The sequence below is a fragment of the Trachypithecus francoisi genome, unplaced genomic scaffold, assembly GCF_009764315.1.
Source record: "Trachypithecus francoisi isolate TF-2019V2 unplaced genomic scaffold, Tfra_2.0 Lachesis_group13, whole genome shotgun sequence".
Classification (NCBI taxonomy): Eukaryota; Metazoa; Chordata; class Mammalia; order Primates; family Cercopithecidae; genus Trachypithecus; species Trachypithecus francoisi.
The window spans coordinates 3,025,703-3,169,881 of record NW_022681458.1 but is presented as its reverse complement, the minus strand read 5'-3'; the positions used below and the strand labels follow the sequence as shown (position 1 = coordinate 3,169,881).

Genomic DNA, 144,179 nt, shown 5'->3' with positions numbered 1-144,179 from the left:
GAAAGAATGAAGAAGGATGGCACACAAGTAAAGATTTAATTTCAGTTTTCAGAGACAAATCAGTTATTCTAGGTGATTAAAAAAGACAGTCAGGCCTTGTACTGGTGCATTTTCATCCCCAAGTCAAATAAACCACGTCTACAAGAAAGGTCTTCTGTCTTTTGCTCTTGTCCAATTTACCTTCCAAAATGCCTGTGGGTGTCTAAGGCACTCTCTGTAGTAGCTGTGACTCTGAGCAGCTGATGACCATTTTGTGGTGGTGATTGTTATAAACAGAAATCTTATCTAAGAAAAGCTGAAGGAACTAGAAGACACTGCTATTTGAAAATGTGGTTGTGAACCTTTTGTAAAAGGGAGTCCTCTCCATGGAGCACAGTCCCCCTCAGGTTCTCCATTTGTCTAGGGGAGAAGGAAGAACTATCTGGAGGCACCTGCTACCTGTCCTGGAGTCGCAGGTGCTCTGGTGGGCGTGGTCATGTGTAAAACCCGCCCCTGTGGATGTGAGATGCTGCGTCCCTCCGAGTTCAGCGTTGACTCTTTGAACAGACATTCCCCAACACACACACACACACACAGATCTGTGGCCCATGGGCATTGCTGAAGTGCCCTAGCATGGCACCTCCTGAAGCAGCATTCAGGGGAGCCGCTGGGAGGTCAGCAGAGTGTCGGGGCGGGGTGGCTCCTGGGATCAACCGCATCTGACATCTTAACCTGCGGAGGGCTGCAGTCGTTCTGAAGCCCGGGCACACGGAAAGCACCACCATGACAGAAAGACCACCCCTGAAACGCCAATTTTCTTTTCTTTCTTCCTTTCTTTTTCTTTTTTCTCTTGGAGATGGAGTTTTGCTCTGTCTCCTAGGCTGGAGTGCAGTGGCTTAATCTCTGCTCACTGCAACCTCCACCTCCTGGTTTCAAGCGATTCTTCTGCCTCAGCCGTCCTAGTAACTGGGATTACAGGCACGCACCACCATGCCTGGCTAATTTTTTTGTATTTTTAGTGGAGACGGGGTTTTGCCATGTTGCTGAGATGCCAGTTTTTACAGGTTTCTACACGATGGCCGTTCTGGGGTCATCACTTTGGTGGCATGTACAACACCTCCATCCCACTGCCATGCACCAATAAAAACTCCACAAAATCACTCTGAGTCCCCTGCACTGAGATTACTGATGGAGGAGCAAGTGCCTGCTGTGTAAGGTGAGGGGTGATGCCCACTGGGGCAGGTGCCCACATGAATCTCTTGGCTAGGGTAGAGAGTTGACCCCAACTCAGAAGTCAAGTGAATGAGCAGAGGTCAGCGAGGCTGTCAATTAGCCAGAGAGTTTGGGCCATTCCCCTGAGATTTTACATCTAAATGAATGCTCCAGAGTTCACTGACACCAATAGACTTAGGGGAGGGGGATGTTGGTTGCACACGGAGATACTGTTGGGGGTGGTGGGCTGGTCATTCCCTGGCTCTTCTCTTCCTCCCACCCTCCAAACTCTAGCTGCTGACTGGAGTGGACAGGGTGGCTCCCCAAGTTACTCATGACAGGCAGAGGCAGTGCAGGGACTGGGCTCAGGGCAAAGGAGAGTGACTGGGACGCCTCACCCTGACTTCCTCTTGATTGCCTGGAACAACTTCCTCTTGATTGCCTGGAACAACTTAGCTGAGTCTTTCTTCCACAGTCCCCTTCTTCCCTACATCCTGGGGTTCCTACCTGACACCAAAGGTACTAAGCTCCCGTCACTACTCTGGAGAGCAAGGGACGAATGTGCATTCTGTGGTTGGTGGTTGTAAATAGAGAAAAGATGGTTTATGTATGGTGTAAGCCCTAATAGCTTGCCATGGGCCATGGCTCATGGCAGGCAGGGGATGAGGTGGCCTATTCTGTCATCATGTCGTGGCCTGGGTCACAAATGCAGATGGGGTGGCACCCGTGTGGAAGGTGTCATTAGTGTCATGGCCTACTTCTTACAGGGAGAGCCTCCAGTTCAGGCAGAGCAACAAGACCACACCCCACAGCAAATACAAACTGCTCATTTTCATAGTGGAAGCTGTTCCTGCATCATTTGAAACGTTTTAGTCACACATGATATACATACACGAGAGTCTACATATAAATGTGTACCAACTAAACACATCCAGGAAGCGGGGCACCAGAATTAGCAGCACCAGATAAGTCCATCCCGGGTGGACTCCTTCCAAAACCAATCACAATTCTAACTTCTAATAACATAGATTAGCCTTGCTATAGATTTGTGTTTGTACTTTAGGTAAATTGAATTGCGTCGCATATACACTTTTGTGTCTGGCTTCATTTGTTAAACATGCTATTTGTGGGATTTGTCCAAGGTTGGGCGGAGCTCTCTTTTTTGTGGCTGTACAGTGCTCTCTTTGTGGGTATAGCACAGTTTGTATGCTGGTGGATATCTGAGTACTTTGAGGATATCACTAATCATGTTCATTCAACTCAACTTTTTTGACATTTAAAAATTAAATTGCAAATTAAATTTTTATTTATAACATAAATTGCAAATTTTGATTCCCTGTGCAAGAACTGATGGATACAATGTTTACATTGGGTTGACATCACTGAAGGTGTTGTTTTATTGATGCAAAATGATGACCTATACTTAGTGTAATAATCAATTGACTTGGATCATATCTTTACTTTTAATACCTCTGTGTGTGTGTGTGTGTGTGTGTGTATTTGTGACTGACTGCAACATGTATTTGTTACCTCACAGTTACCATGGGTCAGGAATCTGGGTCCTCTTGGCCAGCTGCATGCTCATCTGGAGATTGAAGTCCTCTTCTAAGCCCATTCAAGTTCTTGGCAGAATTTAGTTCTTTGCAGTTCTATAACTGCAGCCCTCAACTCCTAGAGGCCGCCCCTCACTGTGGCAGTTGTGAACTCTGTGAGGTGGCTGCTTCTTCAGCATCAGTAGGAGAATGTCTCTAACCCCTGGTCCATCTTTATGGGGCTCATCGGATTAGCTGGTACCCAACTAGGATAATTTGCCTTTGACAGGTCCTGCCCACTCTCATACAGCTTGAATCCTAGAAGTCAGCACTCAAGAGAGCCACACTGGAGTTCTCCTGACCACATCGCTCTATCTCAGGGCAGTCTCTCCAGCAAGCCAGTTTCAGACTGACTTTACTCCTGCTTGATGACTCACGGCTGCAAAGCAGCATACAGCATATTTTATTCTTTCCACTGTCCTTCCTTCCTGATGTGCCAAGAGTCTTTTATTTTCTTTCTGTTTAACAGACTTCCCTGAGGCTTTCTTTTAGAGTAGGCTTGCTGGCAACACATTCTCTTAATTTTCCTTTATTTGAGCACATCTTTCTTTTTCTTTCTTTCTTAAAGGATATTTTTGCCAGATATGGAATTTGGGGTTGACAGCTTTTATTTCAGCACTTGGAAAATGTTGTGCCACTTCCTTCTGGCCCCCATAATTTCTGTTGAGATACCTGCTGTCATTCAAACTGCTTCTCCCACCAGGGGAAGGTATTGTTTTGCTGTCACCAATTTCAAGATTTTACTTTGTGTTTGGTTTCCTGGAATTTGATTATGCTGTGTTTTGGCATGAGATTCTTTGAGTTCAACCTGTTTAGGATTTGCTCAGCATCTCAAATCTGTAAGTTGATGTCTTTTGCCAAACTTGGGAAATTTTCAGCCATTATTTATTTGAATACTTTTTCAGGATCTTCCTCTTTATTCTCTCCTTCTAAGACTTTGAGGACAAGAGAATTAGATTTTTTGTTATTGTCCCACAAGTCCCTGAGGCTCTGTTTCTTTTTCAGTCTATTTTTTCTCTCTGTTATCCAGATTGGTTAGTTTCTGTTTTTCTCTCAAGTTCACCCATTCTTTCTTCTGTACTCTCCATTGAGTTTTTAATTTGAGTATTTCAGTTGTATTTTTAAAGCATTAATTGATCAGATCATATCCTTATTTTAAATAGACTACATGTACCTTATAAACTGCTGTATTCCTTGCCATACCCTTCTAGCCCCTATCACAAACTATACCTAATTCAGAAACACCTTTTAGTGAACACTGTGTACTTTTAAAGCTATGAAATCAGTGCCAGGCATGGTGGCTCAGGCCTGTAGTCCCAACACTTTAGGAGGCTGAGGTGGGCAGGTGGATCACTTGAGGCCAGGAGTTCAAGACTAACCTGGCCAACATGGTGAAACCCTATCTGTATTGAAAATACAAAAATTAGCCAAATGTGGTGATGCACACCTGCGATCCCAGCTACTTATGAGGCTGAGCAGGATAATCACTAAAATCACTAAAACCTGGGAGGCACAGGTTGTAGTAAACTGAGACCCCACCACTGCACTCCAGCCTAGATGACAGAGCAAGACTCCAGCCTCCAGGAATAATGTCAATTCAGAACAGGTAGGTTCTACTCTGAACAGATGAGGTCCCAGTGTTCAAACAGCTTAACCAATTTGTGACCGTCTTCCTGTGGCAGGGCTTGGCGCCTGTCTGGTGATCAGATCAGACATGAGTCCTTCTTCCCTATTTCTAAGATTATTCCTAATTTAAAGATCCTAAAAGTACTTCCTGGAGTCCTGGGAAAACCTCCTTGTGGGGCCTGGGTGCCTCCTCCCAAATAAATCATGTGTTATGAGACAAACTTTTTTTAGTTGCCACACTCCCCTACTTTAGTTAAAGCCTGAGGTCTTAAAGATAAAAATGGTCAATGCATCTTGATTTTAATGCAAGGAGCTTGAATTCAGGCTCAGTCACCTAAGTTTGAAATGTAAGAGTGTGACTGATCTTTAGCTGTGTGTCGTTAAAGGGTCTGTGGGTCATTTGTGTCTGGGACCAATCCAGAAGGCCCAGTTGCTCTGGCTAGGACACCAGACCCCAACTTTTGGGACCCTAAGTCCAGCATACCTGCCATCTGCTCTCTGGGACAGCTGAGGAGACGTCTGGACTGAGCCCCACTGATGGTGGATGTGTTGGTCCTTTCCATCCAGGTTACCAGGGCAGCTGGTCAGAAAAGTCCTCCCAACCTTGCTCCTGTTAGAAAGCCCTGGCCATCGCTCGTGATGGCAACAGGCTGCCACCCCACCCCTTCTGTCTTCCCGATCCTCCTCCCGCTGTGGGTCTTTAGAGACTAGAAGGTGACACAAGGCTTTCTTTGTTTTGTCCATCTGTGTTCTCTGTGTCAGGGCCTATATTAAGTTTCCTAGCTGCCATGACTAAGTGCCACAAACTTGGTGGCTTCAGAGAAAAGAAGTTTATTCTCTCACAGTTCTGGAGGCTGGAAGTCAAGAAGCCAGGTGTTGACAGGGTGATGCATCCTCTGAAGGTCCTGGGGGAGAATCCATCCTTGCCTCTTCCTTCTTCTGGTGGCTGCAGACGTTCCTGGGCTTGCTGGGTGTATATCTCCACCTCACTTTCACACGACCTTCTCTTCTCTCTGGGTCTCTCCTCTTCTGTCCCTTGTAAGGACACTTGACATTGGATTTAGGGCCTCTCTGAATAATCCAGGATGGTCTTATCTTGAGAGCTTTTACTTAATGACATCTGCAAAGACCCTTTTTCCAAATATGATAATTCATATTTGGGCATTAAGACGTGGACGTGTCTTTTGTGGGGGCCCTCATTCAATGCAGTGGAGGGCCCAGTTGTTCAGAAGGGCAGGAGCCTGCTTCAGTTCCACCTCTGGAACCAAAGGTCAGTTCTTAGTAAGCTCCTCTAGGACTGCCCTCTCTTCTCTGGAATTTCATGCTCATGGTTCAGCTTGTTCCAGTCCCATCTCAGAACAATCCTGAAGATCCACGTGCAGAAACAATGGCCCAGTTCGTTCTGACACCACCCCCATGCAGCAGGAAGTTTTGATCTATCCATGATTGATTTGAAACCCTCCAGTGATAAAGATATTGTTTTCTTTCAAGCCATCTGGAAGTCAGAGCAAGGAAGTTCTCCCGTTAACTTTGCCACATCTGGGTGCGAGTGATTCACGGAGAAGCAGCCTCGTTCTGGTTTTCATTTCAAGTAATGTTTACAAGGAATTTAAGCAGTCGCCTCTTGAAGGGTCTTTCATTCTATGGCCACTGCTTCTCGCAGAGCCCAATTCTCTGTCTAAAAGTAGAATAACATTTTCCACAACCCTATCTTAGGAAACGTTGGAAGGACTAACAAATTCCTATTTGCAAATCAATTTCAGATCTAGTGGTCTGCAAGCATAAGATGTTGTTATTTTATTTGCTAATTAAAACCATCTCCTTAGAATTTTGCTTTCCTCTCTCATTTGAATAACAAAGAGAAACCGAGATAGAACCACATCTGTTGAATCTTCTCAATTATTTCTGAATACGGGGCGGAGGGAAAACAGGAGACATCATGAGCATGACGCACAGACACTGAGGAAACCGTGGATGTGCTGCTGGCAGATGGTCAAAGCCCAGTGAGCAAATGTGTTTCTATTTCTGCTCTCAATTAAGTCTCAGCTCTCCAACCTCAAGTTCAGAGTTGGACCTGGTGTTCACTTTTTCTCCTTCATGACAAAATTGAACCAGTGTTATCCTGGTCTATATTTATTTTTTAATATGCCTTCTTCCTTCTAGTCATCCTCAGCTTCAATTTTCAACTCAGAAAATGCTGATTACATTAGAACATCCAGGGTCAAAGAGAAAGGGAAACAGATGGACACGTAGTGGGTTAATATTAAGCAAATATGAGGATTACTCCAAATTCTTAAATGGTCTTGACAATATAATTTTAAAAACATTTTAAATTCACACAGTGTAATTTGTGATTCCGTACTGCCAAACACGCCAATGAATGTATTTCTTCTACTTCTCATTTCTGCCCTTTGGCCTTTTAGACCCCAGGGTTCCCTTCTGACATGAACGTAGCCACACCTGTCCGAGGGAAGACAGAAAATCCCACAAATCTGACAGGGATTGCAATTTCTCTGATCTGACAGACATGTCTTATACATCTCCTGCATGAGAAATCCCCTTTCCAGAGGCCAGGGACAGCCCTGGATGGAGGATTCTGGCTCATAGCTCCTTTGTTGATTTGTTTGGGTGTGAAACTCTGAATAAGAAACCTCCAGAAGGAGACGGTTCTCTGGAGTGGCAGTGGTGGGCTTTGGATAAGATTGTCCAGTTCTCCAGGTTCTTTCCATTCTAGAAAGGGCAAGTGGGGGAAGTGGGGAGAGTCTGGCGGTGTCTGGAGATCAGGGGGCCGGGGCAGCGCAAGTCTGTGTCTGCCCCACAGATCTCGCTCCTCCAAGGGCAGCAGGAAGCCACCTTGCCCACTCGCAGCCTGTCCATAAGTGATATGGGTGGGGCTGATCCCACCTAGGTGTCCATGGCCCACCTTGGTTCCAGCAAGCCTGGTTTACATCATGCATCCCTCTCTGACTCCTTCCTCTTTCAGCCTCACAGCCAGTTTGTCAACCAGGTCCCTCTGAGGACAGGAAACAGACGTTTCTTGCATTGCCAGGAGCCAGCTGGGCTGTTACTGTCACCTTCCCGCCTTCCCACGAAGCCCTTAAGACGCCGCTGCACATGGTGACTGTCATATCCACATTGTAAAGGTGAGAAACCCAGAACTCACAGGCCGTTTGTGCTGGTGGCTGGGCAGGGGCCAGGTTTGGAGCCAGCCTTCCTGCCACTTTCCCCTTCCCCACTCACCTTTTCCTTTCCCGCCCCAGCCTCCTGCTTCCATCCAGACTCTGATGCTCTCTATCTTCCCAGGCTATCATGGCACCTTCCAGGCCGATGCCCCTATTTCCAGCATCACCTACTCTAAATCCTCCCTCCACCATTGCCAAAAGCAATTTTCCCTGGAAATCTTTAAGCCATCCACCTCCAAAGCCTTGGTTAGGCCTTCCTCTCCCTTTATTCTGACCCCTTCCTCTTCCTGGTCTCTTCCCTCCAGCTCCCTTTCTATAGAGGGAGATCATTCTCCTCATCATTCCTGGGGCAACTCCCCCACTCCTTCCGTCATGCGCCTGCCCCACTCTGGGAAACCACAGCCTGCCCCTGTTCCCAAGGACTTCGCAGTGCCTTCCCCTGCCCACACCCTGCCCACCTGGGAGCCAGGCATGACCACCTTCCACGGAGTCTTCCCTGAGTGCTTTGGACACAGGGAGCTCTCTGCATCCCTTGTCCGTACATCTAGGGACCTGGAGGCCTCGTCAGTGGTGCTCTGTCTTTCGTCTCCAACTGGACAGAGCACTCGCTGAGGTCAGGGCATGCATCCTCCTTCTCAGCTTCCCTACAGTGACTTTTTGGCTCTTCCTTGACAAATTAAACCCTTCTGTCATAACTCTACCATCAAAGCCCTTAGCAGCTTCACCCAGCCCTGCTTTTCTTCCTGGGACCTCTCTGATGTTCAGGAACCCACTGGCTGGCTCCCAGGCTCTCACCTCTCTTTCTAACTTGCTCAGTCATTCTAAACTGTGCTTCCAGAGCCTTCTGTATTTTCTGGGTTCCCCTGAGCAGGAGGAGGGACTGAAGCTGATGGGATCTGAGCCTTTACTCTCCACAACCCACCCACAGCCAGAGCAGGAAGCCTTGTCCACTCTGTAGACTGAGCAGCTGGTACATTTCTGGGTAGATTTCCTGGTTCAAATCCTGGCTCTGCCTCTTCCTCTCTGTGTGGTCCTTGGGTGACCTATGCAGCCACTCTGCTGCCTCCTTTTCCTCACCTGTGAACTGGAGAGGATATCAGCCCTCCCTTAAAGGTTGCTGTAAGGATGGGAGGTATCAGAGCAAGCACTGAAGCTTCGTGGGGTGAACGAGCCGGTGGAGGGTGGCCTCGACTTCTTCCGTTGCTCCGACCCATGGAGCTCCAGTGTCTTGGAGATTACAGCACATCTTTGGTAAGAGTTTTCAGTCAATTGCAGGCCAAGCCAGCACTATTTCCTCCTCTATGGGGCTCCGGTGGCAAGTCCTCCACCCTGTGGGAATCTCTCAGCCTCTCCGGCTAGGGCATTTAGCGGTTGGAGAAGACTAATAACAGTACAGTGAATGATGACTGAGTGCTCACTGTGTTCCCTGGGCTGTACGGAGGCAGCCATGGGCAGCCCTCACATGCCCGGGCTGTTCTGGAGCCCACACTCTCCATCTCTGACAATGCTAAGGGCCATTGACACAGCACTGGAGTAGGAGTGCTTTGCTCCTGGTGGATCTCTCTGGCCCCTGCTCAGCCCTTCTGGACCATCATCATCTCCAGATAGACACAGGCTTCCCAGCCAAGAAGGCGAACCAGAGAGCTCCCGCATGCCCTGGGCACCCGGTGAATGAGAGGGCTCCCGCATGCCCTGGGCACCGGGTGAATGAGAGGGCTCCCACATGCCGTGGGCACCAGGGCTGGCCGAGAACCTGATGACAGGAAGCTGGGATAAAGCCGGAAATATAAACATGCAATGGGGTGAGCAAAAGTACTACCCGAGAGTGGACCACATTTTGGAATTTAAATAACAAGATTCAGACTTCGGGTAAAACTCATTGGTGACATAAGCCAAGCACAGTGAGAAGGGTGATTTGATCCCATTTGGGGCTTCACTGACAAATTGCAGTATTGAAACAGTCACTTGTCAGAGAACGGCTCCCGGGGCTTGTAGTGTGGATACCAACTCAAGCAGAGGCTGCGTGGAATCAACCCTCCCATTCAGGATGAGCGAATCTAGGACCTCCGGGGTTAATCCTGTCTCCTTCCTTTGCTTATTTGTTTGTTTCTTTGACGTATTGTTCTGTTTTCTCAGAGATTTCCTTAACTTTTACCTCCCAAATATTCTGTTGAAAACTTTTATGTTAGCAATCACATGTTGCTGTTTCATAAAAAAGTAATTGTCTAAGGGCTCACTTTTATTGTCTGTTCATTTTTCCTATCATCTTATTCTTGTTTCAAAGATGAACTTATCTTCTCACTGTGAAGATAAACATTATTTGCTAGGATATTTATTCCAAAATTATTTCCATTTCTTTTCTAGTCTATTCTCAAGAGTTCACCCTCAGGCTGGCATTTGGTGCCCTTTTTTCTTCTCTACCCCTTGCCTTGATCATCTTTCAGGTTAAGAAAAAAGTCTACATTTAAAATCTGGGTATCTGTAATTTTTGTATTCCAAATATAACTGAATCTAGAAAAAAATTACTGGTTTATATCATAGTTAATTGACTTACTTCCATTATATATGTAGCCAATCTAGGCTTCAACAGTAAACCGAATTGGGTTATAGAAAGTAGGTATTAAAATGGCTAATTTGGGATTAATTTTACTGACTGCAATTAATGCTGTGACATGGTCCTGTTCATTTTAACTGGAATTTCATGGAACAGACATTATCAAAGTGTACCCATGTCCCAGCTGCCCTTGATTCACAGTGAGCCCACCTTGGTCCCTCTGGTCAGATTTGCTTGGGGCAGGGTGCCTCCCACAGAGCTTAGACAGTGCTGTGACACTGGGCACCCTGTCCTTACACTGCGGCAAGTCCACCACGTTCAAGGTATAAGAACTCTGGGTAACACGCCTTGCCAGGAGAAACTGTGACCCATAGAAAGCAGCAGAGGATATAAACTCTGCTGATATATGTTATATATATCATATATATGTATATATATATACACACGCATACACATTTCACTCAAAATTGTGGAAGAAGTTGAGTAGTGAGGATACCTTAGTGTAAGCTGATTCCAACTCTTAATGGCTACGTGAGCTTGGGAAAGTAATCTGACCTCTCCAGGCCCTTCAACAGAGGACTGTAGACCAGCTCACCTACTCTTCAATGTCATGCTGGTGAGTGTGGTTTGGGGAAGGGATGGCGTGAAGAGATTCTAGGCAGCATGCTCATCTTGGTGTCCCAACACTCTTACTTCCAGGAATCCAGTATTCCTACCAACCAAGACATCATACTAGTAATCAAGACTTCCACAAAGTAGCCTCATCAAGAACTTTAAAAAGGAAGGCAGGAAGTGACAGGAGCTCTGATTCCATCCTCATCTGCTACCCACGTCTCTCACTCGCTCTTCAAAGCACACTTTGAAGAGAACTTTTTAAAAAAATCATATTTATTTGCCCAAAGTGGAAAGAGTGATCTCATTAGATCCAGGGCTGTGATTTCACTTTAGGTTCAGTGGGAAGGATCAGTGAGCTCCTTGGTAACAAAGCCTATGAAACACACACATGTTCACTATGGGAAGTGGACGTTGGCAGGATCTCTGTCATTCAACACTAAGTAAACACTCGGCTCCACACTGCAGACTTTTAAAAAAGAATGTACACTTGACTCCATTTCAAGTTGAAGAGAGTTTAATGAGCATCCACGTGTGGTGAGCGTGTTGGCCTCTTTTCTTGGGGTGTGAAAATACATATGTGTAGCACATGTGTGCATGTGCGTGTGAGGGCATCTGCCTTCATGGAGCAGCCAATCGTGCCATGGAGACAAGACTACCTCACATCTGATCATCAGCAGTAATCTCAATGACCTGAAATAAAAACAGTAGTTCCCATTTATTGGGCACTTACTGTGTACCGCGTTCTGACCAAGGAGCATTCCAGGGCTCGCACGGTGACTGGCACAGAGGACACTCAGTCAATACGTGTTAGTTTCTGTTACATCAGATTTTACTGTGTTCAGTGTTCCCGGAAGGAGACAGCTCTGATTTGACCAGTGACTGAAAAGGCCTAAAATATCAAGGCGGGCTCCGCACTGTCCTCTCGGAAAGGTCTCATCACCATGGACGTTTCAACTCGCCAGGGTGGAAACAGCCTAGGATCGCACCAAAGTCAACGTCTGCATCCTGTTCTGTTCCTGCAAGATTCCCACTCCAGCCCGCATCTGCCAGGCTGCCTGATACCTTTGCAGCTTTACAGGTAACACGTAGCCTCTACGCCGTGATAAAGAACACATTGGCCACATGCACTTTCCTCTTCCTGGAGGCCTGCACGGGGTGAAATTCACTGTCAGTCACAGAGGCCCTTCAGATCTGGGCAAGACCAGTCTCTCTGGAACCAAGGCCCTGAGTGAGGCAGTTTTTTACGCCCAGTAGGTTTCCATTATTATTCTAATTGAATTGTCAGCTTCTCTTGAAGTTAGCAAGGTTTGTTCCTTCACGCTCCTTAATTTTACACATTGGATAGCGGCTCTAAATGTCAAAGCTAGAGCCATTCAAAGTGATTTTTTAAATGAACAGTAAGCCAGTTAGATTCCTTTGTGGCAAGCATGTCACAGCTTCCCTTACCCCAGGTCCTAAAAGCTCCTGCTAATGGTTTCCTACATTATTACACTAATGTGCCTGGGGGCTGGTCTACTGGAAATGGATCTGTAATAAATATGTCAACAGCAGTGAAGGACAAGAAGCTGGGTCCTCTGCCCCTGGGCCCAATGCGGCTGTGGCACAACACAGCTCCAGGGCATCATGTGCCAGCCCTGTTGCATCTTTTTGGGGTGGGTTTTGATGGTGAAAGAATTATTGATCTTAATGAGGCTCCCTTGCACATTCATCAAAACTGTTGTCACATTTGGTCAGAGGCCTCACATGCGACCCTGGCTAGGGTGAGCCTTAGAAGGAAAATTAAGCAATTAAGCAAATCCAATTGCCTGGAGGACCAGGGGCTCCACAGACCAGACTTCAGCCGGAAAGCAAGAGCGCTAATGGGGCTGCGAAGCCTGAACCTGTGACACCATCACTTTGGACTCACCCTGGGCGACCAGTCCAGAGGGAGCAGTGTCAGTTTCCTAGCACTGCTGTCACAAATCACCTTGAGCTTAGCGGCTTAAAACAACACAAATCTATGATCTTCTGGTTCTGGAGGAGGAAGTCTGAAATGAGTCTTATGGAGCTAAGAGGGGTGTCTGCAGGAGTGTGCTCTTCTGGAGGCAAACCCATTGCCTTGCCTCTTTCAGCTTCTGAGGTTGTCTATCTGTCTTCCTGGATGTGATCACATCCTGACACCCAACCTCTGCTTCTGCCCTGTTTCCAGTCTTTCTGACTCTGACCCTCCTGCCTCTGAATGATAAGGACCCTTGTGATGACATTGGGTCCATCTGGATAACCCAAGACAATTTCCTTGTCTCAAGACTCTTAAGCTGTAAGTCCCAGCCACAGCAATCAGGCAAGAGAAGGAAATAAAAGTCATCCAAACAGGAAATGAAGTCAAGCTATATCTCTTCACCAATGATATGACTGTATACCTAGAAAACCCTCACGACTCCACCAAAAGCCTCCTGGAACTGACAAACAACTTCAATAAAGTTCCAGGATACAAAATCAATGTTCGAAAATTAGTAACATTTCTATACATCAGTAATGTTCAAACTGACAGCCAGATCAAGAAGGCAATCCCATTTACAATACCACACACTCACAAATACCTAGGAATACATCTAACCAAGCAGGTTACAAGGAGAACTAAAAAACACTGCTGAAAGAAATCATAGATAACACAAACAAATGGAAAAACTTTCCATGCTCATGGATTGGAAGAATCAATATCATTAAAATGGTCATATTACCCAAAGAAATCTGCAGATTCAATGCTAGTCCTATCAAACTACCAACATCATTTTTCACAGAAGTAGAAAAAAAATATTCTAAAATCCATACAGAACCAAAAAAGAGCCTGAATAGCCAAAGCAATTCTAAGCAAAAGGAGCAAAGCTGGAGGCATCACATTACCCAACTTCAAATTATATTATAAGGCTGTAATAACCAAAACAGCATTGTATTGGTACAAAAACAGACACTTGGACCAATGGAAGAGAACAGAGAACCCATAAGTAAAGCCACACTTCTACAACCATCTGATCTTTGACAAAGTTAAAAAAAACAAGCAATAAGGAAAGGACTCCCTATTCAATAAATGGTGCTGGGATAACTGACTAGCCCCTTGCAGATGAATGAAACTGGACTCCTACCTTTCACCATATACAGAAATTAACACAAGGATTAAAGATTTAATTATAAGACCCCAAACTATATGAATCCTAGAAGAAAACCTAGGAAACAACACTCTGAACATCGGCCTTGGGAAAGAATTTATGACTAAGTCCTTAAAAGCAATTGCAACACTAATTGACAAGCGGGGCCTGTTCAAACTAAGGGGCGTCTGCATAGCAAAAGAAACTACCAACAGAATAAACAGAACAGCCAACAAGATTGGAGAAAATACTCTCAAACTATGCATTTTACAAAGGTTTAATATCCTGAATCTAGTAGGAACTTAAATAATTGGACAAGCAAAAACAACCCCATTAAAAAGTGATCAAAAGACACAAGCAGAGACTTCTCAAAAGAGGACATACTAGCGACCAACAGACATATGAAAAAATGCTCAACATCACTAATTATCAGAGAAATGCAAATCAAAACCACAATGAGATACCATCTCACACCAGCCAGAATGGATATTACTAAAAAGTCAAAAAATAACAGATGCAGGTGAAGCTGTAGTGAAAAGGGAAAGCTTATACACACTGTAGGTGAGAATGTGAATTAGTTCAGCCACTGTGGAAAGCAGTTTGGAGATTTCTCAAAGAACTTGAAATATGACCATCATTTGACCCAGCAATCCTATTACTGGGTATACTCCTGAAGGAAAATAAATTATCCTACCAAAAAGGTGCATGCACACCTATGTTCCTTGCGGCACTATTCACAAAAGCAAAGACATAAAGTCAACCTAGATGCCTATCACAGTGGATTGGATAAAGAAAATGTGGTACATATACACCATGGAATACTATACAGCCATAAAAAAGAATGAGAGCATGTCCTTGACAGCAATATGGATGTAGCTGGCAGCCATCATCTTAAGTGAATAATTGGAAGACAGGAGGGTCAGTGTCAGTGAGATTGGAACAGAAAACCAAATACCACATATTCTCACTTATAAGTGGGAGCTAAACGTTGGGGCTCATGGACATAAAGATGGCAACGATAGACACTAGGGACTACTAGAAGGGGGAGGGAGAGAGGAAGGAGAACAGGGGTTGAAAAACTAACTGTTGGGTACTATGCTCAGTACCTGGGTGATGGGGTCTTTAGTACCTCCAAACCTCACATCAGGCAACATACCCATATAACAAACCTGCACAGGTATCCCCTGAATCTAAAATAAAAAGTTCAAATGATTTTTTTTTTTCATGAGAAGAGTAAAAACAAAACAAAACAAAACCCTTAAGTTAATCACATCTGGAAAGTCCTTTTTGTTATGGAGGGTCACATATTCACAGGCTCTGGGGATTAGAATGTGGGCATCTTGGGGACCATTATTCTGCCTCCATAGGAACATCATCCTAAATCAGAAGACAGAAGTGCAGGAAGTGAAGCTCTGTGTGAGTCACAGGGCTCTCCCTCGGCTCTCTTGGGGAGAGGGGACGGGGACATGGAAAGCACAGCCTGTAAAACTCAAGGCAGTGTCTGCGAGAATGAGCATGAGAACCATCTCTAACGCCTGCATCAGACTTCACTCTTGTGCACTCTTTGTCTTAGTCGTTAGGGCCAGCTCACTGGATGTGTGCTATTTTTCATCCCAATTTATAAAAAAAAAAATGAGGTCAGGAAATGCTGAGTTACTCACCAAGATCACAACTCGGTACACATCTGTCAAGGTGGTGAGGTCTGCAGACAAATCAAAGCCCGAATGCCCATCTTTCCCTTTTAAGGTAAATTCAAATATTTCAGAATTTCAGAAGAGCCCCTTCCAAAGAAAGGTAGCATTTTTCATGATCACTTTCCCACACGAAAGACCTCACTGAAGGAGCCAAAGAGTTGAAACCCTCAGATGCCAGAGGAGCCCTTCTTCGAGATCTTTAAGGCATGATTCATGATGCCAACAATCTCTTGCTGACTCTTCTAAGTGTAAATCAACTTGACAATGCACATTCTCTGCCTCATGTGCTCTTCAAACCTGGCCTCTTCACAGGACGCGGCTTCGTGATGTAAGCTCTGGACAATGAGAGCTGTGGAGTGTGATTAATGCGCCACGTGTCAGCAGGAGGATCAGAGGTTGTGTGTGTGCGTGCCTTAGTGTGTTGGTGTGTCCTGCCTGAAGTTCAGGGCTCTGGGAGTCTCTTTCCTACAGAGAAAAAGGAGGGGGAAGCACAAACTCCATTGGAAAAGGAGAAAACATGGCCGGGCGCGGTGGCTCAAGCCTGTAATCCCAGCACTTTGGGAGGCCGAGACGGGCGGATCACGAGGTCAGGAGATCGAGATCATCCTGGCCAAAATGGTGAAACCCCGTCTCTACTAAAAAAAATACAAAACCTAGCCGGGCGAGGTGGCGGACGCCTGTAGTCCCAGCTACTCGGGAGGCTGAGGCGGGAGAATGGCGTGAACCCGGGAGGCGGAGCTTGCAGTGAGCTGAGATCCGGCCACTGCGCTCCAGCCTGGGCGGCAGAGCGAGACTCCGTCTCAAAAAAAAAAAAAAAAAAAAAGGAAAAGGAGAAAACATCAAAGGAGAATTTACTTAACATGAAATGTGTTCATGACCCAAAAAGACAAGGACTGTGAGGATGAAGAGAAAAGGAGTCAAGGACAAGCATGAGCTCCAGGCTAGTGGGCCCTGGTCCCCCCTCCCTCCTCACTTGGGAGGATGTGAACATGCCCTTGGCTCCTGGGTCTGTGCAGAGCTGCCCTTCATCACCCATACACGAGTCCCCAAACAAGTAGGAACTTCCAGGTAAATCTACAACGGTGTGGGCCGGCTGTCCTATTCGATGCAGACTCCAGATCTAAATACTCTGCGTCTCTGGCCTTGGGTTCCATTGTTCACACCGCTAAGCCTGCCCACATCCAGGTCCAGAAGCATCCTGGCCACACACCCAGTGCCAGGGAAGGGCCCTGGAGACTGGAGGAGCTGAGCAGGAGGCTTCCCAGAGCTGCTTCCAAGAGCAGAGTCATGCTAAGGAAAGTGAGGGTCACTGCTCAGGGACCCGAGCCATCATTGCTCCAGGGGTGAGTCTGGGGCAGGAGAACACAGAAACAGCTCAGGAGGTGAAGCACTGTGCATCAAGAAGCTCTAACAATGCTGGGCAGCTGAGCCCGTAGGCATAGGGTACCTGTTTATTTTCTAAAAAACGATACCTGAGAGTGAAAAGGGGGTGTGATTCGTACCACCCATGAGGCGCTCTCCCCATATGAGTGCTGCAGATGGAAGGGAGGGACCCAGGACCCCAATCAGGACTTATGCCAAATCCCTGCTTCTCAACTACTGCACAGACAGGGGCAGACACTGCTCTGTCCACACGGGTACTAGAGGACGGATGGTGCACTGATAGGATGCACTTTATAGTATTAGATCTTAAGTGGGGAAGAGTTCACATTCGGAAAACCCCAGAAGTCCCAACTTTGAGAATTTACAAATTAGTTCCCTTCAAGACTTAGAAGACTAGACAAATTATTGAGAGAAAAAGACTCATCAGCTGCAAGTGGCAGTGATATAAATGGTGTGAGTGATCTACAAGACAACCCAAATGCTTCTATTGACCAGAGTGCTGACCTGGTGAGGCAGCCATGCCACAGGCTTTCCAAGTGGGGGAGTTCTATTTCTGCTTGGGCTGTAGAACACTGCCAGAGAACACTGTTCCTCCTCTAACCACCAGAAGACACAACATCATCTGTAAGATCGTAAGTTTTCTTGAGAGCTAAGGGTACAAGGCAAACAGGTGAACTGGACCACAAGGAGTGACAAGCCCACAAAGGAGAGTTAAGACATGTGGATTGTTTTACATTTGGCAAAGTATAAGAAGAGTTAACATAAAAACAAGCAAAAAAGAAATAGTTGAAATCTAATGGTTTATTAAATGCTGAGTATGGATATATGGGGTTGAATGGTGGCCCCCAAAAAAGTCATGTCTATGTCCTAACCCCTAGAAGTTGTCATTTTATTTGGTAAAAGCATCTTTGCAGATGTAATTAAGGATCTTGAAATGAGAATATCATCCTGGAGTATTCAAGTGGGTCCTAAATCTTCTGTCAAGTGCACTTATAAGACATACAGAGGAGAAGAAAGTCACAGAGGAAAAGGCAGCATGAAGACAGGCAGGGATTGGAGTGATGTGGCCACAAGCCAAGGAAGCTGGCAAACCTAGAAGAGGCAAAGAATGAATTCCACACTGGAGCCTCTGTAGTAATAGGGCACTACTGACACTTTGTTTCTAGACTTCTGCCCCCCAAAACTGTATGAGAATTAAGTTCTGTTGTTTTAAGCCACTAAGTGTGTGATAATTTATAGCCCCCTTAACAAACCAATACAATGGGCTGGCGTGATAGTGTAGAATTGACATAGGAGGCAGGACTCTCTATCAGACGAGACTGAAGGCTGGTTGAAAGGGGTAAGAGGCACCGAAAGCACCTCTCCATAAGACATGCCTACCATCACCATGACAGTCTACCATGGCCATGGCAATGCCTGGAGGATACCACACCTTTCCATGGCAAGGACCTGGAAGTTACCATGCTTTTCTAGAAATGTCTGAATAATCTTCCCCTTAATTTGCATGTAATTAAAAGTGGGTATAAATGTGACTGCAGAATGGCCTGAGATGCTACTCTGGACACACTGGCTATGGGGTAGCCTCACTCCACGAGGAGCAGGGCCTCTGCTGCTGTTCTATGTTGTGGCTTCAATAAAAGTTGCTGTCCAACACCACCAGCTTGCTCTTGAATTATTTCCTGGGTGAAGCCAAGAACTCTTCCAGGTTAAGCCCCAATCTTGTGCTTGCTTGCCCTGCATCAGAATCCCTGGTAATTCTAGACATAAGGGAGCCTGCAGTCACTCACTGACTTTTTTCTATGGACCTTCACCAAGTACTTTTGTGAAGGATCAGAAAGAGGGAAGGTGACCTGAGAGAGTCTGTATCAGTAGACGTGGAAGCCTGCCTACATCATGGACCCATGTCCAATATGTAGCAAAAGCCATGCTGGGAAGAGACAGCTCCCAGAAATCAGGCAAAGATGCTCTTTCAGGAAGGGGAGGAAGCAAAAGCCATCTTCTTTACAGGAGGGGCTGGAACCTGACTCAAGCACAGCATCCTGCCCTGATGCAAAGCAGAAGTCTGATACTTATTACTAAAGGAGGATTAGAAAACTCTCACCCAACACCCTCCCAGACACTAACAAACAAGAATTTGGTTGTCATGGGGGATAGGTAGAGATGCTGCCAAAACCCCATCTTTGAGGCCCAGATGCACACCTATGACTGAGGCAGGAGCAAGAGAATTGAGAAACTTCTCCTGACCCTACCCTAAGGCTTGCACCAAGTAACAAGCATAGCAGGCAGTGGCTGGAAGAGGCTGTAACTAGAGAAAGCCCTTCTCTGTGGTGCAGATGTACAGGGCACATTGAGCGCTGAAGGTATAGCAGAAATATAGAGGGAAACCCTACAGCATTCCAGGCCTAAGTAAGCACAGGGAAACAGCAGCCCTCCAAAGAAGAAATTTGACATCTGGACCCACTAAAGTTAACTCTAAGAACAGAAATTGTACACCCAACTCAACTACTAAACAGATTGCCTCAACTCCTGTACCAAACACCTATCCTCAGAAGACACATGCTCATTTCTAGGCATAAGCACTATTTAGATTAGTCTGTACTGTTATTTTATGTATAATTTACCACATTCAATAAAAATTATGTAATACACAAAAAGGTATAAAAGATGACCCATTGTTAAGAGACAAAGCAATCAGCCAAATCAGACCCTGAGGTGATCAACATGTTGGAAATATCAGATAGGGATTTAAAATTACTGTAATTAATATAATAGAAGATCCAGGATAAGATAGACAACACGTATGAACACATGAGAAATTTCAGCAAAGAAGTAAATACTATAAAAGAATCAAACAGCCGGGCCTGGTGGGTCACACCTATAATCCCAGCACTTTGGGAGGCTGAGGTGGGCAGATCACAATGTCAAGAGATGGAGACCATCCTGGTCAACATGGTGAAACCCCGTCTCAACTAAAAATACAAAAATTAGCCGGAGTGGTGGCATGCTCCTGTAGTCCCAGCTACTTGGGAGGCTGAGGCAGGAGAATCACTTGAACCCGGGAGGCAGAGGTTACACTGAGCCGAGATCATGTCACTGCACTCTATCCTGGTGACAGAGTGAGATTCTGTCAAAAAAAAGTGGGGGGGAGTCAAATGAAAATGATACACATTAAAAAATATTAAAAATATATACCACAGCAGTGAAGAATTCCTTTGACAAGCTTATCAGAAATGTAGAACATTAGAGGAAAAAATGTTATTGAAGTTAACCAGTAGAAAGCATCCAAGCTGAAACATAAAGAAGAAAAAAGAGTAGAAAAAAATAACAAAACAGCACTCAAAAGTTGTGAGGCAATATCAAATAGTCTACATATACGCCATTGTAGTCCCAAAAAGAGAAGAGAGAGAGAGAGCAAGATAGTGGGGCAGGAATAAGATTTGTGTGACAGTAGTTAATAATTTACTAAAATTAAGGAAAAATCGCCCAAGAAACCCCTGAAGATCAAAGAAGTTCAGATATATCACATCAAGATATATTTTAGGACAAATAGAAACAAAAGATAAATATAAGATCTCTTTTAAAAAAACTGAAGAAACATACACATCACATGCAGAAGATCAAAGAAAAGAGCTAAGGCAGATTTCTTATTAGAAATGTTGGAAGCCAACAGACAATGGAGTGACATCTCTGAAGTACCGAAAGAAAACGTTCTCTCTACCCGGAATTCTATATAACATGAAAATATCATTCAGAAGTGAAAGCAAAACAGACTTTTTAAGATTAACAAATAAGGTGTGTGTTTCCTGCACACCTGCACAACAAAAAATATTAAGGAGAATTCTCCAGGCAGAAAATGTATAATATCAATGATACCAAATACCTGTCTGGGTCTGTACAAATAAATGATGAATGCTGGAACTCATAAACATGAGTAATCATAAAAGATATTATTTATTTACATTTTAATCTTTTTCAGAGATGATTGTCTAAACTAAAAGTGTAACAATGGTAAAATTCATAACATATGAAGAATCAAAATGCATGACAACAAAAGCACCAAGAATGAGCAGGAAATAGAACACTATTGTGAGGCTCACACACTGCCTGGGAAAAGGTATAACAGCATTTGAAGATAGATTGTGATAACTTAAAGATGCGTGTTGTAAACTCTAAGGCAACAACAGAGGGAGAAGGAGAGAGAAAACATTGTAGAAATAAGCCAATTATAAGGTAAAATTGAATACACAGCAGTATTTAATTAATCCAAAAGAAGACAAGAAAATCGGAAAACAGGAGCAGAGTGCGGAATGAATAAATGATAAACAAGTGGGCTGGGCAAGGTGGCTCATGCCTGTAATCCCAACACCTTGGGGGGCTGAGGCGGGTGGATCACCTGAGGTGGAGAGTTCAAGACCAGTCTGACCAACATGGAGAAACCCCGTCTCTACTAAAAATACAAAATTAGCGAGGCGTGGTGGCACATGCCTGTAGTCCCAGCTACTCAGGAGGCTGAAGCAGGAGAACTGCTTGAACCCGGGGAGGCAGAGGTTGCAGGTGAGCCGAGATCATGCCATTGCACTCCAGCCTGGGCAACAAGAGCAAAATTCTGTCTCAAAAAAAGAAATAAAAAAGATAAACAAGTTATAGATTTAAATTCAACCCTATAAGCAATTACATGCAGATGCTCTGATTAAAAGGCAGAGATTATAAAACTGGAAAGGAAAAAAGACCCACTGTATGAGTAAAAAAAAAAAAAACAAACTTCAAGTGTAAAGACTTAAAAAGGTGAAAAAAAAAGGATAGAAAAAGAAATACGATGTAGAGATCAATGAAAAGAAAAGCTGAAGTGGCTCTAATAATATCAGAAACACTAAAATGCAGCCTAAGAAGTATTACAAAGACAAAGAAACCACCAGGTCAATTCATCAAGAAGACATTGCAATCCTAATTGGGTTTGTCCCTATTCCCGAGCTTCCCAATGCGTAAAGCGAAAGCTGAGAGAACTAAAATGATAAATGGACACTTCCATAATGACAGCTGGGGAGTCCCATACTCTCTCTCAGTATTGATAGAAAAAGCATGCAAAATAATCAGGAGGGCAGTAGAAGATTAGAAAACCAGTACCAACCAACTTAACTGACATTTCTCAGAACACTCCACCGTCTTCAGAATACACATTCTTTTCAGGTGTACACAGAATATTCACTAAGATAGAACATGTTCCGAGCCATGAAACTAATCACAGCAACAGTAAAATGACTGAAATCATACAAAGTGTATTTTCTGACCACAATTTAATCAGTTCAGGAATGAACAACAGAATGATATCTGGAAGTGCCACTAACAGTTGGTAAGCAGCAAATAATTCTTAGGTGGAAGAAGAAATACAAAATAAATTATAAAATGATTTGAATTACAAAATAAAAATAAAACATATCAACATTTGTAGGATGCAGGTAAAGCAGTGCTTAGATGGAAATTCATATCATTAACTGCTTATATTACAAAACAGAAAAGGTCTGAAACCGCTAAGCTTCCACCCTAATAAACCACAAAAGGAGGAGAAAATTAAACCCATAGCAGACAGAAGGAAGAAAATGATAAAGAACAGAAGTAAAAAAGTAGAAACATAAAAACAGTAAAAATATCAACAAACCCTTATCCAGAGTGAATAAGAAGAAAGCAAGAAAATACAAAGTACCAATGTTAGAAATAAAGCAGATACTACAAAAATTAAAGGGATAATAAGAAAATGTTATGAACAATCTTATAACAATAAATTGGATAACTTAAATGAAACAGAACAATTCCTTTAAAAACACAAACTACTAAAATTCACTCATGAAGAAATAAACCACTTGAATAAATCTACATCTATTAGAGAAACTGAATTTATAGTGATTTGAATGTATTTGGATTCCACAAGGAAAAGCGCAGGTCCAGATGACTTCACAGATAGATATTGCCAAAAATTTAAAGAAGAAATAATACCAATCCCATATAATTATTTTCCAAAAAAATAGAGGTGGAAGAAATACTTCCCAAATCATTTTATGAGGCCAGGATTACCCTGATACCCAAATCAAGAAAAGGCATTACAAGAAAAAAAAAAAAGAACTGACCAAAAAAATAAATTAGACACAAAAACCCTTAACAAAATATTAGCAAATGAAATTGAGTAATGTATGAAAGTGATAATACGTCATGTTCAAGTAGGGTCTAATCTATGGAGTCAAGTTTGGTTCAACATTTGAAAATTAGTGAACATAACTTGCCATATCAACAGGCTAAAAGTGAAAAATTGATATGATCAACTTAATTGATGCAGAAAGAATATTTGGCAAAATGCAAAACCAATTCATAATTGAAAAAAAAAACTCTCAGAAAACTAAAAATAGGGGAGAACTTCTTCAACCCGATAGGGAGCATCTGTGAAAAACTTTCATCTAACATCATACTTCATGGCAAAAGACTGAATACTTTGCTGCGGTGATTGGGGAAAAGGTGAGGATTTCTGTTCTCACTATATTTTTCAACATTGTACTAGAGTCCCATCCACTGAAATAAGTCAAGAAAAAGTAACGAAAGGCACATAGATAAGAAAGAATAGAAACTCTTTATTTTAGGCAACATGATTATCTATGTAGAAAATCCCAAGAATTTACACAGATGCTCGTAGAACAATAAATGAATTTAACATGGTCACAGGATACAAAGTCAGTATACAAAAACCAGTTTAATGTCTGCATACTGTCAATGAACAGCTGAAAATGGAAACATTGAAAGTGCTGTTTAGCACTGCACCAAACCAAAAAACAAACAAACAAGTAAAAATAATTGCCTAGGTATAAATCTAATAATATATATTCAGGATCTGTTACAGTTTTGAAAACTCAATATTATTGAGAGCTCAGTTCTCCCCAAGCTGATTTGTAGATTTAAGGCAATAACAACCAAAATGCCAGCAGGTATTTTTGGTAGAAATTCAGATTCTAATATTTATATGGAAATGCAAACAACTTAGAATAGACAAAATAATTTTTAAAAAGAAGTACAAAGTTGGAGGATTCCCACTACTTTAAGACTTGCTATAAAACTACAGAAATCTAGACAGTGTTTTGTTAATATAAGAACAGATATATAGTAATGGAAAATACTAGATAGCTCAGAAATAGTCTTACATGTATATAGTCAATGGATTTTTGAAAATTTTGCAGGAAAATTCAATTGGGAAAGAATATTATTTTCAGTAAGTGGTGCTAGAATAATTGAACATCAATATGTAATAGAAATCAACCTCAACTATTAATCTTACACTGTATACAAAAATTAGCCAGAAATAAATCACATAAATAAAAGAGCTAAAGCAACGAATTTTCTAAAAGAAAAGGTATTTTTGATATCTGAGTTAAGCAAAGATTTCTTAGATATGATACAAAAATACAAACTGTGAAAGAAGAAGTGATAAACTGGACTCTATCAACATTGAAAACTTCGACTGTTTGAAAGACTGTTAAGAAAATGAAATAAGATGAAAACTACGAGAGAAAATACTTGCAAAATATACACTAAATAAAGAAATTTAGAATCATATAAAATTCTTATTCAGAATTTATATACATTTAGAATTACATTAGAATTTATATAAAATTCTTATTCAGAATTTATATACATTAGAATTACATTTAGAATTTATATAAAATTCTTATTTAGAATTTATATACATTTAGAATTACATTTAGAATTTATATAAAATTCTTATTTAGAATTTATATACATTTAGAATTACATTTAGAATTTATATAAAATTCTTACCCATTTAATAAGAAGATAATGACCAAATTAAAAATGGGCAAAATATTTGAACAGAAATTTTACCACAGATGACAGACAAATGGCAACTAAGTGTATTAAAAGATGGTCAACAAATCTTGAGACTCTTGTAATGCCAAAGAAAAAGACATGCTCAAAAATGGTAGGACATATGGGAAAGACACAGGTACAAACATGAAAATGACCCCAATGGCCAAAGCTGAGGGAATCAGAGCAACAGCATAAATGATAGTATTGGATTATACCCCACAGTATAAAATAAATATCTATTAGTCAATAGTGATATAAATAACAAATAAATAAATGGGAAAAGGGAACTGCTCTTCTTTACGGTAGAATTCTCATTAGTAAATGGAGAAGAAATAATGCAAATAGAAAATCACTATTTGGCAAGCACCACAATAAAAGCTGTTGCAGGCAAGAATCACAAATAGATGTTAAAATTATTGGGTAAAAATAGGATGAAAGCAGGATAGTCTCCTGGTCTCAAAGTATCTTCCCACAAGATTCTTACTAATTTGGAATTAGTAATTTCCACACTAAAGGAAAAGGGGAAACTTTATAATAGAGAAAACTAGCATTCACCTAACCGAGTTATCAAAGTTGCATCAGCAGTAATAATACATTCCACATACATTATATTGTTTCTGTGGTATTCTTACCCAAAATGCATAACCTCAATATGTTCATTAAAGAACATCAGATGAACTCAATTTGAGGGTCATTCTTTAAAATCACTGACCAGGACTTGTCAAAAGTGTCAAAGTCATGAAAGACAAAGAAAGACTGAGGATCTGTCACAGATTAGAGGAAATTTGACAGTTAAATTCAATGTGACATCCAGGATTAAATCCTGGACCAGAAAAAAAAAGTGTAAAAACAGGAGAATTTGATTAAGTCTATAGATTAGTTCACAGTATTAAATCCATGTTAGTTTCCTGGTTTCCACCACTGTACTATGGCTTTGTGAGATTATGGGAGACTGAATGAAGGGCATATGAGAACTCTCTGAACTATTTTTGCAACTATTGTGTGAATCTAAAATTATTTCAGAATAAAAATGACATTTGGTAGGAAAAAAGTCAACATCATTAGTCATTAGAGAAATACAAATTAAAACCAACAGGAGATAACTGTGCACCCACTAGGATGGCTAGAATTAATAAGACTGATGCTAGCAAGTACTAACGAAGATGCAGAGAAACTGAATTTGCTTTCTGTCTTTATCGTGGTAAAAAGACACATTTATTGCATTTACAATGTTGCACAACCGCTACCACTATATATGAATAGTTCCAGAGTCTTTTCATCAGCACAGATGAAAACCCTGTACCCATTAACACTCACTCCCTATTCCCCTCTGTTTTAACATATACCCATGATTTGTTTTAATCAGGGGAAATAAGACATGCAGATATGGAAATGACTGTTATGAAGGGAGGAGTTTTATACTCACAGATCCCTGGAAACAGGAGGTGCAGTACACCTGGCAGGGCCTTATGGCGAAGCACCAGGATTGATCAGGAGGCAGAAGAGGTGAGGGGGATGCGTGCGAGAGATCCTTGATCGTGGTTTTCACTGGAGAGGCAGGGCAGGGTGAGCAAGTTGAGCATGTTTAGGATTGAATAGCTGAAACAATTTCAGCAGGCTCTGGGCTATAGTGGTCCCTAGTTGTCAGTATCTGGCTCTGGGGTGATTTAGGAAAGGGTGAGTAGTGTTATGGTCTGCAGGAGCGGGATAAAATCAGGTGGATGGGGATACTAGTTGGTTTGCAAATCAAGACATGCTCTCAGACAAGTTGTTTGCTATCTCCAGGAATTAGCGAACCCTGGGAGGGGCAGTTCCTCCCTGGGTCTGCAAGGACCCAAGATGTCAAAGCACTGTAAACTACAGAAAATAAAAAACATGATTAACACATGCCCTCCTCCCAACCCCTGGCAATGACTCGTCTGCTTTCTGTCTCCTGGATTTGCCAAATGTGGACATTTCATAGAAATGGAACTGTATAATATGTCGCCCTTTGTTTTTGGCTTTTTTCATAGAACGTCTTGTTTTCAAGGTCTGTCCATGTTGCAGCATGTGTCAGGACTTCATGCCTTTACATGGCATGGCTGAATAATATTCCATTGTATGGCTGGACCACATCTTGTTACCTTTTCATCTGTGCGTGGGTGTGCAGGTGGTTTTTACATCTCAGCAATGGTGAATGATGCTGCTACAAATATTCATGTACACATTTTTTTTTGCACACCTGTTTTAATGGTTTTGGTTACATACCCGAAAGTATTATTAGGATTGCTGGATCATATAGTCATTCTGTATTTCACTTATTGAGGAACTGCCAAATGGTTATTACCAGTAGCTGTGCCATTTTACATTCCCACCAACAGTGGAGGAAGATTCCAATTTCTCCACATCCTTGCCAAAATGTGTCACTTTTCAGTTTTTGTTTTTTATGTTCTACAGCCGTCGGCAGCTGCACTTGTATACGTTGCTGGTGGGAATGCAAAATGGTCTGGCCATTCTGGAAAATAGTTTGGCAGTTTCTTCTAAAGGTAAGTGCACATCCTCACAGGACCCAGCAACCAAGCCCTAGAAAGATGAGAGATGAAATCGTCTGTGAGAGACCTGAGAGAGGTGAAACACATGTGTACAGAGGCAGCTTGAAGAAAAACCACCCTAAACTGGAAACAACCTAAATGATCATCAGCCAATGAATGGATGAGCGATTGCAGTATATACAGACCGCAGAACTCTCAGTCACAGAAAGCAGCAGGCTCAAATATGTGCAACGGCATGGATGACACTCCAGGGCACGAGTCTAAGGGTGAGAAGGTGGACGCGAAAGGCTGTTTTCTGTCTTGCTTTCACTTTTATGACAGTCTTTACAAAGCAAAACAGAAACAGAAATGAGATCAGTGGTCACCAGTGGCTGGGGAAGGGGAGGCAACTGAGTGCAGAGGGGTTCAAGAGGACTCGTCAGAGTGATGAGAATGTTCTTATGGAGATAGTTCCGCATACGAATTTTAAACTTGAAATGGATGGATTGTACTGTATGCAAACTATACCTTTTTAAAAATGGTTATTTTTTTGTAAAAGCTTGCATGCTTTAGATGGATCTGCTTTTCTGCTTTATATGTGGAGCATGAAAACCAGCTTGCAGGTGGAGGGGCTCACAGTGTCTCAAGACACACAAAAGTTGCAGGAGGATGTGCACGTGTGGGAAACTGAGTCGGTTTCTCAATGTCAGCAACAAGGACTCACAAGGCTGTTTGTTTTGTTTTTTACTAGGTGTCGACAGCACCTTCTCCTTCACCTTCTCTCTCTCTTTCTCCTCCTCCTTCCTCTTTAATGAATTGACTGTTTTCCTTAACGTGAGCATAAAGAAAATATCTTATTACTTGAAGATTTCCACAACTTGCATTGTTATTGATTATATACCAAAATCATCCTGGAAGAAAATACAATATTCCAGATTCCTTACACAAATAATTTTTAGAGAATGAAAAATTAGTGTCAATATTTTCCTCCTATTACATTTCAAACCTCTTTACTTCTGTGTGTGCATCTGCCAGCCAACCCGTGATCGCTTCTGCTGAGCTGCTCAGCCGGGAGTCAGTGGAAATCTGAGGATTTCAAATGGATTAAGACCACAGGCGACACCCCCATCGCGCAGCCTGAAAGATGGACACATTTTACACCCATCCTGTGTGGCCCAGGGAAACAAAGGCCACACTCTCATTCTTTGATACTGGCTCGTGAATTTCTCCTCAGGGGGAAAAGTAAGTATCTGTCAAATAATGCAATAAAGTCGTTTCGCTTTACTCTTGGAGTTCAGCATCTCTTCAGCCAGTAGGCATGGGGGCCTTTTTGAAGAAGGAAGGAAAAATCCATCAGGAGTAGAAGAGGAAAGAGAAACTGGAGGAAGAAGCCTGGAGGGAAAGCCCGGAGTGGGCAGACTTTGGTGCCTTGGCACAGAGGGAGGGGAAGCGGCGGCACTCCTGGCCACCATCTATCCATCTTCCCTGGTGGGAGACGAAGAAATAAAGAAGGGAAATGGAGTCAAGGGAAATCATTAAAAACATTTTAGAAACTGTACAGCCTAGAGAAGTAACATATCACTCCATATCCCTAACTATACACACACACACACCACACACACACACACACACATTCTCTCTCTCTTTCTCTCTCTCTCTTTTCTGAACAAGGACACTCCATGGCTCTTTCCTGGTCACTTGGGAGAGGCCTGTAGCCCACTCCAACTGCCCCAGAAAAGAGAAATTTACCATACACCCAGAAGCATTCCCCCCAGAAGCCTGCTTTGATGTGTTTTTATATTCCAGATATAATCAGTTTTAACACACGAGTTTAATTCCAAGTTTATTGCTTCATACATGTTAGGTCAAACCTGAGTGTTTATTTAGATAAGTATTCAGAACTTTTTAAAGTTAAATTTTCAACTCATGAGTTTAAAGTTTTCTGAAGAACATTTTGAAACATAAACATAGTTTTAATTTAAGATCTGCTAAGGCTCAAAAGTGTCATGGGGAAGGAAGGCCATAATTTCTAATTCTAAAGCATTGGGGGCGATAAATTCACATGACCTTTCCAGGAAAGTTTATGACCACGCCACCACAGGGCAAGGGCTTTATGAGGGGCCGGGGCATGTGTGGCCACCCCAGGCTCCTGCATGTTATTTAGGCAGAGTAAAGAAAATCACACTCCTCACATCCCCAGGGCCTCTCTTTCGACAGCACCGCTGAGCCACAGAGTGTGATACGTAGCTTCAGTCCCAAACAGGGATTTCCATTTCTGAAAATAGAACCAGGACACTGTCATGCTGAGGGAACCCTAGGGATCATTCACCCCAACTGGTATCCACAGAGGGGAAACTGAGGCCACAGTGGAGAAGGGGATAACCAAGGTCATCTTCTAACCAATGACAGAAAACAGAATCCAGACTCCCTGGCCCAGTTCTTTTTCTGACCTTCCCCATAGCCTGGTGCTGTGGCTAGGTTTTGCTCTTTTTTTCTTCTCCTTCTCCTTCTTCTCCTTCCCCTTCCACTTCCCCTCCCCCTCCCCCTCCCCCTCCCCCTCCCTTCCCCCTCCCTCTCCCTTTCCCTCTCCTTCTCGCTCCCCCTCATCCTCCTCCTCCTCCTCCTCTCCTCTCCTTCCCCTTCTCCTTCCCCTTCTCCTTCTTATTCTTTTTTTGACAAGGTCTTGTTCTGTCACTCAGGCTAGAGGCAGTGGTGTGATCACGGATCACTGCAGCCTCGACTTCCTGGGCTCAAATGATGCTTTTGCCTCAACATCCTGAGTAGCTGGAACTACAGGCACACACCAACATGCCTGGCTAACTTTTGTATCTTTTGTAGAGATGGGATCTTACTATATTGCCCAGGCTGGTCTTATACCCTGGGCTCAAGCGATCACCGATCTCAGTCTCTCAAAGTACTGGGATTACAGGCATGAGCGACTGCAACTGGCATTTCTTTTCTTATATGATAAAAAAATAAGAGTTTCAATTGCCTGCCTTCCCACTCTCAATTAGCATCTACATGTAGCAAGAGGTGGTGGGTCCAGGTGAACTCCCATGTTAGCCCAAGTCAGTCTCCAGACACTTCATAGTCATGGGAAGAGAGGCCAAATTCTGCGGCTCCCGCTTCTTGGCTCCCCACTCTCAACTCCTCCTCCACTGCCTCCTGTCCCCTCTCCTGCCTCCTGTCCCCTCCCTACCCATTGCAGTTCCTTGTCTGGCTGGGCACTGGGCTGGCTTCCATCTTCCAGCTGGATCACTTTTTCCCTTAGAATTCTCGTTTGTTTCCAATTGCCTCCAGAAGGAAATTCAAACTCCTAACTGGTCCCACAAGACCCTTGGGAGCCTGGTCCCCGCCTTCCTCTATGGTGCTAGAAGCACACCCAGTGGACGAGCCTTGCTTATCTGCCCAGCACCTCTTTCCACTCTCAGGGCACCAACCTGCCCTTCTTATCCCACACCATCACAGGAGCCCCAGCTGGAGTCAGGCCGGCAGAGCCCCCTAGTGTCTCTGCCAAACAAGAGAGGAAGGCTGTTTAATAGGCACTGCTGTCCTGGGAGGATGTGACTCTGGAGTATCCCACCTCCTATCAAGCACAGGAAAAAGCAAGGCCCACACACAGAGGGAGGCAGAGCTAAAGCATGGAGAGAAAGGAGAGGGATATAACATCACCGAAACTCCTGGATCCAGCTAAGCCTGAAGCCAACCCAAGCCTGAACTTCCCAAGTAGTGAGCCAATACATTTCTGGTAGGCAGGTTCAGGCTGAATGTCTGTTACCTACAACCAAGAGGGTGCTAACCACTGAGCCCCTGAGGTCTGAGCCACAGGGTGCTACCCATTTCAGGGACATGAACGCCTCTTTCATGCCTTTGGGTCTTGGCACAGCGTCATCTCTTCGCCTGAATGAGTTTTTCTCCCTCCTCTACCTGGCAGATGTTACTTACTGTATTAGTCAGGGTTCTCTAGAGGGACAGGACTATAGGAAAGATGTATCTATGAAAAGGAGTTTATGAAGGAGAATTGGCTCACATGATCACAAGCTGATGTCCCACAACAGGCCATCTGCAAGCTGAGGAGAAGGAAGTCAGTTCAAGTCCCAAAGCTTCAAAAGTACAAAAGCCAACATTGCAGCCTTCAGTCTGCGGTTGAAGGTTCGAAATCCCCCAGCAAACCCCTGGTGTAGGCCCAAGGGTCTGAAAGCTGAAGAACTTGAGTCTGATGTTCTAGGGCAGGAAGCCTCTAGCATAGGAGAAAGATGAAGGTGGGAGATTCAACTAGTCCAGTCCTTCCATATTCTTCTGCTTGCTTTATTCTAGCCTTGTTGGCAGCTGATTAGATGGTCCCCCCCAGACTGAGGGTGGCTCTGCCTGTCTTAGTCCACTGACTCAAATGTTAGTCTTTGGGGACACCCTCACAGACACACCCAGGAACAATACTTTGCACCCTTAAATCCAATCAAGTTGAAAATATTCACCATCTCACTTGCCCTTTACTGATGTCTTTCTGGGTACCCCAAACCCTGCAGATAATTCTCTTCCCAGTCTTCTCAGCTTGGATTCAAAACCCCATTACATCCCTCAGCCTGCTGTCTTATAAAGTATCTGTCATCCCGGAGAGGTGGCTCACACCTGTAATCTCAGCACTTTGGGAGGCTGAGGTGGGTGGATCACCTGAGGTCAGGAGTTCGAGACGAGCCTGGCCAAGATGGTGAAACCCTGTCTCTACTAAAAATACAAAAATTAGCTGGGTGTGGTGGCATGCACCTGTAGTCCCAGCTACTCAGGAGGCTAAGGCAGGAGAATTGTTTGAACCCAGGAGGTGGAGGTTGCAACGAGCAGAGATCACGCCATTGCATACCAGCTGGGGCGACAGAGTGAGACTACATCTCAAAAAAAAAAAAAAAGTGTCTATCTATTGGCTCCTACTCCACTTCTTAGCACAATATGAAGCACACTAAATAATGATTAATTAGAAGGTACTGTATTAATAATTTGCTGTGTTTGATTAATTTCTTCCCATAGTTGTACAATAAATAGCATAGGGGTTTTTTTTGTTTTGTTTTTTTGAGATGAATTTCAAGCGATTCTTCTGCCTCAGGCTCCTGAGTAGCTGGGATTACAAGCACCTGCCACCATGTCTGGCTAATTTTTGTATTTTTAGTAGAGACAGGATTTCACCATGTTGGCCAGGCTGGTTTAGAACTCCAGACCTCAGGTGATCTGCCCACCTCAATCTCCCAAAGTGCTAGGATTATAGGCGTGAGCCACCGTGTCCAGCCACATTTTAAAAAATTAGGGTGTATCTCCAGTGAGGAGAGATGCCACCGTGATTCCTATGATCCCTCCACACTGCCTTCATTTGAAAGTGCTATGTTTAAAAGTTAAATGAGTAGGGAGCTGAGCAGGGTGGGAAAGAGAGGGCATAGGATGTGAATGACAAATTTGAAGATTAAAAATCAGGGCAGGACAGTGAGAATGTGGTATGGTTTGGCTGTGTGCCCACCCAAATCTCATCTAGAATTGTAGCTCCCATAATTCCCATGTGTGGTGGGAGGGACCCGATGGGAGGTAATCATCATGGGGACAAACCTGGAAGTAGCTGGAAAGTTACTCTGGAAAATCTGAGCCCAAAAGGAGAACCTGGCAGTGCTGAGAGATGAGAAGGTTTGTACTGAGAAAAGGTTAAATGTGTGAAAATCCACATTCTGAACGGTGAGATCCCCTGCCTAGGTCCCTTCCCAAGTCTCCCAAGACACTGGAACCCAAGCTTCTGCCTCAGAGCAGGAGGTGGAAGAATTCCTTCCAGGAGAGAGGGGCCAGTCACAAGGAAAAATAGCAATGACTGGGGGATCTTCCCCCAAGTGTGACTGAGTCCCCAGCTGATCATCCCAAAGTAATCCTACTAGTGACAATGGTCCCTCTTCTCATATATACACATATACACATGCACACACACATGCACATACACACACAGATACACACAGAGCTGCCAATCAACTCTTTAATGCCAAACCCTTGAATCTGGGCTTGGTCTTGTGACTTAGCTCATGGAACATTGGTACATATGTCAGGAGCAAAATTTGGAAAGCATTTGCCTTGGGGCTCATGCTCTTCAGACTGTGGTTGGAGTCCTGAGACCACAGCAAGAACAAACTCAAACAAATTTAGAATTACATGGTTTCACTTACCTTTTTTTTTTTTTTTTTTTTTTGAGATGGAGTCTCACTCTGTCACCCAGGCTGGAGTGCAATGGCAAGATCTTGGCTCAGTGCAAGCTCCACCTCCTGGTTTCATGCCATTCTCCTGCCTCAGCCTCCCTAGTAGCTGGGATTACAGGTGCATGCCACCACGCCTGGCTAATTTTTTGTATTTTTACTAGAGATGGGGTTTCACTGTGTTAGTCAGGGTGGTCTCGATCTCCTGACTTTGTGATCTGCCTGCCTCGGCCTCCCAAAGTGCTGGGATTACAGGCGGGAGCCACTACACCAGACAATTTCTTTTGTTTTACATTTGTACCTCTTTTCTTTGAGGCTGGAGATCTTGATCCCCAAAGACATGAACATAATTATTGATTTGGCTTAGCTCACAATATAGTTTTAGCAATTTTGTTACAAGAAACATGAATGCTGAAAGGTTTAAGCCTTTTTTGCAGTTCTTTTTGCCTTTAGAGTGTATTTCACTAGGGATGTTAAGGCAATTATAGTGTTTTAAAGCTAGCTTAAATTATTTCTGTTTGCGTGGTTAAGACACCAATATGATACACATTTGATAAGGTACATTTGTGTGATTTTGCTTTTGAGTTTTTAGGGATTTCTATTTTTTTTTCATTTTACTTGATTTTATATATATAATTATGCGAACATTTACATGATTCCAAAGTCAAATCTATACAACAAGATTTATTAGGAGGGACTTGGCTCCCATCCCAGCCCCCTACACCCTATTCTTTCTGACTCTATTTATGCCTTGTTTGATCTTTCCAGTTTCATTTTTTAATTGAAATTTGGTATATATTCCAGGTTAAAAAAAGTCACATGAGTTTGATGCAAGAACAGCTTTGATTAGCTCTCAAAGGCATTTAAAAATGTGTGCCAGCTGGGCGCAGTGGCTCATGCCTGTAATCCCAGCACTTTGGGGGGCCGAGGCAAGTGGATTACTTGAGGTCAGGAGTTTGAGACCAGTCTGGCCAACATGGTGAAATCTCGTCTCTACTAAAAATACAAAAATTAGCGGGGCATGGTGGTGAGCTCCTGTAATCCTGGCTACTCAGGAAGCTGAAGCAGGAGAATCGCTTGAACCCAGGAGGCCAAGGTTGCAGTGAGCTGAGATTATGCCACTGCACTCTAGTCTGGGTGACAGAGTGAGACTCTACCTCAAAAAAATTTTAAAAAATCATAAAATAATAAAATAAATAAAAATAAAAACGTGTGCCAAAGGCCAGTGTTAGCTCCACTTTATGAGTGGATGTTAGTGATGTCAAGAAGTCAAAGCCAAAGGATGGGTGGAGCCCTAGCGTCCACCTTCTAAACCACAGTCCAGAAGTGTGGGTGTCCCACCAGGATTCCACTATGGAGAACAAAGAGTACATTGCATAAGCAGGAAATGACTTATTAGAGGCCATGATAGAATCGTTTGTGGAGCTGAATGAGCAGGCTCTAGGTAGAGCTGTCGAGCTTGGCTTCCGAGCCATACTGCAGAGCTGGAGTTGCTGACTCATCGCATCCAGAAACCAGTGAATCCAGAGCCACCTGGAATCAAGGAGCTACTCCTGCTGCAGCCAGCTTTGGAGCCATAGCGCTCCTGCTGTGCGCCTCTCCAGGAACTGGATGTGCAGACCACACCTCTCGACATCCAGTGCCTGGAGACCAGGCTGCCAAGAAAACCCAACACCTCCACCCTGGGCTGACCAGCAACATGCAAGCATCTTCCCATTTCCCTACATATCCCTAGAAGTTCACCTCACCAATCAGGGCTTCCAGAGCCTGAAAAAGGTCATTTTCATCTTCCCACCTGCTGCAATTTAAGAAGAAAGAAGAGAGGCTGGCTGGAAAGGAGGATGAGGACCCAAAACAGGGAGGAACGATGCCACCAGGAGATGACACTGTTCAACACTGCTGGGTTAGCAACATCAGACACTTGAGGACAGGGCCATTACACTGCAGCTGTGCCTCGGCCCCAGTCCCCCAACCCAAAGGATTTCTCAAGGGGATTATTTTTTATCTTTTTTTTTTTATGTTGATTGGAATCTGTAACATTTATCTTTTTTCTTGATATATTGGTTGGACATATTTTTGGGGTATTTTGACACCTGTACATGATGTGTAACAATCAAACCAGGATAATTGGGATGTCCATCATCTTCAACATTTGTCTTTCTTTCTGTTGGAAACATTATACAACTTAATTTCTAGCTATTTTGAAATATACAATAAATTATTGTTAACTATAATTTCCCTACAGCACTGCAGAATACTAGAACTTATTTCTTCTATATGACTGTATTTTTGTTCCCCTTGGCCAAACTCCTCTTTGTCTCCCTGTCTCCCTTCCTCTTCCTGACCTCTGGGAACCACGATCCTACTCTCCACCTCCATGAGATCTGATTTTTTAGCTCCCACATGTGAGTGCAAACACAAGATATTTGTCTTTCTGTGTCTGGCTTATTTCACTTAACACAATGACCTCGAGTTCCATTCATGGTGCTGAAAGTGACAGGAGTTCATTCTTTTCATTTCTGAATAATATTCCAGTATATATATATATCAGATTTTTGTATCCATTCATCCATGATGGACACTTAAGTTGATTCAATATCTTGATCATCGTGAAGAGTGGTGTGATAAACACGAGTGCACAGGTATCTCTTCCATATAGTGATCTTTCTTTCTTTCTTTCTTTCTTTCTTTCTTTCTTTCTCTCTCTCTTTTTCTTTCTTTCTTTCTTTCCTTCCTTTCTTGCTTTCTTCTTTCCTTCTTTCTTTCTTTCTTTTTTTTTTTTTTGAAACAGAGTCTTGCTCTGTCACCCAGGCTGGAGTGCAGTGGCTCGATCTCGACTCACTGCAACCTCTGTCTCCCGGGTTCAAGAGATTCTCCTGCCTCAGCCTCCCAAGTAGCTGGGACTACAGGTGTGCATCACCACGCCTGGCTAATTTTTGTATTTTTAGTAGAAACAGGGTTTCACCATATTGGCCAGGCTGGTCTCGAATTCCTAACCTCAGGTGATCCGCCTGCTTCAGCCTCCCAAAGCACAGGGATTACAGTCGTGAGCCACTGTGCTCAGCCAGTATTTATTCTTTTGTGTTGGCTTATTTCACATAGCATCAATGACTTCAGGATTCATTCACATTGCAGCAGTTAGCAGGATTTCCTTCCTCGTGCCTCACCCAGCAGAGTAGCTGGGATTACAGCCACACACCACCATGCCCAGCTAATTATTTGTGTTTTTGATAGAAATGAGGTTTTGCCATGTTGGCCAGGCTGGTCTTGAACTCTTGACCTCAAGTGATCTGCCCACCTTGGCCTCCCAAAGTAGCAGTGGGGATTTTTAAAGGAGAATCCTGCCTGTACAGGATATGTGCCTTGGGCTTTAGGTTCTGGTTCTTTGTAAGTAGGATTCCATCCTGCTGGTGTCATTGCTGAAATTAGGCAGAAGATTGGCTCTTGGACTTGACATCCAGAAAGTGTTCTTTCTGATGCTCATCATCAAGAATACATTGCACTTTATGACTAGATTCGAGAAGCATCTTCAACCCTGGCTTTTAGAACTGAAAAATGATTTTACAGTGACCCCCAACCCCTACCGCTGCTCTATCACACTGGGGAATGTGCTGGATGATTGAAATCTTGGGCGGTGGCAGGTGGTTGCAGGGAGGCATAAAGTATTGCCAGAATAAAGCCAACAATACATGGTACAAGGATAACTTTTTCCCAGACAGCATATTTCTAACATTCAGCAACATGATGCTGAAGACTCCTAGAATCTACACAGAAATGCCAAAACTTGGTCAGATAATTTCCAGAGTCCATCTCTGAAAATTTGTGGTTTCTTAAAATAATGGGTCATGTTCCCTGTTACTTCAGTCTAAGAGAGAATAATTCAAAAGGAAGGCATTAAGACTAGTTTGATGGAAAAGTGTCAGTGGAGCGCTGTGTTAGTGTAAGACTGCCACTGAGCTAATGCTATTTGCTTTGCAAATAAGGAAGTGCTGTTTGGCTGGGAGATGCTGTTATCAACCCCTGGATCAAAGTCATTGATTCATTAATCTGTTGGATTGATTCTGTCACACAAATATGGGCTGCTCTGTCATCTGCTCTCAGTTCACTAAATTCAAGTGGAGGGAACAACCCACTATGTCACTGGGAATGGAAATTAGACCTTTAACAATATCTTCGTTTTTGTCTCTTGGCTCCATCAAGCACTTTATAGAGTTAAACTACAAAAGGATCTGGTGAAGAGCTCAGGTGGGTTCACCTGTGCAGGCGTTTTGACAAACGGTAGCAACAATGGCATTCAAATATATACATTCATTGCTTTATATAGCTCCTGAGAGTTTACTAAATGTTTTTCACATCTGAGCAAGAACACAGTTTATTGTCCCAAGAAAGCCCAGGGGCTGTATAATTGCATCATCCTATTGTGTGTGTGTGTGTGTGTGTGTGTGTTTTGACACAGTCTTGCTCTAGCACCCAGGCTGGAGTGCAGTGGCGTGATCTCGGCTCACTGCAATCTCCACCTCCTGGGTTCAAGTGATTCTCCTGCCTCAGCCTCCCGAGTAGCTGAGATTACAGGCGTGCACCACCACGCCGGGCTAATTTTTGTATTTTTAGTACGGATGGGTTTTCACCATGTTGTCCAGGCTGGTCTCGACCTCCCAACCTCAGGTGATCCACCCGCCTCGGCCTCCCAAAATGCTGGGGGGATTACAGGCGTGCGCCACCATGCCTGGCCCCTGTTCTTGAAGACTGTCCCCAGGTGACAATCCCAGCAGTGTCATTCCACTGCAGCAAGATTAAAGCCAAACTAATAGCCGCCAAATTCGCTGTGAAAACATGGCACCTTCTCTTACTTGCTGCCCTAAGGAAAACGTGCAATAGAAGAATCTTTCAGAGCACCAGGTCATTTTTTCAAAAAACACAAAGTCACATGAAACAAAGCACACTTTTTTACATATATGAAAGGAAGCATTCACAGGATTTTCCATACTCAATAATGAATAAGTACCCCAAGACCCGTATTTACTTCTGTGAATCTTTATTGCGTGATATTTAATTCAAGTCCAAGCGAGCCTGGTGGTCCTGCAAAGAATATTCACACAGAGATACATTATAGTATTTATGCTATTAATACATTGGCTTTCTTAGCCTTATCACTGACTTAATTTTTGAAAGAAAAAAAAACTCAAACTAAATCAATAACCTGAGTATTATTTCCCAAACTGATGACATTTTCATTTGGGTTTTAATTCAGCAAATTCTCCTCCTCAAAAGAGAAGAATGCTGTCACTTCCCCAGACAACCTGCAGGTGACTTTGGAAATGCTGCTAAATGCCACCGTGCCTTATTTTCTCCTGTTTATGCAAGGGGTCACTGCCCAGGTAATGACTGTGAGGGGCTGGCAATACAGCGTAAGAAAGACACTCCAAATTCCGTTAACCAAGGTTTTCTGCAAGCACCCGTCAGTATCACAGACTCCAGTACTTTAATCATTGTTAAAATATTTTAAAATAGAAAAGACACGCCATGAAGAAAGTGCATCCAGACGATTGCACTGGGCTGCCGGTTATAACAGGACCTGGGCGCCCCGGGGGTCGCAGGTGAAATCCTCCAGGCCCGTCTCCCTAGGCAGAGAAGAGCCTGCAAACCAGCTTGCGCTCCCCTTCCAAGGCGTCCCTGGGGCCTCTGGTCCTCAGGGCTGGGCTGAGCCCTGGGCTGCTCAAGACCAAAGCTGAGCTGTTTTTCTTTCAAACTAAAGTATGAACTCTCTCTGCTGGAGAGAGACAGAAAGAAGGACAGCGAAAGAGACACACCGACAGAGCCAGAGTGACATAGGGGCAAACAGACAGGGAGACAGGGGTGGCGAAGCAGGCTACCAGGCAGCTCCGCTCCTCAGTAAAAGCCCTCCGCATCTGGGAAGTGGGAGATGTCGCTGGATCTGGGTCCTTGGGCCCACACAGGGCTGGTAAAAAAGCAGCAAATCGCTACTATTACTGCTCTGAGCAAAGAAACCAGGGAAAGGCCAGTTCGGGAAAAACAGGCCCTGTGGATTTGACGTGAAGCCCCAGGAAGGGATTCAGCCCAGCACAGGCAGGACGGCTGCGGACCTGGCTTCTCTCTCTCTCTCTCTCGTTCCTTAAATTTGTATTTGAGAATTTTGAAGAAAGGGACCCGGAAAGCTATTTTGCTGTACTAGAGGGGCCGTGGGCCTTCCCAGCGCGGAGGAAGTAGGGCGGTCAGGCCGGGTGGGGCTGGGTGCGGTGGCTCCGCAGAACCTTTAGTCATCCAACTGAAGCCGCGGGTCCCGTGCGCAGACACTGCGCAGGGCGCCGCTACCGAGTCACATGCATGCGAGGGCCGGCTCCTTGGCGTTCTGCCTTCCTTGACGGATTGTTAGTAAAACGTCCCCTAGAACGGCCGGAGCCAGGGCCCTTAGACAGGGGCGCGAAGAACCCGCTTTCTGCTGTCCTCGGGTTTCCCAACGCGGTGGTCGTGGCCCGCGGGCCCCACCTCGCGGCCCGCCTGGCCTGCCGGAGGAGCGGCGGAGGCCGAGCACTCCCCGGCCCCGGGTTCAACTTCAATAAAAGGGCCCAGCCCGCCCTTGATCACTCAGCTTGCCTGACAGCCCGGTTCAGGCCCAGGCCTAATTGAGCCCGGGTCACCTGGGAATAGGTTCAAAGGCATCCAAGCCGTAAACCACCTCCAGGCCCAGAGCCAGAGCGGCCTGGCGAACAAAGAGCCTCCGAACCACTTCAAACGCGCTCACGCTCGGCGTCCAGATGGCCCGGGGGCCGGGGTCCATGGTGTCGCTCACCGAGGCCGGGCCCCACACTCCAGCCACCCTGCACCCTCCTGCTCGGAGCTGCCCGCTGGCGCCCAGCGCAGCGGAGGCCGGGCCCGGGACAGCCTCGTGCAACTCCTGGAGCGCCCTCCGTCCTCCGCTGACCCGTGAAGCTAAGGCGGAGCGCAGAGGCTGGGGCAGGACAGGGCGGGCCGGCAGGCGCCCCAACCCGCGCCCAGCAACCCCGGGCAGAGCCAGGCAGGCGGGCACGGCGGGCACCGGGCGCTCCCGCAGAGGCTCGCTGTGGCGTTGTTTTAAAGGAGTTAGAAGAAGGTTCGGGAAAGGCATCGGGCCGGAGCTCCCCAACAAGCCCGGGTGAGAAATGGTCCCCGACATGCACGCTAGCCCGAAGGGTGGCATCTCCACGGATCTTGGCGGCATGTCCTTGGGCACGGGCGTCTCCAGGGATCACTGACTGTCCTTACACTGGCGGTCGGGGCACCGAGACCGCTGCCCGTGCAGCTCCCCAGACCCCAGGCCTAAGCTTGCGGGCCGCGGTGCAGACTAGCTGTGCGCCCGGGGACGGCCAAGACCCACACAGGTCGAGGAGGCTTCTGGCTGTGTCCTTATCTTCGGGGAGCGCATCTGGGGCTGGACTCGCCTCTCGAGCCCCTCACGCCGAGAGAGAGACCCCCCCCCAAAGCCCAGTGGGGGCCGATCTCTACGTTAAGGCGCAGACAAAGCCAGGCTTGGCCAGGCCTAGGGCTCGGGGCGGCCGGAGAGTGTCCTGCGTTCGGGGTGGGGGCGCGGGCGGCGGGCGAGGACCCGGCCCCCGGGATGCCCTCCGAGGCAGGGGCCGAAGGGGGAGGCAAAACTGAAAGTGCCGCGCCGGGGGGCGGGGGCGGCCGGCGAAGGCCCCAGAACTTGTCCTGCCCCCGGCCACCGCGGCCAATCAGCGCGCCGCCCTAGCTCCTGACAACTATTTAGCAACCCAGCCCGGCTAGAGTTTCCAAAAAAGTTAGAATAACTTCCTCTCCCGGAGACCTCGGTTTTTGCACAAGCCGGCCTTGAAATCAGAGCCTTTCCAGCAACTCCGAGAGCGTGTACTCGGCGACCGCCGGCTTGGCCAGCGGCGCGCGCTCGGCGCCCCGGCGCCCCCAGCCCCACGCGCGCCGGGCGGGCGCCATGGAGGAGGGCTCCAGCTCGCCCGTGTCCCCCGTGGACAGCCTGGGCACCAGCGAGGAGGAGCTCGAGCGGCAGCCCAAGCGCTTCGGCCGGAAGCGGCGCTACAGCAAGAAGTCGAGCGAAGATGGCAGCCCGACCCCGGGCAAGCGCGGCAAGAAGGGCAGCCCCAGTGCGCAGTCCTTCGAGGAGCTGCAGAGCCAGCGCATCCTGGCCAACGTGCGCGAGCGCCAGCGCACCCAGTCCCTCAACGAGGCCTTCGCGGCGCTGCGCAAGATCATCCCCACGCTGCCCTCTGACAAGCTGAGCAAGATCCAGACGCTCAAGCTGGCCGCCAGGTACATAGACTTCCTCTACCAGGTCCTGCAGAGCGACGAGATGGACAATAAGATGACCAGCTGCAGCTACGTGGCCCACGAGCGCCTCAGCTACGCCTTCTCCGTGTGGCGCATGGAGGGCGCGTGGTCCATGTCCGCCTCCCACTAGCGCCGCGCCACCCACCTCCGGACCGGCGCGCCAGGGTAGGTGCTGCGCGCGGGACGGGCGCCCTCCGCTGCGGGGGGCGGGCGGCAGGGGCGCAGGGGCGCTGGGACCTGCGCGTGTCTCCTCGGGAAGGCCCCGCGGGCCGCGGTGGTGTGGATGCCGTGCGCTTTTCCTCTTAGCAACGAAGGCGGGCAGGAGGGACGCTCCCAGTCCCAGGGACACCCCTGAGTGCAAACTTCCATGCGAGGGTGTCAGTTGGGAACCGGCGGACCGGTGACTTCCCCGGTGCGGTCCGAAGATACTTAGACACATGTTCGCATTTTTCATTCTCCGTGGTGTGAGGGTGTCCGTGGTTGGCGGTGGAAGGGACGGGCATCGGAGAAACCTACCGGGGACTGGGAGATGGGGACCGGCTGCCCTTTGCGTCCGCCGCAGCGCAGGCCGCCCGTGAAGCTGCCCGAGCCGGTGGTGTCGGGCTAATGGCTTCGCTCTCTTCCGGGGCATGGGTAGAGCGCGTTCGTCGGGCGGACACTCAGATCTCCCCAGCTGCTGGCGCCTGGGGTCCCCTGGCCGACCGACCGAGTAGGCATAGAGGTGCGGGCCTGCGGCTCCAGGGTTTGCCTGGGGAGGACGAGAGGAAACTGCCCTGCGCTTCGGGGCCGGAGCAGCCGCAGGGCCGGGAGTGCCCGAGAAGGGCCCTGGGCCGAGGGCGCAGAGCCTGGAGCGCTGAAGCAGGGGGGTCGGACGCAGCCGCGCGGAGCCCCAGGGCGCCCGCAGGCAGGTGGAGCCGACCTAGGAGTTGGGAGCCCTGAGTCCCAACCTTGACCCTGGAGTGCCCGGGAGGGGCCCCGCCCGCGCCGCGTCCTGGGGTCCAACCCCGCAGGGGTGGGCGAGGGGTCCAGGCTGGGAAACAGGTTTGGGGGTCAGGGAGGCGGTGCGCGCCGGGCCCTCCCTGCAGGAGGAGAAGGCTCGGGGGACACAGCTGCCAGGAGCACTCGAAGTTCTGGTTTCCTCTGGAAGAGCGATTAGGGCGTCCTGCACCGGGTCCTTTTCACCAGACACCTTTCAAGTCCCTTTAGACAGGCTCGAGCCACAGAGGCGCCGTCCTTTCCCAGAGGCTCCGTGAGCAGGCGAGCCCCTCTCTCATCCGCCATCCTGGGCCATGGAGGGGCACAGGGTTCTTTTTGCTGGGGCCGCGTTAAAAATCCTTCCTCCTTAGTATGTTTGAGTTCCTCGCACATCTTGTGATGTTTTTTATGAAAGTCTCTACTTCACACAGAAGGAATTTAGATTAATCAAGAGCACCCGGCCGCCTATTCTCCCAAACATATCTATTTCTTTTTTTATGTGGTACTATAATATCTGCGAATGTTGTTGCCGAGGCCACGAAAAGCTGATCTAGCACAGGTGGGTTTTATTTCATTTTTTCAACTTTTATTTCGATGTCACTGAAAATTCTTTCGATGAAAGAGCCTCCTGAGATAATGATAACTGTATAGTTTTTTAAGAAGAATTTTCAGCAGAAAATAACTTGTGGGAATCTTCTCCTGTCTTTGTCAAAAACATATGGAAAGTGTCTCAAATCACATATTTCTCTAGGAAAGTTTGGATTGGCTGAGTACTAAACACTACAGTGGGGTAATACATTAATTCTGGTTTTCGCTGCCTAAATAATGAGCTTCCATTAGTTGCTTCCATTTATGCTTTACCTCATTCATGGTTTATAGCACATCTGAAATAAGAACAAACAGATGAGGAATGTCATCTTTTTAAAAACACACACACTGAGCCATGTTTAAGGAAAATGTCACTGTAATTATCGTTAAGACTGCCCTCCAGAAAATTACTGGAAACAAATACCAGTAGATATGATGCTGCTAAAATTTAGTAGGAACATTTAAAATTCATTTAAAAATAATCGCATTCCTCAAAACTTAGAGAATCAGCCATAGGTAACCATTAAATATTATAGAAAAATAAAATGCAATACATGTCATAAATAAATAAAAACAGTACTAAGAGCTTATTTGGAAAAAAAAATTCCTTAAAAATATAATCGATAATTACACAGGTAGTGGGAGAGCCGATGATCTATAAGGAGCCTATTTATTTTTATTTTTATGTACTGGACTATAACTGAGTAGTTCAAACAAGCTAGTTTCTTTAAGTAGATACTCGAAAAGGAGAGAAAAGAAATATGGAAAAATTTTATCCATGAATGATTCTGGACACGCCTTGTTTTTATTTATCAGGCACGTTAGGCAAACATCTTCTCATTCTTTTTGTTTTTAACTCATTATTCCCTGTCAGATCAATACAATTATAATTCGTTTGATTCCTGAAAATGTTGCTAATCAGCATTTGTTTTTATTTGTAGCATTTCTAAGAAACATTAATGATATGCATCAGTAAAGAATCTCTAGACATTTCAGTACATTGTAAGTGATTTTAATGTTTGATGTGGGATGTTTTCACGTATGTGAAGAAATTGTGTTGAGACTAACAGCAGCACAAAGCCTAAGTTGTCCTTTGAAAGGAAGAGAAACACAAGAGATGGTGGAGTGCGGCTGGTGCTGATATCTATCCTGCCTTTCTTCTTTGGCCTGGTATTTAAAAGCACAATTAGACAATAAATCAGGTGTCTTTGGCCAGTCAGTTGGATTCATCGAATGGAAAAATCTCAAAAGGATTTTTTTAGTATTCTCATTAAATGCCTGAGCCTTTGGAGCAGGGTCCCAGCCACCTGGCTTGGAGGATGGGGGAAGGTGACCATTAGTTTATCAGAAGTTTGTCTTCTTCCCTGCTGTGTGGTTAAAGAAAACATCTTCTCTAACTTCTGCAAAGTGTGCACAGATTTGCAATAGGTTACCTTACTCAACAAACTTTTTTTTTTTTTGAGAACTTTTAGCTCCTTTGAAGAAATTGCATGGCCCCTTCACCATCTAATATACGTTAGCCTTTTCCTCCCTCCTGAAAATTTCCTTCTCAAAGGTGTTTGTTAACTGCTGTATTCGGGATGCTAGAAAATCAGTTCTTCGTGGAGAAGAACAGAAATGCAGAATCCCAACGGAGCTTTTGCTTGCTTAGAAGTAGAATGAAAGGCTGAGCTCCCTGGAATATAAGCAATGTCTGGTTACAAAATACTTATCAATGAGATCTGATGTAGGGATTTGACCTGTTCGTGTGGGTCTTGTCCCCTTAAGTATCAGCAGTCCTTGCGGCCTTGCATCAGGGCAGTCTTACTACTCATCTTGCTGGAGAGGGACTTCCTCAGACTTCAGTGTCTGAGGCCATTTGAGATAGAATACTTCACTGAGGTTTCCTGAAACTCATATTTTCAGACAGATCTTCAGCGGAACCATGTTCTTGTCATCCTTGCTTCACTCTGTTCTGGGTAGACGGCACAGATGCCGGATTCCTTTTGCCTGGCAAAAAAATAAAAATAAAGAAATAAAAAAAAAACCACACACATAAAGTAAACTCTTTCTGAGCAGAGCACTATAACTCATAACTTTAGTTTAAATCTGGGCTTTAAAAAAAAACAAATATTTTAATAAGCCAATTTTAAAGGCTGAACTTTTATGACAGTTTTTAAGCTTAGTATTTATATTAATCTATTCTCACTGGTGTCTTTAAAAACCCTGTGAATGCTGGAATGTCTGTTTATGTTTGTGTCTTTTCCTGGGAAAGGATAAATGTGCTGCAAAAAGCAAACCAAATACAGAGCTCTCGGCTAGCAGAGAGTTCACAAATGAGGCAATCACATTCAAAGAAGAGATGAATAAGTTACTGTAGCCAAGGAAAGGAAAACCATAAAGGAGAAACAGAATCTAATAGATTCTGTTTTCAAAAGTAAAGCCAAGATGAAACACTACAAACAGAAACTGATTAAAAAGATATTCCACATGGTCACCTGAGTCTACACATGATAAAATTGCACAGCACTAAACACACACACACACACACACACACACACACACACAGGAGTGCATGTAAAACTGGTGAAATCTGAATAAGGTCTGGGGATGATATTGATGCCAGTTTCCTGATTATGATAATTGTACTGTAGTTTTGCAAGATGTCATCATTGGGAGAAAGGAGTGAAGATATGAGAATCTCTGTATAATATTTCTTGCAACCTCCTGTGAATCTATAATTATCTGAAAATTAAAATTAAAAAAATTCCACAAAAATATTAAATCTATATACTTAGATAAGCAAATTATCTAAGAAATTACTACTAAGCTTTATCTCAGAGCAATAAACTAAAAATGTGACTTGAGCAAAACTCCACATTTTTTTTCTGATGCCATTTGAGAATCTCAATATATTTCCAATATATAACTCTTTCTGAGCAGAGCACTATAACTCATAACTTTAGTTTAAATCTGTGGTTCCTTATAAGTCTTAAATAAAGAGTAGTATCCCAGAAATATGATAGGTAAAATACCAATTATAATAGCAATACATTTATTCCTATACTAATAAAGAAAATATTTTATAAAACATTTTGGGAAATATCTACCTTAGACTGATACCTGTGTTATATTTGCTTTTTAAGATACTAATTTTATATTAACTTTCATTAAGTATACACATGCAATTCTAAAGCCAATGATTTATAAAAATTATTCACCAAGAAGTATAGAGATTGGAGTTTTAGTATTTGGAGGCAAACGCAGTGAAAGGCACAGGATATGCAGAGGAGTGGGGCGGGGGGGAGAGAGAGACTCAAACTCTAAGCCCTGTTATAGTTATTTTTAATCAATAATTGTTTTAGAAACCTATTTTGTGTTTTTGTTTGGTAGTAACCTGTTGAGCGAGATTGAGTGATATTAAACTACACCTTACCTGATGCCGATTTGGAAATGAGGGCGGTAGCACTAACAAGGTGAATTTTAAGCTGTTGTAAACTGAGGCACAGTGGGATTTCTCTTCAGTGATTATTAATGGTTGTCACTTCAAAAGGAGACTTGGATCTGAAATTGGAAAAGCCAGTATATAACTTGATTCCAACATGAGGGAAATTTTTTAGTGTTTAGTTAAAAATAGAGTCATTTTGAACCCAAACGGTATCTGACATGCTGCAGATATCTGGGCTATTTCATCCACAACTGTGGTGTTTAGAATAATATGATGATCCTGTGATTATGAGGATGTGAGAGCATGATGGCACGAGCTGAGTGCAGTGTCTGCTGGGGCTGTTCCTCACTGAGCAGTTTTCTATCATAATATTGTTTTCCTCTGTTATTTGGCCAGGGAAAGATTTAGATGACCCAGCTTCTCTAGAAGCCTCATGTAGAACTATAGTTTTACTTCTCAGATCCTAAGAGCAATGCCTTTAAACTTAGACATATCTCTCTTTTCTTTAGTTCAGAATTTCCCTTCACTGAAATGAAAGACAGGGTTGAACTCAAAAGAGCTTTCGGTTATCAGATTCGATTATCCTGGAAAATACTCCTGACTTTTTAGTTCACATTCTGTCTTAAAAAAATAGCCATCAGCATCTTCAGGGAGGAAATGGTAAATTGTATTATGTGGTCTGGCATTAGATTCCTATTTCTCACTGTCTAATTTGACGGGCAGTTCACCTCTGTGTTTCTGGATGTGCAGGTCTGGTGTGTGACTGACAGGAAAGATCTGGGCAAACTCCTTGATTTGCATTAACCCTTCGAGCTTGACTAAACATCAGACCCCACCCTGTGGCTGAGGTTTGTGGTGTGGTCACAGGCAGAGCCTTTCCGGAGCGCCAGGCAGAGCAGTTCCCCCCAGGAGGGGCTAGGGCAGCTTTTTAGCCTTTTGCTGTGAGAGGGGAGGGTTAGAGACCATTTTGCCATCTTCCCTGTGGAGAAAAAATGGAAACTTTCGTCGTTACTACTGTTTTTCTATTGCTTTCCAGACAAAATGCCACCCTAGCATTTCTGTTAAATCTCTGTAAGTAAATGCCCCTGCTGAAGGGCGGAGAAATTTTGGCCTGCTTCCGAGGCAGGGGCTCCATGAGGGACAGCTTGGAGCATGAACAACCTCCTAAAAGAAAGCACAGGCCAGTCATGTACAATCTCGGGCTCTGCTGCCACGGTGGCTTTCTTTGTCTGTTCTACGTTGAATTAGCATTCTGTATGTGAAAATGCAAGCAGGCAGCGTTTTCTTTTAATCACGAGATCTGGAAGTACCGTTTCCTTTCCTTCATCTCTGCTCTTTGAGTGGTTCGTGTGGCCTTTGCGCAGAGGGCTCGGAGTCGCAAGCCGGCCGCCTGCGTGGACTCCCTGGACCTGTGGCTTGTCCTTTACTTCCACAGCTCAGATTTTTAGCTTGGCGGAAGAGTGCGCAGGCGTGGCGCGAGCTGGCCTGCAGGGCTGGCAAAACCCGTACCGACTGGATCCCTTCCGGAACGTTTGTGTGAACTTTAAATCTCAGTCTCAAGGAGATTGTTTTGTCTTGATACGTAACAGAATGAGGCAGTTATCATTTCTTTGGGAGAGGCCTAAAGTACTGCAAATTGGAAGGGAAGGGAAAGGAAGGAGGAGAAGGCATACTCTTCTTCCTCCGACTGGTCATCAACACATCTCTGCTCACATCATTGACACTAATGGGCGAACAACTCTTCGTTGAGGATTAATTTTCCTGAAATCAAATAATCCCAGATTGCCTACTACATGTATACTGGTTTCTAACTATTCAAAATCTTCAGCATATGCCCAGCCGCCTGGCTTTCCTCTCTTCCACGATAATCTGCATGTGTAGATGGGAAGCTAGGAGAGAAAAATGTGATCACTTCGCATTCTTTTTTCTGTCTGGTGAACATTTGTTCTCCAGCAAGTCTTTCCTACTGCTTCCCCCAAATCAGCATATACTCTTATACATTCTTTAGTTGAAACAGCATCTTTTAAAAAATGATTAACTGAAGTCCACTTGAGGTTTCACTTTATAAAAAAGTAACAGAGGAAGAACGAGAAGCCCACCATCAGGTCCCGTGATAGCTCACACGTGGAAATACAGACTGTAAATACAGAATGACCGAGGACCCTCTGAGCCACGCGCATCTAGGGGCTCCTGAAGCCTGGTGCGGCCCATCGATGTGTGCTCAGCACCGCTGCCTCAGTGTGTGCTTGGCGACTCCTCTCCTTCGTGAGCTCACGTTACTATTTTCTAAAAGTATTGTTTCACTGATACCAGAACAGAAGTGCCCCAAACAGATATCTGTACCCTAAGAATCCCAAGATGCCCTGTTTTTGCTGATTTCTCTCATGCAGGCAGCGTTTTCTTTTAATCACGAGATCTAAAAGTACCGTTTCCTTTCCTTCATCTCTGCTCTTTGAGTGGTTCAGTGTGTGCTTCAGTGATCCCCAAACTCTGTGGGGGCCGGGCGGTGGCTGTGGCAGAGGGGGTGCATCCAGGCCTGGCGTTTTATCGCCCCCGAGGTAGGGCCAGGAGAGAGCTTATCTTGAGGTCCCGTCTTGTGTGACTGTGAAGGTGTTAATAGGCAGGGTCCGGGTGGCCCGTGCAAGCCAGCAGCATTGAAAGGGTAGAATTAACTGAAGGGCATTTTACTGGGTGTTAAATTATTGCTAATTCCAAAACTTTCTTTCGGACTATATTTTTCTGAGAGTAGGATTTTCTTCTAATTAAACCACAAGCAAAAGATGAGCACCGTTGCTCAACTCTCTGCTCGTTTCCATGTTGCTGTATGTTGTCTCCTTTCTTGTTTTACTGCAGTTCGCAAGTGAATAAGATCATGTAATTTCAGTGTGGAACAACGTAATTTCCATGTGCGTCCCCAGCAACCCTGTGTACATTAATCTATCATTTATAATTTGTAACATGGAAACTTTTTTTTTTTTCATGAAGGACAAAGTAAAAGGAAAGATTAGGTTGTGAACAGGTCAAGTGATATATAAAGAATTTCACAAGGGATCAGGGCTGCGGAAGGGACTCAGGTCCCTTGAGAACAGGTCCCATTCTGTATTTATCTCTAGGCTTGTGTCAGGGCTGTGTGCCTCTCTCTGCTGCTGACCACGGGAGACCCAGCACCTCTTCCTCAGTGTCCCTCAGAGACCTAGAAGACAGCGATTTTTTCAGAAAAACCACCCTTCCTGCCATTCTCAGAAAAACAACACTGTAAACATCCAGCAGGGTCCCTCCACACTGCCGCAATAGTGCCACAAGGGAGGCCGCCACAGACATAGTGACTTGAAAAGGCCCTCAGGTGCCTTCCCCTCCTGTTTGGTCCCAGGCATCAACACTGCCCAGCAAGGGGCATCAAAGAAGCCCCAGAGGGGGCTCTGCCTCTGAGGGGCCTGTGACAACTGCAGGTGATTCAGTTGTCGGAGAAAGCAGAGGCCCCCAGAGGAAGGTGGTCAGGGGGCCGTCTATTGTGCCTGGGATCAAGGACCGCTGGAGGGAGCTTGGGTTGGCCTGGGACTGTTTAGGGGAGGAGCGCCATGGGCATGGTGCTCCTGCATGACGGGAGGGCCGTCCCATGACAGAGGAGGGGAGCAAGAGGAAGGACGCTGCTGGCTGTTTGCAAGTAACCGTCCCACCACCCTGGCACTTCCCTGGTCCCTGAGGCTGGATGGGCCTTGGAGCCCGTCTTCGCTGAGGCCCAAGTCACCCATCAGGTCGTGTTGATGAATGTCTGAGCACGAGCCCAGCACCGCTCAGTATTTGCCAAGGTTAAGGAAAGGAAGTGGTAACTCAGCACTGATTTCCTCCCCCTGGATTTAATAGTGATAGATCTAAACCTGCAGTCAGATGCCACTTTAAAAGCCTCGGCTCCTCTAAAGACAGCTTCCAAGAGAAGATTATGCCAGGCCGCCGCTGAGGTTTGCAGATGAAGCAGAACCAGCCCTGTCTTTGCTGAGAGAAGCCAAACGACCATCTTGTCTGTCTCTTAAAGCATCCTTCTGCTTGAATGGCAGAGCTCTTTGAACAGAGATAAAATATTACATTGAGGCTGGGCAAGGTGGCTCATGTCTGTAATTTCAGCATTTTGGGAGGCCAAGGTGGGCAGATTCCCTGAGATCAGGAGTTCGAGACCAGCCTGGCCAACATAGTGAAATCCTATCTCTATTAAAAATACAAAAATTAGCCAGGTGTGGTGGCACACGGCTGTAATCCCAGCTACTCAAGAGGCTGAAGCAGGAGAATCACTTGAACCCAGAAGGCAGAGGTTGCAGTGAGTCAAGATCGCGCCACTGCACTCCAGCCTGAGCGACAAAGTGAGATTTCGTCTCAAAACAAACAAACAAACAAACAAACAAACAACAAGCAAACAAACACCATACATTGGGCACTTGACAGGCTTTATCCTCCTGGCTGGTTCCTCCACAGCCAACTGGCCTGGGCGTTCTCTGTACCAGGCTCTTGGACAATCAGCTTGTGTTGTACCATTTCCTGAAAGTTGCAAATATTGTTCAATGTTAATTACATAATTTCACTTTTTCTAACCAGAAAGAGGAAAAGGGGAAGTGGGGAGACAGAAAGTGAAGCTGGTGTGCATTTCTGGCTCCCTGGGCACACCCACTGGGCTTTCTCTTACTTGGTTCATCACAATGTGAAACCATAATTAACTAATTCTTAGAACTTTTAAATGCTTGTGACTATACATGATCGGTGTGACTCTCTACAACAGATTTTGCAATTAATTTAAGTCGCTGTTTCTGGAATAAATCATATGTGACTCTTCCCTTTAGTAAGCTTTTTTGAGGTGGTATTTTTCTAATTTGGGAAATTTTAATTAGGCTATTGACTTTGCGAGAGGCAAGCTAGCTCCTCAAGTGACTCTCTTGGGCAGAACCCATTGTCTTGTGTCTGGGGGATCCACGGTCCAGAATAAGACTTAACTGAAGTTAAGCGTGGCATGTAGAACACTTCTCTGCTCTCAGCCTTGCAATTTCTGAGGCAAGTAATGGCCTCTCTTGGCCTCAGTTTCCCCGTCTGTAAAATAATGGACTAAGTTTCTGATAACCCTCTGGCTACTAGAATTCTAAGAGCCAATACAACCCTGCAATTCAACTGCTAGGTGTATACCCCAAAACATTGAAAACAGGTATTCAAACAAAAATTTGTACATGAGTGTTCATAGCAACATTATTCACAACAGTCAAAGGATGGAAACAACAAGGTGTCCATGAACTGAGGGTCAGTAAAACGTAGCCCATCCATACAATGGAATCTAATTCAGCCATAAAAACATATGACGCTGGGCACAGTGGCTCAAGCTTGTAATCCCAGCACTTTGGGAGGCCGAGGCAGGCAGATCACCTGAGGTCAGGAGTTCGAGACCAGCCTGGCCAACACGGTGAAACCTCATCTCTACTAAAAATACAAAAATTAGCTGGGCATGGTGGTGGGCACCTATAATCCCAGGTGCTAGGGAGGCTGAGTCAGGAGAATTGCTTGAACCCGGGAGGCAGAGGTTGAAATGAGCCAAGATTGTGCCACTGCACTCCAGCCTGGGCAACAAGAGCAACACTCTGTCTCAAAAAAATAAAACAAAAAAAAAGTATAGTATGTGCTACAGCATGAATGAACCTTGAAGACATAATGCTAAGCTCAGGAAGCCAGACGACTACATATTGTGATATTTGGGGTTTCATTTATATGAAATGTCCCAAATAAGCAAATCCTTACAGGCAGAAAGGAGACTGGAGGTTTCCAGGGCTTCATGGGAGGAGATATCGGGGGTGAGTCCTGAACAGGTGTGGAGTTTCTGTGTGGAATAATACGAAATGCTCTGGAACTAGATAGTGATGATGCTTTCACAACAAGGTATATGTGCTTAATTCCACTATACTTTAAAAGCTCAAATAATAAATTTTATGTTACATGTATCTTACTACCATCACCAAAAAAAAAAAAAAAAAAAAAAAATCCTACTTCCCAGACCATGTGCATCTCTGGTAACTGAGGTGCTTAGTTGGCGGTGGAGGGGCTAAGGGGCTAAGCGTTCACCCATCCCTCACTTTTCGGAGACGTTATCCAGTTTATCCTCCTGCTTCAGCGCTTATCTAACTATTCTAGTTGTGCCTAAGAGCATTTTCCTTTCGACATCTAGTTCCTAATGCGTTTATTCACACACACACACACACACACGCACGCACATGCACGCACAGTGCGTCAAACAATTCTGAGGCACACTGTTTCTTTTGCCTGCCCTCCACTTTTTGTGGCATGTCGATTACACCTCTTGAAGCCTCTCCACAGTAGACTGAGTTCTCACACTCTGGGGGCCAGAGGTGGAGAGGGATTGACTCTGGGGGCCAGAGGTGGAGAGGGATTGACTCTGGGGGCCACAGGTGGAGAGGGATTGACTCTAAGCCTCCATGCCGCTCGCAATCAGCCCCTAGATGAGAGCCAGGAGCATTTGCCATATCTGTAGTGGGGGTGTCTGGTACCTGACAGGAAGATGCACAAGGGTGACCCGTGAGTGCGCACCACTCGCCTCCATCAGCAGGCTGTCCACAGCCCAGGGCTCGTCTGCCTGTTCGGTGGACCACTTCAGGCTGGTTCTGGGCTCAGAAGCCCTCAAGGAGTTGGTGCCACCTCCAGAGTCATGCAATTCCTGCTCTTCATGTGTGCAGGTGCTGCTCCCAGAAGACAGGGAGACACTGGGAGACACAGAGAGGGTGGCACTAAATCGTTCAGCACCAGTTGTGTGTTTTTCTTTGGTTGCTCATTTTTCTTTTCTTCCTCCCTGACCTGTGCACCCTTTATGTGGTCCTCAGCCACCTGTGTTTGAGAGGCTGTCAAAACTGCCCAGAGCTGCTCTGAGTGCTCCCTCAGCTATGACCCCATCCTGTTTCTTTTTAAGACATCATCACCTTTGTGGCATTATTCAGTCAGATTTTGAGACACTTATAGAAGCCGCAAAGATGGTGTTGGGCTCCAGGATTGTTTGAATTTTCAGAATCCAGACTGAGGGCTCAGGAGAACTTGGAGCAAATCCCAAAGGATCTCACCAAGGGTCGAGTTGCCAAAAGCAGACAAAAACTGTTCTGGGCCAGGCATGGTGGCTCACGCCTGTAATCCCAGCACTTTGAGAGGCCAAGACAGGTGGATCTCCTGAGGTCAGGAGTTCGAAACCAGCCTGGCCAACATGGCGAAACCCTGGTTCTACTAAAAATACAAAACTCAGCTGGGCGAGGTGGTGGGCACCTGTAATCCCAGCTACTCGGGAGGCTGAGGCAGGGGAATTGCTTGAACCTGAGAGGCAGAGGTTGCAGTGAGCCGAGATCGCACCACTGCACTCCAGCCTGGGCAACAGAGTGAGACTCCATCTCAAAACAAACAGGCAAAACAAACAAAAACTGTTCCGTGTGATGCTGCTGTTCCCCCATTCCCAGTCCTATTGCTGAGCAAAGAGAAAGCCACCAGGGAGGAGGCACAAAGGGAAAGAGATTCCCAAAAGCCGTGGAGAGCGAGGACTCCAGATGGAGATGTGAGGACTGGACTCTGGGGCCCTGGCCGCTTGCTTAGTTAAGTTGTGCAGTCGGCTTGATAGGAACATGGGTCATCCTCAAGCCAGACACATCTTGGTCTCATGGCCCCCATCAGTCACTGCCGCAGGGGTTCTTCCCACAGCTGCCGGGGCGCGGAGCCCAGCTGCTTTGATTCATTAGCACGTTATTCACATTTGTAGCACAGCACACTTGCTCTTCCTGGGGGAAGCTCTGCTCTTCTTTCTGGCCACTTCTGCTTCGTAGTAACTACATCGGAGGCTCGACCATGTCCAGTCCGTGCTCTGTATGCTTGGGAGGATGCTGGAGCCAGCGCCCAGTGAGTTAGGGTCACTAGAAACTGCACCTCCATCATTGATTTTCCAACTGACCTTCAGAGACACCATCTGGATGCTCTGAGCCAAGTTGTCACCCTTAGGCTTCCGGGACACAGTGTCCCTCTCTTATCCCCTCCACTCCTCCTCCCAGTCCTTCTCACTATCCCTGAAGGCCAGACCTTGGTGTCAGAGAATGCACTGAGTCAGCATCCCTTTTAGCACACCTGCCACCACCCGACTAACAGCAAAGACAGGCTTCCTGGTGAATCCCGATACAGCCGTCCCGCTTATCCATGGTTTCGCTTTTCGAAGTTTCAGTTACACACAGTCAAACACAGTACAAACTTATTAAATGGAAAATTCCAGAATAAAAATTGATAAATTTTAAATTGCACACCATTCTGATAAGTTTTAAATTGCACACCATTCTGATAAGTTTTAAATTGCACACCATTCTGAGTATCTTGATGAAATCTTGAGCTGTCCGGCTCCATCCCGCCCGCCTCTCAGTCATCAGATAGAAAAAACATATAGTATATATAGGGTTCGGTACCATCCTTGAGATCGAGCGTCCACTGGGGGTCTTGGTGTGTATCCCTGTGGATGAAGGGGCCTACTATAATTTCATCCCACTGAGGTGCCATGGCCCAAGCCAGCAGGGACAGTTGTTCACAGCTGTGGACGGAACACCACAGCCACGCTGTGGACGGAACACAGCGGGACATCAGGCCAGTGTCTTAGAGGTGGCAGCGGTGAACATCCAGTGAGCTGAAGTGGTGTTTACTAATGCAGGACCTTCCTACGATCTGCTTCCAAACGCTGACCATTCCAAGTCCAGCAATCATAAATAAAATAGCAAAAGAATAACTGACCAAATTAAAATCTAAACTTTTATATAGCAAATAACTATGACAATCAAAAATTTTTAAAGAACCAGGAAGAAAATATTTACAATCTATTTTACAATGGGTTAATGTTCTTAGTAGAAAAAAAGGCCTTTAAAAAATTTAAAAAGACAATTACCCAGTAGGAAATATGGGCAAAAAATATAAATTCGTAAAAGGAGAAATTCAGTTGGCCAATAAACACATGAAGGGTTGAATTTCAACAATAATCCAAGGAATTTGAAATAAAACAGAAGGATACTATTTTTATTAAATTGGAAAAAAATACATAATTATCATCCCCAGTATTGAGGAAGGTGGGGGAACCAGGCCATCCTATTTGCCAGAGGGAAGAAAAACTGCACAACCTTTCTAAAGGAGTTTCCATAGTAGGTAAGAAAAGATCTAGGACTGGAAATACCCTTTGCATGAACAATTCCACTTCTAGGAATGATCTTAAGTGAATAATGGCAGAGCTGCCTAGCAACAAAGAAATTCGTATCAGCTTCATTAAGATTGGTGAAAAAATTAAAATGTCCTGGGAAATAGGTGGGATAAACTCTGCCTGGTGCATATGCTGGAACACTATACAGTCAGCAAGTGTGTGTTTTAGTGGATGGTTAATAAAGTGACGGCCATGATGGCAGGATGGAGCAGTTCATACGATCTCAGGCTGGAAAATCAAAGTGTGTGTGTGCATGCATGGGTGTGTTTGTCTAGAGAGAAAGCGGCAAGAACGAACGTCTCTGGACCAAAAGTTGATGAAAGAGCTTCCTTTCCTTTGTTGTTGTTGTTGTTGTTGTTTTTTTTAATTTCTAGATTTTCCACAAATGCCCTGTATCACTTCGGCAATTTGAGAATACAAATCCAGAGGTGCCCACTGCTTAGTAAAGATAGTGTGGCAGGCACATGCCGACCGACCCTCCCTCCAAAGAAGGGCAGCTATTCCCAGTCCCATCATAAGGCGATGCAGTGAAAACACAGCTGCCGCCCACATAGGAATGTCCTCACCGGAACCCCCACTCGGTGTTATGACTTAGGTTCTTGCTAAAGTGATATAAAAGAGTGGCCTTCAAAATATATTTTTGTATCTTCTCCAGTCTACATTAAAGATGCCCGTCCATCATTTTCACAAGAGGCCTTTCACGTTAGGATAATTTGGAAGGATGCATCCGGAATGTGCCAGCGCGGCCCCCCTGTGGAGCTGGCGGCATCCTTTGGCAGTGAGGGCTGTGTGGTCTCAGCTCTTCCGGCTCGCCTTTACCCGCTGGGCAGTTCCTGAATGGTGCTTCGTGATGAGACCGGCATTCATCCCCACGCTGTTAGATGTCAGCATCCTCATTTCTTCTTTCGTTTTTTCACTCCTCTCTACGTATTTGGGGATATCTGTTGTTAGTCATAAACCACTTCAGCTTTGGGGAAACAAGTGGGAAAAAACCACAATGACCTCCTTAGCTGTTCCCCGAACTCAAGTTGAGAAGAGGTGCTTGGACCCCAACTCACTCAGTGGAGCTAGTAAAAGCCCTTTCTTAGCTACTAGAGACACTTTATTCACTTTTTACCAGGATCAAAAATGAAAACTACGCGTCCCCCTGGCCTTGTATGATGAATGACAAATGTGTGGGACTGAGGAGAGGTAAGCCGTAGAGTGGGTCTACCCCCTGCCCCCGGGGCATCCCTGTGTGCCAGCTTCTCCAGAACCTACAGGGAGGAAGCCCCAGGCCGCACCTCCCCGGAGGCTGGAGACCAACCAGGCACAGAATCTCTTGTTTCCTTTCAGATTCTTCGCCATAATCTAATTTTTGTAAGCCTGTCTTCCTTTATGCCCTGGGCTACATTTGACGCATATTTCTGGCAAATTCTGGGACCACCCTTGCCAGATGACCAAATCCTTTTCGGAGAGATGACTGAAATATTTGTAAGTTTCCATCAGCATTGGGGGAAGGGGCTGGAGGTGAGGGGGGACCTCTCGGGCTGTGCTGTGGTGTCCTCTCTTCTCCACATTACACCCCCAGCACGCGACTGTGAGCGGCGATCGGGGCCTGATCCTCAGTTCGAAGACACAGATGTTCACTGCTGTAAAGACATAAAGAAACCAAGAGGTTAACGGCCAGGGTTAGTCCCCACCGCGGGCCTCCTGCATGAATCAGAGCCGACTGGGAGCAGGAGTGACTCAGAGCCACGGCTTTTTGTCTTCTGGCTGTGCAAATAAACAGAGCAGGAAGGTTTGAATGGCCAGGCCTGGAGCAGAGAGCAGGGTTGGAGGCGGCTCCCAGTTCCAAGGCTTGCCCCACCCGGCCCCCAGGCCAGGTCAGCCTGGGGAGGGGAGAACTAAGGGCACGAGGCAGCCCACCCAACCCGGCCAAGACCAGCAAGACAGGGGCCCAGAGGCTTGTACCCCCCAAGGTGTGGGGGAAAAGGAGGTGGGAGGGTGCGGGGCCTTAGCTTGCTCTGTGGGGACACTGCCCTGGGGCCCACCCTGCCCTGGGGTCCACTTGGTATAGGCACCCACCAGGCCTGCACCCTGCCCCTTGGAAACACCCGTGGGACTGTCCCCTTCTCTGAGCATCTGTGAGGGGTTTTCCTCTCCTTAGGGCCCCCTGGAAAGTTCAGAGTGCAGGGTGTGTAGCCGGGCCAGGCCTGGAGATCCTCCAGGAGCAGAGATCTCCGGAAGGCCTGCAGGGGGTACCCGGAGGATGCGTCTGCTCCGAGGCTTGGTGACCCGGCCACCCGCGGGGCCTCTGCTCTCCCCTGCAAACGATGGCAAAGCCATGCTACGTCACTCCGCTCGTGGAAAATCCACAGCAAGCATATGACAGCACTGGGCAAGCAAAATTATTTTCATCTTCAGAATGGCCCAGTGAGCTGGGTGCTTTCACCCCCATTTCACAGGGGGGAACTGAAGGTCCTATGTCACTCCTCAGCTGAGGGCACAGACAGAGCAGTGGGCAGAGCCAGGAAGCAAACCCAGCCAGTCCAATTGTCTAAAAAATGAAATTTTTCTCTCCATGCCGAGTGTGGCCCTGTCCTACTGAGTCGGGTCATTACGTCAGGGCTCTCTGCTTCAAACGATGGTGCACGGGGACCTCCCCATGCAGCAGGGAGTGGATCCAGCCGGGCACCTGTCGGCGTTCCTACAGCCCTGCAGTCTGCTCTCAGGTGCTCCGGAGTCGGGAGCAAGGCCTGAGGCACTCGTGTCAGGTTTCCCTGTGGGAGGTCGGGTAGCTTCAGCCTGGGCACAGGAGCTTCCAGGTCCAGAAGTGAGCAGATCAAACCCCTGCCCTACACGCGTCACCCCCTGGCGTCTCCTGGCTCTGGGTGGCCCGGCCACATGCCTGCAGGTTGAGTCTGAATTTGCAGGTCCAGGGCCAGCTGTGCCATCTGCTCTTTTGAAGCTTTTTTTTTTTTTTTTGCTGTGGCATTAGACAGGCATCCCCTAACCCAGAGGACCCTCACTACCACTGCTCAAAGATCCCTTTTCATACGTGGCGTCAGTGAACACGCCAGTTTAGATGCTCTCTGTAGGTAGGGAGCGATCCCCACGGTCTGTGCCATGTCACCCTGTGTGGTGGAAATGCCATTTGCCGTGATGAACCCTTTCCAGTCACTCCACTGTGCAGTGCCTGGCCGGGGCCGGCTCGGCCCTTCTTCCTGGTCCCAACTCCTGGGTCTGCTGTCCCCTCTTCAGGCCCTTCTTTGTATGGTTAGCCTGGGGTGCCTTTCCCAGTCACTGACCTGACTCCATCTCTTAACCTGTTAATGGAATAGCGTGAACGACGCACCCCACACCGCATCTGGCATTACCCAGGCCCACTGAATGTATGTTCCTTTACCCCCATTTCACCTGCTGCCAGTGGGATGGCCAGGCCTGCCAGGCACTGCCCAGGTTCCCCATGGCATGGGCCCTGCCTGCTCTTCTGTGAGCTGCCTCTGAGTCCTGGGCACCCTCCGTGGTGAGCTCCCCAGGCCAAGAGCGTGTCTGTCCTTTTCACCCTGTACTCGGCACTTGGAGCAGTTGCCAGTAAGAACCCGGAGCAAACCCACCTGCTTGTCCTTAAAGCGTGGCGCCTTCGGCGGGGTGCGGCGGCTCACACCTGTCATCCCAGCACTGTGGGAGGCCAAGGTGGGCAGATCATGAGGTCGGGAAATCGAGACCAGCCTGGCTAACACGGTGAAAACCCGTCTCTACTAAAAATAGAAAAATTAGCTGGGAACGGTTGTGCGTGCCCGTAATCCTACCTACTTGGTAGGCTGAGGCAGGAAAATTGCTTGAACAAGGGAGGCAGAGGTTGCAGTGAGCTGAGATCACGCCACTGTACTCCAGTCTGGGTGACAGAGCAAGACCACCATTAAAAAAAAAAAAAAAAAAAAAAAGCATGGCGCCTTCATGTTCCATGCCTTCACGCTGCTCTCCTTCGGCTACAATCTCCCCTATGCCCGCCAGGACTGCCTCCAGCATCCCCTCCTTGGGGAGCCTCTAACCACCCTTCCTGGTGGCATTTGTGATGACTCCTGAGGCCTCGTGCATCCCCTAGCAGCCTGGTAACTGCGACGGTCTGTCTGCCTGTCACCCCGGGAGCACCTTCAGGACTGTGTCCTTGTCATGTGTCTAGATGCCTGGCTCAGCCCATGCCCTGCACAAGTGGGGGTCATGGAGGGAGCCTCTGTTTCCCCACCAAGTACACAAAGAAACTACACTGTGTCTGATGCAAGCGCGTGTTTTCTGTGCATCTGTGATTTACAATTCCCTGGCTACCTTCCTAGCAGAACGCACCTGGCAGCCTGGGGGTCTTGTGTTTGCCCCAAATAGAGGAGCCAGCCTCTTGTTTGGAGGGCCTTTTCCATTCTAGAAGCCAGCAGCTGGAGGGAAGGAGGCTGGCTGTAACATTGGAAGGGCCACAACCCCCGAATTAGGTAGAGGTCGAGAAAGAGAGGGAGAGGGAGGCAGGGAGGGAGAGGGAGGCCACTGTACAGCCTAGCCTGGAGGCATCTTGGGGGAAAGTGATTCATCTGATCTGGGATGGAAGATTATTTTGGGGAGTAAAATGCCCTGCCTCCAACACACACACACACACACACACACACACACACGCACGCACTCCTCAGTAAAATGCCCAGTCCTCGCCAGGCTTTCTGTAGTGGCTCTGGGGGTAGGGGCATAATAAAGAAAAGTCCCAGCCAGTTCCGGGGCGGTGTGGGCTGAGGAAGAGCCTGGGAGGAGAGAGCTGTGGCTGGGAACCCTTCAATAAACAGGAAAGAAAATGTTCCCCTCGGCACAGGCCTGGCATGGAGGAGCTGTCAGCAAGCAGGCGTCCGAAGATTGAGATCACAGAGCGGTGGCCGAGGCCGGGGAACAGGCTGGATGCAAGGTGGATGCCGCATGGAACCCTTAGGTATTGAGTGCCCTGGAACTAGAAACTGAAAAGGCAGTCACATCCTCATCAGGAAGAAATCGACGGTGAGTTAGGAGGCCAGGAGGGAAGCAGCTGTACCCAGACCTGAGGGGCGTCCCTGGATGGCAGGAGGGGGAGAAGTGGGAGGCAAAGGCTGGGGATGGCCAGGTGGCCCTGGGACCAGCAGAAGGAGCAGGCAGGCTGAAGAAGGTGTTGGAGCAGAGACTGTGGTCAGCAGAAGGCATGAGAGGGGCCACCCATCTGCGTGGAGTGAGGCTTGGGAAACATGGAATGAAAGAAAGATAGAAAAAAATGAATGCAGTATAATGGAAGTTCCAAGGAAAACTGCGGTTAGGAAGGTGACTGGCATTCCAGAATTACCTCCCTGACCAGTGCAATGACCCAAAAAGATGGCATCCCTCAGACATCAGCCCCATGCCCTGGGTTCCCTCTGGGTGCACCTGCCCAGGTGGTCAGGCTTTCTGCACGTGGCTCCCAGGGGCTCTGCTGAGAAGCCCTTAGACATCGTCTAGTACAGCCCCTGGGCCCTCTCTGGGGTGCAGATGAGCTGGTGAGCTCCAGGCCTCAAACCCGACTCCCCCACTGCCAGGAGCCCCCCGCCCTCCAACCTGCTCTGGTAAGTGTTGGGCTTCTGTCCAGATGACACAGCAAAGCAGGATTTGGAAGAACAAAAAACAAAACCCAAGCCTGCCCACTTCAGACGGGGGCAGGGTGGAGCGTCTCAGTGGGGGACAGGTGACTCGCTAAGTCAGGCAGAGTCAGGGGGCATGGCCAGGTGGATCCCGGTCTCCTCCCATTCCACATCATTCTATGGGACCACAGGAAACCAAACTGGCCCTTCTAGAGACAGAGACACAAGATGGCTGTTTCCCACAGTGGACACCAAGCAGCCCTGGCTGTGACTGTGTCTGGGACAAGCTGTGTTCCGAGGTTGGTAACTCTCTGGGATCACCCGCCACCACCATGACCAGTATCCTCTGTTGCCCACACACCCAGGCATCGCTGGCCGGGCTGAGTGTGGTGCCAGTGTGGGCTGATCCACAGGCATGGCAGGGCCGGGACACAAGCCCACGGCTCAGCAAGGCTGGAGGGACTGCTGCTTGCCAGCCGGTGCAGGGGCTTGTGTCCATTTGATTATCAGATGGCCCAGTGATGGGGGTGGCATCCACCTGCATTCTCTTGCATTTTCTAGAGGAAGGAAGTTCATCTCAGACGGGTCAGTTGGCATCAGTGGCTGGGCTGTGAGAGACAGTGTCATCCGCATCAGCATCAGGCAGCAGATGGCACGGGTAGGCGTGCAGGCAGCAAATGCTTGGCAGTTTAAGTGGTTTCCTTGCAAAGGACAAGGCTGGGGAGGATGCACTGAGAGAAAGGCATCAACTCCTGCAAAGCCCGCTTCCGAAGTGAGCAACGTGGACTTGTTTGCACAGAATGGGAAATACGTCCAAGTGCGGCGAGGAGTACTTTAAAGAAGGGATTTCACAAGCAGTGCTGGCACAGGCCACTGCAGCTTGTTTACTGCCACGGAGATGGAATTTCATACTTTCAAAAGGAACAATCTGGGATCTCTCAATAAATCTTCCAGGGCACAGGCAAGGAAAACAAAAATAGACAAATGGGACTATGTCGAACTTCAAAACTCCTGTGTATGGAAGAACACAATGGTGAAAAGACAATCTGTGGAATGGGAGAAAGTATGAGCAGATTATCTATGTGATAGGAGAGAACTATCCAGGAGAGATGCAGGACTCTTACGATTCAACAATAAAAATTAGATAGCCTGAATACAAGTAGGCAAAGACCTTAAATAGACATCTCTACAAAGATGATATACAAATGGCCAGTAAGCACATGAAAAGATGCTTGACATCGCTACCCATCAGAGAAATGCAGATCCAACCAGAAAGAGGCCCCAGCTCACACCTATGAGGTTGCCTGCTCATGCCTGCAGTCCCAGCACTCTGGGAGGCTGAGGAGGAAGGATTGCTTGAGGCCAAGAGTTTGAGGCCAGTCTGGGCAACATAGTGAGATGCTGTCTCTACAAAAATGAAAATAAAACAAATAGCAGGGTGTGGTGGCCCGTGCCTATAATCCTAGCTACTTGAGAGGCTGAGGCGGGGAGGATCACTCGAGGCCAGGAGATTGAGGTTACAGTGAGCTATGCACACCACTGCACTCCAGCCTGGGCAACACAGTGAGACTCTGTCTCAAAACAAACAAACACAGAAAATACATGTTGGTGAGGATGTGGAGAAATTGGAACCATTGAGCACTGCTGGTGGGAACGTAAACCAGTGCCATAGAACACAGTATGGAGGGCCCTCAGAAACCAAATGCAGACCAAACTGTGATGTGTACACAGACGCACCACACACCCCCACACACACCCCACACACAAATCACACACCCCACACACTCCACACACACCCCCAACACCACACACTCCACACACACCCCACACACACCCCCCACACACACCCCACACACACACCACACACCCCACACACACCCCACACACACACCCCAGACCCACCACACACACACCACAAACCCACACCACGCACCCCCCACACACACAGCACACACCCCACACACACACCCCAGACCCACCACACACACACCACACACCCACACCACACACACACCACACACCACACACACACACCACACACACACCCCACACCCACCACACCCACACCACACACACACCACACACACCCAACACACACCCCACACCCCACACACACACCACACACACCCCACACACCCCACACACACACCACACACCACAAACCACACACACCACACACCCCACACACACCACACACCCACCACACACACACATCACACACCCACACCACACACACACCACACACACCACACACCCCACACACCCCACACACAAACCACACACACCCCACACACCCCACACACACATCACACACCACACACACACATCACACACCCACACCACACACACACCACACACCCACACCACACACACACCACACACCCACACCACACATCACATACACACCATACACACACACCACGCACACACCACACAAGCACCACACACACCCAACACACACCCCACACGCCACACACAAACCACACACACTCCACACACATCACACACAAACCACACACCCCACACACACCACACCACACACACACCCCACACACACCACACTCACACCACACACCCCACACACACACCACACCCCACACATACCCCCCCACACCCCACACACACCACACACCACACACACACCCCCCATACACACACCATCACCCCCTGCCCACACACACACACACACACACACACACACACACACACGATGGAATGTCATTCGGCCTTTAAAAAGGACGGCTCTTCCGACAGGGGCCATAGCATGGATGAACCCTGAGGACATGGTGCTAACTGGAATAAGCTGGTCACAGACAAACACTGTATGAGTCCACTTCTGCCAGGAACCTCATGTAGTCAGATTCATAGAGACAGAAGGCAGGACGGTGGGTGTCAGGGGCCGAGGGGAGGAGTGGGGAGGGCGTGTTTAGTGGGGACAGAGTCTCAGTCTGAGAAGAGAAAAAGAGGTCTGGAGATGATGGTGGTGAAGGTTGCACAGCAGCGTGAATGTCCTTAATGCCACAGAACTCTACACTTCAAAACGTTAAAACGGTAAATTTTATGTCACGTGTATTTTACCACGATGAAATTATTTCCAGGAATGTTTCTGCCATACTAACTGGAAGGCAGATGACTACTGGGCCGGGGGGGTCCCACGGTGGCTCCTGCCTGCCCCCATGCTCTCTACCTGCCCAGCAGTCCCTGGCCAAGAGTCCTGGGCCACTTTATGCCCTCAGACTTGTTGCTTATGTATAACCCTTAACCCAAGGGGGTGGTGTTCCAGGGTGAGATTTGGGCTGGACACAGGCCTGGGCTGTAGTCCAGGATGAGGACCAGGCCAGTGTAAGGGGGTTGGGAAGCCAGAGGAGTGGTTTCAGGTGCACCACCCTGTGCACGTCAGGGCTTCCAGTACATTCTACTTGGAAGTGATGCTTACAGATTCTCAAGAAGGCTGAGTCCAAACCCTTGCAAAAATTGGGTCCTGTGAGTGTCTTCTTGTTTGTCTGCATTTAGATCTAGTAACATTTTGGCCAATCCTGTGCAGGGAAGGGCAATGCTCTTTCTTCTCCAAGAATTGCAGTTAATTGTCCATCAATATGATACAAATATGAGTCTTCAGGGTCATTCACACAAAAGCTTTCAGACACTTTAGAAGCTGTGAATGATTAAATACATAGCATCTACTCATGGGGGGAGGTAGGGCACAGGACTAGCCAGGGAGCAGGCACAGGTGCCATTAAACCTCTGGTACCAGGACGATTTGCTGGACAGGTGACCAGTATTGTTCCCATTCTGCAGATGGAAAGTCCGGAGGTCACGGGCATACAGCCCAGAGACACACACTCCACAGATGGTTTCGCCTAGCTGGTATCATTTGGGGTAGCTGCAGGGTCCTTCGTGTTGCCCTCACATTTACTGAGCACTGGCTGTTTGCAGTCCTTCTGCTGGGTGCTGGAGACATAAGGATGACTAGAATCTGTCTCTCCTACGGAAGAGTCACCATCCACGTCCAGCCAAGGAGACAATGGAGGACTCACCATCTACGTCCAGCCAAGGAGACAGGTGTATTGACTACCTTTCATAACACTGCATGTAGCTATTGTACAACAATGGTTAGCAAACAAAGAAGACAAGGATGCCTTCTCCTGGACACAGTAGGGAGGCCAGACCAAGGGGTGGCACTTCAGTGGATTTGTCCTTCAATCAACAAATACTTGTTGAGCACCTCTGATGTGCTGGGCTCCACTAGAGACTGGGATATGGCGGGGAAGAAGTCAAGACAGTTCCTGTCACCATGAAGCTTGCCATGGGAGGGAAAGGGAGGGCAGGCAGGAAACACAGAAGACAGCAGATGTGGGGTTGCTGACCACAGGTGCTGAGAAGGAAGCAAGAGGATGGGGAAGGACATCTGAAGAAATGATGCTTGAGCAGAGAATGAATGGAGTGAGGAGTCCTGCCTAGATTGAGGATTAGGTGCGCAGAGCCTGGGGTATGCTCTGGGGGTTGGGAGTGCACAAGGGGATGGCTATGGAGTAGAAGGGAGCTGCAGAGATGTACACACATGAGCATGCACGAGAGCTACGGGGTCCTGCCGAGTGAGACGTTCTCAGGAAGGTGTACACCGTGCACAAGGAATACACAATGGACAGGTGGATCTGAGCGCCCCTCCCTGTGCCCAATGCACGGTGCCAGGGGAGGACAGAAGCAAAGCTGGGCCGAAAGTCACGCTGGTCTTGGAACAGCTTGATGAGTGGGCCTGAGGGGACTTTCCAGAACGTCTCGATACCAGAAACAAAATAATAAAAAGCCTTTGTTTGTGTCTCACTCAGGAGAAGCTGGAGGCCTGTGATTCTTCTCCTTTGCCTTCCCCACCTCCAAATCCAGACTAGGAACGGGGACGTCATTGTGCATCAGCTTGAAACTGGGTTGGTGGCCTGCTCTAAACTTGCTAATCCATGTTCCATCAAGGAAAAGTGTCACCTGCAGCTCTGTACCTCTGAGACGGGGTTCATGTGTTAGAGGAGTTAGCAGCCTGTTTGGAAGACAAGGGGCCTGAGCTGTGTCCCAGGCAGGATGTTGACGGAGGGGATAGCGATTATCTTTGTCAATGACGAGGGATGGGATTCCATGTGCGAAGAGGACCACACCCTCCTGAGAATTTGGGGACCAGGGCTGGTGACTCAGGGAAGTGCAGCTATTACTGTTCAAGGGAAACACAACTTGGGAACACAGCTGCCCAGATGCTTTTATTCAATCCTCATGCTTTACAGAATCCTGGACATGAAAATCCAATTTGTTTAAAAACTCAGCTTTCCTGCTATGGGTATCTTAATTTCACATGTGGCATTTCTCTTTAGTTCTATGTTATTGGGTCTTAAAATGTCCAATTTAGTTACTTAAGGCTCTTCTTTTGCAAAAGAGTAGGAAAAAAAAGCTAAGGATGCAGGCCCAGGAGACGTTGTGTTATCCCAGGACTTCCACAATAAAAAAGCAAGCTTTTGAAACGATTTGTATCCTGGTTGGATGACTCTCTCCCTGGTGAATGCCGGTCTGCACCAACCTCACCTCCTGGCCACTGAAAATCTTTAATATTACATAGTGCATATATTCGTTCACTGGACATATCACATTGAAAATGGCCTAAAGGAGTTTCTCTAACGATGCAGATCTTGGTACTTTGCTTGTTTCTTGGAGAATCTACAGAGGTTCTCTGCCTTGGATGCTGACCCAGGATTCAGGTAGAAGAGTTGTCTGCTCTGGGCTCCCCACAGCACCTGGGTGTGCACCTGTGATTCAGGTAGGAGAGGGGCCTGGGCTCTCCAGGGTACCTGATTTGTCCTTTATGTGCAAGTGAGTTCTCAGGGGTGAGGTTCTATGTTTTGGTGCCTCCCTCTCTGCCTCACTGGCCCCTTCCTTGTGGAACATGTGTCCTCTTCCAGACTCTGTTGATGACTTCATATAGAGTGCACAAAGGAACAAAAACAATGAAGTTGACCAAGGAGGAAGCTGGTTGCAGAGTCTGGAAGGACAGCAGAGCAGGCACAGCTGGAAGGATTTATTTTTCTCCTGCTACCAGAAGACTCAAGACACAATGCAGAAAATATGAAATACATTCATTCATTAGCTTTCCCATCTCTTAAATGGTTTGACCCAACTGGGCAAGCCCTGGCGGAAGAGATTGGACATCTGGAGTCCATCACTGTCTGAGGCTACGGTGGACCCAGCTCCCTTCTTTTCTCTGGGGTGATACATGGTGGACACTCAGCCCTTTAAGGAGCCCTGACCACAGATGAGACAGAAGGTGCAGCTGCGGGCCTTCTCCAAGAAGAAAACGGCCTCTTCCGAGACTCCTCCAACAGTGCTGCCGCTGGGTCAGACTTGTCACTGAGCTTCCAGCAGCTTCCTCTCTGGCAGAAAATGGATTCGGCCAAAAGATCAAAGAAAAGGAAATTTAGAAGTCCATGTGACACTGGTCAAGCATCCCAATAAAGGGTGTATCCTCTGTGACTTTGTTTTTCACGTCCTGGCATTGGTTTGCTTTGTTGGGAAGCTATGCAGACTTGCACATCACCTTGTAACAGAGGTTGGCTTCCAGTGGGCTGGACGTTTACGAACAGATGGGAGCCAAGAAAGTGCTGTGAACTTCAGCTCCCTGACCGGGGTCACGGGAATGCCATAAATCAGGCCAGACAAATTCCCATGATGTCAGTCACTCGGCCGAGTTTCTGGGGGTCATGGGTCTCTTCGCATTTCTCCCCTGTCCCCAAGTTCCAAAAAGACAAATAAATAGATGGAAAGGTTACCTCACAGATCCTTGGCAAAGACCCCTGGAATAGCACAGCTCTGTCCCCAGTGAAAGTTGACTTCAGAAGATTCTGATGCAATAGAGAAAAAATAAATGGGGTGAGGAAGCCTGTGGCTCGTGGGGCTCCACTATGCAGCAGGGCTGGAGGAGGCGCCAGGGTGCAAGGAGGGCGGGGGACCCCGAGGCCCCGGCCAGGGTTCACATCCTCACCCCACTAGCGGTGGATGTGGAGGACCCTGGTAGAAAGGAGATCTGTGTCGCAGTGAGCTGTGCTTCTCAGAAATCCTCCTAGTGCACCGGTCACTGCCCTGTTGGGTGGGTGTGGGCAGAGGGCGGATGGCCACACAGCCACTCTGGAAGTTTGGGGACAGCTGAGCCCCACTAGAGTGAAATCATGTCAGGCACCCAGGCAGCCTCTGCAGTGGGCACTAAGGGACTCTCAGCAGCTCAGAACTGTCCTTACTCCTAAGGAGTTTGAAATTAGAAAGAGTAAAACCTAGGGGAAAAGAGGACTACAAAGTGTCTCCTGAACTGGACCCACAAGAGACTGCAGGCTCCAGGTGCTTCTTGTCTGGGTAAATGCCTTGTGCTTTCTAGAGCTGTCCACTCAGTTATTAAGCCCACTGCTGTGTCAGGCCGAGGGTGCAGTGATGGCAGAGACAAAGTCCTGCCTTTGGGGACAGTCCCCAACATGGCAGCAGCTAGATTAGAAAAAATAAAGATGAGGAAGCCTCCCAGAGCATCTGTGGTGGTATCTACCAAAACCTGTCAGGGATGGGAGAAGCTGCCTCTCAGTAGGAGCTTAGATTAAATTCTAGGTAAATGATATACACGAAAAGTACACTTAGCAATATGCCAACAGAATAGGACGCTGAGAAGATGGTGGGTATATTTGTGGAATATCAGGGCATTCGGATGCCTATGAAAGGTTTTTGACACACTTTGGCAGTATGTGTCAAAAGCATTCAAATTTTTCAGATTCTTGGATTCATTTATGCAATTAAGCACATCTATAGTCAAAAAAGGGAAATAAAGGGAATCGATTCAAGAGATACTAAAATGCATCTGAGAAAAATTTAACATATTTCTGTTATTAAAACCTCCCTTTCTGATGTTTAAAATCTCAATAAGCTATCATAAAGAGATTCTTCCTTACCTTCAGTGGATCACCTGAGGTCAGGAGTTCGAGACTAGCCTGGCCAACATGCTGAGACCCTATCTCTACTAAAAATACAAAAAATTAGCTGGGCACAGTGGCGCTCACCTGTGGTCCCAGCTACTCAGGAGGCTGACGCAGGAGAATTGCTTGAGCCCAGGAGGTGGAGGTTGCAGTGAGCTGAGGTGGTACCACTGCACTCCAGCCTGGGAGACAGAGCAAGACTCCATCTCAAAACAACAGCCACAAAAAGGCTGTGTAGCGCTCAAGTCTTTTGTATAAAAGTCAGCAGGACTCCCGCCAGTATACTCTTTTGTAACATTGTCTCAAACTTAAAAAAATGATTCTATCTGGATCATGAAAAAGAAAAGAAGTAGAGATAGGGCTATTGGCAAGCAGAAGATAAAAATATTAACATTTTTAGATGATACAGTTGTCTACCAGGACATCTACAAATGTTACAAATGATACAGTCTCTACCCTATATCAAAAAAAAAAAAAAGAAATCATTTGAAAATCTTTAGAACAAATGAAACAATTTAAACTGAAGGCAATTGCTAAGTGAAGATAATTTTTCACAAGCACTCTCGCACACACTAGCAATAAGCATTTCAATCATATAATGAAGCAAAAAGATGTCATTCACACAAACAAAAATATTTATGCTTATGAGATCCCTTATATACGTTTACTGAGAAATATGGAGGACTTTTATGAAGAAAAATCTCTTAGCTAGAGAGTCCAATAGAATATTTTTTGAATGAGAAGCTTTATTTATTAGGACTCTGTTTGGAAATACATATTACTGTGAACATATCATTTCTTTTACAATTTAATTTATATATTTAATGACATGTTTAATTCAACAAAATTATTCTCAGGTGCACCTGGAAGACTAAGAGAGCAAACACGCCCAAGACACTTATGAAAAAGAAAAATGAGGAGAGAGGTTTTGCACTACCAGGGACTGTAATCCAGAATTTTAATACTGAAATTACTGGGTGCACTGGGGACCAGGCAGAAAATGGAATGAAATGGAACCGTGGAGAGCTCAGAAACAACCATGATGCTTGTCCTATTCAGGTACAGGGTAAAGGAGACAATGGCCATGAAGACGGTGGATTATGCAAAGCATAATTCCAAAAAGGAATTATCTGGAGACTGGTTTTGTACAGGTCCACCCAAGAACAGCCCAGGAGGTTGTTAAAGGCTGATGTTCTCTATTAGTTGGTAAACAGCTTCCATGGTGGCCCTCTCCCCTGCTGTACCCCTCCCCGTCCACGCACCAGCAACTCAATAGTTAACCCCTGGATCTCGGTGCCACCAATGGGGGCCCAGGACATCAGCCACCCCAAGGCTCACTTATCTGGGTCTGGCTTGCAGGCAACCCACTCTTGCCTTTTAGAGTTATTGTTACACTTTACTTTTTCTTACAGTTTTCTAATCTAGAGTTAAATGGCTACCAGAGAGTGTAAACGCCAGAGCGTCATGAGAAAAAGAAGAAGTCGGCTCCTCACCCTAGCGCAGCGGGGCCTCCAGAGCTTATTAAGGCCATGGGAATCTGCAGACCTGTTCGGCATCCTGGGTCCTGGTGATTGTCAGAGGCCAGCCTGGGGGGATGCGGGTCACCTCTCACCGCTCACTGTAGGGCTCCTGCATGGTGCAGGTAGCAGCCCCTGTTGATCTTTTTCCCCCCTTGAAGTTGTGCTCCTCATGTTAACCTGGAGTTCATTCCTCCAGGAGGTGACGCAGAACACAAACCTTTCTCTGAGAACAGTAGCAATGCACAGATTTAATTCCAAAACACAGGCTCTAATAGCTGTCTGCGACCATGGGGACAAATTGAGTGAAGAGGAGAGGAGGCTGCCCCAGCAGTGGGGGGTCTGTGCTCTCAGCGGGAAACTCAGTGTGTTCTCTCTTGATAGCCCTCCACCTTCAGGAGGTGACTTTGCTCTGATATTTCTTTAAGTGTTAATGTTGGAGCCTGCGGTAAGAACTCAGACAATTAAACATACCAAGTGAGGGCATGTAATCGTGCAGAAGGCTCAGACACCCAAGGATAAAAAGTGAGACCATCGTTTTAAAACATTCTAATTGTATAATATCACGTCGCATGTATGCTTTATACAGAGAATAATCCAGCAAGCACAAAAGGCAAGCTGACTGACGTTGTCTCGGCTGTCCTGGGTGGACACACAGCCTGCCTGACTCTGCCCCTCTGAGACCGTGAGCCCCTCCTGGTGGGGCTCTGACCTTGCCTTACCTAGACTCATGTGTCTTAGAGAGGCTTGGAGTCAGTACCTTCTTGATGAGACCAATAATCAGGGCTCTGCTGGGCCCAGTGGAGGTGGGGGTAGAACATCAGAAGTGGATGACCTCTTGAAAAGGTGACAGTCCTTCCCCATCAGCCCACGACTGTTCTGGTTTCCTCTTATTCTCCAATCGTGATTATTAATAGAGCCCCTTTCACTCCCAAAGCTTCTCATTCTACTTGTTGGGTCATGTGGTCATCCTGTCCAGCAAATGCACACCTCCCTCCCGCCGGGACTACCTGGCCACTAGGCCACACTCACCACTCCTAGGGTCACTCGTGGAGTTTCCTAAAATGCCCCTTCCTTGCTCTGCTCGGCTACCCACCCCCTATTCTGACATGCCCAGCTAGGAAGGCATGTGTTGCAAATCACTCGCTCGGAAACCAGGAGTCTAGTGTCAAGTTAGTGGCTAGCAGGATCCCCTGGCCGTCCTGGGTCAAGCACCAGCTGTTGGGTTGTGGACATGGACAGCCCTGCCAGACCTTGCTCCGTGCAGGCAGTACCTGTGGGAAGTTCCCTGGACCTGCAGAAGGGCATGATTGGCTGTCCTAGTGTGATGGGGTCAGGGAGGGCTTCCTAGAGGAGGTAGCACTGACCAGCACTCAGAGGTGCAGAGAGCATTCTGCACAGAGGGAGAGGCAGAGATAGTTTATGCAGAGGACCTGCTATGATTGCCAGCTAGGGCATGGCTCAAAACCCAGGGGGAATGAATTTCCCATGGAGAGTGCTTGCCCTGCAGGCAGACAGGGGCCTCCACAGGGCTCTGGGCTGCCAACATTGTAGGGCATTATTTAGTGTGAGTGTTAGTGTTAATATTAGTGTTGGTGTTAGTTTTGATATTAGTGTTAGTATTTATTATTTGTATTCATGTTAGTATTAGTATTAGTATTAGTGTGTTAGTATTAGTATTAGTGTTAGTGTTAGTATTTATTAGTATTAGTGTTAGTATTAGTATTAGTGTTAGTATCTATTGGTATTAGTGTTAGTGTTAGTATTTATATTAGTGTTACTGTTAGTAGTAGTGTTAGTGTTAGTATTTGTTAGTATTAGTGTTAGTGTTGGTATTTATTGGTATTAGTGTTGGTGTTAGTATTTATTAGTATGAGTGTTACTGTTAGTGTTAGTGTTAGTATTTGTTAGTATTAGTGTTACTGTTAGTATTCATTGGTGTTAGTGTTAGTATTATTAGTATTAGTGTTACTGTTAGTATTAGTGTTAGTGTCAGTATTTATTAATATTAGTGTTAGTGTTGGTATTAATATTTATTAGCATTAGCGTCAGTGTTAGTGTTAGTGTTAGTATTTATTAGTATTAGTTACTATTTATTAGTGTCAGTGTTAGTGTTAGTATTTGTGTTAGTGTGTCAGTATTTATTAGTATTAGTGTTAGTGTGAGTATTAGTGTTAGTATCTATTAGTGTTAGTGTTAGTATTAATGTTGGTGTTAGTATTTGTTAGTATTAGTGTTAGTGTTGGTGATAGTATTTATTAGTATTAGTTAGTATTTATTAGCATTCGTGTTGGTATTAGTGCCAGCATTAGTTCTGGCTGGGCTGGGCTGGTGTCCTGGGTCTGAGCTGTCTGCGTCCCCATCTCGGCCCCTCTTGAGTGTCTCTCACGTCTGCAGTCCTGCACAGCCCAAGTCCCAGCGGGACTGCTGCATCTATAAATCCCTACGTAAGGAAATGTCATCCGGAGAAGCCACTTGGCCTTCAGATGGGAACACTGGACATGACGAGGGCTTTAGGGAGGAGAAGGGGCCACCTGCTGTGTGCCTGGGTTTTCCATCCATGAGAGCCCGTGGGCATCACAGCCACTCCATGAAGGGACTGCCTGGTTTTTCTCTTCCTGTCTCTCTCTCCATCTGTCTCTCTTCCTCTGTCTGTGTCTCTCTGTGTGTCTGTCTCTGTGTCCCTGTCTGTCTGCCTGACTCTGTTTCCCTCTCTCTCTCTCTCTCTCTCTCTGTGTCTCATTGTCTTGTTTAGGGGCACATGGCAAGTCAGATTTAACCCTGGGCCTCTGGCTCCCAGGTCCCTGTTCATACATCAATCCCCACTCGCCTTCTCTTCCCTGGGGCGCTCTTTTCCCTCCTCTCCCAGCAGCAGCCTAGGTCTCCTGAGCCTGAAGGTCTGCTGTCTGCACAGTGCACTGTCCTGTGCTTCCTGAGAGCGTGGGAGTCCCCGGCCTCTTTCCAGCCCATCCAGTGCCTACCTGTGTTAACTGGACCCAAAACCTCTGAGTCCGTTCAACAGGGTGGTGGCTGGAAAACAGATCAGTACTTTTTTCCACTTTTAGACTGCAGCCTGGACAGAAATGCAAACGCCTTGTGTCCCGTGCTGTGCCAGGGTGCCCTGCCTTACAAAGCAGACAGCTCTGGAGAAGCATGTGTAAATTTAATTTGGGGTAACACTGACTCATGTTAGGATCATTTCAGCCTCTTCACCTCGACTCCGATTGGCCTCCGAGGCAGCACCGACTCATACTCCAGCTTAGATTGCCTTAGTGCCCTGCCTTCCAGACCAGTAGTTAATGATCTGTAAAAACACTTAAATTCATGGGGAAAACTCCTTCTTGAAAGGAGCAAAGTTACCTGTGTTTGTAACTTACAGATTCCTTTTGTCCCATAATGAGGGAACTTCCTGGGAGCCTATCTGCTTGGAATCCTGGGAAGTGATATCTCGATTTTAAAAGTCCTCCACGATCAAAGCTTCTTTTAACAAAATCAAAGGATGCTTCTGGGTTGCTCTCCTGGAAGCTGGGGCAGTCAGAGCAGAGGGGCTGGTGGACGTGGTCCAGGTGTACCCCCAGGATGGATGCAGGTCAGGGATATGTGGTCCAGGGTGCAGATGTCTGAGCCCCTCCTGATTTGAGGGCAGCTGTTGACATCGTTCCCTCCAGTTTAGGGGACAGATGGACACGAATGTTTCTTCCATGATTCTTTCTCCTCTAGGTTCTGTTTTTCTGTGAATTCTTCTAGAAACCTGAGCAGGGCCTTTGCGTTTCTGAACCTCCATTTTCTGCTTTTTTATTTACTAGGGTAGTGCTTGAAGTTCCTTGGAGGACAGCCGCGGTGTTTACGTGACTCTTGTTTTATTACCGGGATTGGGCTGGCGACAGTTCCTCCTCCCAGGCAGTCGCCCCACGTGGACTGTTTATCCTCGTGGAGACGTGCGGGATCCATGAACACCGTGGGAGCCGGCCAGGGCCCCACAGGGCTGCAGATGGGCTCCGTTCACCAAACTGCTCATTTTGAAAATTCTCTGCTGATTTAAAATCCACTCGCGCTTGCCGCTGTAGCTGGTCGTCTCTGAGGAGCTGAGCTGGCTCGCTTGACATTAAACAGGAAAAATAAGGAGAGAAAAAAACAGAAAGTGAGGGAAGAAGGGACAGGAGACGCCAGAGCTGCAGAGTGAGATGGAGATGGCCCAAGCCCAGCCTTATCACTCCCTATCCTTTAATTCCAATAGAAGGAGAAGGATGGGGATTTTGAAGACAGATCAGGGAAAACATTTAGCATTTGAGCAGAGGAATTTTCTAGAAGCCTGGCCAGGAAGGGGCTCTGAGCACACGGAGGGAGTTGAGTAAGAAGAATTCCCAGCTCCGAGGATCCTGAGAGGACCCTGGGGAAGACCATGTTGATTCCGTGCCTTGTGGAGAGGGAGGCGGTTTTCAGGAATGAAAAGCTGACAGGGTTATGTTGTTGCTGGTTTCCCAGCTGTAAGATGCACATAACTGTGGCTTTTCTCTCCTTCTGCATCTGCAAGGCTTCAGTAATTGATGGCCGATCAGAGTCGCTGTGCGAAGCCAGAGCCGTGAGCGGCGTTGTGGTTTCCGTCCTTTGCTCTCCTCTGCATTAAATGTGATTGGCCTTTTCCCTGGGGTTAATCCAAATTCCCCTAGGGTTAATCCGAATTCTTCCAGCCTTCCTCTGTTCGGAAATCCATCCACGAAGTTCATCCCCTCCACAGAAGGCGCCGCGAGTGCCCACGCAGCTGAACATCTTCTGGGAATAACACGGCCGGCACCTACAAGCCAATTCTTTGAGACAGGGTCGTTGGCTGCTGACTGTGCCTGGGCTCAAGTGCCAGTAGGCTGCCAAGACTGCCCCAGGGGTCCCAAGGCTCCTGGGTGTGGGATCACAAGACTCTGAGTCAGCGCTCCCCACCTTTACCTGGAGAAGTGAGGGCCCAGCAAGGCCAAGACTAGGCCAAGGTCCCCAGACAGCAAGTGGCACAGGTGAGGCTGGGCCTGGCCGCTTCCCATGCGAGTGGCCTCAAGCTGTGGGCATGTTCTCAATCTGGGGCTCTTCTCCATGTAGGGCTTCTCCCCCTCCCCTGCCTGGCCATGTCACAGATGTCCAGGTTTAAGCCCCAGAACAAGATTCTAGGCATGGTCTGATTCATGGGCATGTTCAAGGGTGTGGCTGCCGCCCGCAGGCCACCAGACTGGGCAGGCGAGGTGAGAACGGCACCTTCACACCTGCTGGGGGGCTGGGGCAGGCAGCAGAGGCGAGACCCACGGAACATTGCTGTATCATGGAGAAGGGCTCAGAGGAGGGGTCCGGCTGCTGCTGTCCCACGGTCCAGCAGACCCAGCCCCCAGTGCTGGCAAAAATGTACCTCACAGGCCTCCCCCAGGTCAGGAGCACAGGGAGCCTTCCGGAAGCATGGCCAGGAAGTGCCTGCTCCCTGGGGCCGGCTCACTGCTCCAGAGGAAGATTCCAGGGCTGAGCTGCGCTCACACAGTTGACTGTTCCCAAACCCACCAGTCTGCAGGTCACTCCAGCTCCCCTGAGTGGTGTGGGCAAGGGGCAGAGGAGGCCAGGGGGCATCAGTGGAGCGTCCCCCCATGGAAGAGAATGTCCACGTGCTCGTGGAGACACGTTTCTCCTGAGAAGCCTGGAGCGGGTGGGGGTCAGCCCTGGTCCGTTAGGGGCTTCTTCACCTTCTCATACCTCTCAGCCCTCAGTGCCCTCCCAGGTTGTGCAGACGCGGGGAGGCTGCACCACTATGGACATGCAGTGCCCCCTCCCTCTCAAGGTCCCTGTGGCCGAGTCTTCCCAGCAGAACCCCGATTCCCGCCCTGCCTCGCTTGTGGGCTGGAGGGCCTGGCTCCCGTGGATGGTGGTCAGTCTTCCCTCTCTCCTCTAGTGCCACACGGTACCTGGCCAAAGCCGTCATGCTGCCTGACTCAGCTTGCTTTACTTAGTCCAGGCAAAGTGGTAGAAAAAGAAAAACTGGCCTTTTGTGGCTTTATAGTGCACATTTGACCAACGGAAGAATCAGCCCAGAAATGTACATTGATGAGTCTGCTATTTCTTGCTGGCTATCTACTGTGCTTGATGTCTATTGTATCAGCTATAGCACACAGAAGATGTCTGGTCCTAGACACTGCACCTTACCAGTGTCTTGTGGGTGTTTGGTACCTGTTAGCAGAGAGGTTCCGGGTGCTACTGAGAGTGATGGTACAAATTCACCATCAGGAGCCCCAAGAGTCCTGCAAGCCACATTATAAACACTTTGGCTAGCCCTGCAGAGATGAAGGAGTATTACTGGAAGGCTCATCGGGATCACATCTTAAAGGGAACCAATGGGTTTTATACATTTTAAAGTATATTTGTAATCTTAGCTTTAAAATCACGTTACTGGCCAGGCGTGGTGGCTCACACCTGTAATCTCAGCACTTTGAGATGTTTGAAGCCTGGAGCTCACCACCTCCAGTCTGTACCCCCCAGAGAAGGCCCAGGGGCTGTGCTGAGGCCTGGACAACATGGTGAAAACCTGTCTCTACTAAAAATACAAAAATTAGCTGGGCGTGGTGGCAGGCGCCTGTAATCCCAGCTACTTGGGGGACTAAGGCAGGAGAATCACTTGAACCTGGGAGGTGGAGGTTGCAGTGAGTCGAGATTGCGCCATTGCACTCCAACCTGGGTGACAGAGCAAGACTCCATCTCAAAAAAAAAAAAAAAATTACTGATGATTTTCTCACTAAGATATAAAATGCATCGTGAACTTTGTTCTACAAACAACAGAACAGCTCCCACGATGACTGCCTGACCCTCTACTGGGCTCTGAGTCCCAGGCTTCAGGGAAAGAACATTATCTTCTGAAGCACCAAAAACCCCTCAAAAACCCCAGGGCAGAGCTCTTCTTAGCGTTAATTACGTTTGCAACTCAGCAGTTCAAACACCTGCAACCGAGGGTGGACTATTTGGGGGAAAAGTGGCTTCTTTCTGCATCCAAAATTTTGGTTTGCTAAAAGTTTCATTTATGAAACTTCTCTGGTCCCTCGTACACAGTATGAGGGAGAATGCGACTTTCCTCTCAGAAGTTGCCATAAGGGTTGCTAGTGCCTTAAAGATGAGCACATGTGTACATGGTATTCCCTTCCCCAACGCGAGCTCACCTCACCCCAAATCTAAGGAAGTACACTTCTAGGCTGTTGTCTGGAGTCCCGGGGACATGGGAGGTTTGAGGCTCCAGGCTTCCTCTTGGTGAGTGATTGATTCTTACGAGTTGAGTGGAGCGAAGGGTGGAGAGGGAGGGCAGGTGGGAGTGCAGCGTTGGAAGGGCCTTGTGTTTGGGCAGTGGGGGCTCTGTTCACACCACAGATTTCCAGTAACAAGAGACTCTTCCCACCAGAGGAGATTCTGGATGATGGTGCCATTGCCAAACCTTCTGCTACCAAAGAGAGCGAAAAGGAAGAGGAGGCAGCGTGTGGCCAAGACAGCCCTCGAAACGTTGGCAGGAGTGAGCACATTAGTAATGGCTAAGAACACGCTTGAATCATTTGCAGCAACCCAGGACAGAGATGCCACAAGAGGACTTCGGGGAAAGGCGAATCCACTCATGCATCTTGGAGTTTTTTTTTTTTTCAAGTTCAGAAAAGGAATCTTCACCAATGTCTTGGACCATGAAGCAGAGACTCCGGTGCTGACTCTATCATTTGAGCTCCTAGGGGTACTCATGCCCAGTGGAGCCTGCACACCAGCGACACCACCAACACCATCTTGGTGTCTTTCCCTTTAGAGGAGGAACAGGACACAGAGGGGTGCCCGATAATAACCCTCCTTTCCTCTCTTCCACCCCGCCACATCATCTCAATAAACCATGAAGGTGACTGAATGAGTGTGACTCCCTCATTACCAATTGAATCCTCTGTCTCTGTTGATGTTGGGCAGTTAAGCTTTTTCATGGGCTCATTCAGTATCTCGCTCTCTCCGTCTCTTTCCACATGAGACTTACACTCCTCTGGCCAGATTCTGGTGCCCTGGGCATTTTTAGGAATCAAATCCTGGCATTTGGCTGAAATTAGTGCAATTAAGTTATCAGTTCCTCAAATGCCATCTATAAATTACTTTTTGTTTGTTTTAGACAATCCTTTGTTTTCAAACTCTTGCTTTGGCCCTGGAGGCAGACTTGGTGGTCCCCTGGAGAGGCGACTTTCTCCCTTCATGCTCCTCCGAGCCCCTGTGGTTAGGCAGGACCATAGGACTAGTTCCAGCCAATGAGCGTTGGGAGGAAGCCTCGGCAGAGCTTCCAGGCTAACGTACGGAAGAAGCTGTGTGCAGGAGGCCAGGTCTCTTCTGCTGCCCCAAGTGCCAGATGAGGCCACAGGTTCTCAAGACCGTGGAGGCTCTACCAGCCTGAGTCCCTTCTTGACTGCATGGAGCAGAGTCCCTGTCAACCTGGATGAGCAAGAAGCAAATGACTGCTGCATGAACCTCCTGAGATTCAGGGGCTTCTGTGTTGCAGCGTGAAGCCTAACTTGTTCTGCCTGGTACAGCACCGACATGAGCAGGAAAACCATCTCATAACCCGCAGCTGCTTCTCGTGTTGTCCTGAAAACCTTATGCAGGTGGACTTTGCCTGTGAAATGGGGGGGGGGGGGGCATTTAAAATTCATGTGAGAGGAGCTCAGTTCCAAAAGGCACTTTTCACTCAAGTTTTTTACAAATCACAAAATGTTCCCAAGGTGTAACTGTAGCTTCATGTGTTATTTACGAAATGTGGCTCTATATGCCAGATTTCTTTCAAGTAACTCGAATGTTAGGATGTTGAGAGATGTAACCATTTTGCACTTTACCTAAGCGCTATTTGAATTCTTACCATTGGCTCAAGGTCTACTGCCCTGTTTTCAGAGTCCTGTCTCGATTTCAGGTTTTGTTGAAGTATTCTTGCCTCTACTCACTTTCATCCTTCTTGTTTGATTGCAGGGCAGTGCTTTGTTTTAAAGCAGATTCAACCTGAATTCTTTAAAACTGCACAGAACATCTGCATCACATCTATTTATTGACAAAGCTTGATTAAAGACAACCTAGGAGTGAGGTGGATTTCTGGATCAAGGATTGAAAGTAGATGGCTGGATTCCCTTATAAACATCGACTTTGACACCACTCTGTATATTCATGGGGTCTGTGTTAGCAAAAGAAATTACCCTAGGATGTGAAGATGAAGTTTAAATGGTAATTACATGCATTAAAAATGGCCATTTAAGGGAAGGATGATTCCTGCGTAAGGAGTCATAGTCCCTGGTTTAGTCAGAAATATTGTAGCAAGCATTTGGAGACTTCAGTTCACTACTCAGCTTGCATAATAACGGCAAAGTCCTGTTCAGGCTCCCTAGATCTTAGCTCTGCTGTATTTCACCTAAAATTAGTCATTTCTGACTTTCAAGCTGAGGAATATTGTTGCAACTCATGAAGAAGCAAATGGGAATCTTTGGAAAAATACACAGCTATGCATGTCACATGTGCATGTAAGATTCCCACAAATGAATGCCCAGGCTGATTCCAGCAGAGAGGAGGAGACTGGAAATGTTCTTTGACATGCAAGTGGTTGTAAATGTTCTCTTAAAAAAATTGCAGTGTCATCCTTGGACATGTCCTAGCCACACATTCCCAGAGTGGCAGCAGGCATCACAGAGTAGGAAGTGGCCATCCCTGGAGCCCTGGATCTCACAGAGGACTCCTGGAGCCAATCTTAGAAGTCCAGCCCAAAAGAAGAGCCAGGTTTGATAGGACTGTCATTCAGTTCCCCAAATTACACTCACTTCTGAATCGTGGACTGATTAGGAACAATGTGAGTGTAAAATCTCCACCCTCAAACCATGAACTCAGTAAATCATGACTCAGGCAAACTTGGGACAAGGGTGGCCCTTCTTATAGAAGCAGTGTGTGTATATGAGTATCTGCATGTATATATGGTACATACATATACACACACATATATACATGTGTGTACCATAGATACATAGACTGTGGATGGTGGGTGTGTATAAATATGTGTACACCAGGTGTATAAATACCAAAGACCCTAAAGCCACTGCCAGCCTGCACTTCAGAGCCCACACTCTCCCCAGGCCACCCCTGTGTTTCTTGGGTCCGGAGCAGAGCTCCGTGCGCACTCTGTGCATGGTAGGTATTTGTTGCTGAGTTGTCTCATCTCAAAGAAAATTGTATTTGTATGTATTCCTTCATAGTTACCTGAGTTATCTAAGCTGCAGTGAATAGTCCTCTACAGCCCCAGTGCAGTCGTCACGTGGAATGGAATTCCACCCCTCACAGGCTGGTGGCCGCATTTGTAAATGACTGCTCTGATGCTCTGATACTCAGTGCATTCATTACAGATTTCTTACCATGAAGTAAGCACCTGCTACTGTGTTCTCCCCCTTGCAGGGCAGGTAGTACCAGCCCATTTTGTAGATGAGAAATGGATTGCCAAGGATGATATGTAAGTGTAAGAACCCACCTGTCTACGAGGGCGCCCAGCTTGCTGGAGAGAAGAGCTGCCTGGGTGGAGGCTGCCCAGCCCGGCCTGTGCTTTCACAGAGGTCCCAGGGAGTGCAAATGCGCCAAGGGGAGCCTGCTCCCAGGACTTAGTTTTCAAGGAGAGCTGCGTGGAGGATGCATTCTCAAAGACATCCCTGGAAAGCGAGATTCACCTGGGGCAGTGGAGCGTCCAGAGCAAAGTCCTGCACTGGCCTCTGCACACGGCCAGGGAGGTGACAGCACCAGGGATGCCACACAGCCAGGAGCCCATTGGGCTGGGGTCAACCAGGCCACCTGCTATGCTTGTGGCCACTCCAGGCTGTATCCCCACAGACACTGACCGCTGCTCTGCAGGACCGGCACAGCAAGAGCTCACCCCGGCCTGGGCAGGGCAGGCACCCTCCAGAGCCTGGGCGAAAGTCCGGCACCTCCCCATCAGGTATGAAGGCATCCTCAGCTTAGGAGATGGCCACTGAGAGCTCGTGATTGCACAAGGCTTGTAAAAAAGAGGGAACGCATTCTATAGCCACAATCCGGGTGAACCTTCCCCACTTAGGATTTTTGTTCCAGAAGCATGACCAGAAATGTGTGTGCACGTGTGGCTCACTCTCATTCATGTCATTTGCTAGTTCTGGAAGAAAAATTCACTGTTTAGGAAAATACAGAATATTCAAAAACATGTTGAAAATAAAAACAAATGCCATAAGACTTGTTGGAGCATGCTACAGTTTATAAACATGGGGTTTTATTGAAGGAATGTCGAATTTTTACAAATTGAGTAATCATAGGTATATTTCTGTATCTCTTTACTTGATCGTTGAGGCTGTGAGTCTTCTGGGGCAGGGGGATTAGTCTCTAAGCTCTCACATCAAAGACAGCCTGAGAAGGCTGTGGGGGACCTGTTCTCCCAGGGTCTGCCCTTCCAGGACTGAAGTTGTTCCACCCACCGTCATCACAAACAGCACTGAGACACTTGACTCCTTCAAGTTCTCAGATGCCACGGTGTGTTCTCACCTGCACCCCGGGACCTTGCCAGCTATTTGTGGGCTAATAAGAATCTGTGCACTTTCACTGCCGTTCTCGGATCCCCTGAGGTTCGGCCCAGCCCGGCTCTCAGTTCTGCAGTTCACGCCACTTTTAGGAGGACGCTGATTAGATTTGTGGATCGTGATATTCGCAGTCTGATCTCAAAAATGAAATGTCAGGAATTGCAGCCTTTTGTTAGAGTCTGATGCAAGAGATCTCCAACACGTTTTCCAGAGCCGTCCCCAGCTCCAGGTGCTCTTAGGATCAGTGAGGCCACCTTGACCCTGTCGGGAGCATTCGGACTCCTGGTAAACCTCTCTCAGTGGACAGCAGAGCTGTGCTTGTCAACGGCCTCTGGGCCCCGCGCCCTCGCTGCAGCCGGTGGAGATATCACTGGTCATGGCTGATGATTGGCCGAGCACCTGTGTGTCTCCTCAAAAGGAACCTGGGGATTGGCTGGCATGGACTCTTCCTTGTGCTGGTCTGCATTTCGTCCTGGACTTGTGTGTCTCTCTGTGCTGTCCTGAGGCCTGCGGGCTCCCAGGTGTCTGTGTTCCAGTGTAGGGGGAGCTGGAGGGTGAGAGGAGAGTCTGGCAAACATCCTTCCTCTGGCAGATCTAGGAGGCATGCGAACAGGGGAATGGCTTCCCCCAGGAGGAGGCCAAGGTCCTGAAAGGCAGGTGGGGGCCTCGAGACAAGAGAGCATGGAGGTTCGAGGGTCAGGGGTCGTCCTTGGCTGGCTGACAGCACCCTCACTCTGGGAGCTGGAAGCTGGGAAGACAGAGGCCTGCACATTTTCCAGGCTTGAGTCCAAAAACCCTGCTGTTCTCCGTGTCTCTGCTGCCTCACTGCCTTCCTCTGTTTGCCCCTAGAGACCCAAGCGCTGGGTCTGTGGAGTCCGTGGGGATGTCTTTCTGTGTGAATGAGCAGCCACTGAGTGTGGGAGGATATTGGGCTATGCAGGACAAGCTGTATTTATGCACCTGCCCAAGACGGGACCCAAGGTGGGACCACAGAAATTTAGCCCTGCAGCTCGTTCGTGGAGCCGCTGACCACTTACCCCTTCCTCTTCAGTTCGCGCTTGCTGCTGAGCCATGCGGGTTCTGTGTTCTGTTACGTGCGGGTGTGTGGACTGGAACCCGCCTGCAGCCGCCACTCCCACCTGCCCTTGTGTCCCTGACTCTACATGGGCTGAGCCAGGCAACCAGCAGAAGGGTGAGTCCTTCCCCAGGACTCAGTTGGTGAGACTCTGGTTCACCCCACGGTGGAACACAGACACCTGACAGCCCGCCCGCCTCAGGACAGAGGGAAACAGAGGTCCAGGTGGAAATGCAGAGCGGCACAAGGAGGGGGCCATGGCCCGGGTGCATGTGTGCTGCGCCACGTGTTACACGTGAGGAGAAGACACACAGGTGCTTCGCCAGTCACCAGCCAGGACCTTCCCCGGTCGCCTGTCCAGCCTGGGCTGTTCACTCACCCTGTCCTGCCTCTGAAATTTACTTTTTCCCTCTAATATGCCTTTTTGTTTGTTTGTCTGTTTTGTTTTGTGTGTATGGGTTTTTTTTTTTTTTTTTTTGGAGATGGAGTCTTGCTCTGTCACCCAGGCTGCAGTGCAGTGCAGTGGTGTGATCTCGGCTCACTACAACCTCCGCCTCCCAGATTCAAGCAATTCTCCTGCCTCAGCCCCCCGAGTAGCTAGGTCTACAGGCGCCCGCCACCTCGCCCAGCTAATTCTTTTGTATTTTAGTAGAGACAGGGTTTCACTGTGTTGCCCAGGCTGGTCTTGAACTCCTGAAATCAAGGAATCCGCCTGCCTCAGGCTCCCAAAGTGCTAGGATTACAGGGGTGAGCTGCCGCGCTCGGCCTTCTAATATGTTTTTTTCAGTCACCACTACAGGCCTCCACTAGCTGATTTTACCTTAACTGAGGCAAAGTCTTCAACACTTAGTGTGTGCTCGTTGGTTTCTTAATATGATGTGTTTCTCAACAGAGATCCGTTTTATTCATGTGGTGCAGAATCTGAAATAGGCTAAAAGTAACTGAGTCCAGAGCTTGGGAAGCAAAAGGCCTGTCCCTGTTGCAGAAAGACCTGGTTAACCGTGCTCCCAGCTGCTCTGCCAGAAACTCCAGCTCTGCAGGCCTAAAAGCACCTCTGCCACACCTTCAGCTGAAATCGGGGTTCCCAGGGATTTGTGGGACCCGGCATTGAACTATAGTAGGATTCCTGCCATTCCTTAGGATGTTGCATTCTTCTGAATATAGGTGAATAGATGCAAAAAATTTCAAAAGTAGTTTATTTTATCAGAGGCATTTAAAAAAAGACCGCTCACTGAAATAGATTTAAGTAGAATTATTCTTGTAAACAGTTTCGCATTTTAAAAACGGCCTATTTTTTCAGGATTAATTTGAAGAACTAAAAACTGGCCTTAGTTACAGACATGGCTTATGGTCAGCATTGTTTAATTATTCACAACAGTTTTATATTCCCCATTTAAAATGTGTTCAAGGGAGACAGTCCCAGAATCATTCTGCCACACTTTCCAGGCTCTGCACTCCCCAAAAGCACAGCCTGTGCCTCGCCACTCTGAAAACAGGCCCCGGAGCCTGGACACCTGGGTTTAATTCCCAGGGCTTTGTTCCTCCGCTCCCTGGGCAGAGTGGCTTCCTGCCTCTCAAAGCCTCCGTGTGCTCAAGCTCAGAACATGGAACACGGGAGCACTGATTGCGTGAGATGGTTGAGAGCCTTCAGCCGAATCCCAGATATACAGCCTGGGGCCCAGCACTCTGGAAACACCGAGCGCCTGCAGCCATTGTTCGCAGCTTCTGGCACATTCGCTGTTCCATCAAATGTGTGGAAGTGCCGACCCCCCGGCCTCTGCAGCAGCCTGCACCCGGCTGAGGCTGCCCTTCTGAAGACCTAGACCCTGGTGATCTTTCCGACGCCTGGTCCTCCTGCTAGCAGGGGGTGGCGCTCATGAGCCCTCCCTTGGCACCCTCTGGTGTCAGTTCTTCCCGGCCCTGCCTCTCCTACCAGACACCTTCTTCCCAGCCTCCCCCTCCGCTTGCCCCTAAGTATCTGCCTCCTCCAGTTCTGCCATGGATGGAGGTGTAGATCAGGAATCTGAGCCCATCTTTGGAATCCAGAGGCCTGGGTTCAAATCCTAGCAAAGCAAGTATCTCCACCTCTGTGCCGATTCCTCCTCTCTCCCAGGGGAGAATAAAGTTGGCCTCAGTCTGGAGAATTGGCCTCCGAAGCCCCCACCCTCTTCTGGGGTTCCCGGCATGTCCCTTTGCTGAATGGACGTGCCCTTCACGGTGTCCTGAGGACTCCAGCGGCTCCACGTGGCTGACACAGGTCTTGTTGCCCCCGAGATAACTCCTCCTCTCTAGAACTGAGTCTAGCTTCTGGGTCAGGATGCACCCAGCCATCCAAGCTGGACCCCTCAGCCGCCCCTCGCCACCCCCACACTCAGTGGGTCACTGTGTCTGGTGGGTGGCCCCTTGCCGCCCTGCCTGCACAGCTGCTGTCTCCGTGTGGTCCTGGCCTCCCTCTGGGCCACTGGGGGAGCCGCCCTGCCCAGGCCCCACTTTGGAGTCTGTCCCTTGCCAGCCAGAGCTATCTCTGACAGGCAGATCTGATGGTGTCTGTGGACCCCCGAACCTTTCCCAGCCTCCCTGTCACCTTGGGGAGTCCTGCCAATTCCTGCCCGCCCCCCCCCCCCCCCGCCCGAGTCAATGCTCTCTTTACTCCCAACTCCCTCTCCCCACCCTCCTGGCTGTGCCTCCCATCTCTGCCTGTGCCCACGAGGTCCTTCCATCCCTCTCAACCGGAACTGACCTCCTTGAAGACCTGGCTGCAATCCCGAATTCTGTAACGAGCTCTCCAAACCCTCAGAAACGTAACTGTCACCTTCCCTGTATGTTTATTGTGGACCTTGTAATCTCTTTATTGTAATAAAACTTTTGCAGTCATCACCTATATTTATAATATATTTATATTTTATAGCAAGACTGTTGCAGACCTGAATGTACTTTTATTATACCCTTACTAGTACAGTTTTGTGATAGTGATTTGTTCTGCTGCTTGTCTCCCCAAATGAACTGTGAGCTGGCTAAGGAAGGGGCCTCGTCCTACTCGTCTTCACATGCCTGCGTTGGGCAGAGTGCCCTTCACCGGCAGCCCTTCTGTCCACACTTTTGTTAGCTGCTGCTGCTGCTGCTGTCGCTGGGAGGGCTGTGTCTTCAGAAATCCATGTGTTCTGCGAAAAGACATTTGTAAAGTTCATGCCCCGGGTTTGGGCCAGTGTATCAGTGCTGTGGATACAAAAGGTATTTGCAGCCCAGGGCTTAGTTGACCTGCATATTCTGGGGGAGATTCTGCACCCGCTTGGTGGGTATGTCAGGCCCTTCCTCACCTTCCTGTGGCCCCAGTCTCTCTGAGTCTGAAAAGGCACTGCTTGGCCAGATGGCCTCCAGAGGGGCGTCCAGCACCACCAGCTGGAAAGGGTGACTGCAGGGCAATTTGTGTTCCACCATCTTCCACTCTTGGGTTTTATTTGGAGACTGAATTTGGTGGCATCTGGAGAAGTTAAGGGGTTCCTGGACTTGGAGGCCCCAGGTACTAGGAGAGGTGGAATGCTCTGCCATCTGGCTTCTCGTGGCCGGCCAGCCCTCGCTATCTCTGAAAGTTGGGAGGGGTCCCTTGGCAGTGCTCCCAGGACGCTCATCATGGGGAAACGGGAAGGTCTCGCAGAGAAGAAGAGGGTGGGGCGGATCTTGAGGGATGGGTCAGACCCTGCAGCCTCAGCCCCTGCAGAGCCCGCCCTGGAGAGCCTGGGGGTTGCCAGGTGGACAGGGAGCGGCTCTGCAGGGTGGCCCCTCCTACAGTGGTGCTGGGGGCCCCAAGCAGGAGGGAGCCGGCCTGGTCCGCTGCAGACAAGCTCGCCCTCTCCCCTGGTTTCCTTGGGCTGACTCCTCCTTGCCAGATAGGCCATTCCAAGCACAGTCAGCCTGAGTCCCTGAAGCCAAGCCCAAGCTGAGGGAGAGAGACAGCCTGACTTCCAGCTGGCGCGAAGTCCTTGCTCCCCTGGAGGGGCCAGGCCAGGCCAATAGCCACCGGGAGCCCCGGCGTCGTAAATACGGTCATTCCCACATTCCCAGCAGGATTTCTCCTTCTCAGGCGCAGCAGGCAAGCCGGGGTCAGAGGCATGAGTCATGAAGCGGGAAGAGAGGGGCGGGATCCGGAAGACGGGTTCGGCAGTCCTCGCCTGACTTCACCCTGCCTACTGGCCCTCCACATCCTGACGGCGAATGCCCCGTGTGTGGGGCATCTGAAAGCGTGCCTGGGGTGCCATCAAAGCAGAGAGGGATGCAGAGAGCATGGGAGATATCTATAGCATGGGGAGCAAACAGGCCCCTATCCCCAGGGCCACCAGGCTGTGCTGGAATAACAGGCACCGTGCAGGACCCCATTTCAAGCTAGTGATGCTGGAGGTCCCTCTGGAGGCCGCCTGGCTGAGCAGTGTCCTTTCAGAGATGGAGGAACCTGGGTCACAGAAACGTGGGGTGGGGTGTGACTTATCCCAAGTCACCAGCTGGTTCTCTAATATCAGGCTGCCACCTGACCGCCTCCTGAGCCACTTGTCCCAAAAATCCTCAAGGCCCCATAAGAGCTCAGAGCAGGCAGCACCTAGTCCATTTCTCTGTGACCAGCAGACACCCATTCATCCTCTGGGGGGTCCTGGGAACTTTGGGGTGTGAGTGAGGGAATCTCACCCATGCAGTCTTTCCTGGGAAGGCCTGACTCTCCAGAGGGGAATGGGGCCAGCCCCTGCCACACACACACATGCTCTGGGATTTTAGCTCTGGCCCATTTATTGGAGTACCATGGGCATGTGGTGGCCTCCCTGTCACTCACGTGGTGGCCTCCCTGTCACTCACTGGCCTGCTGAGAATCACATGGCAGAGGCTTCCACTCAGAGCCCGCAAATAGAGACCAGAGGGTCCTGCCTGTAACAGTCACTGCTTCAGTGTGGAGAAAGGTGGGCACAGCCCCAGGGGGAGGGAGGCACCTGGGTGAAGGAGTGAGGGGCACCCTGGCACAGCCATTCAGGGGAATGTTGTGAAAAACAAATTAATCTCAGAATTCCGATTGTTTCCTGATTCCCATTTGCTTCCAAGAGAGAATAGAGCCTGCTTTACATCCCTTTCCTCTTAGCCTCATCATCGTCCCATAGAAATATTCACCAAATCCTCTAATGCCCCCTTTGAAAGTCGCCGTCAGCCATGGTGTCCCTGCATCCTCCTGCCACACTTCTGCCTTGGTTGCAGACATTGATTCTTGGACGGTCCTGTGGTGGGGCTAAGGGGGGATGGCAAGCTTTTGCTGTTTCCCTTGTGATTTTCTGTCCTCTGCACAGCCCCCTGTCCCCGTGTGCCCCAAGCTTCCAGGACTTGCTCACAGCTGGAGGAGCCACAGAGGTTGGCCAGGAGGAGGGGAGCCTGACCCCCAAAGACACCTGCCTTTTTACCAAGTGGGCCCCCCTTGCCACCTTTCCCCTACAGCACCCAGCCCCAGCAAGGGTGGCAGGGCAGCTGGCTTCCTGGCATGCCAGGCCCCACCAACCCAGGCCACCCTGGTGCCTGGCTTCCTAGTGACGCGTGGCTTCTCCTACTCAGGGCCAGCCTTGTGCTCAGCTGCTCAGCCTCCGAGGTCCCCTGCCCTGCTTAGAGCTCGCTGTGCATATGTGGCCTGGAAGGAGGCGTCACACTCTCTACCATGAAAGCAGCACTCTGCATTTCCTCCCCCGCCTCTGGATAAGGCATTTGTCAAAAAGACAGTGCACTGGGGAGGAGGCTCTGGGGTGGAGGTGACCAGCTTCATGCTGGCACTGCCCATCCCAGCCCAGACTAGCAGCAAGCTGGGAGCCTCCCCGGAGCCGTTCGGCCCTCGGTGGCCAATGGTCTCTTTGAACCGTTACCCAGATGGAACAAGGAAACCCGTTCGGCAGAGCAGGAGGGACCCTCCCGAGAGTCCCCACGGGGCCTGCTGCTGTCACCCTGATGTCTGCCCATTGGGTGGGTGATCACTGAGGCATGGTCCACAGGGCTGGACTCGGCCTGGGTGCACAGCTGTGTCCACTGAGTGTCCGGCCTGCCCCAGGCCCTCCTGCCTGCCTGAGACTGTCTCAATAGGGCTGGAGGATATGTCAGGGCCCTTCAGAGGAACTGCAGCTGGTGAACGCAGTCTCGGGGCCTGGGTGCTGGGGGTGGGGCCAGCCCCGAGCAGGGAGCATCCTGCCTCTAACCAGCTGTGTGACAGTATGGCCCAGCCTCAGCTGATCCCTCTCAACAGGGCTGAATTGTCACAGGAGGTAAATGACAAGGCCGGATATGTTGAGCCTCGTCTTTCTGCCCAAAAAACATCTTAGAAGAACTGGAGATTTTGTCAAAGTGCAGATGTTGATTCTGAGGCTCCAAGGCCCGAGACTGCGTCTCTGAAAGCTCCCGGGGAATGGTGCTGTTGCTGGTCGGGGGACCAACTTCCGGGTAGCAAGAACTTAGAATGCCCGTGATGCTGTTGTAGATGCAGAGGTCGCTTGGGTCTGTTGGATTGGTACAAAAGGGAGGTTCCCGCCAGCCGCTCCTGAGACACAGCTCAGGGTGGGTGCAGTGTGGGCGAGAGCTCCTTGGGCACAGCTGCCCTGGGGGGGGGGGGCTGGCCTTGCTTTCTCCTTCCTCTCCCCTGAGGTGGGGGGGAGTGCTCTCACACTGTGGGGAGAAGACATCCATGTCGGCCCAGCCTTCCAGATCGTGCCCTTGTGCTAAGGGCTTTGAAGCTTCTGTTGGGGTGGGGGCTGGGTGGGCAAAGCCCTGGAGGGGAGGCCCAGGGAGAAGTTGGCAGAGGGTCCCGGTCCTTGTGTCTTGTGGCCTTTCTGTCTGCCCAGGCTCACTCGGCTGCAGCTTTGTTATTTGGAAGCCTGTGGTCAGGCAGCTCCAGCGCTGGCTCCTGGTGGGCCCCTTGGCACCGTGTGGTGGTTGGGCAATGTGACCGAGGACTCCTCCCCTACATAGTATGTGCCTGGGTTAGAAGGTGGGCAGAGGCTGCCATCTGTGCCCTGCTGCCCTCCGGCGTCCAACTGGCATGGCCCAGTGTTACTGGCCTCTTTGCTGTTGGTATTTACAGCCCTGGCCATCATCTATCCGGTCCTGGCCTCGGCCTGCCAAGCCATGTGCCCACTGGCCACGGGAGCCACCTGCTTGATCTGCACGGTCCCGGTATCCCTAAGGCTTCAGCTGCTGGTTTCTCTCTGGGCTCTTCATTGTAGTCCCTCTTTCAACAAATATTTAGTGAGCACCTACGAGGTGCCAGGAGCTGTTCTAGACCCAGTTGGCGAAGAAAACAGCTCCCTGCCCTCTTGGGCTCCTGTTCTTTTGGTGACACGCATGTTGACCATAGACCAGGCAAGGCCAAGCCTTTCCGGTGAAGTGGCTCATTGAGCCCTCACAGCACGGATGCAGCACGTCCTGTTGTGACCCTCCTTAGGTGTTTTGCAGAGGTGGAAACTGAGCTAGACAGGTGAAGCCACTTTCCCAAGGCTGCGCCACAGAGAGTGGTAGCTGGGCTTCAGACTGGGGCCAGGCTCTGGGGACCGTCTCAGGGACGGCTCAGGAAACCCAGCCTTGGAATTGCAGACACCCCTCTCCGTGCCCATCCCGGCATGCCCTCACCGTCCCTCCTTTCACAGATTTCCGAATGGTAAACGTTCTGTATTCCTGAAATAAACGCTTCTTGGTCATCCGGAATTGATTCTTTAAATACCTGACTTGACTTAATTTGCTAATGTCTTAGGATTTTTTGTATTTAGATTCACAGGCGGCAGCGTTCTAGCCTTTGGTTCTGATGCCATCAGGTGTCCAAACTGTGTTGTCTTTTTATGGAGGATGCTGGATGTGGGTGGGAGCAGAGGGTGTATGGGAAATCTCTGGACCATCCTCTTAATTTTGCTGTGAACCTGAAGTACTCCAAGAAAATAAAGTCTTTAAAAAGAAAGAAAGAGATATAAATAAATAATAAAATGGGAAGTGGTCCTTCATCTTTAGGTTCTGGAATAGTTTAATATAGATGGGAATTGTCTGCTTATAGAAAGTTCTATTTAATTCTCTTATAAAACAAGCAGGTTTATTATTCTTTGTGGCATAGATACAGACTTTTGGTAACCTGGTCCACGTGCCTGATGGTTACATTTGGGTTTCCTGCTTTACCTTGGGTGAGTTTGGTAACTCCGACAGCATGAGAATTAAGAGTGTGAGTTCACGAATCCAACTGCCTGGTGTCCATCTGACTCCTGCTGTCCTTATTCGTTGTGTGACTGGGCAGACGGAAGCTTGGGGTGACCAGGGACCCACAGATGTGCCCAGTGTGACCGGCAGCTCTAGGTGTTGTACACCCCCTGGACTCCTGCCTCCAGTTGACCGTGAGCCTCTCAAGATTTTCCTTACAGCCCGTTTCCTTCTCCCCAACATTCTTATTTGCATGTTTTGCACTGGGGGATTAGCCCATCTTTTGTTGTTTACTTGCAGACAGAGTAGCCCCAGGAATACCTTTCGTTTGGACGGAAGGCATTGCTAGGGGAATTTCCCAGGAGCAGCCGCTGAGCGGTGCACATTCTGCGGCTGTACTGCTTCTCTCGCTCTCCCGCATGGTCCCTGGACTCCCTGGGTATGGACTTTCCGGGCTGCCCTGCTCTTTCCACCGACACTCTGGACATCCTGGGAGTGTCACTGAGTGGGGATGGTGAGCTCGTGGGAAGCCAGCACACGTCTGCTGGTTGTCTAGGTCTGGAAGTCGTGGGAGGCTGCCCTACTCTTAGAGTCCAGAGATTTCTTGGTGATTCAGCTGGGTTGCCCCTCCTCTTGTTTTCCTTCCTGGAACTTGATGTTCCCTTTTAATCTGAAGATTATCCTGATAATCTGAAGATAATCCTCAACGCGGAGACATGTTCCTCTGCCATTTTTCCTGATCGTTTCTGCCCCGTCCGTTCTCCTTCACTTTTTTTTTTTTTTGGAGTCCCGCTCCATTGCCCAGGCTGGAGTACAGTGGCACAATCTCAGCTCACTGCAACCTCCGCCTCCCGGGTTCAAGTGTTCTCATGCCTCAGCCTCTGGAGTAGCTGGGATTACAGGTGCACGCCAACCATGCTGGCTAATGTTTGTATTTTTAGTAGAGACAGGGTTTCACCATGTTGGCCAGGCTGGTCTCAAACTCCTGACCCCGAGTGATCCACCCACCTTGGCCTCCCAAGGTGCTGGGGTTACAGGCATGAGCCACCGCGCCCGGCTTTCTTTGCCTTTTGCTCAGCATGCTGGGAGACTTCCAGGAGCAGTCTCTGATTTATTAGTTTTTTTCATTTAAAATGTTTTAAAACTTCTCCTTGTATTTGTTTTGTTGTTTCCAGCAGTCCTTGTTTTGTTTCCTAATGGTTCCTTTTTTTTTAAAGCAGACAATTCTGGTTTTATCCAGGCCCCTCCTCGGAGGGTGAACTCTGCTGCTCTGAGGCTGGCTCCCTGTTCAGAGGCCTCTGCTGGGTGTTCAGCCTGCAGGTGCCCCCGAGCGGCCCTCGGGTCCCTGAGGCGTCTCCTTGTCTGTTGTGCGCTCACGCCGATGGCAGGTCTCACTGATCACACTGAGTGGTTCCCTACCTCTGGTCGACTTGGGGTGGCTGAGGTGGGTATCTGAGGGGTCAGGAGGCTGTGTCCAGACTCGGCAGGGGACAGAGAGCCCCCACTGAAGGACTGTGCTCACCAGGCACTCAGTAGAAGAGAGGACTGGCCTTGTGGGGTGGCCAGGACCCATGGAGACCCATGGGAGTGGCTGGCAGCTGGGACTTCTCCACATCTGTGAACTCTGCTGTGATCTCTCTCACCCTGGCACGTTCCTTAGCCCTGAGCATCTGGAAGCTCAGGGTTGAGGGTGTGGTGGGGGTGAGAGCAGACTGCCAGGTGGCAGTCCCTTTCACGTGAACTGGGCGATGCCAGGATCCTGTGGAGGCAAAGTCTCCTCTGCTGTGATGCCAGGGGCTGAGGAAAGGCAGGGAAAGCTCAGGGTAGTGAATGTCCTGGACATCCGCTCCATGATGTGGACAATGGTCACAGCCATGTTTCTGTGGCCAGATTCTGACCCCTGATCCTCACTTTTGCCTCTCCAGGGTCCCCTGGTGGAACCTCGGGTGTGTAATGGTGTGTGTGTGTATGTATGTGTGAGAGAGATATGGGGTATGTGTGATGTGGAGTATGTGTGTGTGATATGGAGTGTGGTGTGGAGTTTGTGTGAATTGGGGTGTGTGTGTGTGATATGGGGCATGTGTGATATGGAGTATGTGTGTGTGATGTGTGTGTGATGTGGTGTGTGTGGTGTGGGGTTTGTGTTAATCAGGGTGTATGTGTGTGTGATATGTGTGTGATATGGGATGTAGGTGAACTGAGGTATGTATGTGTGTGGTGTGAGGTGTGTGTGTGATGTGGAGTGTGGTGTGGGGGGTGTGTGTGATGTAGGTGTGGATGTCGTGTGGGGTATGTGTGTGGTGTGTGTGTGTGTGCGCGATGTGGGGTTCATGTGTAATGTGAGTTGTGCGTGATGTAGTGTGTGTGATGTAAGGTGTGTGATGTGGGGTGTGTATGTGATGTGTGTGGTGTAGGGGTTGTGTGGTGTTGGGTTTGCTTGAATTGGAGTGTGTGTGTGATGTATGTGTGTGGTGTGGGGTTTGTGTGTGATGTGGAGTGTGTGTGGTGTGGGAGGGTGTGATGTAGGTATGGATGTAGTGTGGGGTGTGTGTGTGGTGTGTGTGTGTGTGATGTGGAGTTCATGTGTGATGTGCGGTGTGTGATGTCTGTGTGATATGGGGTGTGTGTGATGTAGAGTGTGTGATGTGGGTGTGTGATGCGGAGTATGAGCGTGATGTAGTGTGTGGGGTGTGTGTGATGGGGGTGTGTGTGATGTGAGGTGTGTGATGTGAGGTGTGTGTGTGATGTGGGGTGTGTTTGTGATGTGGGGTATGTGCGTGATGTGAGGTGTGTGATGTGTGTGTGTGATGTGGGGTGTGTGTGATGTGTGTGTGTGATGTGAGATGTGTGTGATGTGGGGTGTGTGTGATGTGTGTGTGTGATGTGTGTGTGTGATGTGAGATGTGTGTGATGTGGGGTGTGTGTGATGTGGTGTGTGTCTAATGTGAGGTGTGTGATGTGGGATGTGTGATGTAGTGTGTGTGATGTGAGGTGTGTGTGATGTGAGGTGTGTGTGATGTGGTGTGTGTCTAATGTGAGGTGTGTGATGTGGGATGTGTGATGTAGTGTGTGTGACGTGAGGTGTGTTTGAGGTAGTGTGTGATGTGAGGTGTGTGTGATGTGGTGTGTGTCTAATGTGAGGTGTGTGATGTGGGATGTGTGATGTGTGTGTGTGATGTGAGGTGTGTGATGTGGGGTGTGTGTGATGTGTTGTGTGTCTAATGTGAGGTGTGTGATGTGGGATGTGTGATGTAGTGTGTGTGACGTGAGGTGTGTTTGAGGTAGTGTGTGTGATGTGGCGTATGTGTGTGATGGGTGTATGTGCGTGTGTCTGTGTGCGTGTTCGTGTGTGTGTGTGTGACTAGAGGAGATTTCACACGTGTGCTCACCCCTCAGCCTTCTTCCCTGCCGTGCTGGTTCTGACTGTCCAACAGTGTCTGTGGCACTTTACCCTTCCCTTTCTGCTGTAGAGTCTACCTGCGCTTTAAAAACTGATCCGTGTCTTCTCTGTGTTCTAGTTGCTTACAAACATGCTTCTGCCCTGCTAGATTTATCTGATTCATCTCAGCTTTTTCAATAACTAGCAGCATTCCTGGCACATGATAGATGCTCAAATATGTTGCAGGAATGGAAGGAAGAAAGGGAGGAAAGAAAGAAGGGAGGACGGAGGAAGGAAGAAGAAGGAAGGAAGGAAGGGAAAAATGAATGAGTTGGTGAAAGGATAAATGGATAAAAAGAAGGAAGGATGGATAGATGAATGGATGGGTGGAGGGAATGAAGGATGGATGGTAGATCAGTGAATGGATCAGTGAATAAATGGATGGATGGAAAGATGGAAGGAAGGAAGGAAACGGAAAGAAAGAAAGAGAAGGAAAGAAAGAAAAAGAAAGAAAAGAAAGAAAGAGAAAGAAAGAAAGAAGAGAAAAGAAAGAAAAGAAAAAGAGAAAGAAGGAAGGAAGGAGGGAAGGAAAGAACGAAGGAAGGAAGGAAGGAAGGAAAGAAGGAAAGAAGGAAGGAAGGAAAGAAGAAGTAGGTAGCTGGGTGGCTGCATGGGTGAGCAGGTGAGGAGATGGATACATGGCCTTAGAGTAAAACTCCTCTCCCTTGGCCCACCCTGCCTCTCCTAGCTCTTTCCTTAATGCTTCTGTCCCTTTGTTAGGCCTTGGGGATATAGAGTTGAATGAGGCCTATCACCTGCTCATTAGGGCCCGGTCTGGTGTGGAAGAGACAACTGAGGCACCCTCTTGGTCCAGCCACAGCTCTGCAGCTCCACCCCGCCCCCACTTCTGGCCCAGGCAGGCAGATACAGGGAGGTAACTGCACGCAGGACGCATGCACACAGTTCCAGGTGGCTTGTGTATGCAGGAGGCACTCCCCAGCCCCAGATGTTTTACATTTGTTGCAGAGAACGCGGCCCATGTCAGCAGACATGGCTGGGGTCAGGGTGACATCAAGGGGGCCAGGCCCGGAGGCTCTCGGTCAAGAAGACTAATGAACCTGCCGCCCGTTTCTGCCTGAGCCTGGGTCCCCTCGGGCATGTGAAGCAAACCCTGAAACCCACCACTGGCCAGGGGACGGCCCCTGTCATTTTTGGCTTTTCGTGGATGATACGGTATTTCCCCTCGGAGGGCTGGTTCAGCTCATATATCAAAAGCTGTGGTAATTATTTCCTCCCACTGAGGAAGGCTTCCATTTAGCTTTCTCTACCCACCCCCCTCCCCCACTTATTAATTATCTAATTACAACCACATTCTCCAAGAGAGAGCAGCCTTTGACTTTCTGCCCAGGACCACTTAAAAAAGGCTTAAATATTTGGAGTGCTCTGAACTTTGAAAAGTAGTGTGTGTGTGTGGTTTACATATGCATGGGTTTCAGGGAAAATACGTCTTGGCCTTTTCAGACCCTTGCCTTGGTTCAGTAAAGGTTCCGGGCATTCTCTGAGGATATAGGCTACTGGGGTGAAGCCTGGTGCTTGGGGTTGGGAGAGGGCTGGGGGGCTGGGGGTGAAGGAGCAGAACCACACATCCCCCTTGCACACTGCTGTGTAGCATCAGACACCCACGCCCACAGGGACACACACGGACCCACGCACACAGATGCACACACCCACACAAAAACATGCACACTGACACTCCCACAGGAACACACACAGACCCACTCATGAGGAGGTACATGCTTACACACACACACTGACACACGGACCCACTCACGTGGATGTACACACAAACAAACATGCACATTAGCACTTCCACGGGAAAACACACTCACACGGATGCACACACACACACACACCTACACACTGACACTCCCACAGGAACACACACAGACCCACTCATGAGGATGGACATGGTCACACACACACACACACATGCACGGACCCACTCACACGGATGTACACACTCACACACATGCACACTATCACTTCCACGGGAAACACACTCGGATGCACACACACACACACATACACGCACACACTGACACTCCCACAGGGACACACAGACCTACTCATGGATGCACATGCTCACACAGACACACACACGCAACTGACACAGACCACCTTACATGATGCACACACTCATACATGCAATTTATGCAACTTGCACACGGACACACACTGACACTTCTGGACATTCTTTCCCACTCACACACTCTCACATGAGTGGGCACACTCACAGACACACACACGCAATGTCACCGAGCACCACGTCACACGTTCCTCCAGCTTCCACCTGTGGCTTCCACATCCTGTCCCCAGTGCCTGGGGCCTCCCTGGACCTCCTTCCCTGCAGCAGAATCCTCACGGTGGCCCCTCTCCTGGCGGCTGCCTCGGGGAGCCCATGCCTGCCTCTGGGCTGACACCCACCCCTCCCACCACGCTCGGCCCCTCTGCGGGAGGAGGTTCTTGTCGCGCTGGTTTGCCCCTTAGCTGAGGGGAGCTCTCTAATCATTCTCGCTGAACACATTCCCGCTGAACACTCGCCTCCCACGAGCTCTGCCGGTCAATTGGCTATTCTCATGTTTGTGCCACAGGCATGGGAGTGAGTCCTTACGTGGGCCAGGCCCTGTGGTGGGCAGCAAAGGTCCTGGGGCTCAGGGCGAGTCTTCAGAGATCCCTGCTAGAGCTCAGGACAGGAACACAGGACAGGATAGCAACACAGCTTGGGGGCTGCTGCAGGCTGGCCTGGGTGTGTGGCAGAAGCAGCCTGGGGCGCGGTGCGGGGCCTGCCTGTGTTCGCCTCACCCCCGACCAAGTGCTGATGCCAGCAGTATGTTCCCTGCCCTGTGGGCCCCACTGCGGCACCCCAAGACCTTGAGCTTATGACACCACCTCCCTGTGCACCCTGGGACTCAGACGCTGGCCCCAGCCACCTCCCAGCACCTTCTCTTTGAGCTTGGCGGGCACAGAGGGCGGTGCGGCGTCGGGGTCCCCACCCCGGCTTCCTGGAGGACCTGGACTTTCCTCCTGCCTGTGTCTCCTTCCCCTGCGGGTGGGAACAAGGCTCTGGGTAGTGCCTGAGTGGGTTCTTTCTCCAAGGCGCTTGGGACAGCAGGTTGCAGCCCGGAGCTGCACCGAGCCTGACACACCCACAGTTGGACTGGCCCACAAGTGCGCTTAGAAGTCATTTGTGTGGTAGGAGGGGACCTTGTGGGGCTGGAAGAATTGTGTGTCTTGATCACAGTGGCGGGTGCAAGAAACAACACACATGATGAAACTGCAGGAAGTACACATATGCCACTCACACGCAAACACACAATACACACACAAAAACACACACACTCCACATACCCATGTACACACATAAACACACACCATGCACCACACAAATATACCACACACTACACACACACCCCACACTGTACATACACACCACATACACACACACACCACACACAAACACACCACATCCCCCACATGCAGACACACACCACATACACCACACACAAACACACATCACGCGGCACACAAACATACCACACACTACACACACATCCCACATTGCACATATACACCACATAGACACACACATACCACACAAACACACTACACCCTCACACACACACACACACCACATACACCACACACCATACAAACATACCACACACTACATACACCACACTACACACTGTACATACACACACACAAGCACACCACAGCCCCATATACACACACAAACTCACGCCACATACACCACACACCATAAAAACATACAACACACACACACAGACATACCACATACACATACACATAGATAACATATCGTACACACTGCCCACTATATACCACATATACATATCCCACACCACACACAACCCCCCACACAAACACACACCACATACACCATGCACCACACGTATCACACACTACACACACACCTCACACTGTACATAGACACCACATACACACACAAACACCACACACACACAAACACATCACACCCCCACATACACACACAAACCACATACCCCACACACCACACAAACATACCACTTGCATACACAAGTACCATGTACATTGCACACTATATACCACACATACGTACTCCACACCACACACACCCTCAACAACACTCCACACACAAACACACACCACACACACCCACACGAGTGATATATGAATAAGTTCTTGGTGTCTACTGGTGTAAGATGCCTGGGTGTGATGTGGTGACATCATTGTATGTATGGCATACAACATGGTATATAATATACCACATGTGGTATGTCATCTGTGTGGAGATGTATGTAATATGTTTGTGCAGTGTGTGAGGTGTATGTAGTATGTGGTGTATTTGTGGTGTGTGGTGTGTGTTTGTGTGTATGTGGGGGTGTGGTGTGTTTGTGTGTGTGGTGTGTGTGTGTATGTGGTGTGTATGTACAGTATGGGGTGTGTGTGTGGTGTGCGATATGTTCGTGTGGTGTGTGGTGTATGTGATGTGTGTTTGTGTGTATGTGGGGGTGTAGTGTGTTTGTGTGTGTGTATGTGGTGTGTATATACAGTGCGGGGTGTGTGTGTAGTATGCGGCATGTTTGTGTGGTGTATGTGATGTGTGTTTATGTGCATTTGAGGGTGTGGTGTGTTTGTGTGGTGTGTGGTGTGTATAGTGTGTGTGGTGTGTGTATTGTGTATGTGTACGTGGCAGTGTGGTGTGTTTGTGTGTGTGGTATGTGTATGTGGTGTGTATGTACAGTGTGGGGTGTGTGTGTAGTATGCGGTATGTTTGTGTGGTGTGTGGTGTGTGTGGTGTGTGTTTGTGTGTATGTGGGGGTGTAGTGTGTTTGTGTGGTGTGTGGTGTGTGTATTGTGTGTGTGTACGTGGCAGTGTGGTGTGTTTGTGTGTGGTATGTGTATGTGGTGTGTATGTACAGTGTGGGGTGTATGGTAGTGTGTGGTATGTTTGCATGGTGTGTGTAGTGTGTGGTATGTTTGTATGGTGTGTGTGTGCGTATGTGGGGGTGGGGTGTGTTTGTGGGTGTGGTATGTGTGGAAACTGCATGAAAGGCACATGGGACATCTCTATGTTGTTTTTGCAACTTACTGTGAATCTATAATTGTGTCAAAAGCACAAATTTTAAAGCAAGAATCCCCCGTAGACAGCTCCCCCCAGCGGCTGACCCATTTCTCTGCGTCCTCCTCCCTGAAACAGCCCTCGGCTGCCCAAAACCCCGCAGCTCCCTCGGGCCTGTATAGGGCCAGTGTGCACATCCTGTCCCCAGGCAGCCTGTTCTGAGGGGCTCACCCACAGCCAGACAGCATTCACAGCCAGGCCGAGCACTGGCCAGGGAGAGGCCTGGCGTGGTGAGTGTGAGAGAGTGCACTCGGGGGCAGGAAAGGGCACTCGGGAGTGGGAAAGGGTGCTCTGGGCTTGGCCTGGCCCTGGGGGCAGGGGTTGCAGAAGCTTGGCCTGGCCCAGTAGCAGTCACCTGTCCCTTGTCTTTTGGGAGGAACGTGAGTAGAACAGAGCCAGCTCTCTCAAGGCCTGCCCCGTGTCCCGTCCCACCCAGCCTTGGGACAGTCTTGGGACAATCCTGCAGGACCCCGAGCGAGGCGGCCTTAGCTCACCGTCCCCCTTCCTTATCTTCCAGGCTGTCCGTCGCGTCGGCAGCGCAAGTGGAATTGGGATGCATTCGAGTCTGTAACTTCTGAAACCTGAACAACCTCAGGAGGCCCTCACCTCTGCCCTCCACCAGCGTCGAGAGAGGGGACAGCAGTGACATCGGACAGAAGACCCGGGCTCCCGTCCTCCCCCAGGAAGGTCCCCACGTGGGAAGGGCACTCCCAGCCCTCTTGCTGGTGACGTTGTCATGGTCATCTTGTCTCTGTTTGGATTTTTCTTCTGGGTCTTATGTTTTGGGGGAGGTTTATTCTTTCTGAAAATGTCTAGATTCAGGAACACATTTATGAGGATTTGGATTTTGAATTTGTATTTCCCTCTAAGTGCCTTTTTTAATGTCTATTTTTTTAATAAAACAGAAATGCATTCTTGTACAATTCTGTTGAAACTGGACCAAGGCCCTCAGAAGAGGACCCCCGAGCTCCTTCCCCTCCCCCGAGCCTCTGCCTGATTGTTTCAAGTCAGCCTGGAATTCTGATTTTCATGCCGCTATTCTTTTTCTTTCTCCATGATTTGCTCGGCTAGCCATTTTTAAAAAATATTCTCTGTTCAGTGTATATGTTGCTTGTTTGTTTTATTTATTGAGATATTTTTACAAGCTAAGTGACTGAAGTGTGGCTGTGTATCCTGCTCCCCACCCGGGAAAAATAAAGACGTCCGCGCAGCCGTGGTCTCCCCATCTCTGTTCTCATCTCTACTTCGCAGCTCAGGGCATGGCCTGAGAGAGTCAGAACAGGTTGCAGGAATCAATATTGCTTCACTTTAAAAGGCACGAGAGAGGATGTGAGACGTTTTATACTGTGCATAATTGCAGAAATTTCTAGAAACTACCAACTCTAACACGGTTGCCAGTGTGAACAGACCCGGGCCTGGGAGAGCAGAGGGGGGCCTCAGCCCTTTCCCAGTGCCTGGTCCTCTGCTGCTCCCCAGCAGCCTTAGCACAAGAGACCATTGCTGTCACACCCATGCCCCACTCTTGATACAGAAGCATGCCCATCCTGTGCACCACCCCTGCTGTCCAAAGTCAGGGCCAGCCTTCCCTGCTGCTCACCCTGGGTGGTATTCCCTGCTCTCCCAAGCATGGCATTCATTTGTGCCATCACCTGCCTGCCTGTCCGAACGAATCACTGTCTGCTCCACGTGCATCCGTGCCATGTTGACTGTGAGCTCACCAGGCAGCTGGCTAAGGATGGAACACCCGGATGTGCAGGTTAGGTTGGAATCCTGCCCAGAAATCTCACAAGGACCATGATCTGCCACCAAGGAGAGTCAGCCCAGGTCTGGTGCAGGTGGGCACCTCTGCATGAGGGCAAGGGCTCCATGCCCTGCCTGCTGCCTCCTTACCATGTCAGCACCCATGAGCACTGTGGGGGTGGGTGGTGCTTGTGGACCCCAGGGTGGAGGCTTCCAGCTCTGGGGACTGTGAGTCACCAGGTCACTACCCTGAGACACCAAAGGCATGTCTCCTGGGGGACACCTGGTACCGGGGTCTGCTGGGTGGAGCTGCTCACCAAGCAGTGGGCACACAGAGCCCACCCAGCTCCCAGACAGGGGTTCTAGAAGTAGGGTTCTCTGGCAGGATGGCGGTGGCCTGTAAGTCTCATTTCCCACTCCCACCCTGCCCCCAGGTCCACCATGGCAAGGACACGAGCTCTAGAAACACCAGCATGACCTCAGCTTCCATCTGGCTCCTGGTGGTGACCTTGGCGCGGCACTGGCTTCTGCTGGTGCTGGCATCACCATGAGGGGCCCTGAGTGCCTGTCCAGGTGACAGATCCCTGAAGCGCAAGTCCCAGAACCCACTACATGCAACAAGCACAAAGACACACACACACATGCATACATCGCACACACACACACTACACACATGCATGTACACACACAACACACAGATTCACACACTGAACATGCACACACCACACACACACGTGCATGTACACACACACCACGCACACATGCATGTACACACATGTGCACACACCACACATGCACACACACCACACACAAATGCACACACTGCACATGCACACACCACACACACATGCATGCACACACACCACACACACAAACATGCCCACCCTGCACATGCACGCACCACACACACACATGCATGTACACACATATGCACACACCACACATGCACACACTGCACATGCACACACCACACACACATGCATGCACACACACCACACACATGCCCACATTGCACATGCACACACCACACACATGCATGTACACACATGCACACATACCGCACATGCATACACACCACACACATGCATGTACACACATACCACACACACCCACACCCACACTGCACATGCACACACCACACACACATGCATGCACACACACACACCGCACATGCACACACACCACACAATGCACACACTGCACATGCACATCACACACATGCACACACTGCATATGCACACACCACACACACATGCATGTACACACACACCACACACATGCATGTACACACATACCACACACACACATGCACACACACCACACACGCACACACACTGCATGTGCACACACTTGGCACACTTCAAACAGACGCACACATACCCATGCCACATGAATGTCTGCACATACGACCAGCACACACATGCACACGTGTGCACACACGAGACTCTGGGGAGATAGAATAGCGCAGCAGTGGTCCCAGCAGCAAGAGGCCCTGCCCTCCCCCGTACTGTCTGGCATGCTCTGCAGAGGCCTGCAGGGGCCACGAAGACCACGAAGGCCACGACACCCTCCTTCCTGACGTGATTCAAATAGAAATAATCCCAAATCACGCAAGGCAAAGCTGATGCACGGTGGGGCCAGAAGGAGCCTCTTTCTTGGTTTCCAAGTTAAAAACTTCATTCTTCCTCTGCCCGGTGCCTGAGCCTGGTTTCCTGCTCAGCAACAGCCCCTTGTCACGTTTGTGGGGGACCCAGGCCTGTGAGTGTGCACACCCAAGTCCAAGGCAGAGGAGGCGAGGAATGAGAGGGCCCCTTGCAAATGAGGGAGCAACCTGACCCCACGTGGGAGGTCAGGAATGGGGTTCAGTGGGGGCCTCAGAGCAGTGACCCAGCCAAGGGGGTCATCCCAGGGCCTCCCTGTGGCGGCTGCATCTCCGGGCGTCACTGGCGGCTGCCTGTTCCCGGCCCACCCACCCCACACTCTGGTCGGCATATCAGGGTCTCCTTCTCCCCCAGCCCTGGCTTCTCCTGGGGTCTCTCCTGGGGCTTTGTCTCCAACTCTGGGTGCCCTAGGAGCCGGTCACCAACACCTTAGGCTACGTGGAAATACGTGGCCGTGAATATGGGCTCACTTCCTGTTTTCACCCCTGCACACACATTCCTGGAAGAGGTGCCGAAAGATGCTTCCAGAACACGCATGTGTGTGTCTATGGCTCCATACGCACGCTGGCATGCGTGTATTTGTGTGTGTGTGATGCATGTCTATGGACGCAGGTACATGCTGTCCTGTAACCTGCTGCTGGCTCCTCCTCCCCAGTGTCGTGGGGCCACTTCCCCACACTGGCTCCTGCTCCGGGGTCTCACAACTGCTCTGGCGTCAACCAGAGCCCTCTGCGGTCATGGCCCTGAGAACAGACCTGTGAGAGCTGGTGTGCACATACTTTCAGGGTCAGATGACGGAGTCCGCAGAACAGGAGAGCGTTCAGAGCCCCAGGGGCTCTCTAAAGGAAAACATACCAAATCCCCCTCACCTCCACCTGTGTTCAAGGGCAGCCCGACGGAGTCCCCAGCTGTCAGGCGACCAGGTCAACCTGAGGGGCCTGGGTGCAGACGTGTGGGATGAGGGAACCTGGAGGGGGCAGCAGCGCTGCTGGGACCTCTGCACCCAGTCAGGCCCTGGCATCGCAGACCATCCTTGAGGGAGGGCCATTGGCCAGGCAGGTGGGGGCCTTGAGTCTGAATTTCCCTGCAGGGCGAGACACGCTGGGGGCGGGGGTTCCTCTGCAGGTCCACAGGCTCAGATCTGAAACACAGCCTTGGGCCTGTGCAGTGGCCAAGACCAACACGTCTCGATGGAAAAGTCTCACTCTTTGCTTTTGAAAGCAACTGCAGACGGAGGTGGGACTCTAGGTTGTAGCTGATGGAACACAGGTCCAGTGGGAGCCGGGAGTCATGGGGCAGCCAAGAGGCAACGGGAACTCAGCCCGAGGTCAGCCATCTCCCTGTGGCCCCAGTGCCGTCTGCAGGGTGTTGTGTGGCTCTGAGTGCATAGTGCGAGGGGTTGCTGGCAGCCCTGAGCACCCCAGAAGAGGAGGTGGGGGCCCTCACAGGAGACCTCTGGGTAAGCCTCTGGGTAAGGCTGAGTGGGAATGGGCTGTCTGGAAGAGCGTGGCCTGGGTGGGCAGGGTGCGTCCTGGGGAGAGGCAGTATACTCCACGTGGCTACAGAGGCCAGGTGCAGCCTTGTGTTATCCTGTGCCTGCAGGGCCATGAAAATGGCGGTCAGTCATAGAAACGATGCCGTCGGAGGCTCTTCAAACACCTCCCTGTGTGTGGCATGGGTATGCCTGAGGGCCGCTACACATAGGGGCCAACCTGTAAAGAGGCAATCTGCCCCACAGATGCCTTCAACCCACAGACTAAGATGCCACGTCGTCTGGGGCCAGGGCCATCTGTACCGTCTCTGCATCCTGCTTCTCTGTGGGCGGCATCACCCACACTCTGTCTCCCGCTTAAGCCCTTTGGCTTGGGGCGAGACAAGTCTAACCCTCCATCCGTGGAGCGCCGCCTCACTGCCCACACAGGATGGGAGCCGCCTGAGCTGCAACGGCCAGGGCAAGCAAAGGCCCAGAGAGCATGGCGATGGCAGCCCTCATGGGATTGAATGTGGGCACCTCATAACCGAACGATAGGGCAAAGGTCTGTTCTGACTCCCAGCCCGTAGGAAGACTCAAAGTGTCCTTTCCCTAAAGGAAGTCAACAGCTGCCTGGGAGGGTCAGGGCTCTTTAGAAATAGCCAGGCCCTTTGCCTGCTCATGGCCACACTGGTTTACACCCCAGTGGGCTTGACTTTCCCCCTCCAAGCCCCAGTCTCCCTGAGATGAAGACCCCAATATCTACTCCTGGGCCTGCTCGCTGCCAACTGCCAGTTCTGTCCTCCTGAATAAAGACTCTCATCCCGACCTGGGCTGGGCTTAGGGCTGCCTTTTTCCTGCCACCCTATCCAAGGCTGAGTGGACTCGCCCATCCTCAGCCTTGGAGTGATGCTTCCAGCAGGTCTCATCACTCGCTGACTCAGTGATTCAGGAAACAGGCCCGACTGCTGAAAGAAAGTGGGGAGGGCATGAGTGGGAGCCAGAGGAGGGGAAAGGGATGGGAGGGGTGCAGGGGTGCGTTGGCCAGGAAGGATGACCAGGCTATGCCCGGGTTCCGGCGGTCTAGGGATGAAGCGTGGGAGGGAGCAGGGAGGGCAGGAAGCTCTCCGGCAGCTCTGCATTGCAGGACGTGTGTTTAGGTGTTTGTGTGTTTACACATGCCTGATTATCAGTGTTCCCCCCTGAAATCCTCCAGAAGAGATGTTTACATCTGCACCCCTGGAACCTGTGGATGGACCCTACTTGGAAACAGCCTTTGCAGATGTAATTAAGTTAAGGATCTGGAGATGAGACCATATGGATTTGGGGTGGCTCCTAAATCCAAGGCCAGCCTTACAAGAAAGGGCAGTGGGAGATTTCAGAGAATGCCGGGAGATGATAGAGGCAGAGATGGGAGTGACGTGTCCACAAGTGAGGAACGCTGGAGAGCAGCCTGGAGCCAGTGCTCCCTCAGAGCCTCCAGAAGGAACCAGCCCCACCACACCTCGATTCAAATGTCTGACCCCAGAACTCCGGGAGAATCCACTTCTGAAGCCATCAGTTTGTGGTTGTTTGGTGCAGCAGCCACAGGGAATGAATACAGACCCTGAAAGTGACATCAAAGAAGGAATGACCTGCGAATGCACAGCAGAGAGGGCCGGGGGCAGCCTGCAGACAGGAGACCTTGGCAGGCTCACGGAAGATGAGTGGGAAAGGGTGGGCAGCTCCTCGGCTGAGCCTCGAAAGGGGAAATGCAGCAGGGAGGCCTGAGTCTGGGAAGCTGGACCAGCAGGCTGGTCCCAGAAGGACTGGGGACTGGCAGGTGACAAAACCTCTAATTCTGAGGTACAGCATGGGGCTGAAGCCGCAGGACTGGCTGATGGTCTGCAAGAGGCATGGGAAGACCCTCTTCCCAGCTCAGAGTTGATGACCACCCTCCCCCACTCCTGCCAGCTGGAGGAGTCCAGGAAGGGTCTGAACCCCAGCACAGCTGTGTGGAGCAGGTGGGAATGGAGGATTTGGGGTAACTCTAGGAGGCTCCCCGCTTCTCCCCTGCTCAGTGCCAGCTGCTGGAAGCCCAGCCTTGCCTCTCCAGGCTGGAGGCAGGAGAACCCCTCTCAGCTGCCATTATAAATGGACACCCGGGACAGACAGGCCAGAACAAACACACAGAAGAAAGAGCACAGGGGAATGGGGAGAACCACGTCAGAAGTGCTGTCGGAGAGAAGCTCCCGTATCTCCGAGATACAGCAACAGCGAAAAAGAAAACTGAGAATTCCAGAGATCTCCTTGAATTAGGAACACCATTTTTTGAATGGAAACTTTAGTAGCAGTTTTGGAAGATGAAACGAGGGAAATCATAGGCAGCAGAGCAAAAAGACAAAGAGAAGAAGAAGAAACAAAAAAACAACAACAAAAAAAACAAGATTTGAGCAGAGCACGAATCCAGGAAGTCCAATGACGAGTCCCAGAAAGACAGAACAGAGAGGAGCAGGATTCAGAGCTTAGAGGTGCTTCCAGGTTGAAAGGGCCATGGGAATGTCCTACACCGAGAAGGAAAGAAGGAGGAGGGAGGGAAAGAAGCGCGGCCCGCAGCGGCACACACAGTGCTGACGTCGAAGCACTAGTGCTGGGATGATGGAAGGAGCTAGTAGTTACCGTCCCTCTCCCCTGCCCAGGTCTGAGCAATTTGGAAAAATAAAACAACAGAGAGGCGGGAGAGGGCTAAGTGTCACCTTTACAATCAGTGGAGGCTCAGCCAAGGTCAAGACCATCTCCGGGAACCCAGTGGGCCTGGCCTGGGGTACCCAAACCCACTGCCTTGACCACACACCCAGGCTCTGGGACTAGAAGGAAGGTGGGGTGGGCTGCAGGAACCCTGTGAGTCTTTCTGAATCTCCAGGGACATCACTGCTCCACGCTGGAACACAGAGAGCCATGGGAGACAGGCTATGGGGGACTCCATTGTGGAAACAGGAGTGGGGAGAAGCCAGGCCCCCTGGCCTCAGCAAAGCCTTGTCCATTGGAACCACATTGGACAGCCCCACAGCAGTGCTGGGACAGTGGGTTGATGGCTTCGACCACCGGCGTGGGGACCCAGGTGCCCTGTCAGTTGTGAGTGCAGAGTAAAGACATCAGCAGCAGCCCCAGGCCTCCCCACCAGGACCTTGCAGGACCCCAGGCCCGCGCCCAGATTCCGTGGTTTAAGGGAAGTTTGGCCGGAGCTATGTGTGAGGTGTGGCAGAATGTGGGGCGCTCACAGCTGGAGTGGCAGCTGGGGTGGCAGCAGGCGGTGAGCTGCCACTGGGGTGGCGCGGTCGCTGGAACTCAGGACACTCTGTGGAGGCTGCTGAGGGCTGCGCACGACTGGGAGGGACAGAGCTAGGGAAGAAACTCTGGCCTGCTTTCCTCCCGTCACTGGTCCCCTTCCACAGGCCGCCACTGACCCCCAACCAGAGGGCACAGAGCCCACAGACGCAGCAGGTGGGTACAGAGCAGGGATCTCTGGCGCAAACGGGAAAAGGTCAGCTCCCCTCCCTGCTGGCCTGGCTCAACAAGCTCCTTCTGGTTGAAAACCAGAAGATCTGGGAAGCAAAGGATCCCGCCTAGAGGACAGCAACATCCCGAGCAGGGTTCCAGGGTGGCCTCAGGCAAATCAGCCCAGTGCTGGGTGTGTCACCAAAGCAATGTCTGCAAGGAAAGCAATGGCGCTGAGAGACCCCAGGTGTTTTGTGTGTGTGTGTGTGTGTGTGTGTGTGTGTGTGTATTTTGTTTTGTTTTGTTTTTTTAGCAAAGTTTGGGGCTGAACGAGTGAAAAGTTCATAAAAAGCCACACACACACCAAAAAAAGAAAAGGGAAAACAGGAAACGAACAATGATTAACTTTAAGAAAAACAAAATTTTGAAAAGGAAAGAAGTGGGATTGCAGTGCAGTATGTGATTTCGTTTTGCGAACTGTGATTGTATCACAGTTATAACGATGGAAACAGTAAAACAGATTCAACTATTAATTAAGACTTAATTTAGAGAGGCGCACGAGGAGCAGAAACAGGTGGGAAGGTGGATGTTGAAGAGCTGAGTCCTCGGTTCCCGGTGTGGAAAGACAGAAGATCACGCCTAGAACTGAAGAATTCATAAAGAACATTCTAAGCATGCTATTATTATTATTATTATTTGAGATAATAGTATCTTGTTAATAATAATAATAGCTTGTTAGTATTTTATTATTTGGGAGTATATTATTATTATTTGAGATGGAGTCTTGCTTTGTCAACCAGGCTGGAGTGCAATGGCACAATCTGGGCTTACTGTAGCCTCCGCCTCCCGGGTTCAAGAGATTCTCCTACCTCAGCCTCCAAAGTAGCTGGGATTACAGGCACCTGCCACCACGTCTGGCTCATTTTTTGTATCTTTTAGTAGAGATGGGGTTTCGCCATGTTGGCCAGGCAGGTCTTGAACTCCTGATTTCAGGTGATCTGCCCGCCTTGGCCTCCCAAGGTGCTGGGATTGCAGGCGTGAGCCACCGCACTCCACAGCCTAAGCATGTTATTTTTAAATATGGAGATAAATACCAGAAGAAATGGATAAAAACACTGAAAGAACCCTCCCAACGCTGGGGCTCTGGGATGTGAAAGGAGGAAGACACGAGCTCTTTTCCGTTGTAAGCTTGTGAATATTTTAGGACAGATGGATAATAGGTAGACAGACGATAGGTAGGTAGATGATAGATTCATCTGAGATTAAAAGCTTAAACTTAAAAATTACACCATAGTGAACAGGGAACACTTCTACGCTGCTGGCGGGAATGTAAACTCACACAGCTGCTATGGAGAGCAGTGTGGAGACTCCTTAAAGAACTAAAAGTAGAATTACCATTTGATCCAGCAATCCCACTACCGTATCTACCCAGAGGAAAAGAAGTCATACAAAAAAGATACTTACACATGCATGTTTATAGCAGCACAATTCACAACTGCAAAATCGTGGAGTCGACACAAATGCCCATCAATCAACGAGTGGATAAAAAACTCTGATATAGAGATAGATAGATAGATGATAGATAGATAGATAAATAGATAGATATGATGGAATACTATGCAGCAATAAAAAGGAATGAACCAACAGCATTTGCAATGACCTGGATAAGACTGGAGACTATTATTCTAAGTGAAGTAACTCAGGAATGGAAAACCAAACATCGTATGTTCTCACTGATATGTGGGGGCTAAGCTTTGAGGACACCAAGGCATAAGAATGACACAATGGATTCTGGGGACTTTGGGGGAAGAGTAGGCAGTGGTGAGGGATTAGAAGACTACAAATAGGGTGCAGTGTACACTGCTCAGGTGATGGGTGCACCAAAATCTCACAAATCACCACTAAAGAACTTACTCATGTAACCAGATACCACCAGTACCCCAATAATTTATGGAAAATAATTACACCACAGCAGGAGAGATTTTAATGGTCGTTGTGTGTAATAAAGAGGTCCATGTCTGCACACACATTTCAGGCTTTATCAGTTTTCCCATGGGGCCATTCTAGGGTTCAGTCGCGTCTCCTGGGACAAGCTGCCAGCATCACGTCCCCTTGGTACTCAGTCTCAGTTGTGTCATTGGATCCACTTGTCAGGAGAGACTGACTCCTTAGGTGTGCCTGAGAAGATGGGAGGAGCCACCAGGAGTCCGGTGCAGGAACGTCTGAGTGGGGACGACGCAGTAAGCGGCCGGTCTATTGGTAACCATGTCTATGCCACAGTCACCTTTGCTTTCTCACACATTCGTTGGACAGAGAGGATTAAGCCCATGAAAACGCAAGTAACAGGGATTCTCTCCCTTATCCCCAATTCACAGAGAAGCACACAGAGGTCTGGTGAGGCGAGCTGACTTGCCTGGGAGTAAAGGGGCTGTGATTCCAGCAGGGCCTGCCTGACTTCCAAGGCTCCAGAGCTTGGAGCCTCATGTCACCTCCTCCCCCGTCTGTGGGCACAGGCATGACTTGATGTGAAAAGCCTGGAAAGTAAAATGCATCTGTCTTAAATGCACTGAGAGAGGGTCAAATTTAAAATATGTCTTCAATGCATTTTAATCAAGTATTTCTCTTGCAGTGAGAATGATCATACCCCAGTCTGACAGTTTCATATCAAATCTCTTCAAATTGTGTTATCTTAGAGTACCCACATGTGTATGCCTCCCTTGGCCAAATGAGATAGTTCCTTAATGGACATTAAAACTGTGATCTGAAAAGCTTGTTGAAAATATGGACAGAGGCACGTAACATGTAGGTCCCTGGAAGCATTTCCCAGAAGGCACAACCTACATCCCTCTGAGCCTCCAGGACCGAGGAAGCCAGAAGCCCCATTCCAGGAGGACACACGTCATAGAAAAGGCATCAAATAGCCATTGACATGGCAGGTCCCACCATTCATCTAGCAACAGCTGGGACGGCACTAGGCAGCCCATGCTCCCACAGTGGCCTCGGTCCTTAAGAAAGAAACAGGACCTGTTGGATTAACTCCTCCCAAACGGAGTGTGCCCAGCAAGCATTCTTACTGGAGGATTCTCCACCAGGAATTCCAGGGCCAAGGACTGGTATTCCAGCAGAGACACCCACCTTCCCATCTGCTTGTCTCAGCGTGTGGCAGCATGTACCTTCCACCTGCGTTTTAGGGACTCACCACTTGCACCACTCCATCTGTTTCAGTACCCCCTTTGTCGACATCATCTCCACCTTGGGGAGGACGGTGGTGCTGGAGAAGCAGGAACACTGATTCTCTCCTCCCCGATCTGAACGGGAGCTGGGAGGGCTGGGCCTGCAGTCTTGAGGGGCTCGGAGGAGTCTTGGCTCCGTAAGCTACTGGCTGGCCAAACTTCGCGAGCAATGGGGTGGAAATGCCCAGGAAATGTGCAGAAGGAAGAGTGCCCTGTGCTCTCTGCTCCCCTTCCCCACCTGAGGGTGGTGGATTCTGCCTTTGCTGGCTCAGTGCCTGGACTTGGCACGGCAAGGCCTCAGGGTTGGTGAAGAGACAAAGGTGGAGAAGTCGGGACAGGGTGAGGACTGGAAGTGGCTGGGAGTCACCTGTGGAGGAGAAGGAAGGACGGGACAGGAGCAAAGTGGGAGGCAGAAGGAAGTGTAGGAGTGCTGGGGGCTGGGGTATCTCTGGGTTCAGGGCTGAGAGTGAGGGAAGCAGTTTGGGGGGAGTCATAGCAAGCAATGCGGAGAGTGGCCAGGGAGAGAGAAATGTTAAGATTTTTGTGTACGTTCAGAGTACACCTTCCTCCCGCAAGCATCTTGGGACTTCAGTAAAGACTTGAACTACTGGGGCTGCTCTGCTTATGGAGTGGCTATTCTTTTATTCCTTTACTTTCTTAATAAACTTGTTTTCACTTAAAAAAAGACTTGAATTATTTTGGCATTAGACAGTGTGATGATTAATTTATGGTCAGCTTGGCTGGGCCACGGTGCTAAGATATTTGGTCAAACATTAATCTGGATGCTCCTGTGAAGGTGTTTCTAGATGACATTAGCATTCGAGTAAAGCAGGTGGCCCTCGTCCAAGGGGGTGGGCCTCACCCAATCAGTTGAAGGCCTGATTAGCACAAAGAGATTGACCTGCCCTGAGCAATAAGGAATTCTGCCCCCAGACTGCCTGAGGCCTGGAACTGGGACATGAGCTCCTTCCCAGGTTTCCAGCCTGCCGGCCCACCCTGCAGAGTTTGAACTTGCCAGTGTGAGCCAGTTCCTTAAAATCACTCTCTTCTGATGTGCACAACTTGAGTGGCTCTGCTCCTCCGGAGAACACGAACCAGCACAGTAGTGTCTTCATGAAGACATAAGTCCTGTATTAGAGGCCCCTGGAAGGGACAGGCAGGTGCTAAACTGAAGGCACCCACAAGGGGACACGATTGATGTCTATCCTGGGTCTTGGGAGTCACACAGGGGAGCCACAACCTGGGCTGGGACCGAGGGAAGGCGGCTTGGGGATCCATAACCCACACAGAAAACAACCAGATAAGAATAAAAGCAAGCAACAAATGACGTGCAAGAAGAAAGAGACAAAGGCTCTTATCCTAAGAAAAATGCAAACACCTAATGATAAAAATATCCACCTCCTGAGATGGGTCTCAGCTCCCGCCTGCCCTCGTCTCGGCCTCCGTCTCGATGGTGCATGAGGGCTCACAGCACCTTCCTCCAGGATGAGTTGGGGCAAGGCATGAATACGCTCTGCACGGGTCCAGCACCCAGGAAGTGCCCAGACACGGGCGCAGTTGCTGCTGGCCATGGAAGGGGTGGCCCGGCCACCTCCCCTCTCCACTTGGCTTCTTCCTCCACAAGCCGTGGGCTGGGCTGGGTGTCCTGCAGAAGCCATCAGGTCTGTAATGGGCTGAAGTGTGTCCCCCTGAAATTCACACGTTGAAGTCCTGACCACCAGTGCTTTAGGCTTTCTCTGAAGGAGGCTTCTCTGAAGGAGGCTTTCTCTGAAGGAGGCTTTCTCTGGAGAGAGGGTCTCCACAGAGGTCACGGAATTAAAATGAGGTCATTAGAGAGGGCACTGATCCAATAGGGCCAATGTCCTCATAAAGAGATGTGGGGACAGAGGCAGACACAAGTAGAGGGAAGGGGAGGTGAAGGACACAAGCGGAGCTAGCACCTGCATGCCCAGGAGAGAGGCCTGGGACAGAGCCCCCCTGAACAGCCTGGGAAGGACCCAGCCCCGCCCACACTGTGATCTAGGGCTTCAGCCTCCACCGCCCGGACAGGATGCGTTTCTGAGGCCTGAGCCCGCTGCCCTCGGTGCCTCGTTGCGGCAGCTCCAGGACACTGATACAAAGCTGTCACACTCCCTGGCCACGACTGCTCTGAGAGTCACATGAACAGTACAGAAAACGGTACAGAGATGTGCGACCAGAGGTGCAAGGCACCGTGGGCCTATTGATGTCCCAAGATTGCAAACCCCTAAGGCAGAGTGATGGTTCCTCTCGCCTGTGTCTGGAACAGACCTCCCTGGCTGGAGGGAGGACGGGAAGGTGCCAGCAAGGAAGACAGTGGTGATGCCATGAGGCCAATGATGGTGATCATTTGATACCAGACAGAAATGTTTCCCACCGTCCATTCTGGCACTCAGCATAGAGTGAAATCACACACAGGCACAGAGAGGGCCAGCCCCAGACAGCCACTTCCTCCTGCCACCTGCTTCCCTCCCCACCTGCCTGCAGGAGAAGCGGGGGGCAAGGCTACACACCCTCACTTTGAGCACGTCCTCTGTGGAGACTTGGAGCTGGAGAGACAAGAGGGTCCTTGGCCAATGGCAGATGACACCCTAGAGAGGGGCCGTCTTCCAGGGATGCCATGTCCAGCCCAGGCCACTGTCTGATTGGTGATGTCCCTCCAAAAAGCATAAGGTGACTGGGCGAGGTGACACACATCTGTAATCCCAGCACTTTGGGAAGCCAAGGAGAGCAGATGGCTTGAGCTCAGGAGTTCGAGACCAGCCTGGGCAACAGGGCAAAATCCCATTTCTACACACACACACACACACACACACACACATCAGCCAAGTGTGGTGGTGCATGCCTGTAGTCCCAGCTACCCAGGAGGCTGAGGTGGGAGGATTGCTCAAGTCTGGGAGGTCGAGGCTGCAGTGAGCTGAGGTGGTGCCATTGCACTCCAGCCTGGGTGACAGAGCAAGACCCTGTCTCAAAAATAGGAACAAATATTTTAAGTTGAGCTTCAACTTCAAAACGCTGTCTTAGGGGTAGAATGCCATCACCCCCACCCACCTGCAGACTCCCAACTTCACAAGTCTTCTGAGAAGTTCTCTGCTGTTTGGGAATTTTCAGGGCTGGGGGGCAGATGAAATTAGCAATTTGACCCCCTCCCGCTGTATCTAATGCAGCTCTGAAGGACCTCCAGCCTTTCTGAGTGACTCCCTGGGCCCGTCAGCTCATCTACATATACTAAGCTCAGGGCTTCAAAATCAAGGCTAAATTTCAGAGAGCAAAAGGTCTGATTGCAGGGCCATGGAAACTCACTGATCCCCGACATGCTGTGCTCAATGCAATCGGGGGAGAGGACAGAAGGGTCCCTACTTTAATTTTGAGTCTGCTACCTCCAGGCCCAATATGTCTTCAGGTATTTTTACTCTCAAAAATGTTTCCAGTTGGAATGCAGTAAATTAGGTCCATCTCCTTGAGCAAAATTGAGATCGAAAGGCATTTAGGAATCATTTTCAACATTCCAAGATCTGAGGAGGAAGAAGGAGTTGAGACCTTAAAAGTTGAAATCCCAGCCGTTCCAGAAGCGTGTGCTGGGCAAAGCAGGCCTCTGACGTCGCCCCTGCCCTTCCTCGAGCGTGAGCTGCACGTGTGGACGCTGATTCTTCTCTGCCAGCAGCAGCTCCAGGGATGCCCTGGCGCCTTCCAAGTTTGCTGGGAAGGAGATGAAGTGTTGGCGTCCCCAGCCCTCTCTTTGAACTGGGTGCTGGACGTATCTTGCTTCCTATTTCATGGTCTTAGTCCTATTCTGGCGTCCTGGTCCTGTTCTGGGGTCCTGGTCCTGTTCTGGGGTCCTGGTCCTGTTCTGTGGTCCTGGTCTTCTACCTAAAACATTCTATGCTAAAAGCTTTCCAGGCGTAGATCCATATAACTTGAGGCTCACAACAGCATCCCAGATGGGCCTGGGCCAAGACACTCTTTCAGAGAGGGTTTTTGGCTGTCTAACCCATCAATAAGTAAAAAAGGACAACAAGGAGAGAAGTAGATATTTAGGAGAAGGGGGTGGGGCTTAGCACGCAGCATCACCCCCACTGTTTCAGCCGCCTCCCCTTGAAGGGCTCAGTTCCAAAAGGCAATTTTACTGCAGGGGAAACAACCTGGGAAGAGTGTATGGACTTGACCTCGGTCACACTGCAAGATAACAGCAGAAACCAGCAAAGATCCAGGGCCTTCCAAAGCCAGGTCCCCGCTCCAAGGGAGGAACCAAGGAGAACCAGAGCCTGCGTAAGATGGGAGGCCCAGGAAATCACAGCCCTTTGCAAATCCCCAGTGCCTGCTATTCAAACACACCTTCTGGCCTCTCCATCATACCCGACCTGGGACAAGAGAATCGGCTCATCCCAGAAGGATACTTGGCACAGCCATGCACCCCTGCCCTGCCTCTGCGACAGCAGCCTCTGCAAGCATGGACAGGAACCAATTCAGTAGTGAATCACTGCCTCTAGGTACCTGGAGTGTCGCACATGGTTGGCAAAGTGTCGCAGTCAGCTGCCTTTCCCTTGCTTCCTGCAATTTTGGCATCGGCAGCCGTTCACGTGCTTTGTCCGGGTGTTTGGTCTTTTCCCAGCATCACTGTGGAGACTACAGAATCCACTGGCACAGGCTGCAGGTGGGACCCAGAGAGTGAGAGGCAGGTGGCCTCTGCGTTGCCGCCCAGGGAGAGGTAGATGGGGAACTCCATGCAGAGCCTGAGCCTGGGTTCCTGCTCTCAGGGCAGCAGGACCAGCCGACCCGTGGAGAGGGGAGCTCTCCTTGCTTCCATCTGGGCCATGACAGCCAAGGCCAGGAAGGTGTCCCCGCCTGGGACCTGAGAGCCTCGGGGGGTTTGGCCCTTGGGGTTCACATTCCAGGGCTTAGAGCGAGGAGCCAGGGAGCTGAGGTCCAAACCCAACCAGGTGAGGAGGGGCATGGAGGGGAGGCGAGGCGAGCTCTCATGCTGACTCCAAAGCAAAGCCTTCCCTTTGAGCGCAGCAGAAACATTTGCTGCATTCCAAGCTGTGGAGCAGTAGGGGCTGAGAGAAACAGGGGCGGTGTGGGTTCTGTTTTTGCTGAGTGTTGTCTCTCCTTCGGTTGTCCCACAGCCGAGGTTCACAGCACGTGTCATGCTGCGTTCCTGGAAGAAGCAGAAAGCCACTGTTGGAAACGGAATTTGGGTCTTGGTTTCCTCAGCTATAAAATAGGGATTAGAAACCTCCATTCTACCTTTCTTGTGGGTTTTTGTGACAATGAATAAGATCATCTACATGAGAACATTTTGCACAGGATCTGATTATTGATTTTGAGCCAAATAATCAGATTATGTGCAGCAGGCTTTGCCATAGACTCTTACGCCTCTACTTCCCAGGCCCTTCAGTGGCGCCCACCTTTGCTGTAGCCTGGTGTGCGAGGGAACGGCCCAGCAAATCTCCGCAGAGCCTTCTGGGGCCTGAGTGTCAGCTGAGACTAGGACCTGTGTAGGACGGGGCCCTCCACATAGAAGAAAGTCTGAAGGAGGAAGGGAAATGGCCCCACGCTGCTCCGAGGTAGGCAGAAGACGCTTTGCAGAGCTGAACGTGCAGTGAGTAAAATAACCAATGAATTCCAGTCCATGAGCAAAATACTCTACACAAACCTTATTTGCGCAATGCACATAAGGCACCATCTGCCTGTCCTCACCATGTACTTCACTCAGCCTCAGAGTGACAGCTTGGAATGAACAGATGACATCACACCGCTGCCCTGGTAACACAACGCTGAGGGCTTTTTGTATGTTTGTTTTCAGCCATTCGATTAATTGTGAGGCGTCGGAACTAGTGCGTATAGGATGAGCCTGGGCCCACCCTCCTCAGGAGCAGGGCCAAACAGCCCTCCCCAACGTCTCCCAAGGACCTGACCACTGTACCCTGAACTTTTCCCCTTCACACATACCTATTCCCACCCATTCAGTAAAGACATTCAAGGAAAATGTTTTCTCTGCACATACCCCAACTCCCAAATGTTCTTTCATGGCTGTTTCCAAACAGCGAGCATGCTGTTAGCAGAAGCTTAGCTGAGCCACTGCACTCCATCCTCAGGTCTCCAGTGAGGGAAAGTCAGGATCCAGGTGGGGAAGAGAAAGGTCACACACAGTCTTCCCTGCCTCCCACGCCCTCAGCAGTCCCCAGCTTCCTGTGGCCCCTTGTTTGGGGAACAGCCCAGCAAACCTTTGCAGAGCCTTCTGGGAGTCAGGTGAGGCTGAGGCAGGGACTCTCAGAAGACAAGGCCCTCCACGCAGATGAAAGCCTGAACCAGGAGTGAGAATGGCAGAGTGCTCCTTGAAGATACTCAGACAGGGCTTTGCATAGAGGAATGTGTCTCTCAGGCTTTCCAGGAGCGGGGTCCAGCTAAGCTCAAGGCCAAGGAACTTCATAGAACAAAACTGCCCCCAACCTGCACTCAAGAAGGATCAAGGCTTTGTGCCAGGGGGCCACAGTGTGGGGCGTCTCGGCTCTGGCTGGACTTGGGGGAGGTGACAGGGGCTGTGAAAGGACAGCCACATGTCCTGTCGTTTCCCAGGCTCTGCATGGCTGGGCATGGAGGGTGGCCGGAGGCTGCTGCCTGTCATAGGTAGCAGCCAGGGGCGGGGCACAGAGGAGGGTGCCCTTGAGGTGGGAAATGGGGGTCTCTAGTGGGGGTCTGCAGGCCCAAGGGGCTGGAAGCAACAGGGTACCCAGTTGTGCTGCTAAGCCCCCACTCGGGAATGTCTGAGCAGAACGATCTCCACGCCACAGAGCGGCACTGCTAGCTGCACACGTGCCTCCTCCTGGGGTCCCATGGCATTTAGGGTCTCGGGTTTCCAAAGGAGTCCTGCAGCAAGTGCTTCATGGCCAGTGCATAGAGGCGTCCAATGCAGTCTCCATGGCCCCCATCACCTGGGAAGGCCTTCAGGGGAGGTGAGCAGAGCTCTGGGTTGGAGAAGAAACAAGAAGGTGGCTCAGCCAGCGTGAACCCCGGGACTCTAGCTGGGGCCGGCTGCCTTTCTTTAGGGTGGCCTTCTGCAGAGCTGCCAGGCCAGCATGGGGAGCCCCTGGGGATGTGGAGGGAGCAGGGCACTCGGTCCCCACTGCATCACTGAGCGGCTGGATCAGACTTCTCCTGAAGGTCCCTGAACCTTTGGCGTCTCCACCGAGGTGAGTGCACTGTCCTTACTGCTTACCTCCATTTGGGCTGGAACTCCTGTCTGTTTACAACACAAAAAGTTCCAACTGACAGGGTGCTCAAAACTGCCACCAAAAATAGAAATTACATCACTGTTGCTAAAAACAGTTGTCTGTGCAGAATTTCAGGAGGGAGAATAAGGAAATCTTTCTTGATACATTGACATCCCAACAACCCACATCCAAAGAGTAGTTTCCAATGACACCGAAGAAAACAGGAACTGCTGCCAGGTGTGCCATCCTGGGAGTCCCAGCGAAGGTGCCATCCTAGGAGTCCCAGCGAACATGGTGACCTAGGGCTCATCTTGACCCCTGCCAGGTGTGGGCGGCTTCTGCACAGTCCATTCCCACCGCTGGAAATAGAGCAAATGGAGAGTTTTCTGATTTGACAAAACACAGCATAACAAAACAACAGAAACAACAGCAAATAGCCCGAGTTTTCCTCCATGTCTCCATCTGCAAGGAAGCAACTGTGGAAACCAAATAGAACCAGCAGCGCCACTGGGGAAAGGAATGGGCCGATAAATGAGCAGAAAGGACCACCCAGGTGTTCGCTGTCATGCCAGGGGGGTTGTGTGGGTGCTCCATGTTTTCGATGTCCAGAGATGAGAAGTTCCGGAAAGGTACTGGAAGCTGAGCTCAGTCCCCGCTCCTCAAGCTGGAGTGTCTCGGCCTGCTTCCTGCAGGTCAGGGTGCCTGGACTGGCAGGTGGGAGGATGCTCACTTCTGACGGACACACCAGAGACAAGGCCCTCGAGACCTCTGCCCATGCCCTTCTTGTTCCGTGGGTGCCATTACCACCACAATGCCCTCAACAGAGCCCTAAACAAGGCGCGCCCAAGGAGCAGCGTGCGGAAGCCCCAGAGGAGGTCCTGGTCCGGAACCCGGATCCCCAAACACTCACATCAGAGCAGAGTGATCCAGCGTCCCACAAGGGTGGGGGAAGTCTTTATTCAGCACGCAGCAGCTCCAGCGTCCCACGAGGGTGGGGGAAGTCTTTATTCAGCAGAGTGTTTTTGCTCATCTGTGTTTTTTTCTTTGGAAACAGACTTTTCACACAGGATGTGACTTCTTTACTTCTTAGTCTTGCCTCTGTAAAACTTGTTACTTCTTTAGTTCTGTTCGGATTTTGAAAACACATCACTTTGATGCCAAGATTAACAAATGTGGCTCTTTATCGTGTTGGAATTGACCCAACAATTCACAGATTAAAAAAAAAAAAAAAGACAAAACGAATCATGTTGGAAAACGTTGCACATTCTTTTTGTCAGATGGTCCTGCTGACCCCACAGGCCCAGTTCCTCCCACTGCCCATTCTTGGGAGTCGTAAGATTTAATAAAAAACAAAACCAAAGCTCCCTGCCTTCATTTTTATGTCCTTTGTGCTGACAGTGTCTTCCTGCCACAGCCCTTCTGTGTAAACAGCCAAATCTCTGTCCCTCCCCATTGGCTGATTGGAGCAGGGTGAACACTGGACCAGATGGTAGCCAACCACTAAGCTGCCAAGGGCCGTGGCATGGGTGGCCTGGATCAAAAAGATGAGTCGGCCAAGTGGAGTCCTCCTGGGAATTGGGAAACACAGAGGCTGAGCTCACTGGCTGCAAGAGCGGAGACCAGGAGGATACCTATCTGGATTCAGCAGCAGGGGCCGTGGAGGCTGCAGTGTGTGAGCCTTGAGCAAGCTGGGGAGATGAGGGACCAGGACCTGTGAGGACGGAGAGGGAGCAGGCTGGCAGAGGAGCCACGGGGGAAGCAAAGATGACCACACTGCCCTTGGAGCAGGTGGAGCAGGGAGTCTCCAAGATGCCTGATTGCCTCTCTCCTTCCAGCCCTTTCGTTTTACAGTACATAGCCTTGTCCAGACATCTTTTAGGGCCTCTCTCGCATCCTCTTGACCTGCCTGTGTCCTGATGGTGCTTCACTAGGATGTCAGGTGCTTCTTGTCTTCTGCCCAGGGCTTCCTGGATGCCTGTCGTGGGACAGAACTCATCTCTTCTGGGGCCCAAAGTGGCAGCACAGGGGAGTTCACAGACCCGGGAGCAACTCTCCATCCATGGGACAGAAGCTGGAAGATAAATATCCCTCTTCCACGTTGTAGAGAAGGGGACTATTCTGACCCCATTGTCCATGACTGCTCAGAAGGTCCTCTGCATAACTGAGCCCCTGTTGCCAGCAGTGGCAAGTAGCTCGGTGACACAGCCTTGGGCCAGCTTTCCCTCCTCCCTCTTTCATTTGCCCAGTCCCCCTAGTCCCTTTTCCCCTGGGAAATTAAAAAGAAAGTGATCTGTATAAAAACTTGGCCTCAGAGTCTTCTCTGAGGGGGAAGACAAGCAATGGCACCCTGTTGTTGAGGCAACTTCAGTGAATCGCTCTTATTTTGGACTTGCAACCAAAATAACTCAATCTAGAGGGTCTTTTAAAAAGCATTTGCAACTTCTACTTCCAGGAACATAGCAAACTAGGTTACTCAAATAAAATTCCTGCTGAAAACAAATTAAAATGCTGGAAAAATGTTTCTAATTCTTAAAAGCAAAGAGGAGCAAACAAGATAGTAAGAAATAAACAAGCTAAACTATTTTTTTAAAAGTGGAGTCCACATAAAAATGAAGAATGTAAGCTGATAGTACTACAAGGACATTTGAAGATCGAGGCAAAATTGGACTGCAGTAGTTTTGCTAGTCTACATGGTGCAGAGACCTCTCAAGATGGGGAGTCTAATGAGAGACCCTCTTCACATTGATCTGAGATCTCCCCCAACGGGACCACCACATTCACCATACAACACCCAGGAGACTTGAAGGAGAGGTACCTTCAAGGCACTGAGCAGAATACAGAGGGAAACCTACTTGTGACATGTATTTGCACCCTATATTTAGATCCCTTTGGTGATCAAAACAAAAATGGAATTCTAAAAAATGTTAAGGTAACCCTCAGAAAGATAGAAAAAATGAAACAGAATCAACAACAACAAAAAATTAAATGACAGACTTAAGTTTTAATGCATCAATAATTACATCAAATGAAAGTGGTCTAAAAGCACCAATAAACAATAGAAATTGACAGGTTGGATTTAAAACATTTCTCAGCTACACACTGTCTACAAGAGACTCATTTCAAATATAATGATATAAGCAGATTGAAAGTAAAAAGATTTTTAAAAGATACTTTATGCAAACATTCATCAAAAGAAAGTAGAAGTGGCTATGTTGATATCTGATAAAGTAGACTGCAGAGCAAGTAAGATGACCAGAATTGGAGAGGAGACATTATATAGTGATAATGACCAATCCAACAAAAATACATAGCAATCCTAAATGTGTATGCAGCAAACAACAGAACTGCAAAATATGGGAAGCAAAAATTAATAGAACTGAAAGGGGAAATAGACAAATTCATAATTATAGTTGAAGACTTCAAACCCCTTTATCAACCATTGATAGGACTAGACAAAAGATCATCAAGGATATAGAAAACACCATCAACCAATACAACCAATAGTATCTGATCAATATTATAACAGTCCACCCAAGAACATCAGAATACATTTTTTTGAACATATATTAAAACAGACCACATCCTGGGCCATAAGACAAATCTCAAAAAATTCAAAAGAATGAAAATCATGCAGAATGTGTGCTCCAGCCATAGTGCGATCAAACAGAAATCAATAATAGAAAAACTCCAAAAACCTGGAAACCAAAAAAACCTCACAAAATCCCAAAACCACACATGGGTCAAAGAGAAAATCTCAGGGAAATTTTTAAAAATACATTGAACTGAAGGAAAATGAATATACAACATCTTAAAATTTGTAGGACATAGCTAAAGCAGTGCTAAGAGGGAAATTTATAACATTAAATGCATATACTAAAAAATGAAAAGTCTCAAATCAACAATTTTTTTTTTTTTTTGAGACGGAGTCTCGCTCTGTCGCCCAGGCTGGAGTGCAGTGGCGCGATCTCGGCTCACTGCAAGCTCCGCCTCCCGGGTTCATGCCATTCTCCTGCCTCAGCCTCCCGAGTAGCTGGGACTATAGGCGCCCGCCACCTCGCCCGGCTAGTTTTTTTGTATTTTTTAGTAGAGACGGGGTTTCACCGTGTCAGCCAGGATGGTCTCGATCTCCTGACCTCGTGATCCGCCCGTCTCGGCCTCCCAAAGAACAATTTTTTTTTAATGGAGTCTTGCTCTGTCACCCAAACTGGAGTGTGGTTGTGCGATCTCGGCTCACTGTACCAACTTCCACCTCCCAGGCTCAAGCGATTCTTCTGCCTCAGCCTTCCGAGTAGCTGGGATTACAGGTGTGTGCCACCACACCTGGATAATTTTTGTATTTTTAGTAGAGACAAGGTTTCACCATGCTGGCCAGGCTGGTCTCGAACTCCTGACCTAAGGTGACCTGCCCACCTTAGCCTCCCAAAGTGCTGGGATTGTAGGTGTGAGCCAACAAAAGGAAGAAAAAAATAAAGATAAGAGAGAAAATCACTGAAATTGAAAACAGAAAAGCAGTAGGAAAAATTAGTGAAACAAAGGGAGTGGCACTTTGAAAAGGCAATAAAATTGACAGACCTCTAGCAATACTGACAAAGAAAATGAAAGAAGGCAAAAATTACCAATATCAGTAATGAAACAGGTGGTATTGCCACAAGCTCTGCAGATATCAAAAGGATAGAGGGGAATACTATGAACAACTCAACATAAATTTTTCATCTAAGACGAAATGAGGCAATTTCTTAATTTAAAATAAACACAGACCCACAATTTACCCAATATGAAACAGATCATTTGAATAGCCTATATATATTACAAAAATTAAATTCATAGTTTTAAGACAAAAAAATCTTTATGCCCAGATAATTTCACTGAGAATTCGACTAAACACTTAAATGGGAATTAACATTAATTCTACACAATCTTTTCTGGAAAAAAAGAATAAAAGATAACAATTTATTTTCTGAGGCTAACATTACCCTTATACCAAAACCAGACAGAGACAGTACATAAAAGAGTATACTGTAGACCAATGTATGTCATAAATATCAGTGCAAAAATTCTTAACAAAATATTGGCAAATTAAATTCACCAATATATGGAAATAATTATATACTAAGACCAAGTAGGATCTATTCCAGAGATGCCAGGCTTTTGCATTTTTTGAAAATTTTAAATATGATTCATTATATTAAAAGGCTAAATAAGAAATCAATTAATTTATTAATTGCACAAAATGTATTTTAAAATAGGCAATACCCATTCATGACAAAAAATAAGATTCTTAGAAAAATATGAACAGAGGGGGACTTACTCAACTTGATAAAAAGTGTATGCAAAAAACCTTAGCTACACACTACTTGATGGGAAAAGACTGAATGCTTTCCCTCTAAGACTGGGAATTTGGAAAGGATGCGGACTTTCACCACTCTTACCTAATATATTGCTGGATGTGCAGAAAGAAAAGGAAACAAATAAAATGCATATAAAATGGAAAGGAAACAATGGAACTCCCTATTTGCAAATGGCATGGTTGTCTACATGGAAAATCCCAGGGAGCCTATTAAAAAAAAAATTATAGAACTAGTGAGTTCAGCAAGTTCACAGGTATAAGATAAACATACAAAAATCAATCGTATTTATATAAACTACTAACAAACATGTGTACACTGAAATTAAAAATACAATGCTATTTACAATTGCTCCAAAAACTGGAAATTCCTAGGTTCTAATAAATCATGTACAGGACTTGTATGCTAAAACCACACAGTGCAGATGACAGAAAACAAAGGAGATTGATATAAACGGAGGGACATACCACGTTCATGGATTAGAAGACTCAGCATAGTAAACATGTAGATTCTCCTGAAACTGATATGCAGGTTTAACAAAACTTTGGTCAAAACCTCAGCAAGATTTTTTTGTAGAAATAGACAAGATTATTCTTGTCTATTTATCTGAAAAGGCAAAGAAATTAATAGCTAAAACAATTTGCAAAAGAATAAAGTGGAAGGAATCAGTCCATCCAATTTCAAGACTTATTGTGTAGCCAAAGTAATCAAGAGTGTATGACGTTAGCAAAGGGAGAGACACATAGATCAATGGAACAGAACAGAGGACCTGGAAGTAGACCCACACCAATAGGCCCTACTGATTTTTTAAAGAGGTGAAAAAGGATGGGAGCCGCGGTGGCTCAGGCTGGTTGCCTTGGCACTCGGGGAGGCGAGGCTACATGTTCAAGGCCAACCTGGTCAACATTGATTGAAAGAGGTGAAAAAGGCAATTCTAGGAAGGAAAGATAGCCTTGCACTATATGGTGCTGGAGCAATTGGACATCAAAAGGCTAAAACATGAACCACAGCCTAAGTCTCACTCCTTAGGAAATATTAACTCAAAATGGATCATGGACTTAAATGTAAAACCCAAAACTATAAACTTTTAGTGGGAAGTTGGGGGACCTGAAGAGAAAATCTTTGAGTCTAGGGCTAGGCAAAGCCTTCTTAGACTTGACACCAAAAATCCAAGCTATAAAAGGAAAAATTAATAAACTGGACCTCATCAAAATTTTAATACTTTTTCTCTGTGAAAGATCCTGTTAAGAGGATGAGTGAACAAATTACATACCTGGGGAAAATATTTGCAAACCACATATTTGACAGAAGACAAGTATGAAGACTATGTAAAGAACTCACCACTTGATAGTAAAAAAAAAAAATCAAGCAATTCAAATAGAAAATGGGCAAAGAAGGAGCACAGATATTTTATAGAAAAGAATGTACAGATTGCAAATAAGTATATGAAAATATAGTCAACATTATTAGCCACTGGGGAAATACAAATTGAAGCCACAATGAGATATCATTTCACACATACCAGAATGGCTAAGTAAAAATAGTGACAACCCTAAATGCTAATGGGAATATGGAGAAACTGGATCATTTGTACATGTCTGGGGATTACAAAATGATGCAGCCACTCTGGAAAACAGTTTGGAAGTTTGTTAAAATACTAAACATTCTGAGGTGGGCAGATCTCTTGAGGTCAGGAATTTAAGACCAGCCTGACCAACATGGTGAAACCCCATCTCTACTAAGATACAAAAAACATGGGCCAGACGTGGTGGTGCACACCTATAGTCCCAGCTATATGGGAGGCTGAGGCAGGAGAATCGCTTGAACCTGGGAGGCAGATGTTTCAGAGAGCACAGATTGCACCACTGCACTCCAGTCTGGGCAACAGAACTAGACTCCCATCTCAAAAATAAACAAACAAACAAAAAATTAAACATTCAATACTATATGATCCAGTGATTTTATTCTTGGGCAGCATTTATCTGAGAGAAATGAGAACTTATATTCACACAAAAACTTGTACATAAATGTTCCTAGCAGTTTTTTTCATAGTGGCCAAAAATTGGAAACAACAGAGATTTTCTTCAAATGGTGAATGGTGAGATGAGGTGTGTGTGCTGCATCCATGCCACGGACTACTATGTGGCAATGAAAAGAAGCATGTATTGAACACGCAGAAACCAGGGCAAACCTCCAGAGAACTGTGGTGAGTGAAAATAGATCCAAAAGAGTGCATACCACACCATTCCATTTACGTAACGTTCTTGAGATGGCAGAATTATAGACATAGAGAACAGATGAGCAGTTGCAAAGAAGGGTGGGGAGGGAGGCCGGGTGTGGTGGCTCACGCCTGTAATCCTAGCACTTTAGGAGGCCCAGGCTAGAGGATCACCTGAGGTCGGGATTTTGAGACCAGCCTGACCAACATGGAGAAACCCCGTCTCTACTAAAAAATATATATATATATAAAAATCAGCCGGGTGTGGTGGCACATGCCTGAAATCCCAGCTACTCGGGAGGCTGAGGCAGGAGAACTGCTTGAACCTGGGAGGCAGAGGTTGCAGTAAGCCAAGATTGTGCCATTGCACTCTAGCCTGGGTGACAGAGTGAAACTCCATCTCAAAAAAAAAAAAAAAAAAGAAGAAGAATTAGAGTGGAGGATGGAAAGTGGGTATGGCTATAAGAAGACAATGTGAGGGACCCCCATGATAAGGGACAGCTGAAGAATGGAATGGTGCTGTATTCTGACCATGTCAATGTCAGTTTGGCTGTGAGGCTGCACTGTCATTTTCTAAGATGTTACTATTGGTAGGAACCGAGTGAAGCGCGTGCGGATCTCCCTGTCTGATTTCCTAGGGCTGCATGAGAATCTACAATTATCACAAGATAAAAAGGTTGATTAAAAACAAGCAAAAGTACATAAAAATAAAATTGTATAAAGACGATACTCTTGTATGTGAAGAAGTTACCTCTGCTTGTTACTGTGTGAGAGCAGGGACCTACCAGGGTCAGCGTGGGGTCCTACGTTTAGTGGCAGCTACAACCTTTAGCTGGACACTACCCTTCGCTTGGTCCTCGGCATCCCCCTTCTACGTGAGAAATGAAAGCTCTCCAGACTTGAAGAGGAGCCCCCGGAACCCTCTCGGCTTTCTTCTTCCATGTTGCAGGCACGGTCTGGGTGCCTGACTTGTTAAAGTCATAGCCATGCCTCCTCACTATGCTCTTCATGAGACACCAAAATACAAGGGTGCAAAGCTGGAATTTGCCTTCCTGCCTGTGTGTCTCTACCCACTGCAACTCAAGCCCTGTGAGGGTCTGGTCACTGTCTCTTTTGTTCCCTGCTGGACCCTGGTTCCTGGTGTGGCGCTTAGCATGTTGCATCTGCCCAATCAGGTGCTGAATCCATAGACCCACAGCAAGTCCGTCTTGGTCCAGTGTAGTAGCGAGTGCTGCCGTTCCCTAAGCCAGGGCTCAAGCGCTGATGGGGCCTCCCTGTATGTTTGCAGCACGGGTGTGCATTTGGTACATGTTTCCAGCACACACAGCTTGTTCTACCATATCAGGCCCACCATCAATTGGTAGACCACAGTAATGTCACTGTGCCACGAGATCCATCCACTTCTCCCAGCACACAAGCGTTCTGTGAACGCAAAGTGCGCATGCACAGGTGAGCGCAGTGAGTCCCGGAGGCACACAGAAGTACATGTCACACTCTGTGCCTCAGAGTCCCCCTGCTCCCTGTAATTTGAGGGTCAACCCTTCCCGCTCCCTTCCCATCAAGTTACCTTCCCTCTTCTGAGATAAAGTCCTGTATTTCCCACAGTATTTCCTTACATGTTAGGGGTCTAAGATGTCTCTGTGACTGCGTCGGTGCGTGGTCATGCCTACCATTCCCAGGTCAGTGCCTTGGTGATGGCATTTGGGACATGCCACGCTGTGGGCTCTTTGTGCCCTCTGCAGGGTAAAACTTGCAGCCCTCAGAAGTCACGCCACTGCCCACCAAATCCATCCTGAAAAAGTGCTGTGGAAGGATGACTGGGTGTTTGCTGCGCGCTATGCCTTGTTGAGTGCCTTGTTCTGTGTTAACTCCGTAGTCCTCTGTGCTGGTGCTGTCATCATCCGCATTGTCTGTGGGTAGAAGACCTGGGGCCCACACAGGCTGCTCCCTGGCCTAGAGTTGTATGACTGGCAGAAGCAAGACTCGGAGAGTCCTTGTTCTTGATCTCTATGTTCCTGCCTTGGTTTTTCCCTGGCTCGTTGCACTTTCACCTCCCCCAGCTTTGAAAGATTCAGCTTCCATTTGGTCGTTCACAGGTTTGGAAGAGAATGCTACTTCTTCCTGAACAGCATGCTGACTCTGTGTGCTCAAACCATTCCACGGGGAACCTGGGTGAAGACAAGCTGCCTTGTGCAAGGCTAATACATCTTCTGTTGCCCAAACGGAGGGCTGAGGGTCCCTGTGCACACCCACAAGCTTCCTCTGTGGAGCTTAGCTGGAACGCCTGCACGTGGGACATGCATTGCAACGAAATGCACTGTGCTTCCTTCTAACTGTAAATGGAGAACAATGGATGCTCCACCCCCAAATCCCGACTCCCCTAGGAGCCTCAAGCTCTGGGTCCTTGTGGCCCCAGCCAGGTGGCAGTCGGCTCTGCGGTCACAGTGTCCAGACATGGCAGGAGGACCCAAAGCCACTCTGCATGGGGAGAGAAAATGTATGTCTGGGTGTCTTCCCATCCTCGTACGCCATTTCTAGGTCAGGATGCAAATGGTTTCTGCTTTGTCCACTTTCCCCAATGCGTTACGGAAGTGAATGATCCTCTGTGCTCCTTCTCTACCACCCAAGCTCTCAAGCAGAACTGGGCCAGCCAAAACGGCCTTGCGTGGTCGGGGCCAGCTGGAAGAGGTGACTTCCCACCCGGGTGGTGGCTGAGCTGGGGAGCCCAACAGCTCCCTCTGCTCAGGCTTCCGCTGTTTTCCTGGGAATCTAAACCCTGCAGGGCCCAGCGGCTCTGTCAGCCTCCAGTGGGGTGACCCCATGAAGAAGCCTGCCTGCCAGATGTCCCTGCCAGCTCTTCCTGGGAACACACACCCAGAGCCTGTGCAGGAGTGTCCACACACACGCATGCACACACCCATTAATCAGGGCTCGCCTCTATCATCCCCCTGACCTCCCGCCAAGGCTGCCTTGGTCGAGGCGATTCCCATTGCATGAGGACCGGGATGCTTTCTGAGGGCTGGGAGGGTTTTCGTCAGTTGGGTTCCATCCAGCATGAGTCACTGTCCGCCTCTTCTCATTAATTAGTGTTCTGGGAGTTGCTGGTGTAACTCTGGTGAAGTCTAGAGAAATTAATCAAAGTATATCTTACACTTGAAACACAGTGAGAATCACCATCCGGCCAAATCCCCCAGCACTGGCGCATGGACAATTCGAGACTTTCCTCCTCTTCTTTTTTACTTTTTTTTTTTTTTAATTAATTTGCAATTTCCCACATGCTTAACACTTGCCTTCCTCCCTGGATCTGGCACTATCATCTTTAGTATTGTTTTTCTGGCAGTTTTTATGCTTGTTTTTCCAACTATGGCAATTTCTCAATCCACTACATACCATCCCTCTCAATAAAACAGTTCTCATGGAACGCAGCGGCCCAGAAGGACTTGGCCAAAGGCCTCTCCTGGGACACAGCCCTGTCTGTCTGCACACGCCCCACACCACCTGGGTCATGGTCACCCCAGATACAGAGCAGAGGCTACCATCCACCACTCACTGAGACCCCCGCCCTCTGCTGATCTTGAGCTCGTGTTCCAGCCTCGACGGGGGCTACTCGGGGAGGTGTTTCTAGTGTGATGATCATCACATCCCAAATAGCCCCCATTTCATTTAAGAGGCTGAATGAACAAATGAACAATGACCAGGCCATACTGAGAACAGAACCCCGAGCCATGACTTGCAGCAACAAGCCTGAGAAGCCCGCCCATCACTCCCAGTCACCAGCCTGGGAAGCCCACGTGTCACTCATGGTCACTAGCCTGGGAAGCCCACCTGTCACTCATGGTCACCAGCCTGGGAAGCCTACCCAACATCTACATTCACTAGCCTGGGAAGCCCACCCATCATCTACAACCACCAGCCCAGAAGCCCACCCACCACCCACCGTCACCAGCCCGGAAGCCCACCCACCACCTACAGTCACCAGCCCGGAAGCCCACCCGTCACTCATGGTCACCAACCTGGGAAGCCCACCCCACCACCCACAGTCACCAGCCTGAGGCCAGCCTGCTTGTTCTACAGCTAATCTGGAAAGCTAAGCAGTCACTCTGTAACAATGGGCACCAGATGGCCAGGACCTGATTAATAACTGATCACTTCCCTAATTTCTGTCTCAACTTCCAACTTCGGACCAATCAGAGGAAGTCGAATACGCCCCTAACCAATCACATAGGATCCCTGCTTCTAGTGAGCTGCCTCCAGCTCCCCCAGCCAACAGCCTCCAGGCAGGGCACACCTGAGCCTCCTTTTTTCCCCTGTGAAGCTTGCCCTCTCCACTGCCTGCCTCCCAGTCTCCGCCACACACAAAGAACGGTGGCAGGTTCTGAGTAAACGGTTGTGGTTCTCACCTGGGTCGTCTGTTTATTTGCATACACTTTGCACCACACAAGTCCTGCTTTTTCTGAGATGCAGCATGCCTGGCACTCCTTGGGGACACAGGAGGCTCTCCTTTCTTCTCCTCGATGCTCATCAAAAGCTCTGAACCCCCTCCCCTGAGGCCCCCACCAGTCCCTGTAGACGTTCCTATGCAGCATGGGCTGGCTCCATCCCCGGCTCTAACTGTTTTGAGGGGCATTGACGGCTTTGTAGAAGGCCTTACATGGAGGCGTGAGGCCAGAAAGTGGGCAGCAAGGGCCTCCTGTGGCTTGTGTCAGCCATGGCCTCAGACAGTGCACTTGACCATCGGTGGCCGGGCCTCCAGCCTCACTCCAGCTCTCCTGCGTTAGATGCGCTCCAGACACCTTGATTTTACCGTGCCTGTGCTCAGCCCAGCCCCAGTGACTGGAATGACTTTCCTGCTTCCCCCATGTGGTCACTTTTTATACCTTCCAAGACTCCTCTTCCAGGAAGCCCTCCTTGAGCTCAGGCAGGTCTCTGTGGGCTCTCATTTGTCCACAGCCCACGTGTGTACTACTCATCTATACATGGACCCCGTTATGGGATGCTTTTCTCCCACTGGACTGAAGCCCTTCCAGGTATGGACTGCATTGGCCATCCCTGCATCCTCAGCCCCAGCAGGCCCCAGAAGACAGGGATATACCGGGTGGACCCGTCCAGCCAGGAAAAATGCTGCAACCATGATGCCAACTGCTCTGCAAAGATCACTGGACAAAGGAAGCGGAGGGTATGGAGCACTGGAAGGCAGAAAGGCATTCGGACAGAGGTCCAGGTGGGTCCCAGGGGCCGGGGCAGAACGGAGGAAGGCTGAGAGTGCCGAGTCATCAAGAAAGGACCCGCCCCTGCCATGAAGTCTCCTTAGGAAGGCAGAGTCCATGAGGCCCTAGGATTTCCACCCACAATCGTCAACTGTCTGTATGGTTTAGTGCTTACAAGGATTTAGATTTCCAGGTGTCTTGAGAGGGATTCCCCAGCACACTAGCACCCAGGTGCATGCACTGTTTGCAGGGTGAGCACAGAGGTTTTGTCCAACCTGGGTCACCTCTGTAAATGAAAGGATATTAACAATGATGCAGGGACAATGGGCCTGGGCTGAAAGCATGTCCCCTACCTTTTGGTCACCCTGAGTAAATAGATGATCTGCTCACTGTGGAGTTAGAGTAACTCTGCGGACCGTTGAGAATACAAACTTTACTTTGAAAAGTGAGACCAAATCCCTGGCATTGGCTTGAGCAGTTGCACAGAAGTGGGCAAGGGTGGACGTGTTATGTCCTGGAAGGGCTCTGTTATAGGCACAACACAGGCTGGGTCCCCAGAGCAAAATGCAGAAAGCAGAAGCTTGTGGCTGAGCTCCTGTTGCTGGGTAAAGGAGCCCTTCTTCCCTAGCGGACGTTCATGGGCCAGGAAGCCCAGGAGCTTGTAGCAACTCAAGCTGGACAAGGAACAGGATCCCCTAGAACACGGCCCAGCTCTGATCCGGAGGCCTGGGGATTTGCAGGCCAGGAGGCAGCTCCTGGGACACAGGCATGGATACTCTCCTTAGCACAGCATCAGCAGAGCAACCGGGAGGCCCTTCTGACTACTGGGAAGGAGGTGAACATAGCAAACGGGCCAGAGCAGAAGACAAGCAAGGTGGAGGGCAGCGCCCAGGGCGCCTGTATGGACGGGCTGTACTGTGGCCCGGGAGCCTCCCCTCGGCAATGCCTGGAGGGAGCCGGCTCCTCCCGCAAAGCCAGGTGAAGCAGAGAAGCTTCGAGTGGCCCAGCACTGGTGACCCTGGTGGTGCCCACGAGCTGCTCATTTCTGACCATAGTTGCGTGACATTTTTATGTCCTTCTCCTCCAAAATGTAATCATTCTAGAAGGTGCTGTGTGATCAGAGTTTCTATTGTCATTACCCAACAACAAGATACTCCTCCTCCTGGGTACCTCTTTCCAAGCCCTGCTTAAGGAAGCCACGTTTCCCGCTGGTCTCTGCTCTTCCTCTATCCCCTGCTCACTGCCAAACCCCCAGAAAAATAATTTTGCATCTTAAATCTTTTTCAAGTTTTCTAATCACATGACATGTATCTCAAAGAATGCTTAGAAACAAATTATATGCCATAAAAATGACTTGTTCCTTAAAAGGATAAGATCAGTCAGATAACCTACCAGACACAATGGGTTTCCTGATCATTTTTTTAAATTTGAGGGTGGTCATTCCCGACCAGGAATGACTTTTTTTTCCTTTGGGATATTTGGCAGTCTGGAGACATTTTTGGTTGTCACGACTTGGGGGGAAACAACGTATCTGGCTTCTGGTGGGTAGGAGCCAGGGCAGGCGTGGAGCACCCCACAGTGCGCAGGGCGGCCCCCAGCACAAAATGTGAGCCTGCTAGAAACATCACAGTGTGTGGTCAAGACACCTTGCTCTGGGTTAATTCTAAATACCCCTCTAATTTGTTTTGTTTGGACAAGCTCTTTGTTTTAGTGACTCATTTAAGTTTTCCTCATATGTAAATCCATCTAGTTCTACTTGTTATGCTTTCCTCCAATTTTCTTAGATTTTCTTATGATCTTAAGATCATAGATTGCAGACTCAGTTTGATCCTTTTCTTTTCTCATTTTCTTTTTTTTTTGAGACGGAGTTTCGCTCTGTCGCCCAGGCTGGAGTGCAGTGGCCAGATCTCAGCTCACTGCAAGCTCCGCCTCCCAGGTTCACGCCATTCTCCTGCCTCAGCCTCCTGAGTAGCTGGGATTACAGGCGCCCGCCACCACGCCCGGCTAGTTTTTTGTATTTTTTTAGTAGAGACGGGGTTTCACCGTGTTAGCCAGGATGGTCTTGATCTCCTGACCTCGTGATCCGCCTGTCTCGGCCTCCCAAAGTGCTGGGATTATAGACTTGAGCTACCGCACCCAGCCTCTTTTCTTATTTTGATAAATAAGATATTCAAAGCCCTGGAAATCTTTTTAAGTGCTGTTGTGACCCTAATCATTCCAATTTGATTTTAAGTGTGATTGTTCCCTGGTCTTCCTTTCCTCCTTGATCTGTTTGTTTCCTAGGAAGGTCTCTCTCAAGACCTGTGGTTGGGGCACAGTGCTGGCAAGTTTGTCACTAATGTGCATATTACTGCCTTGTGTGCCTCTGTGTGTCTGTCAGTGTCTCAGGGTTCTTGTACACAGTCAGAGAACTCTGTTTCATTTTCCCTACCCGTCTATTAACTCTACCGCAGCAGTGATTCTCATTTAGATTTTATGAGACTTTATGGAATGGGGCACAAAGGAGAGGACTCTGCCCCTCTCCCTCTGCCCTCCCCGGTTCACTCAGCCACCTCTAATCAGGCCTTGCTACGTCTGGGTCCCACCACAGATCTTGCTCCCGACTGGGCTGTCTGATTGGGCTCAGGCCCAGGCCATCCTACCAGTCTTCACCAAAGTCAAGGCCCAACTGGAACAGAGGACTGGGATGCTGAGATATGGACTAGCAGTAGCCAAGTCCATGCAAGTGAAAATGTGGGAACGCTAGATGCCCTGACCCACTGGAGCTGTGGACATGCCCCCTCCTCCCTGGCTAAAACCTAGGGCTCTGCCCTTGCTGGGGAAAGACACAGAAGCCTCTGCCTCACAAACAGCACACACACACACACACACACACACACACACACACACAAAGGATTAATCCCCACCTCCCCTCCTGGTCACCAGAGAAGTGGACTTGAGGGGCAACATCACCCGACCAAGGCCTGCAGGGCTGCAGGGGGAGGAAGGGGCCACACGCCGAGCTGTGGAGTCATAGGAATGTGCCAGTGAGTGGATGCCAGTGTCCCTGAGAAGCTCCGTGGGGTGCATCCTCTGTAGGCCAGGGAAGGTTGGAGGGATGCTATTGCAGAAGTGGGCTCCCAGGCAGAAGTGAAGATGACAGGATCCTGGAATGTTAGAACCTAGCTATGGCACTTCTCCATCAGCCGCAAGGTAGGCACAAGCATGGCAATGAGTGACAAGTTGGAGGGGAGCCAGGAAGGCCTGTTCCCTGAGAACTATGAGGTAGTTGACAGATACGGCACATCTAGGGCAAAACAGACAGGCAGCCAATGGGTGTTCCCAATAAAAGTCATGATCTTGGCCGGGAGCAGTGGCTCATGCCTATAATCCCAGCACTTTGGGAGGCTGAGGCAGAAGAACGGCTTGAAGTCAGGAATTCAAGACCAGCCTGGACAACAGAGTGAGACCCTGTCTCTACAGAATTGTAAAATAAAAATAAAATAAAATAAGTCATGATCTCTTGCCCATCATATGTGATGTAGAGGAAACACATTGTACTAGAAAAAGCTTTGGATTGAGATTCAGAGAATTCAAAGGTGAGAGATGGCAGATCCCTGACGACCTGGCTTTGAAATCTGGCTCTGCCACCTCATGGCTGGGCTATCTTGGGGCCAACACCGAGCCTCAGTTTCTTCCTTAGAATGCTGAGTGTCTTAGTCTGTTTTCTGTTGTTTATAATAGAACACCTGAAACTGAGTAGTTTATAAAGAAAAGGAATTTTTTTTCAGTAGTGGAAGCTGAGAAGTCCAAGGTTGATGGGCTGCATCTGGTGAGGGCCTTCTTGCTGGTGGGGACTCTTTGCAGAGTCCTGAGGGGTACAGGGCATCCCATGGCAAAGGGGCTGAGCGTGCTTATGTGCTAGCTCAGGTGTGCCTTATAAAGTCACCAGTCCTACTCCTATAACCAACTGATCCATTAATCCTTGGATGGATTAATCCATTTATTAGGGGAAGGCCCTCATGACTCAATCACCTCTTAGATGTCCCACATCTCAACACTGGCACATTGGGGATTAAATTTTGACAGAATTTTGAAAGGAAGAAATATCCAAACCATGGCACTGAGATAATGTTAACAGCCACTACCCCACCCTTCTTACATGGTGGTTGTGAGAAGCACATCTGGTCATCCATGAGACCACATCATGGACACTCCAGGACAAGGACAGACCCAGACCTGTCTTCCGACCCCACCAGTTGCTGCCGGCCTAATGCCTGCCAGAATCTAGGTTCCAAATGTTACACGGCCTAGACAGTTCAAGGACTCACCTTCCCAGAGGCCAAAAGCCCCTTCCACCTTTTTTACTTTTAAGCAAGGGCTACTGGTTGACAGGATCTGATCTCCCAGCACCATGGCCACAGCCCCACCCTGGCTGCAAGCTCTCAAGTTTTTTCTAAGTGAGCTGGGCTGACATCCTGGTTATTGGTTTTCTTTCCATGCAAATTCAGTTCTTGCCTCCCTCTATCCTTGAGGTACGTCTCAGAGAATTCTCCAGGGAAGAACACTTTTCTGCCAAGCACTAGTGCAAAATCTGGATTTCACCTAAGGTTTTATAGGGAAGGGCAGAGGACAGGACTCGCGCAGCCTACCCAGAGGATGCCCTCCAGCCTGCCTTGCTCTCTGGTGTCACCAGCAGGCGGGCCTCACTCTGCACTTCCCTCCTTGCCATGGTTCACTGCTTGTCCCTGTAACAGGGCTGTAGCCTCAGCCCTGCAAAACCCAAGCAGCAACACACCAGCCTTGGAGAAAACCCTGCTGGCCTCTGCTAAACCAGCAGCTTATTATTGCCAGTTACTTACTGGTGCTGAGTGTGTCCCCAAAGGTCTCATCGCCCACCCAATCCGGTTATCCTGCTCCCACCAGCTTCATAAATGATGTTCCTTAAGAAAAGATTGAGTAAATACCATTTTCTTCATCTTGGTCTGTTATGGGATCTTTAGGGCGTCACTTTTCCGGCCAGAAACCTCTGTGGCCAGTGGTACGTTTGCCTGAGTTCTTGTCCTGTGTCCAGGAAGAATGAGGTCTACAGACAAGTGGAAGGTAAACAAGATGAAGAGGAGTTTTATTAAGTGTTAGAACAGCTCAGAGGAGACCCACAGTGGGTAGCTCCTCTCTGTAGGCAGGTCGTCCTGTTGAGTGTTCAGCTCTCAGCAGAGAGGAGGCCTTGGAGTGGGCGGTTCCTCTCTGCAGCTGATCATCCTGTCATCTCCTGCTAACAGCAGAGAGGGAGCGCCTCTTTGCAGCTAGTCATCCATCCTTTCTGTCATCTCTCTGTTCTCTGTCCTGCTCTGGCTGAGCCTGGGGCTTTTCTGGGCCTCAGAGTGGGGAAGTGCATGCCAATTGGTCCATAGGCAGCCATGGATGGGCCCAGGAGAAAGCACCATGATTTCCCCCTCTGGTCCTCAGAACTTGCAGCCCAGCCCCCAGGCTTTGTGCCTGCCTTGGCCCGAAGATGGGGCTTCACTGGAGACCCTCCCCCTTCTGCCCAGGAGCCTGTCTGCCTCTCGTGGCCATTCATGGCCCCCAGGTTGCTGGCACCAAGGGGCACCTGCAGGCCGGTCCCCAGCTGCCCTCAACTCCCCTTCAACTTCTCCTCCGATGCTCCTCGGTGCCCAAAGTCCAAAAGGGGCTAAAGTGGCGGGGGCTGGCATGTCAGCACTGTCCCAAGTGTGTGCACACCTAGTTGGGCTGTGACAGTGCCTAGGCTCGGCCCCACCTCTGCTCTGAGATCAAAGTGGGTGCCAGGAGTGGGGAGAGGCCAGGCAGCAGGACCAGGAACCACTGAGCCTACAAGGACAAGGGTACCTTCCCAGGCCCCCTCAAGAGTGCAGAGATGCCTAGGTCCGCAGCCCCTGTTAGGGTGGCTACAGCGTGCCTGGCGCAGGGGCGGGGTTGCTGCTCTGCGGAGAAGGAGGTCCAGATCTGCAGCCACAGTTTGGGTGGCTGCAGCCCCATCTCAGGAGGGCAGGGCCCCTGCCTGCTCAGTGAAGCAGGAGGCCCAGGTCTGCAGCTGTGCTTTGGACAGAGTCTGCAGCAGCACCTGGGGAGCTCCCACTCCAGCTTGGAAGGGGTGGGGCTCTCGCTTGTCCCCAGCTCCCGCTGCTTCCATGGAGTGTGCAACTCCAGCTCACTTCCCCGCTGCAGCTGGTGTGATGGCAGCGGCAGGCCGTCTGGCGCAGCCACTGCCATCAGTACTAATATAGGTAAAATGGATATGCAGCAAACTGGATACTTACCGCAGTAGGTTGAAGAGTACCCTGCCCTGCAAATTCATGTCCACCCAGATGTCAGGAGGCAACTTTATTTAGGAATAAGGTCTTTACAGGTGTAATTAAGGAAATAATCTTGAGATCAGATTATCTGAATGCAGAGTGGGCCCCAAATCTCATCACTGTTGTCCTTATGAGAGAAGAGGACACAGACACAGAGGGAAGGCCATGTGAAGACACAGCACAAGGCAGAGAATAGAGTGCTGTAGCCACCAGCCAAAAAGGGGCTGGGGCCACCCAAAGCTGGGAGAGGCAGGAAGGAGCCTCCCCACGCCTTCCAAGGGAGCACGGCCCAGCCCACAGCTGAGCTTCGGACTTCTGGTCTCCAGAGCTGTGAGACAGTGAGTTTCTGTCATTTTATGCCATCCAGCTTGTGGTTACAGTGGTCCTAAGAAATTAATACCCATGCACACACAACCAAATCCACAAACAGAATGGACAAGGCCCACCCAGACATTGGCGAAAGCTCCGTTTTGGCCCTGACTGGTTTCCCTTCCTCTTCCCTGGTGTGGTTAACCTCACTGACTGGTCCTGGCTTCACGTCCAGGTGTTGGTGACACTCGCTGACCCACACTGTTTCCCAATGGACTGAGGATTTCTAGACTCTTTTCCATGGCTGTGAACATTTTCAGAGTTTGCAGTTCCTTGTCAGCTAAATGCAGATTGAACTCTGAGTCCCGGATCACACCTGGCAGGTGCTCTCTGCAGTCACCCACTCTCCGAGTGCCACCCAGGAAGCGTTGGTCTCCAGAATGCTCTGCCTCTCTGCAAGATGAAAAGAATTTGAAAGACCTTCACGACATGAGTCAGAGATAGAAGGATGTCCAAGCATCGTCACTCTTGAGTCCTCCCAGTTACTCAGCACCAGTCACACCATGACCACATCCTGTGTTGCTGGACCCAGCTTCCCCTCCCCTCCTATGGCCATCCCACTCCCTCCTCCACTCCTGTCCCCACCTCTCCATCCCTTACCCCAGCAGCCTGGAGCCAGATTTGCTGTGAAACTGTTTCTTTCTGTATGTGGCCACTAAAAGCACTTAAAAATTTTGTTGATTTTTAAAAATTGGGTGATTTTTCATTGTAAGTTACATGCAGTATTCCATTTCTCATCCTTGAGGAGGGATTAGAATGTCCGGACTGAACACTTGCATGACATTAGACTAGCTCATCATTGGTGCTGTGGATGAGGCTAGCTCACCCTCAGTGTATGGAAAAGGCTAGCTTCCTTTTGGAGCTGTGGATGAAGCTAGTCACTGTTGGAGCCACTGATGAGGCTAGCTCACTGTTGGTGCTGGTGCTGTGGATGAGGCTAGCTCACCATCAATGTGTAAATGAGGTTAGCCCACTGTTGGAGCTACAGATGAGGCTAGCTCACTGTAGAAGCTATGGATGAGGCTAGTTCACCATTGTGTGTGGATGAGGCTAGCTCACCCCTGGAGGGCAGGTCAAGGGTGAGGGCAGGTCATCATTGTGTGCGGAGAAAGCTAGTTCACTGTGGAAGCTGTGGATGAGGCTAGGCTGCCATTGTGTGTGGGTGAGGCTAGCTCAGCCCTGGAGCTTTGGTTGAGGGCAGGTCATCATTGTGTGTGGAGAAAGCTAGTTCACTGTGGAAGCTGTGGATGAGGCTAGGCTGCCATTGTGTGTGGATGAGGCTAGCTCACCCCTGGAGCTTTGGTTGAGGGCAGGTCATCATTGTGTATGAATAAAGCTAGTTCACTGTAGAAGCTGTGGATGAGGCTAGGCTGCCATTGTGTGTGGATGAGGCTAGCTCACCCCTGGAGCTTTGGTTGAGGGCAGGTCATCATTGTGTGTGGAGAAAGCTAGTTCACTGTGGAAGATGTGGATGAGGCTAGGCTGCCATTGTGTGTGGATGAGGCTAGCTCACCCCTGCACCCGTGCCTGAGGCTGGTCACTGTTGGTGCTATGCAGGATTCCATCCTCATGCCGTTCTGAAGGGGGCAGATTCTCCCCCTGGAAACCACCTGCAGGGGAGGGAACACTATCTCCCGGGTGGTTTCCTGGCAGGGATGGCACTGCTCTGCATCCAGCCTGGCTCTGCACCAGCATGGCTCACTGCCTTTCTTTCCTCTGAGGTCACCCCCACAGCTGAAAACCTGTGGCTACTTTTCCTGCCATGGAAGACAGTGCTGTTTAGGACAGACTTGCATTCTTTTGTTCCCAGCTGACTCGGTGTTCAAACAATACAATAAAAAATGTATCTTCCTTAAAAAGAAAAAATTCAAACTCAAAACCCAGCCCTAAATTCTCACCACGGAAACTATACTGGATTCTTTGGCTCCTGAAGATCCCAAAGACCCACCCTAAGCATGGCATCCCTTCCTGGCATGTCCAGGCCTCTGGTGTCTGCAGGCATCACCTGGGCCCCTGGAGGGTTCGCTGGAAGTGGTGGCCTTTGGGATGCAGTTGAATTGCCTGGGTTGTGAAGATCTCTTTACTGGAGCTACTGGGGTGCCCTGTCTGTCTGGGGGTGCTGCAAGATGGGATCTTAATAGCCCCATGCTGTAGGCTACCAACTGTCCTTCCAGCCTGTGTCTGAGGCCAGCATTTCAGAATCTGCCTTGGTCCCTGGGCCCCAAATGCCCACTGCCTGGAAGAGTAGAGGGGACTCCTTTCCTCAGGCATTGCAGGCTTGGTGCACCCTTGGTCCCTGAGGCCACCATGTAAGCAGACACCCTCACTGACACCCCCTGGACTCTGGAAGGAGGCCTCCGATAAACCCCTATGGGGCTGTCTTTGAACTTCAGGGCAGCTGGAGCAAAATGACTTCCTGGGAAGCCCGCTGGCCTCGGACGCAGAAATCTGGAGTCTGAGTGGGCTTTCTCTGGCTTTGGAAAAGTTCATTAACCTCTCTGGCCCTCAGTTAGTCCATCTGAGATGGGGCAAGGCCCAGGGTTAACCTTCAGGAGAGCCTACAGCTCCAGATTGAGCTGTCCCCTGCTTACAGTTAAAAAACATTGATGAAAATTTACCAAAACACAAAAACCGGCCAACTACACTAAAACTTGGTAGAAGGCCAATTGCTAAAGTATGGGACAGATACTGACTCTTCCATCAACAGAATGTGCTGAGCCGTCATCCTGAGCTGCGCACACTGCAGGCGGCATACTGAGCTGGAGCACAGAGGAGCAGCTCCCACTCACCCCACTGGCTACTCACTCTGGGAGGCTCCCAGCTGCCCAGTGCAGACCTTCTATCCTCCCCCAGTCCATCAAGGGACCACCAAAGCCTGGACCCTCCTGGATTGAGCAAAGGAGCGGGGCTTTTCCCTCCTGGGGCATCACATGACTTTAGGAAGGGCTGTGAGGCGGGCGCCTGGAGGGACAGCTTCCTTTGCAGAAGAATCTCAGCCTCTCCATGACCCCTGGGGAGAGACCAAAGGCCCCAGCTTGGAAGCGGGCAAGGTCTCACCTCCTGGACACCAGACCAGGGCTCTGCCGCCAGCCCTTGCTCTGGTCTATACCGTGGAGCTTCACACAGTGGGACCCGCCCCAGCAGAACGAAGGCAGCCTCAGAAAGAAAGGGCGAGGGCACCATTTAAATTCCTCCCTGGACAACAAAGATCACAAACAAAGTTGTGTGAACTGGGCAGGGCAGAGAGGCTCCATCAGTGTTTGCTGAGTGAATGAATGCAGGAAAAGAAACTTAAATCCTGAGAGGGAAGAACAAACCTGAGAAACTGTCTCAGATGAGCAAGAGAACAGAGATTAAAATGACAAGAAAACCGTTTGCTCAAATAACAGGAAATAAAGATCCAAATTAAAAATAAGAATCGATAAATAAGACACCAGACTCAATGAAACTTCTTAAACATCATTGGAGACTACTTTCATAATTCCCAAGGCTTTGTTAATTTCTTTCTTGATTGTTCCTTTATTGCTAATTTTTTCTTTTAATGAGTTTTGGTGAAATATGTTGCTATAAAATCTATTTTTTGGACTTGATTAAAGCTTCTTTTCCCGTGGTATGGGAATTTTTTTGGTAAGCATTCTATGAATGCTTAAAAAATTTAGGGCACGGAGTTGTTTTTTTTTTTTTTTTTTTTTTTTTTTTTTTTTTTTTTTTTTGAGACGGAGTCTGGCTCTGTCGCCCAGGCTGGAGTGCAGTGGCCGGATCTCAGCTCACTGCAAACTCCGCCTCCCAGGTTCACGCCATTCTCCTGCCTCAGCCTCCCGAGTAGCTGGGATTACAGGCGCCCGCCACCTCGCCCGGCTAGTTTTTTGTATTTTTTAGTAGAGACGGGGTTTCACCGTGTTAGCCAGGATGGTCTCGATCTCCTGACCTCGTGATCCACCTGTCTCGGCCTCCCAAAGTGCTGGGATTATAGGCTTGAGCCACCGCGCCCAGCCATGGCACGGAGTTAAATATCTGTTAATCAAGCATAATGCTGAGTATAATTTATTGAGAGTTTATTTGGTGCCAGGAAGATGATGTTCACACCCATTTGTCCAACACACATTTGAGCACCTGCGTTGTACCAGGCATACAGCAGTGAATCAGAAGGCTGAGATTCTATGCCTTTCTGAAGCTGCTATTCAATAGGACTCTTCTTACGAATCTTCTCAGTTAACTCCATGAACTTAACACCTGTGGGACAGAGACTTAGGTTAAGAAACTTGTCCAGTGACACACCAAATCAGGGCAAATGTGGATTTAAAACCACGCCTTCTGTCTGGTTTTAAATGCCCATGTGCTGAACCACTGCTTCATACGGCTTTCCTCAACCCGAACAACGTACCTCTGGAAATAAGTGCACCCTTTCTTACTCCTGATCTGCCCGCGCGGTCAGAAGATCTGTGTTAAAGTTTGTCATAAAAATTGAGTTTCTATTTGCTCTCGCATTTCTAAGTGTGTTTGATTTATACAAGGCTCATACAAAAAAGTGTGTAACAGGTAGTGTTTCCATTAAAGCTTCTTATTACCAATATAGGTTTCCCTTGGACCCATCTAATGATTTTTAACTGTGACTTTCATTTAATTTTCTATAGTTTTCCAAATTCATGTTTCCTTGTTTTGTCTGATATGTCTTAGTCCTTCCTTGATGTATTTTTAATCCATTTTATTGAGTTATAATTTGCATGCAATGAATTTAACCGATTTTAGGGATACAATTAAAGAAGTATAGCCTTGGGCATAATCAAGATACAGAACAATTTCATGATTCCAGAAAGTTCCTTCATCCTCCTTTGCAGCAAATCCTGTTCCACTCAGCCCTGGCAGCAATCGATCTCCCTGGTGCTGTAGTTTTGCCTCTTCTAGAGTTTTAAGAATGAAATCATGCACTGTTTCCTCTCTTGCATCAGATGCCTCTATTCACTTTATGCTTGTGAGATTCATGCACGATGTTCCGCGTAGCCATAATTGTTTCTTTCTTGTTTCTGAATAGCATTCTATTGTACGAATACAGTACCATTTGTTAATCTGTTCCTATGTCAGTGGACATTTTGGTTGCTTCCAACTCTCGGCTGTTAGAAATAAAGCTGCTGTAAACATTCACATAAATATCTTTTTGTGCATAAAAGTGAAGTTGCCAGATCATTTGGAAAATAAGCAACTGCCAAGCTGTGGTTCCAAGTGGGTTGTAGCACTCTGCGTTTCCACCAGCAACACAGGAGGGGAGAGTTGCTCCACTGTCTCACCCACGCTCGGTATTGTC

General features: G+C 48.8%; 2 protein-coding genes, 1 long non-coding RNA gene and 1 pseudogene across 4 annotated transcripts; 1 reads left to right on the top strand and 3 right to left on the bottom strand.

Moving 5' to 3' along the window:
- Positions 1-37,849: 37,849 nt before the first annotated feature.
- Positions 37,850-41,254, bottom strand: LOC117094312. The gene has a single exon (XM_033229660.1). It carries the CDS (start codon positions 40,767-40,769, stop codon positions 40,206-40,208), a length of 564 nt encoding a protein of 187 aa, XP_033085551.1. The 5' UTR covers positions 40,770-41,254; the 3' UTR covers positions 37,850-40,205.
- A 78-nt stretch (positions 41,255-41,332) lies between these two features.
- On the top strand, positions 41,333-101,821 carry TWIST2 (twist family bHLH transcription factor 2). 2 transcript variants are annotated; one of them, XM_033229661.1, is made up of 2 exons: positions 41,333-42,031; positions 101,128-101,821. In XM_033229661.1, exon 1 carries the CDS (start codon positions 41,514-41,516, stop codon positions 41,994-41,996), a length of 483 nt encoding a protein of 160 aa, XP_033085552.1. In that variant the 5' UTR covers positions 41,333-41,513; the 3' UTR covers positions 41,997-42,031; positions 101,128-101,821. The 2 variants fall into 2 exon arrangements, with proteins under 2 accessions (XP_033085552.1, XP_033085553.1); XM_033229662.1 differs by lacking the exon at positions 101,128-101,821 and adding an exon at positions 78,611-82,446.
- An 8,815-nt stretch (positions 101,822-110,636) lies between these two features.
- On the bottom strand, positions 110,637-114,355 carry LOC117094311. The gene is made up of 3 exons (XR_004441488.1): positions 113,591-114,355; positions 112,095-113,335; positions 110,637-111,493 (listed from the first exon to the last, which is right to left on the bottom strand). It is a non-coding gene; the product is annotated as an uncharacterized LOC117094311 (long non-coding RNA).
- A 779-nt stretch (positions 114,356-115,134) lies between these two features.
- Positions 115,135-120,824, bottom strand: LOC117094310 (annotated as a pseudogene).
- Positions 120,825-144,179: the final 23,355 nt, after the last annotated feature.

What these genes read in the sequence shown, in the direction of transcription:
- LOC117094312 (XM_033229660.1), bottom strand. Translation starts at nt 40,769, where the DNA reads ATGCCGCCAAGATCCGTGGAGATGCCACCCTTCGGGCTAGCGTGCATG.
- TWIST2 (XM_033229661.1), top strand. Translation starts at nt 41,514, where the DNA reads ATGGAGGAGGGCTCCAGCTCGCCCGTGTCCCCCGTGGACAGCCTGGGC.